Below are 126408 nucleotides of genomic sequence, written 5' to 3'. Positions count from 1 at the left end.
ACGTAAAAGCCTCTCCCTCGACTGTTCGTAAAAAAAAATCCACTAGAATGAATAGTTGCAGTACATGGATGACTATAAACCCTCTAAGCCTATATCTCCCTGTGTACTTGAGCCCTCCAAGCTCCAGCTAGCAACTAACTCTACAAATCTTTTCTTCACCTATCTTCCCAGAGTCACCACAGTTGAGTTGCTAATGAAAAGCCACCAAAGGATTTGGATTTGGATATGACTTCTCATGTTTCCAATGCCATTCTCTCACTCACAAGGTCTGTGTTTGTGGATGAGGAAGGTGTTTATAGAATCTATATCAATATAGTGAAAGAGATGGAAAAGAAAGATGGGAACTTGGTTTTTCTCAAGGTAAAGCTCTCTTTTCATACAAAGGCTTGACTTCAATAAAGTTCACACTTCTTGCATTTCTAGGGATATTTTCAACCCTTATCCGAAGCCCCTTGCCACGCCTTACAACTGTGTGTGTGTGTGTGTGCTGGCGTATGTGCAATGGACAGGTCCATAGTGGAGTACATAGATCGTGTAGCTCGCGACCTAGTCACCCCCTGAGGTTGCGAGGTGCACGTCTGCACTCTCATCCAAAATACATACCACGTGGATCTCGAGAGCAAGCTAGGTCGCGAGATCATTGCTGACTAATGCTGCTTCAAATCTTCAAGGAGAGGCTCAAGTACTTTACCCAAAAATACATGAAAACCTAGGAAACAATTCATCACCAATAAAGTGCATTACAAACAAACTTTTGTCATTGAATTAAGCCAACACTAAAACAAGACTTCTCAAAATAGTATGTTAAACATGAAGTCTTATCTTATCTTTCACTATGCCAATCACAATGCAATTTCCTTTTCTATTGGTAACGCTTACTCAGGTTCTAATACTTGCAATTAAGTCTCATTACAACACGTGCAGTCCAAAGAAAACTGTAAAATTAAGCAATTCATTAAGCTACCCCCCTTTCTTCTTCTTCTTCTTCTTTTTTGTTTCCCCTTTTCCTATCAAACCCAAATATTTGTATTTATCTCATAACTAGGGTTGTTCAGTGACCCGGATCAACCAACCCGCCCACTCGAACCGAAGGTCCACGGGCGGCTCTAAATTCAATCTGCGGTCGGTCACAGGTTGGCAAGTGAAATAACCGGATAATTCGGTTCAGATTCAAGTTTAAAAAATTTTCACCCGAACAACCCGAACCGACCAAATTATTTATACAAAAAAATATATGATTTGACAATTGACATGCTAGCAGGAGTAGCCCAACAATGCCAGCCCGAGACTAAAAGACTAAAGTTAACTTTTTCTCACACAAATTCCCAATATGCATATCAACTATTTAACTCAAATTAAAATTTAAAATCAACGGTCTTAATGAGAATAGAAGCTAAGCACTCAGTGATGATAAGACTGATTTCAGTGGCACGATAACCCATTTCTAAATCAACGGTTATAATCCAAAATCAAGATCCAATCTAACAGTGAGAATTAAATATCAAAGATCTGATATCTCTCACTCTCTCTAATGAGTCTCTTCAGTTTTCACTTCAAACTCTCCTTCATGGCTTCCCCTTCACGCTTCCTCCCCTTTTCACTCTTCTTCACCTCTTCACTTCTTCAGTTTTAGTTCTCTACTTGGCTCTCTCGAATTCTCTCAAACTCTCATAGTCTCACTTCTCTATTTGGTATTTTGGTTTGCTCTTCAACACTTTCTAAACCGTTTCTCCAAATCCAAACCCTAGCCACCTCTAATGCCGTAGCCCACTCCCCTCTCCGCCTCCAATGCCTAGCCACCGACGTTGTCCACTCCCCTCTCCGTAGCTACTGCCGATGTTTAGTCCTCACCCCGCCGCTGTGTACTCTTCACTGAGTCAGTTCTTACTCCAAACACGTAATTGTTCTCTGTTTCTCATCTTTCTTTTTTGTAAGTCTCATTGGTTTCATTTGTTATGGAAATCAAATGTTAAAATCAAATAAACCCAAAGATTTATAACTTGAAACCCTAACTAAAAAAAAAACCCAGAAACCCTAACTATTTTACCTTTTTTTTAATCAATTTTGATCTTGTTTTAAATTTATACAGGATTGAAAACTGACTCCAAGTAGCATTTTCTGCCTTCAAGTTTGAAACCCATACACCCACGGTTTTCTTTAAGGTAAGGTTTTTGCTTTCCTTTGTGTTTAGTAAAAAAATAAAAATAAAATAATAATAATAATAATAATAATAATAATAATAATAATAATAATAATAATAATAATATGTAGTGATTGTGGTGATTGTTTCTTTTTACTAATTGTTTTGGATTGACTTGAATGACGTTCATCCTGCAATTGATTTAGCTATTGTGATTAAATTTTTTTTATATTCATATTTTTATGTTCTTGGTGAAATAACATGATTAACCTGAACAAGTTTTGGGTATTTTAATTTAGTATTACAATTCATTCTTATTTGCTTTTGGATTTACACATTTTTTTCTTTGTTAATTTGAATTGGGTATTGCTTTATTTATTTATTGGTAAGGTACGCACACATTGTCATGTTCTCGAGTCCGTAACCTGGCCCTCCATCCCATTATTATGGTAGGAGGATGTGCATTTTGTGTTAAGAGTTTAGTGGCAAGATGGTCTTTGAATTAAGTGTGTTGTGTGCGCTATAAAGTATGAAATTTGAGCAATTTTTCTCCATGAGTTTCACTAGATATGCATGTGCATTTTTGTTTTTTTAATATAGCATTTCTTATTTTCAAGCACATTTTCTAAGAATGATTTTGCTCTCTTAAAATTATTTGGACATAACCCACTGTATTTTTGAAGGAAAAATTCTGGTTTTGTATCTCATACAAAACACATAGCGGAAGCAATAAACAATGATCTATTTCATTCATGATTGATAACGTGCATTATGTAGATTTCAGAAATTAAGAACAAGATGGCGTACCTTGATGTAGGGAAATTCAAAACAAAGATTAGAAGCAATTGGGAACACTTTTAATCTTCACTCCAATTCCACTTTACGCCCAAGATGTGTGGTCTCTCAATCAGTTTTCAAAGGGAGAATGAAAGTGTGTCTCACACTCTTCCACACACCGTTTTTTTTATTTTCACTTATAAAAATTATGTATGTTTCTTCCTTTATAACTAACTGATTATCTAATTGGGCTGGCCTATTGGGCCTTTCCAATTGGGCTTTAGTGTGTGGCTTGGAGTGTGACCAAAAGGGACCAATAAGACACTAGCTCTAATGGGCCTTGGGTTTTTCCGTCAACTCTTAACAAGTCCAAAGTTGCCATTAATTATATTTAATACAACTATATAAATATAATTGCACTCTAGGCCTTATTAATAAATTATATCCCAAGACTTTATTATACATGCAACCCCTTCATAAAATATTCGTAGTAACACAAAATCATAAATGTAGACTGCCACTTTGTAAATTACTACATCTTATCCTTGAGTACCCGGTTTAATTCTTTAAAGTTATTCATTATATATTTATGACATCCAATTTCATAAATATATACTTTAGTAATTTCTTACTAAAGTGGTTAGGCCTAACTCTCTGAATAACTGAACCCATTAAACTTATCTCAAGGGAATATTTTATATCTCCATCAAGAGACTATGAATTCCATCTTGAGAATATATGTTTCATCAACACTAAATGTGGCTGCCCAATATACTGAGGTTTTAACCGTCACTTTAGATCTCACTCTTGATATATCAAAGCAACTCACACCTCATGATCAGGTTCATTATTCTCTCAGGATTAAGAGTTCATGCAAATTGAAGTCGTGAGATTTATTATTCATTTGACAGTCGTTAGGAGAATAATAAATCTCACAACGGTCTTGTTCAATATGTCTTAACTCTTAAAACATATCAACATATCAACTAGAAGTCTCTACTTCCATGATCAAGACAAATTATCTTAGTTGATACGTTATAGTCTTCGCAGATGAAATGCCCAATTTCATCACCGACTACTAACTATAAATTATGAGTTTACAAAGAACTTGTGATTTACATCTTCTGTGACTTTTCACATAAATCACATATAATGCATCTCATGGACTATATGATAATGTCTCATATTCATGTTACCATTATTTTAGATAAAAATAAAATAACTTTATCAATCACAATATTAAATCATACATCATGTCATACATAATGTCATACATAATATCATACATAACATCATACAATAGGATTTAAAGGCACTAATCCTAACAATTTTCCACTTGCCCTAAAGACTATTGTGCACTAATCTAACTCCCATTGCTTCCAAATGTGACTCAAAAGTCCTTTGAGGCAAGGCTTTGGTAGAGGGATCTGCTAGATTATTTGCACTTTCAATCTTTGCTACCACAACATCTCCACGAGTAACAATGTCTCGAATGATGTGGTACTTCCTCTCAATGTGCTTTCCTTTCTTGTGATTCATTGGATCTTTGGATTGTGCAACCGCTCCACTATTATCGCAAAACAATGTGATGGGAACTTGCTCCATTCTCATAACACCAAGATCAGAAAGGAATTTCTTGAGCCAAATAGCCTCCTTTGCTGCTTCACAAGCAGCAACGTACTCGGCTTCCATGGTGGAGTCCGCAATACAAGATTGCTTAACACTCCTCCAACTTATAGTTCCACCTCCTAAGGTGAAAACACATCCTGAAGTGGATTTTATGAAATCTAGATCCGATTGAAAATCTGAATCTGTATAGCCAATGGGAATTAAATTCTCACATCGTTAAACAAGCATATAATCTCTCGTTCTCCTAAGATACTTGAGAATATGCTTTACAGCTTGCCAATATTTTGGTCCTGGATTTGAATGATATCGGCTGACCATGCCAACTGAATAACAAATATCTGGTCTAGTACAAAGCATGGCATACATGAGACTTCCCACTGCAGAAGCATAAGGAACTTGTCTCATCATATTTTCTTCCTCTTGAGTCTTAGGCCTTTGGTCATCAAAGAGAGGAACTCCATGTCTAAAAGGAAGCAATCATTTCTTGGAGTTTTGCATGCTAAACCGTTCTAGGACCTTATCTATATATCTAGCTTGTGATAAGCCTAACATCTTATTCTTGCGATCTCGCCAAAGCTTGATCCCTAGAATAAAGTTAGCCTCACCCAAGTCCTTCATATCAAATTGGCTTGATAACCAAACCTTAACCGATGACATTACCCCTACATCATTCCCAATGAGTAGAATATCATTAACATAAAGCACTAGGAACATTACTACTTTGTCTCAATGTCTTTTGTACACACATGGTTCATCAAGATTTTGTTCAAAACCAAATGACTTGATTGCTTGATCAAATCTGATGTTCCATGACCTAAATGCTTGTTTAAGTCCATAAATGGACCTATTCAACTTACATACCATATGCTCTTGGTTCTTTGCTATGAAACCTTTTGGTTGCAACATATATATTTCTTCTTCAAGATTGCCATTAAGAAATGCAGTCTTGACATTCATTTACCAAATCTCATAATCATAATAAGCAGCAATGGATAAGAGAATTCTGATAAATTTAAGCATGGCTACTGGCGAAAAAGTTTCATCATAATCAATACCTTCTTTTTGTGTATACCCTTTCGCCACTAGTCTTACTTTAAAGGTTTCAACATTTCCATCTATCACTCTCTTCCTCTTGTAAACCCATTTACAACCAACAGGTTTAATGCCGTTAGGCGCCTTTACAAGATCCCATACATGATTGGAATCCATAGAATCCAATTCAGATTTCATAGCTTGGACTCAATGATGTGCATCTATATCATTCATTGCTTCATCATAAGTGTAAGGATCCGATTCAGCCTCTTCTCAGATAGCTTCATAAGTTTCTCCCAAACCTATGAATCTTATAGGAGGCCGAATAATTCTCCCACTACGACGAGACACCTATGTACTAGACATCTCATGAGTAGTATCTTGTGGTGTATCTAATACAGTCACATCATCCCTAGTTTCATCCATTGGTTGTTCAACTACAGGTTCATTCATTTCAGCCAAGACAACTCTACTTCTCGGAGTAAAATTATTCATATAGTCATTTTTCAAGAATTTGACATTTATGCTAACAAACACTTTATTATCCTTATGATCACATAATAAACCTCCAACTGTTCCTTTTGGATACCCTACAAAAAATACCATTTTTGTTTTAGACTGTAACTTGTCAGACTTTCCTTTCAACACATGTGCTGGACAACCCCAAATGTGGAGATGTCTCATACTAGGCTTATGCACATTCCACAACTCTACAGGTGTTTTAGGAATAGACTTCGAAGGTACTAAATTTAGAAGATACATTGCAATATTTAAGGCATATCCTCAAAAAGAAATTGGTAGAGTCGAATAACTCAACATGGACCTAACCATATCTAAAAGAGTCCTATTCCTTCTTTCTGCTACACCATTTTGTTGTAGAGTTCTAGGTGCAGTCAATTGGGATATAATCCCATTTTCAATCAAGTAATCTTTAACATCACCAAGAATGTATTCGCCACCTCGATCAGATCGAATGACCTTTATGTGTTTACCCAATTGATTCTCAACTTCAGCCCTAAACTCTTTGAACTTTTCAAAGGCTTCAGACTTCCGTTTCATTAGGTACACATAACAAAATCTAGAGTAATAATCAGTGAAAGTAATGAAATACTCATAGCCACATCTTGCTTGGATTGACATAGGACCATATACATCTGAATGTACTAGTTCTAGCAAATCTTGGGCTCTTCTACCCTTTGCATTAAAAGGCCGTTTGGTCATTTTACCTTCCAAACAAGATTTGCAAACTGGAAAACCATCAAAGTCCATGGGCTGTAAAAGTCCATCTTTGATTAGTCTTTGAATCCTACTTAAATTAATATGACCTAAACGCAAGTGCCATAGATATGCATCACTAGTAGAAGGAAACTTTGTCTTTAATGATTTCACATGAGAGCTACTATCTAATTTAGAATTGTATAATTTATGCTTATCAGGAGTTAAAATATAAAGACCATGCACAATATTGCCAGAACAGATAAACACTTTATCCTTCTTTATTACAACATTGTCTTTCAAGATAACACAATATCCATGTTTACCTAAGTAAGTAGCAGAAATTAAATTCCTACGAACATTAGGTACATACAAACAGTCTTCCAATATTAAAACTCTAGACTTAAAACACAAATTAAACACTTCAATTGCTTCAACCGGAATCTTGCTCCCATCAGCCAAAGTAAGAAATAGTTCTCCCTTATTCAACTTTCTGGTCTCCTGAAACTTCTGCAAAGAATTGCAGATATGATTAGTACAACCTGAATCCACACACCAGCAATTTATTGGATTCTGTACCAAACATATTTCAAGAAAAAATGAACTTTTCATACCCTTATTCTTGGCAGCCTTGAATGTTGGACAATTCCTCTTCCAATGTCCTTTCTCATCACAATGGAAACACTTTCCTTTGGTTTTCTTTCATTTTTTGGCAACCCCTAAGGTAATTTGTTTACCATCTTTCTTAGTGAAGTCCTTCTTCTTCTTCTTCTTCTTCTTCTTACCCTTGTCTTTCGACTTAGGTTGAGAAGTAGAAGCTTCACCAACATTGGCTTCAACACTAGAAGTACCAAGGATGCCTTCCGCCGCCACTAACTCATTCATTAATTCAAACAAAGAATAAATCTTTTTGTTCATATTATAATTAAGTCTGAATTCCTTGAATGATTCTGATAGTGACTGGAGTATCATATCCACTTGGGATTCTCCATCAATGTCGGCACCTAAAACTTCTAATGTGTTCAGATTAGCAATTATCCTAAGCCAATTCTCCCTCACTGAACTTCCTGCAGCCATTTTGGTATTATAAATTTGCCTTATGGTTTCTTGCCTTACAGAACGACATTGCTCACCAAACATCTCCTTCAGACTATGCATTATGTCTGAAGCAAGTTCTACATCTTGCATTTGATGCTGTAGAACATTTGAGATAGATGCTAGGATATAGCACTTAGCCATCTCATTAGATTTCTGCCAACGATCATATCGCTGTTTTTCCTCAAGAGGAGCATCTAATGAAGGAAAGGTAGGACATGATTGAGTAAGCACATACTTGTGCTCTTCAGCAGTAAAAACAATGTCTAAATTTCTTTTCTAGTCAACATAGTTGGATTCAGTCAGTTTGTTTTGGTTAAGAATAGAAACAAGTGGGCTAAATGATGCCATGATAAAATCTGAAAATAATAAACATGAATATAATAAGTAAACTGGACATTATCAATTTAGCATATAAGTATATAATATGAAACCTTAATAAAACCATAAAATAATATATGTAACGACAACCCAATCTCATATTCAATATCCCTCAGCAAAGAGTGAACATAAAATACTATGATTGATTGAGAACTATTCTCATTATTAGTGCTATCATGATAACTCTTATCAAACACTAATAATATGCCGTTTTACATTTAGCCTCTAAGTAATAATAGTAAGAACTCAGCATAGAGGATACTATAATACTTAGTCTAGTGTATACCATTGTCTAGAATCATGTGTAACCACATTTCATCCCTTTAACAGACTTATTTTGTAGTACCATGATAAAACACCCTCCGCATGGAATGCAAAACTCGAAGTTAAGACAAGGTGTTTATCAAACCACTATAAACCAGGAAATTCAATCTTGTAGGACCATGAAATAAATACTCTCTGCATGGAATGCTAAGCTTGAGGCAAAGACAAAGTATCTATTTCACACTACTATGAACCAATAATGAAAGCCGTGAGATCCAACCCTTGTATCTCTCTCCCACTAGATATTTTAAATTAAAGGTTTTTAAGGTCAAGAATCATAATAATGCTAGGCACGTTGAAAATATAATCCTAATCTAATTAGGAATAAATTTCATAATCCTAACATTAATATATAAATATATATATATAACGTAATATAAACTCATATATTATAAAACTATATTATATTATAATATATATAATACAATATATATAATATATGATTATTATATTATATTATATATATATATATATATATATATATATATATATATATATATATATATATAATTGTCAGAATGTTAGAATCCTTACGGATTCACTTTTTCAAGGCAAATAAAATGGCCAAGCCATGCAAATAATCCAAGAACCCATCCGTATAACACATGCAAGATGACTAACACATGCAATCCTTTATTCCATGCAAGCCACGCATCAATTCCATGAAACTACGTCCAAGCCATGCAAACAATGCATGAAGTCCAAGCCATGCATTGATGATTCACAAATATGGTAGTTACAAAACAGTTATTTGAACCATCAATAACCACCATAAAACAATGCAATCCGTATAGAATTATGGCAATCTATCAATGGCCATCACGAAGACACAGTAATCTCACTTGCAATATATATTACAAACTAAGTTTTCCATTAATGGTTATTGAATCAATGACCAATCCGTGCACATGTAGAACAATATATCACATATATTTATCAATGCACATAAGATTTATGGAACAATATCTTTATGCAGAAATTTGAAAACACAAAGATAACGGTTTCTTAAATTCTAAATTTCAATCACACGCTATACAATCATGATATGAAAACCTGGCTCTGATACCAATTGAAGGAAAAATTCTGGTTTTGTATCTCATACAAAACACATAGCGGAAGCAACAAACAAAGATGTATTTCATTCATGATTGATAACGTGCACTATGTAAATTTCAGAAATTAAGAACAAGATGGCGTACCTTGATGTGGGGAAATTCAAAACAAAGATTAGAAGCACTTGGGAACACTTTTAATCTTCATTCCAATTCCACTTTACGCCCAAGATGTGTGGTCTCTCAATCAGTTTTCAAAGGGAGAATGAAAGTGTCTCACACTCTCTCACACACCGTTTTTTTTATTTTCACTTATAAAAATTCTGTATGTTTCTCCCTTTATAACTAACTGATTATCTAATTGGGCTGGCCTATTGGGCCTTTCCAATTGGGCTTTAGTGTGTGGTTTGGAGTGTGACCAAAAGGGACCAATAAGACACTAGCTCCAATGGACCTTGGGCTTTTCCGTCAACTCTTGACAAGTCCAAAGTTATCATTAATTATATTTAATACCACTATATAAATATAATTGCACTCTAGGCCTTATTAATAAATTATATCCCAAGACTTTATTATACATGCAACATCTTCATAAAATATTCGTAGTAACACAAAGTCATAAATGTAGACTGCCACTTTGTAAATTACTATATCTTATCCTTGAGTACCCGGTTTAATTCTTTAAAGTTATTCATTATATATTTATGAAATCCAATTTCATAAATATATATTTTAGTAATTTCTTACTAAAGTGGTTAGGCCTAACTCTCTGAATAACTGAACCCATTAAACTTATCTCAAGGGAATATTTTATATCTCCATCAAGAGACTATGAATTCCATCTTGAGAATATATGTTCCATCAACACTAAATGTGGCTGCCCAACATACTGAGGTTTTGACCGTCACTTTAGATCTCACTCCTGATATATCAAAGCAACCCACACCTCATGACCAAGTTCATTATTCTCTCAGGATTAAGAGTTCATGCAAATTGAAGTCGTGAGATTTATTATTCATTTGACAGTCGTTAGGAGAATAATAAATCTCACAACGGTCCTGTTCAATATGTCTTAACTCTTAAAACATATCAACATATCAACTAGAAGTCTCCACTTCCATGATTAAAACAAATCATCTTAGTTGATACGTTATAGTCTTCGCAGATAAAATGCCCAATTTCATCACCGATTATGAACTATAAATTCTGAATTTACAAAGAACTTGTGATTTACATTTTCTGTGACTTTTCACATAAATTACATACAATACATCTCATGGACTATATGATAATGTCTCATATGCATGTTACCATTATTTTAGATAATAATAAAATAACTTTATCAATCACAATATTAAGTCATACATCATGTCATACATAATGTCATACATAATATCATACATAACATCATACAATAGGATTTAAGGGCACTAATCCTAACAATTTTTGTCTTAGATCAGTGTCATTGATTACTGTCATTAGGAGATAAGTCATTAATGCGAGTATTAGAGATTGAACACCATTTTCTTATGCATTAATTGTATTAATTATGCAGGTGATATCACTGCAAACGCACTGCGATAGAGGCTTATTTCTTGTAAGTTACCACTTATCCTAATCGGTATTCTATTATTCTACAGAAAAGCATTGCTCCTCTAACTTTTTCATACTTTCTTAATTTTACAAAGCTTGTTGCTTGATGGTTTTGTATTTTGTTAGATTAATTTCACAAAAACTAGTTTGGTAAGTTAATAAAATTCTATAAGAATTATATCTAAACTAGTTTAGGACACATCTTTACCTATAGTTGGTGCCTAGATTGCCTATTGTTGCTAATAGGCAAATTTTTACTCATTCAAAGAATGAGGTTCAACCTAACTCAATTGGCATCTCCTCCCTTTATACATTCTAGGTGGAGGGTGAGGTGGGCTCAAGATTCATCGGGTGTGTGTGTAACTTGCCAATAATTAAAAAAAAAGCATATTTGAATAAGTGTTTCTATCTATAAGATAATAAAATACATATCAACATCAAAGGGGTTTGAGGGATAACCCTGTGGTTCCATCCTTTCTTGTGGTGCTTGGGCGATATGGTTCAAACTCCATTAGCCCTCTCCCCCTCTTTACCTATCCAAAAAAAAAAAAAAAAAGTACACATCAACATGAAGGTGTTCCTATCTATAAGATAATAATACACATCAAGTTCCTTTCATAAGCATCTTATTAGTGGTTTCATTTGATTTTTGAATTGAATCACTGCTTGATACTTTGTTTTTACAGAGCATTGCAGTTCAGGAAGATGATGTTTATTGGTAAATGTGATTCATTGAGAGTAAAATTTTGTTGTTATCAATTCTAATATGATGGAATTCATTTAGCCAACCCAATTTAGTTGGGGTTGTGTTCGAGTCGTTTTTATGAGTTGTAACATAGTTCTTAATTAATTACAGAAAATAAAAATACTTAGACAAAATAAAACAGGTTGTAATTAGGTGGATGAAGAAAATTGGAGTTAAGGACTTAGGAGGGATAAGAAGAGAGGGTTTTGTGCTTCATTGGTCTTGGTTGAAATTTAGAATTCCTAATCAAATAATATTTTGCTTGGTTGAACTTTGAAGATGAATAGAACCAAGAAATGTTCACACAAGTTGTCATTCTTTAAAAAACACAATACGTATTTCTACAATACTTTATTTTTTGCATAAGTAGGATACTGTTTTTCCTTTTTGGTTTGTGTGGTTATTATTATTAATATTATTATTATTATTATTATTATTAAAGCTATGAATTATACTTGTTACTCTAGTTTGTTAATACGCATCTTTGATTTTTTTAGGTCATGGAAACCTACACTAATGAACCCTTTGTCCAAACACTAGTTGCTACACAAGATGATGGTGCTATTCCCACCCAAGTTGAAGCTTCTACTGCTACCCAAGCTGAAGCAGCTACTGCTGCTACAAAGTTGCCCCCAGTTCCACCATGCCAAGTGAGTATGACAGTTCCTGTTAGTGGAGAAATTATAAGGTCCACATGGTGGACAAATGACGTGGTTCACCATTCCACTAAAAGACTCACACTTGTTTAAATTGCTGAGTTACAATTTTTTTTTTAAACAGAAACTAATTATTGACTCAAGAATTTTAAACAAGTAGAAGTTTTTTAGTGGAATGGTGGACAAGTGACGTGGTCCACCAGAGGACTATATAATTTCTCCTGTTAGTGGTACTTGTAGTGGTAGGAAAAATTTAGTTGTTTGGGGCCATTTTGAAAAAAATAAAGATAGGTGAGGGTGATACTAGTAAAACTAAGGCTATTTGTAATTATTGCCAAAAATCGTATAATGTTGATAGTAAGAGTTGTGATACTAGTAATTTGTTAGCTCATGTGCCAATATGTCTCAAGAAATCTAATAGAGAAGATCTAGTTAAAGGGTAGAAAACATTAGCTTTTGAACCCAAAAAGGATGGAGAAGATGGGTTCCACCTTGTGTCAATGACCTTTTTTGTTAAGGCTTCTAGAAAGGCATTGACCGAAATTATTATAATTGATGAGTTGCTTTTTAGGTATGTCGAGGGGTATGGGTTTAAGAAATATGTAACTACCTTACAACTTAAACTTCGATTAAAGGATATCCCATCTCTTCAAACTATGGCTAGAGATGTGATTGGCATTTATAATAGTGAGAGAGAGAAGCTAAGGAAATCCTTGAAGGGTTGTAGGGTGTGTCTCAGTACGGACGTATGGACTTCTATTAAAAATTTAAATTATACGTGTCTGCCATGTCACTTTATTGATGATGCTTGGAAATTGCATAAGAGAATTTTAAATTTTTGTTAAGCTGAAGACCACAAGGGGGAGACTATAGGTAGAAAGATTGAGATGTCTTTGCATGAGTGGGGTATTGATGGGATATTCACTTTGACAGTGGATAATGCTAGCTCAAATTTAACAACAATTAAATTTTTGCAAAGGGTGACTAAAGATTGGAATGAGATAGTTTTAGAAAATGAGTTTCATGCACATGAGGTGTTGTGCCCATATCCTAAATCTCATTGTGGGGTGGGGGGGGGGGGAGGGGGTTTGAAAGAGATTGATGCATTTGTTGCTAAGGTGTGTGAAGCTGTGAGGTATGTGAAGTCCTCACCTAATAGAAATCAATCTTTTAGGAGTTTTATGGAGAGGTTAGGTATGGAGTCCAAGAGTTTTCTTAGTCTAGATGTACCTACTAGGTGGAACTCGACCTATCTCATGTTAGAAATTGCTGAAAAATTTGAGAAAGTGTTACTTCGAATGGATTTTGAAGATGATGGTTATTCGTTGTACTTTAGGACCAAGGAAAATAGTGGTGGTTGGGATCTCCTTGTATGATTAATTTCCAAAATTGTAAGGCATTTGTGACTTTCTTAAGGCTTTTTTATAATGCAACGAAGAAATTCTTCGGTTCTTTGTACGTTACTTCAAATGCCTTCTATGTTGAGATCTTTGTTATTTAGGAGAGTATTTCTAATTTAGTTAAATCCCTAAATACTCTTTTGAAAAATACAGCCACAAATATGCAAACTAAATTTGAGAAGTATTGGGGGGAAGGGGAGAGAATTAATCCTCTTTTGTATGTGGCTGTGGTTCTTGATCCACGAAAAAAAAATTGAGGTTATTGAAGTTTTCTTTTTTTGAAATTTATGGGAATGCAGTGGTAGAAGTGATGGTTGATAAGGTGAAAGATCTTTTGTATAAGTTGTATAGTTTTTACTCTTCTATTCATTCACCAAATATGCAAGAACAAAGTGGGAGTGAGAGGATAGAATTGGAAAGTGATGCTAGTGATCCATATGTGATGGTTCACTCGCGATATGAACGTTTCTTGCAAGTTGAGAAATTTGTAGGTTGTAGTAATGAGCTTGAAAAGTATTTGGCTGAAAACTGTGATGGTAGAAAGGATGTGAATTTTGAGATATTGGAATGGTGGAGGGACAATTGTAGTAGGTACCAAGTGTTGTCTAAAGTTGCTAAGGATGTGCTGGCTGTATCAGTTTCCACTGTTGCATTTGAGTCAGCATTTAGCATTGGAGGCTGCATTGTTGATCCATTTCGAAGTTAACTATCTCCTCTCATGGTTCAAACCTTGTATGTTCACAAAATTGGCTTCAAGCCACAATTCCAATTTCTCATTGCTAGTCAAGGGATGATATAGAGGCATTGGAGGAGGAGTCACTTGACTTAGGTAATATGTTTAATTTCTGAAACTTATTGTCTATTAATTTTATTGAATGTCTCGTGTATTCAAGCAAAATTTAATCTATTGTATTTATTTCCTATTCTTTTCTAGTTTTAAATCAACAACCAACAATAAGTGCAATAGCAAATACCAGCTTAAGCAAGGGTTCCACTTCAGGCAAATGACCATTAATTAGCATTGATGATTAATCACTAACTTGGTATGATTTTGCCTTTAGCCCCTTACTATTATAAACTTGGTTTCCTTACTAGTTGGTCTTGTATTTGGTACTAATATAATGTTTGTTGAATATCTTTTTATCTATTGTAGGAGGATGGTCATTTATTTTGTAAAGAAGACAGCTTTTTGGGAATATTTTGGAAGCTTTTTTGGATATATCACTTTTCTAACTTCTAACAGTACTCAACTGTCAATGCTTATAGAAAAGAAATCTTAGTTCATAGGTTTTCTTTTCTATTAGTTATAGATTTATAAACTTTAGAGTAGTCATTCAATGTTTTGGAAAAGCTATTGTTTGGAAATACCTATGGTATTTGATTATTGTAACTAATTATATTGCTTGGAACATTGTATAACTAGCAAGCTTTCTGTCTTATGGTTTACTGCTTAAAAAACTTGCAGTAACTGCCTTTATGGTACTAAGTATATATAGGGTCTTTGTAGGTTGGGTTGTGCTATCTTTAGTCTATTTTGTTGTGTTTATTTTTTGTGGTTGATGTGTGAAAGATTATTTGCCCGTTTGGATACAGCTTTTATGGCTGCGTTTGCGTTTTGCTTCCTTCTTCTTCTTTTTTTTTTTTTTTCTTTTTTTAAACCCAGCCGCAAGGTTTGACTATTCAGCCATGAACAGTGCACAAATGCACTGTTCATGGGTCCCACAAATTTCACTTTTTAACAACTTTTTCATTAAAAATGGGTCCCACGGTACTATTCGCACATTTAAAAATTATTTTGCTACAGTGTTTTCAGTTTTCAGTTTCAGCAAAATAAGTTCTATCCAAACGGACTCTATGTATTTGGATTGATATGTACTGCTTAGGTGCTTCTATTGTTTCAGAGATCATAAGTGATAAAAAAAAAAAAGGCTTTTTGGTGTGTTGTGTTGTGTTATTTTGTCGAGGTTTAAATTTGTGAGGAACTGCAAGATTATATTAGGTTTGATATGTCTTGAAGGCCCAATAGGTCTAGTGTGTTCATAATATAAGCTAAGCTTGAAGCCATATTTTAAAATAAATTAAGTAAAAAGAGGCCCAATTTGAAATATATAGGGAATTCAAAAAATCTGAAATCAATAAGGTTTATTAAACTACTAAACCGAGTAATTGGGCTAAAAAGGCCTAAAAAATGAAATTACGATAATTTTAACTATTTCAAAAGTTCTGGCCCAATCTGAGGCCTAGACCCGACAAACCGACAACTCCAACCTGGTCAACCGATTACTCGAAACGTCATATCCGACCCAAATATTCTGTCGAATATGGGGTTCGATATTCAGCAACTCGATCCAACTGGACCGAGTTCGGTTTGGACCCTAAACTGACCTGGCCCGACCCGTGGACAGGCCTACTCATAACCTAGGATTAATAAGCAGGAAAAAAAATATTAAAAATATTAAAAATATTAAAAAGATTAATATAAGTTATATATTGTTTCATGCAAAAAAATTATTATATATTGTGGTCTATAATCTATAATTAAAACTGAATATGTTTGACTTTTAGTTTACTTCATAATAATTTGTTACTTAAAATTTTGAGGTCCCACAATTTTATGACAAGTGCGATATCCATAATATTTTCACAACAAATCATAGGTTGTTGGTTATTATAGGTTCTAATTTAAATCTACCACTGAAATTACTTTTTTTTCTCGCTAATAATAACTTGCCACTTATGATTCGTTGTAAAAATATTGTGGATATAGTATTTCTCCAATTTTATACTTCAATATTCTCTAATATATTTTTAATTGAGTTTAAATTCTATTCTTTATTTAAAGCATCAATTATAATTTTTCTCAAAAAACAAAAATCATCCATTAGAAATTTAGAATCTTTAGACGTCATATGTATATATATATATATATATATATATATAGAGTAAACAGTAATACGTCATATATTCTTTAATTAATAGCATTGGTAGTTTTCATATATTAATAATAGATATCTATTAATACACAATCATACAAAATATCTATAAATAATTATCTTAATTATATATTACTAAATATCAATTAATTATTATGATAAATATCTATTAATAATAATTATCGTAAATTCATAATAATTATCTATAAAAACTAATCCTAATACATACCTATTAATAATTACCATAATTATGAAAGTTCATTTTTTTAATTCAAAAAAGAGAGAAAATATTTTTTTGGGAGGGGGTGTAAAATCACACTTGAAAATGTTGTGCATTGCACAGCTTGTTAACCCCTTTTTTTTTTTTTTTTTTTAAATGAGAAAAAGGTTGATTACTAGTATGATTATATATCACTTAATTACTTGATATTTTCAGTTTTACCTATTAAGGTAAAAACACTGGTCCCTATATTTAATTTGGTCACATTTTCAATTTGGTCCTTAAGTTTGCATAACTATCATTTTGTTCCTCATATTTTTAAACTTCTTGTCATTTTAATCTCTACCACCGTCTCACTCACAAAAATGCTATTACTAGCAGTGCTGTCACTTAGGCACGTAGTTGTTTCATAAGTAAAATGACAGAAAATTTTTCAAAAAATGCTGTATCAAAATGTAAATTTGTAAAATGACAACGGTAAAGAGGAATTTTTACATCACCGCCATACACAAGCTGAGCCTCTAGTACAATCAAGCACCATTCCAGGTAGTAAAACAATTTGTCTTGCGCGGGAAAATGAGATATCTTCTATTTCTAATAAAGTTTCGAATTTTGGGAGGGAAAAGGTCCTAATAAACTCTGTTTTTGTCTCTAATTCAAAATCTGATGATTTTATTTTGGATAAAAACCGTGTGATGGTTCCTTCCAATCTGGTAGGCAGTTTCCTTTTCCCCATCTGATTTGAAAATTAGAGATAAGGATGAGCTTCCAAGTGAATTGAAAAATAGAAATAAGGCCAAGCTTCCTAATGAGGTTCTGATAGACTTGACAACCATTGATGATGCCTCCAAAGACAACACAGCTTCAACTTCTAATCCAACTGAATTATGTACACACATGCTTTGAGAATGTTCCTTTGCACAAGTCGTTTGGCTTCATGCTCCTTATTGGAACTCATTTAGGCTGGCCATGCATGTTTAGTTTATAGAAGTTAAATGAATAGATCTTTGAAGTCTATGGTCTCGTACTGCTACTTACACTATAGAGTTCATGGAGGTCAATACAATCAAGATTAGGTTGATTTCTTTGGAAGGGGCTGGCTAGATCTTGAAGGATATTAAGTTGATTTGTGAACAATTTGTTAGTATACCTCTTTTTTTTTTTCTTTTTTTGGTTTCTTTTAAGATATAATTGTGTTGCTCTAGCTCTTGCTAGTGTTACAACTTGCAAAAGAGAATGAGGAGGTCATTGTTTGATCCTTTTTTCTCTTTTCAATCATATAGCATGATATTAAATGAATAAAGTCTACTATCGTTTCTTCTAAAAAAAAAATCGTATAAAAAAAACTAGAATCTTGAATAATTTATGAATAGAGAAAGAAATCCAATTAATTCGCAAAGAAAAATTCTAAAGCCACAAAATTTTTTACAAATTGCTAATGTGATCAGTGGCGGCTTTAGGAATTTTTTTAGAGTGGTCACTAAAAAATTTAAATTACCACAATATTTTTTTTGGGACCATTTTTTAACGAAAAATGAAATTAGAAATTATTTTTATTGAATAGGTTGGATGAACTACAAATTTTATCTTTTTGTATTATAATAGGTTTTTTGTTGAATAATTTTTTCACTTGTTGTTGTTTGATCTTGTCTTGTTTTTGTTTGGTTTTATATTTGTTGTTATTTGAGCTAATATTTATTGTCCTTATTTAATCTTTAAAAAAAAAAAAACAAGGATTAAGAATTATGTTTGGAAGCAAAATTAATTTTGGAGTAATGCTACGTTCACAATATTTTTACAATAAATCTTATGGAAAAAGCTAATTAGAATCAGTAATAGCTTACTACATTAGATTTGTTGTAAAATTATTGTGAAAATGTTGTGAACGTAGTAGTACTATTCTTACTTTTTTTGAACCCAAATTCTTGTAATTCTCAACTTAGGGTGTTCAAAACTTTTATTAGGGTGGTCAAAATAGGTTATTTTAGTATATAATAATATTTTTAGCAAGTGTATATCTACATTTTTTTGCAAGTCAGGTGGTCCTGTGACCACCTTGGTTTGCATGTATAGCCGTCACTAAATGTGATGAGTGGTTACTGGTAAGTAAAAAATGATATTAATGATGTTTTCATAGGAGAACAAATAAAAAATTTTGAGATCAATAATTTGTAAAAATATTATAAAATAATTCGTGACTGTAACGTTATTTGGTTGGTTGGCAAATGAGCAGGTCATCAAGTATTCCTACAAATTTGGAGATACCAAATACCACCAATATTCTTCGGACGTAAATAAGTACGGCCATCCAAACTATGGAAATACTAAAACATGAGGCTATGAGATACGGATACCATCACCATGCTATGGTGAATTGGACACATTCTAGTAATTTTAGCACCCACACAGCTCTGCATGTATATTATTGATTGGACAGTCTTCCTAGATTCTAAAATCGGTTATGTATATTAGGGATTGTACATTCTTAGCAAATCAAAAAAAATTCTTTCTAATTATAACTTATGAGATTCCCATAATTCTATATGTATTTATATGTGGTTGCTTAGGTACCTGAATGAATCGCTCTGTGGCTTGGATTGGATATTGGAAGGCCTAGATTGTTGGGTCTTCCAGACATTGCCTAAGAGTTGAACCTTTTGGCTGGTAGAGATAACAAGAAGCAAAACATGGCTCCGAATATGAAAGAGGAAGAGGCAGCAAGGCAGAAGGAAATCGATGATTGGCTTCCGATCACTGCCAATAGGAATGCCAAATGGTGGTACTCGGCTTTCCACAATGTCACCGCCATGGTTGGCGCCGGTGTTCTCAGTCTGCCTTCTGCCATGGCACATCTTGGATGGTAAATATGTCTTTTTCTTCTTCTTTTTTCATCTCTAATCAGTATTTGGTAATCATTGTTTTTCTAATAATAAACACGGTGAATGTGGATACGAAAAGCTTGTTTCATGTCTAATTAGTAATTTTGATAGTATTTGGTTTCTAGATTCTGTGCAAAAATCATGTTTGTCTAATAATAAACATCGTAAATATGGGCCTAGCTAGAAAGTTTTTTTCGTCTCTAATTAGTATTTTTATAGCATTTGGTTTTTGGCTTATGTGCAAAAATCATGTTTGTTTAATCATAAACATGGTGGACATGGATATAAATATGAAAAGTTTGTTTCCTGTCTAATATAATTAGTATTTTGATAGTATTTAGTTTTTGGATCCTGTGCAAAAATCATGTTTGTCTGATAATAAACATGATAAATGTGGACATGGAAAGTTTGTTTCTTGTCTAATTATTATTTTTATAATTTTTGGTTTTTGGCTTATGTGCAAAAATCTTGTTTTTTTAATCATAAGCATGGTGGATACGGATATGGAAACTTGTTTGGTGTCCATGGATGGAGTTATATATGGAGCCCAATTTTTTTTTTTAAATATTAGTATATTAATAGGTACTAATTTTAGCAATTTTGTTCAATAAAATTACACTTTGCCCTCTTTAACAAGGCCATCAATTTTTTTAAGAGTAATGTTATAACCACAAACTTTTTCACAATATTTTAACAAATTATTGAAGTAGCAAATTCTTATTGGTTCGCACTTTTGCATCACTTTTTATATATCGATAACCACTCATTATATTAGCAATTTATAAAAATTTTGTAGTTTTAGCATTTTCCACTTTTTAAAGGCCATAAAAAATTAATAGATTAAATCTAAAACAAAATATACAAGCTAAAAAAAATTAAACCCAAATAGCCTATTTTTATTCCAAAACAAACAACCTGACCTTTTAAAAAGTTTTAAACAAAAATCCTTCTTGGTTAAGCAGTTAATTCAAAGGTTGAAACCGCCGTACACAATCTCCCCTAACTCTAAGTCTTGACTCCGTCCTTGTTTGTGTCTAGTTTAATTAGTATTTTGATAGTATTTGGTTTTTGGGGTTTGCGCTAATTTGATGTTTGTCTGGTAAACAGGGTAGATGGTACCTTTCTTTCATATTTAATTAGTGTCTGTTTGGTTTGCGTTTTGGACAAATGCGTTAGCATCTGGTTTTTTTTTTACCGGCACCTGGTGCACTGGTCATAGGACCTGAACAATGCATCAAGGCAAATAAATAGTGCACTGTTCATGTGAAAAGTAATTGGAATTTATTTTTTTCATCGTTTTCAGTTTTCAGTAAAATAAGCGGTATCCTAACACACACTTAGTATATTTTGATAGTATTTCATTTTTAGCGAAAAAGAATACATATAGTCTATCTTGATTAATTTGTTGAGAATTCATAATAAACCTTAGAGTTTTGAGAGTCAAACTTTGGTTGTTATAATTGTTATAGTATTTCATTCCTGGGCTTTGCACAAATTGTCTCAAAAACAAAAACGTGATTATTATGACTTTACTGGTAGAATAATTATGAAGTGTGCTTTTTTTTTTTTTTAAATAAAAAAAGAACAATTATTTTAAAAGATGTCCATAAAAATTTTAGTTTTTGCTTGGATGAATATCTAGTCAATGTCTTAGAAACAAAATACTTGTAACTTCTTGTACCTTCAAAAAAAATTTTCCTGTCCTTTCGTTTTTCCCAATGTTTGAAGGGTTAAAACTTTGCAAGGGATTGTTCAAAAGAATATTTGAATAGGTATAGGTTTTCTTTTCCTCTATTCTGATAATCATAATGTTAGATAGGTGTCTCAACCTATGATTTTGTTCCTGATCATTTCTGGGTATATAAACGCTAGAAATTAATTAAATTTTTGCTACTGTTTTCAACAGAACAGATCGGTAGTTTGCTAATACATCATTCCAACCAAATGATTTTTTTTTTTTGGAATAATAGGGGACCTGGTGTCACTGTCCTTTTTTTGTCATGGGTGATCACCTTCTACACTCTATGGCAAATGGTTGAGATGCACGAAATGGTTCCAGGTAAGCGGTTTGATAGGTACCATGAGCTTGGTCAGTATGCCTTTGGTGAAAAGCTTGGACTTTGGATTGTGGTGCCTCAACAGCTAGTTGTTGAAATTAGTACAGACATTGTGTACATGGTCACTGGAGGGAAATCATTGAAGAAGTTCCATGACATAGTTTGTCCCAATTGCAAATCTATCAAGACCACTTACTTCATCATGATTTTCGCTTCTGTGCACTTTGTTCTGTCTCATCTCCCCAACTTCAACTCTATTTCCGGTGTCTCACTGGCTGCAGCAGTCATGTCCTTAACGTAATATACAAACTATCCACGTTAACATTACCTGAAAAGTCTATGTACATCATTGAAACTTATAGATTAAAGTATTTTTTTTCAACCCCTTTTGGGGGGATGTTGTTGTTTTGCAGTTACTCAACTATTGCTTGGACAGCTTCTGCTGCAAAGGGTGTTCAACCAGATGTGGACTATGGTTACTCGGCCAAAAGCGCATCTGGAGTCACTTTTAACATCTTCACCGCCTTGGGTGATGTAGCATTTGCCTATGCTGGTCACAATGTGGTTTTGGAAATCCAAGCAACAATCCCTTCTACTCCAGAGAAACCTTCGAAGGGCCCCATGTGGAAGGGAGCGGTAGTTGCATATATCGTTGTGGCCCTTTGCTACTTCCCTGTTGGTCTGATCGGGTACCGGATGTTTGGAAATTCTGTTGAGGACAATATCCTCTTGTCACTACAGAAACCTAATTGGCTTATTGCAGCAGCTAACATGTTTGTTGTTATCCATGTCATTGGAAGCTACCAGGTGCGTTTCAACATTTCATGTTTGAATATTGCCAATTTTCTGTCAAAACTGAGTATTAAGATCCTCTCCATTTGAAATTAATCTATTTCATGGTTCAGATTAAATATTACTAGTCTAAAGTTGTCTCCAATACCAAGTCATTTATAAATTTAAAATAACATGACAGTCTACACATTATTAGATCCTGAAAATATAGTCTTAACCATGAAATGGAGAAGATCATGTTCTCAAAAGTAATTGATAATATAACAGAGTTTGTTTTGTCAGTCATTATTATTAACCAGACCGTTGAAAACCACAGATATTTGCTATGCCAGTATTTGACATGATGGAAACTTTTCTGGTGAAGAAATTGAAGTTCAGACCATCTTATTTACTCCGATTTATCATTCGCAATTTATATGTTGGTAAGTGTGCACTCCTCTGTCTCTCTCTCAAATGAATTCCGATTGCATGTTTCAGTTGGTAGTATTACTAATTGTTTAACTCTACCTTTTTTGCATGATAATTCATCTCTCTTTTTTTCTTTCACTCTGTTTTTGACTGCAGCGTTTACAATGATGGTCGGGATAATATTCCCTTTCTTCGGTGGCCTCCTTGGTTTCTTTGGAGGACTTGTTATGGCCCCAACAACATACTACGTAAGCAAAGGATTCTTCTTTCCTTCCTAAACCATTTCAAAATACTACAACCTTAATAAAATGGACTGCTTATTATTCTTAGTTCATAGAAAATAATCCAATAGAATGCTAAAGTTGTTTATGTTCTTAAATTTTTGCAGCTCCCCTGCATCATGTGGCTCATCATCTATAAACCCAAGCGTTTCAGCTTTACTTGGATAGCCAATTGGGTATGTTAAAAATTGCTTTATATATCACACACCAAAACGAATTTTGTGTTATTCCTTTTTGCTACTTTTTCTTATTTCTTAACATGATTTTGTTTTAACTTGCATTTCAGATCTGCATTGTGCTTGGGGTGGCATTGATGGTTGTAGCACCTATTGGTGGACTAAGGACTATCATCCTTCAAGCCAAGGATTACGAGTTCTTCTCATGAACTAAAATTGGCATTAGTCCAATTTTCACCAAATTTGCCTGAACCCATTTGTCATTAATCAAATATTGATTACCAAAAACCAATGCTTCCAAAGCGACTACTGTGGACGCCCCAAAAGAGAAAAATCTGGGCCAGGAAGAAGAAAATGCTTGTTTAGGGCTTTTTCCCCTTCTTTTTGGTTTATCACACATTGAGTTCTTAGCGACATAACTCTTTGTGTGCATGTTTTTCTAGGGTAAGGTGTGTGAGTCTCTTTTTCTTATTTTTATTTTAGGAGTCGCCACCAACAATTGGATTTGTATTAGGTGTGATTGGTTAGCTATTTGTCTAATTCTTTTTTAAGTTACCTAATTAACTAAACCAATTTTAAGGGATTCGAACCAAAGATCTTACACTGTTTATCCAAAGGATAGTACCTCATTTTAATTTAATTCTAGCGTTATATTTTTAGTGAAGAAATAAAATAATTGGCATTTCATTTTGGAAAATGGTTTTGTATGAGTATTTATTTATTTATAAAGTAGCATGTAAATATTTATTTCAATGATTTATTTAAAAAGAAATCATATGATATATATATATATATATATATATATATATATATATATATATAGCATGTGAGAAACATTTTACCATGTCGCAAGAAATAATATATACAATAGCATGTGAATATTTATATACTATATATTTTACATGATTATTACAACGTAAAAATAAAAGAGAGGGAGTAGGAAGAATATTACCTTGTTGTCATCCACCATATTTTTCTTATTTTATCATGCATAAAACACAATATAAAGAAACATTAGTGCCAAGAAGGGAGGGAATCATGTAAGCTTGATTAGTGCCTGTTGGTTCAATAAAATTGAACTATAGGCACAAATCTCTAAAAGATGCAATTCTAAGAAGAAATTTTTAAACAATGCTAGAAGAATTTAAAACTTACCAAAATGGAGATGTACAAATTATTTTGAAAAGATTGTTTTAAAAAAATGTTTGTTTGAAGAGAAACAAGGTTGCACTTTTTTGTGAAAGACTTAAAAGATTTTTTTTTGTTCTAATAAAAAGGATTTTTTTTTTTTTTTTTTACTTCAAACCCCAAAAAAGAAATAAGTAAAGTTCCATTGTTGAGTGAGAAATGGAAAATTCACAGAAAGTTACAATCCCCACCATGTAATAGTGCACCTACATGTCTTCATCGACATTGTTTTCCAATCGGAAGACCAAGAGCTAACTATCGAGACTTTGGGTTATCCGGACACATACTTCGTGAAATGGTTCAAGCGTGTTAGTTGCCTGAAGCAACAAGGTCAAGTTAGTAAGCATTAAAACGAGTTTAGAGAAAAGAAGTTGAAAGAAACACTTTTTTTGGTGATTTTTTTTAATAAAAGAGAAAATTAAAAAAATAAAATAGAAACCATGGCTTTTATTATAATTAAAAAACAAAAGGAAGTTTCAACTTTATATTTTTGTAAAAAAGGATAAAAGTTTTCTTTTGAATAGGCAAAGCTTGAAATTGAGAATTTCCTTGTAAAACAATATATTTGTTTTTTGAAAAGGGTTTTGGAGAAAAAGAGTGCCCATTTTTTATTTTTATATAAAGGAGGGGGATCCGAAAATTCCATAGTTTTTGTTAAAAAAAGGTTTGTTTTGAAAATCGTTTTGCAAGGATACCAATTTTGAGAAAAAAGAAAAGAAAAGAGAATCATGGGAAAAATTGATTTAAAAGTTTCTTGGGATTTTCTTTTAAAGAAGAAAGGCTTGGAATAAAAAATCTCATGGTTTTTATTTTGATGATAAAGTTTTGAGAAAAAGGGGGTTTTGTTTGAAATATTTTTTTTTTGTAAAAATAAAATTAATTCTGAAAAATAGTTGGGGAAAAGGTAAAGAAAAGTTTCATGGGTTTTTTTTTTTTAAGAAAAAAAGATTAAAAATCCCATGATTTTTATAGAAAAAGGAAGCTTGTTTTGAAAGCGTGTTTTTGTAAAGAAAAAAATTTTGGTGCAAAAAGAAATTAAGGAGAGAAATGTTTCAAAAAAATTTCATGGGTTTTATTTTTAGAGAAAGAAAGAAGTAAGGATCACAAAAATCCCATGATTTTTTTTTTTGAAGAAAAAAACAATGTGTCAAAAAATCATTTCCTCTTAAAAACTTTGCTTATTCAAAAGTTTTTTTTTTTTTTAAGGCCTCTTAACGTAGTAAAAGAAAATCATTTTTGGAAAGAATGAAATGGTTTTTATTTTATTTTATTTATTTTATTTAAGAAAAGCTTTGCCTTTAAGATAAAGAAGACTTTTGTTTTTAAAATCATTTTTTTTAAAGGAAGTAGTTTTGAAACCATTTTCTTTTAGAAAAACACACTTTAGAGATTTGTTTACTCAAGCTATTATTTTATGGCAACAATGTATATGAGAAAGAACATAGAGCAACAATGTAAAGTGCATTAAAAGTAAAGGAATTTAAATACAAGACGTAAAAATAAATTGCTTGGAAATGTGAAGACAATAAAAGTAAAGTGCTAGCTAGGAATTTAAAGGCACGGAAAGTACATGCTTCTCGGAATTTTTTTTTTTTAGGGATTTCTCCTAAATAAGCTTTAATCTTGCGAAAGCCTTATGGATTCCTTATCAATAGAATAAATGAGAGTAAAAGCTATCACCATTCTCTAGGCATCATACCCATATTGTGCTTAAAAGGTTTAGAACTCATTTAGGAAAAATGAGTAGAAAATATTTTTGGGTGATGAGAGAGAGAGGAACATAATAATATAGCACGATATGTGTGTGTGTGTGTGTGTGTGTCTCTCTCTCTCTCTCTCTCTCTCTCTCTCTCTCTCTCTCTATATATATATATATATATATATATATATATATATATATTGTTAAGATTCCTAGAAAAGATGAGTTCTTCCCCCTAGGAGTATTCTCATATAGTGTCTAGGAAGAGGTTTATAACCCATCTAGGAAACCCACCAGCATTCAACAATACAACAATATATACACATAGATATGAACATCAAGATAAACAAAGGAACAAATAAACAACAAATATATATACAACTTAGGGCAATAAATATAAGGCAAGCAACATAAAGATAGAGCAAGGAATTTAAAAAAAGAATGTAAAGAGACAATGAATAAAAAGAACACACACACACACATACACACACAATGTTATGATGTTAAGGAAAAGAGAAAAGGAGAATGCGTATAGCTATATGGAAGGTAACCCATTCCCTTACAACTTACCCACTTACTAAAAAAAGGTTTTTTCTTATGAAGGAAAAGAGGGGCTAGAAATTTTGAGAGTGGTTTCCTAGGGAAAAATGAGAGAAAGAGAGAGAAATTTCTATCCTAAAGAATTTTTGAGTATTTTTTTTTTTTTGTAGTGTATCTAGTGTATTGTTCTATATTTTTTTTCCAAAAGAGAGGGGATTATATGTAGTGGAACGAGGGAATAAGTGAAGGTGTTGCCAAAACACCTTCACATATCTGCCTGGTAGTAAGCGGTCATTTGATGGTGTTCTGGCAACACCATTATATGGTTCCCTACTTTTCCCTCAAATTTTCTTATTTCGTCTTTTTCTCAGTTTCTAGTCTGATTTTTGTGCTACTATTTGGAGCCCTTTCTGAACTCCGAGTTCTTCAAACTTAATATCCTTAGAAAGCTCTGGATGTCTAGTTTTAATAGGCTCTAGCCTTGTTTGATTTGGAGTTACGGTTGTTAAGATAGTGTCTGGAAGAGGGGTGACGCAGTGTAGGAAATTTTGCGACACTTTTCTTGAAAATTTTTTTTCTTTTAATTTGATAGATATCATCGAGCCCTTTTTGTGAGGGGTAGTTGAGACATCATACTTCAATTTGGTCCAATCGGATTGGTGCAATTGTTGCTCAATTGGTACATGTTAAGTTACAGTTTTTCACATAACATTTATGTTGGCTTTATTCTATGACAAAAAAGTGTTGTAATTGCATTAATTTATTTTCTTATATTTTGTGGAATTTTAATGTATTGGGTTTAGTATTAAATTAGTGAAGATTGCTCAAGACAATGAAGTTCGTGACTTGCTCGCAACTGACTCGTGAGTGGAAAACTTGCGAAAGGTCACATGAGGAGCACATATTAGGAGCTTAAGAGTCAAGTGCTCGACTATATTTCATGAGTCACTTTGTGACTCAGGCTAAGTCGTGAGTGATCCGTGAAACTCTTTGCCTGGAGGATTTTAAATGTGACTTTCCTACTCTTTACCCATATTATACATACCCTCATTACCCAAAAAAGGAATCTATTTAGAAGAAAACTCTAGAGAGGTTTTTACAACACACCTACCTTATTAGAGAGAGCTGCTCATCCTTAAGTAAGAAATCCTTGTAGTCTCTTTTCTTTCTCTTTCCCATTGTTATACCTTAAGAGGAGATTTGTACCCAAATACAACACACACCTATTCAGAGTGTAGAGAGTGTTTTGGAGTTTGAGAAGCATTTGGAATTTGCCAAAAAAAGCTAGTGAGGCTTGACGGATGTAATCAGGAGGTATTGCAGGATTTGGATAACTAGTGAAGATAAGACTCAAGAAGTCTGCTAGTACTTGGAGCTTGGAGGGCTCAAGTACATTGGATAGATTAGACTTAGAGGGTCTTTTTAATATCCTTGCACTCCAACTTATTCACTAGTGGATCAATTTTGTTAGGGACATATTCAATGTAATTGGCTAATCCTTTGACAAAATGCACTTTACTTGTAATTGGGTAGATCTAGGATGGTTTAAGACTTTAAGAAATATGTTCAAGTCAAGTGTTAAAGCCATGTAAATCTGTCCAAGAAACAAGTGAAGAAGTGTTGTTCATTAAAATTTGACAGATGTCTCGACAGAAGCATATCTATCAAGGATTAATGTTGAAGCGCGACAAAAGCTCGACATAACCTGTATCTATCGAGAATTATGAAATCAGATTTTCCAGATCTGATTACACGCATATCCTTGAGTATTTGTGTAGTGTTTCTTTTCTCACAATCCTAGATATATATATATATATATATATGGATTATTTTAAGAGCCGTCTCAAGGTCTTTGAGTATCCTTACATGCATATTGTAACCGGAGACAGAAATTGCTCTAGTTCATCTTTCTCTCTGTAGAAGTTACTACGTCTTTGCGCCAAGAGTTTTGTGACCAAAGAGCTTCTTGATCTTCATATTGATGAACTGAAAAAATTTACAGCCAACATCTTCCTCAAGTTAGTGTGTTAGTCACGTACTAGGATCCATGCATCATTGGTTAGTCATGTACTGGGATTCGTGCATTAAAAGGAGATTGTCTCTACTATACAAATCCAATTCGGTATTGGGTAAGGGTTCAACTGTAGGTTGGTATTAGGTATTGGGATTCCTTTTCTTGTAATCGCTTGTTTTGATAATAGTGGATTCTCAGATTTTGATTTAGAGGGTCGTGGAGAGGTTTTTTGCCGAGTTCTTTGGTTTTCTCTTTGATAATATGTCTCGGTGTTATCTTATGTTTGCATCTCTCTTCCCTTACTCTTTAAGATTTATATTTGTTGTTGCTTTCTTGTGGTTATAGCTTAAAAAGTAGTTTCGGTTTTATTGCGACTCATTTACTCTTGTTCCGCACTTAATTAAGTTAGAGTAAAAGCATCTAAGCCGTTGTTTAAAATTAAGAGTCTAAATTGGCTATAGTGCTTCACACTATTTGAGCTTCCAATTGGTATTAGAGCGGGTACCCTTGTGTTGGTTTAATTACCTAAGTGTGATCCTTGACCCTTTGTTTTATTTGCCACGGATAGTGCTTTGTATGCTTCTTTGCAAGTTTTGCATGATGTTGATTGTAACATGCCATGTGTTTGAGAAAATGCTTCTATGAGTGATTATCCTCATGCTTGTGATGACATGTTACATGACTCTTTGGGTGTTGTTAAAATCCCAAACTTCAAGCTCTTGAAGTTTTGGAAATATGTGAATCATGTTAAGAACATATGTCATTTAGAATTGGTTAATCCTATGACAAAACACACTTTTCTTGTAATTGGGTAAATCTAGGATGTGTTTAATACTTCAAGGAACAAGAGTTCAAGTCCAAGTATTGAAACCATGCAAATCTGTCCAAGAAACAAGTGAAGAAATGCCGGATTTTAAAGCTCGACAGATAGCATCTATCGAGGTTTAAAAGGGATCTTTAACCCGATGCTCAACAGCTTCTCGATAGATAACCTATTTATCGAGATTTACAAAAATTAGTTTTTCAGATCTGATTTCACACATATCCGTGTATACTTGTTTGGGCTTTCTTTTTTTACAACGTTAAACATATATAAGGATTATTTTAAGGGCCGTCAAAGGTTGCGCAAGTGTGAGACAAAGTTTTGTTCATGCAAATTGTGACTGGAAATATAATTTTTCCTAGTTTATCTTTCTCTTGAAGAAGCTACTGTGTTTATACACCGTAGGGTTTTGTAACCAAGGAATTTCGTGATCTTCATTGTGTTGATGAACTGAAGAACTTTGTAGCCAACATCCTTCTCAAGTTGGTGAGTAAGCCGCATACTAGGATCCACGCATCAATTGGTTAGTCACGTACTAGGAGCCGTGCATTGAAAATGAGAGATTGTCACTATAGAACAAGTTCAATTGTGTATTGGGGTAAGGGTTCAACTGTAGGTTGGTATAAGGTACTGAGATTCCTTTACTTGTAACCGCTTCTTGTGATAATAGTGGATTCTCGGAAGTGGTGGCCTTAAAATTACCTGGTGGGGTTTTTGTCTTGGAGATTTTTCCCATTCGTAAACAAGTTACCGTGTCAACTTTATTTTCCGTTGCATTTAACTTAGTTGGTGATTTGTTTGTGCTACCACGTATTTTGCATGTAAATAAAATTAATTAATTAACTTATCTAAATTAATTGGTTAATTTATCACAAGGGGTCAATACATTCTTGGCCTATCATGAAGAAAAAAGCTAAAAAGTTTCATGAGAATTTGAGCAAGTTCATTTGTGAAAGAGATGATTTAATTGCTAAGCTTAATGAATCCAAAAAATTGGTTGAAAAGTTATAAGAAACTTGCTAAACATTCTCTTGAAAAACTAAAGGAGTTTGAATGTGGACTTAGATGCTAAACTTGTTTTGTCTAACAAACTTTTTGATGATCTTAAATGTGAAATGAATCTCTTAAGATGCATGCTAAGCGTTTGATTATTGAACCTATTGCTAAAAGGCAAGAAAAGTTTTGTTACAATCATGTTATGAAGCCCAATTTTGTGTCTATTATAAGTTCTACCTCTAAAGACAAATCGGTGTATATTCCTCCACACAAAAGAAATCATAAAGTGGATAGAAAGATGCTTAAGCCAAAACCTTTGTTTGGGTCTCAACCTAAGGATTTCAATGAATTTAAGTTTGTTCTTACCTGCCACCATTGCGGCGTGATTTGTCATATTAAACCTCAATGTTTTATGTTGAAAAGAGAACAAAACCATGTTGCTAGATCCCTCCCTAAAAATCCTAGTGGACCTAAACATTTAGTTTGTCACCATTGTGGTTTTTTTGGTCATCTAAGATCTCATTGTTCTAAGTTTCAAGCTCTCAAAAGAATCAAAAGAAAAGAGAAACTTGAGCTTCTTGGAAATTGTGCTAAGAAAACTATAATCGATTAGATTGAAAATGGCAAATTGTTGAAACATGTGGTTAATGCTCTTACCTCCTTGCCTATGTGCATTTCCGGTTCTCATTCTTCTATCCCTCGTCTCACTCCTCATGAGATACTCACTCCAAAAACTTGTTCCATTTGAGTGAGGAAGGGTTCCTATGATTGAGCTTATGCTATTTTGGTCATTGATCAAATTTTTCCGATCTTTGTAGAACTCTTCATGCATTAAATGCTATATCCTCATGCGTTTGTGCATCATGCATCTATTTATATGCATTTGTTTTTGTTCTTAATCTTAATTTCATGTTTTTTTTTTATGTGCGTGAAAAAATCCAAACCACATAAAAAGTGAAAAGTCAAAAAGTTTAATCATAGATGTTTGAGCACATATCACATGTACAGTTTGGCTTAGTACCTTCGTACTAATGGCGTAGTGTATTTATGAGCTTAGCTTGTTATGTATGCACATATTGAATGTGAGTGAATTCTAGAAATCTATGTTTGATTGTTGTAAATATATCTTCAACCTTGTCATGAATGTCTAGCCAATAGTCTTGATTGATCTTGATACATGCGTAGACTTGATCCTATATATCTCCTCACATTTATTTTTATGTCAAAAAGCTCTTCAAATGTCAATCTCTAAATGGAGAAAAAGCTAAAAGAGTCTTGCTTCGAAAACTAGTTAGACTAGGAAAGGTGGAGCAAAAATATATTCAAAATGTATGATGCCAAAGCCAAAGGCTTATTCTTTAAAGAAATATAAATTTTTTTTGGTATTGTTGCTCAAAAATTGAGTTGTTTTGATAAAAAAAAAAGTATGAAAAATGGAAGCCAAATGAAAAGCTTTTAATCATTGTAAACACTTTGGTGATGAGTCATATACGTTCATTTCTACTAGTGAGATAGGTCACTTGACTTCGTGTTATTTGTGTATGACTTGCTTGAATTGATCACTGAAGTTTCATGCTAGACTATGGACTAATTCATACTTGATACTCACACACAACGCACAAGTCTAGTGTTCAATAAATATCTATTTCATTTGTGTGATTGTACATGTTTGAATGTGATGTGTGTGTTCTCAACCATATCTGGATCAAACCAAAAAGATTTTTGATCATTTTATTTGTATTTGGAAGTGTTTTTCATCACTCTTTGTTTTTAAGTTTTGTATTTACTTTGTTTTTCAATGTTTCGAGCTTGTTTTTGTGTTGAAAAACAAGGATCAGGGTCTTTTGCGAGTCGTTTCACTACTTGGCTGCTAGTCGCAAAGCTGAAAAATGCATTTTTGATCATCAGGTAGTAGCTTTCGTGAGTCACTCGTGAGTTGGATACTCAAGAAATGCTTAGATCAGCTATTTCATGGGCATTTCATGAGCTTTTGGTCCAAAACTTCTCATATGACTTTATTATGACTCCATCTTCTCCAACCCCTCTTTTTCAAAACTTCTACATCAAAACCCAACTAATTTCAATTGTTTAACATTCCACAAACATCTTTAAGGTAATCTTTAACACTTTTAATTGATTTTAATTCTTAGATTATGTTTTTGGGGGTTTTATATTTATAGTTGAGATTTTCTCAAATGGGGGTTGGAAAGTTTAATTTATTTTCAATCTTTTTTATTGAGTTTTGCTCTAAATGTCTATTTGCTTTGGATGTTGGCTCCTTGTGGCATTCTAATCATGTATTAAGGGTAGATTTCACAATGTTCATGCATTTCTATACTTAGTTGTTTATAGTGTGCACACTAGGTGTTTGATGAAGACCAAACTTTGGGGTTTTTCATGTACCTTTTTTCATATCTTCATTGCTTTCCCTCATTCTTCTTTGCTCCTTTGTCTATTCGTGTCAAAAAGTAGGAGAGTACATTAAAGAGTATACTAGAGAGTCTATTGGACTTGTGCACATTCTTAGGAGGAGAAATTCCATAAGGGAGATGCATATACCAAAGGGGAGAAAACATCTTTTATAAGAAAACCTTGTTTTGTTTTTTTTTACATTATGCTTGTTTTCTTGTTTTTCTTTTTGGTGCTTTGAGTTACTTTTAGTATCCATGCTTTGTTATTCTCATCACATTGTGTTTATGTGTTGGACATGCATACATCCTTATGCTTTTTCTTTATTGGTTGCATGTTCAGATAATCATTTGCTTTGCTATGTATCATTATAGTCATTTCCATATAATTGTCTTGTGTTTGATTAAGTTGTTCATATGTTTCACATCTTATTTACTTGATCACATTTTACTTGTTACATTATACTTGTCCCTTTATTACTTGCTTTACCTTGAGGGTCTAATGTGTTTTGTGCAAGTGCTTCAAGATACAGGTATTTTGTTCCAAGTTCATCACAAGTTTTAGATTTAGGTGTAAATGAGTTTTGTCATTGTTCACAAACTCACGTTTAAGTCTAGAGTTTGTTATATGGTGTTTTTGTCACAAAATAGCCAAAGGGGGAGATTGTTAAGTTATGGTTTTTCGCATAACATTTATGTTGGCTTTATTCCATGACAAAAAGTGTAATTGCATTAATTTATTTCCTTATATTTTGTGGGATTTTATTGTATTGGGTTTAATATTAAGTTGGTGAAAATTACTCAAGATAGTGAAGTTCACACTGACCCTCGAGTGGATGACCCGCGAAAGTTCACATGAGAAGTATATGCTGGAAGTTGAAGAGCCAAGTGCCAAGCTATATTTCTCGAGTCACTTTGTGACTCAGGCCAAGTTGTGAGTGACCCGAGAAACTCTTTGCCTAGAGGATTTTAAATGTGACTTTCCTATCATTCACCCATACTATATACACCCCCATTATCCACAAAATTGAAAAGGAAGCTATTTAAAAGGAAACCCTAGAAAGGTTTCTACAACACACTCACCTTATTAGAGAGAGAGCTACTCATCCCTAAGTGAGAAATCTTTGTAGTCTATTCTCCTTTCCTCTCCCATTGTTATACCTTGAGAGGAGATTCGTACCCAAACACAACCCACACTTATTTAGAGTGTAGAATGTGTTTTGGAACTTGGGAAGCATTTGAGATTTGCCAAAAGAAGTCAGTGAGGCCTGGCGGATACAATTGGGCGGTATTGTGGGATCCAGGTTACTAGTGAAGACAAGACTCCAAGAAGTCCGTTGGTAGCTAGAGCTTAGAGGGCTCAAGTACATTGGGTAGATTAGGCTTAGAGGGTTTTTTTTTTATATCCTTGTACTCCAACTTATTCACTAGTGGATCGATTTCGACTTGAAGGGCCACATAGAGGTTTTTCGCCGAGTTCTTTGATTTCCTCTTCAATAACACGTCTCAATGTTATCTTGTATTTACATCTGTCTTCCCTTACTCTTTAAGCTTTATATTTGTTGTTGCTTGCTTTTAGTTATAGCTTTGAGAGTAGTTTTGGTTTTATTGCGACTCATTTACTTTTGTTACTTAATTAAGTTAGAGTAAAAGCATCCAAGCCTTTATTAAAAATTAGGGGTCTAAATTGGCTATAATGTTTCACACTATTTGAGCTTTCAGTACATTTAATAAGGGTTTCGGTGTATTATTGATATTTGATCCGTTTTAGATTCAATTTTGGCTTGTGAATTGTCATGTATGCCCTGCCCAAGGTGGCTTCACTATCGCAGTACACCAAAATGGCTAATATTGGTTATGACCACAACTCTATGTCTAACAACATATTTCTTAGCCATTCCGCTTCCTTGTCTGCTACGGCCAAGGCTATAAATTCTGATTCCATGGTGGAGTGAGAAATACACGTTTGTTTCTTTGATGCCGAAGAGATGGCACCCCTACCAAGAGTGCATATCCAACTAGGCGTGAATTTGTTATAACTCACACTAGTAATCCAACTAGCATTTGAATAACCTTCCAACACAGTTGGAAATTCAAAATAAGAGTCCCAAACTTGGTTTTCTTTAAACAACCAGGAACTCTACCAATTGTTTTCTAGTGATCCACACTTGGATTACTTGTAAATCTAGAAAGTTTGCCTACTGAAAATTATATGTCTGGTCTTGTACAATGCATAGCATACATCATGCTATCAATAACACTAGCATACTCGAGCTGTGCTATTGCTCTTCTAGTGTTTTCACCCAACTTTATGCTCTGATCGAAAAGTGTATTTGCCTCCTTTATATTAAGATGTTCAAATTTTTAAAGCACTTTCTCAACATAATGAGATTGACATAGTCCAAATCCCTTACCATGTCTTTTAATTTTGATTCCCAAAATAGTATCTACTTCATTTAAATCTTTCATTTGAAACATAGAAGAAAGATACTTTTTGGTTTCACATACACCTTTCATATTCATACCAAATATGAGCATGTCATTCACATAAAGGCATACAATGATTCCATATTCCTTTGTGAATTTGGAATACATACAGTTGTCAGAACTATTATGCATAAAGCCATTCGACAAAATTGCTGAGTCAAACTTCTCATGCCATTGTTTTGGAGCTTGTTTCAAACCATACAAAGATTTGACTAACTTGCAAACCCTTTTCATTTCTAGGAAGTACAAATCCCTCAGGTTGTTTTATGTAAACTTCCTCATCAAGATCACCATTTAGGAAAGCTATCTTAACATCCATTTGATGTACAATCAACTTATATATGGATGCAAGTGTTAACAACACACGAATAGACGTGATCCTAACTACCGGTGCATAGGTATCAAAATAATCTACTCATTCCCTTTGTTTAAAGCCTTTTGCCACTAACCTTGCTTTAAAGGTTTGTACTGATCCATTAGTATTATATTTTCTTCTAAATACCCTTTTATAACCAATTGGTTTAGAACCAGTAGGTAGATCCACTAGGACCCAAGTATTATTGGATAATATTGAGTCCATTTCAACATTTACAGCTTCTTTCCAGAAAGTTGAATCTCTAGAAGTCATAGCTTCCTCAAATATTTTAGGATCATTCTCTGTGTAAAAAACTATAGGTATTTTATTTAGGACCACTTGTCTATTGCCTTCAACAAGGTACAATTGAGCTTGATAAGAAATGAGATTTGAACCAAAGTCCTTTACTTTTCTTATCATTTGACTCTTTCTTCGATCACTAGGTGAACCACTTTCAATGCTTTTAGTACCACCCAAAGTAGTATTAGGATTAGAGTCACCTTGTTGTGTTTAAGTAGGTATCAAAACATCCATGGAATCTTTGCTGAATTTATCCTCAATAAGCTCAACATCTCTTGATTCCACCACCATATTAGAGCTTAAGTCTAATAACCTATATGCCTTTGAATTTTCAGCATAACCTACGAACACACGTTTCACAGCTCTTGGTCCTAACTTTGTTCTTTTTGGATCAACCACTCTATAAAAGGCTAAACACCCTTACACTTTGATATAATCAAGGTTTGGTTTCCTTCCATTCCATACCTCATATGGAGATACTTTAATATTCTTGGAAGGTACTCTATTATGCATATGACATGTTGTAAGCAATGCCTCTCCCCATAAATTGAAAGGAAGCTCTGCACTTAAGATTATTGCATTTGTCATGTCTACAAGAGTCCTATTTTTCCTTTCAGCAACCATTTTGTTGGGGTGTATAAGGGGCTGAGCTTTGCTGTATTACCATATTCCTCACAATATGTAGAAAAATCATTAGAAAAATATTCACCACCTCTATCACTTAGTAGGATCTTTATTTTCCTATCCTTCTGATTTTCTACTTCAATTTTATAATGTTTGAACATGTCAAATGATTCATCTTTATTTCTCATTAAATACACATATGTAAATCTAGAGTGATCATCAATGAATGTAATGAAGTATCTTTTACCTTCTCTAGTTAATACACCATTCAATTCACATACATCAGAATGAACAAGTTCAAGCATAATAGAATTTCTATCTGACTTAGAAAAAGGTTTCTTTTTCATCTTTGCTTGAATACAAATCTCACATTTCTTTTCATCATCATGCTTATATGAAATCATACCATGCTTTGACATAAACTTCAAGCATTTGAAATTTAAATGTCCTAATCTAATATGCCACAAATATGAAGAATCAACAATATAAGCACAACCAAAAACTTTTTTATTAATAATACTTAGTTTGTACATTTCATTAGTAGCATATCACCTTCCTACAAATATCCCATTCTTGGACAAGATTCTTGTCCGATTCAAGTACAACTTTTACACCACTCTTACATAACAAATTGGTAGACACAAGATTCTTCTTGATATTAGGTACATGAAAAACATTGGTCAAGATCATCATCTCGTTGGAACTCATCTTCACTTCAACAATGCCCTTTCCAAGAACCTTTGCTTTATTGTGATTTCCCATCAACACTTGTTGTTCTATGAAAAACTCATCATAAGCCCTGAATTGCTCTTTGTTGTTGCACACATGCACCATTGCACCCGAATCAAACCACCAATCAAAAGGATTTGCAATCACAGCCATATGAACTTCAATGATCATATCAATATGTATGTCATTTACCATAGCAACAATGTCCTCAATGACATTTGTTTCAATGACATTGCCTTCTTCGTCCTTTTTCTTGTTCTTTAAGAGTTTACATTCGCGAATGTAATGGCCTTTTTTTCCACAATGGAAACAAGCCCAGTTCTTCTTGTTCTTGTTGGGATTTTTAGAGTTGACCCAGGAAAACCAATGAAACCAACTAGTTTCATAGTAAAAAACTTGGGGGGAAACCTTCCCGAAAAGCAATTCATTGTAGTAAAGAGAAGTTTCAGATCTAGTACAAAACCTTTGTCCTTAGACTCTACAATCCCCGTATATGCACTCACAGCAGAAACCTTCTACCGCTTCAGAACCTCTGAACTCTTCAATATATGAACGCTACCTTTTGATTCACGAATCCTAGTACGTGACTAACCAATTGCGCAGATCCCAGTACGCGACTTCAATCACCAACTTAAGAAAGAAGAATGTTGGCTGCAAAGCTCTTCACTTCATTAACAATAAAGATCAATAAGCACTTGGTTACAAAACCCTAAAGCACAAAGACGCAATAGCTTCTTTCAGAGAGAATAAAGCTTCGGTCACCTTTTGCATATGTTCTCCTTGTATTCTCTTATATGACGGCCCCTAAAATATGTCTTATAAATGTATAGGGTTGTGAGAAAAGAAACCCTACACAAATACAGAAGCCTGGCCCAAAAATCAAATCTGAAAATTCTAATTTCCGTAACCTCGATAGATAGCCTCGATAGATAGCATCTGTCAAGCCTCATTAAACCTCGATAGATAGCTATCTGTCGAGTAGCTGTCAAGTAGCTGTCCAACAGGTGTCTAGCAGCTATCCGCAGGTGTCCAGCTTTAGTAAACACCTTTTCTTCACTTGTTTCTTGGTCCAATCTTCATGACTTTAATACTAGACTTGAATAACATGTTTTTTGAAGTATTAAACACATCCTAGATCAATCCAAATACAAGTAAAGTGTGTTTTGTCAAAGGATTAGCCAACTACATAAAATATGTCCTTAACAATCTCCCCCTTTGGCAATCCGTGACAAAACCACAACAAAAAAATGAACATATAAGAGAAGTTATAAATTACTCAACTCATACTTACTTGTTGAATACAATAAAATCCACCCTAACACAAACTCTTGAAAAACTTTGTAAGAAGAGAATTTATGGCATGGAAGACTTTGACAACTTGTATTTCTGAAACACTTTAAACAAAACTCATCAAGGCATCTTAGTGTGAGACAGAAATAATAGATTGCATACAAATAAAGAAACATATGTATAAAGAGAGAAAAGAAACACCACATGTAGAGGTAGGTGAAAAAAACATACATCATCACATATATATCAAAGATAAGCACAATGTATGTAAACATGGTCACAAGACCTAAGGTACAAGAACAAGAAGCTAAAAGTAGCTCCTATAACAACAAGGAGGTAAACACTCTCCCTAACAAGATGAAACACATCTCCCCCTTACAAGGTCATGTATTTCTCCCCCTAACTTGTAGAATCTTAAAAAGAAACCACAAATTCTCCAATTTCTCTCCCTTTTTGTTATGATTGACAAAGGGTACAAGAAGCTAGAAAGCTTCACCCGAGAAACATAAAGATGATCAAGGATGATCAAGGGGACACAAAGAATCCATAAAAATGCATGAATGTAATGAAACAAAATGCTATGGATGACAAGATAAAAGAAACATGCAAAACATGTGAAAAACAATGCATGCAAGAGAATCTCGATGGATCGAGAGGTGTCGAGAAGCTATCGAGCATACCTCGATGGATCAAACAGCTATCGAGGAGACAGAAACTTTCTCGATCGATCCACCTAGCTATCGAGAGGTGTTGAGATTGCGATAAGATGCAACAGAAGAACTCGATAGATAAGCCAGGTATCGAAAGGTGTCGAGATGGCTTAAAACCAATTTTTTAAGAAGAGAAAACATAGATATGAATGCAATCAAACATGTAACTCAGCCAATGACCCAACCAACATTTTAACCTCTCAAAACATCTCTCAACCAACAAAGAGTTAAGCATATGAGATCCCAAAAACACACACACACACTAAACAAGTCTAACCAATATTATATTTCAAAAAAACAAGTTAAGACAGTTTAGTGAACATACATCAACGCATGTAAACCTTGTGATGGTCAAATCACATTGTACCTACACATGTATCAAGAGTAGCAAAGAATATTACATGTTGTGTGTGAAAACATCGCAAGATTGCATATGTGTCTCAAAGTTATGACGATTTGAGATATGAGAAAATCACTTTAACTCACATACAATCATAACTGTTTGATGGGGACTATCACCTTCGAGGTACATCCTATAACTCGCACATCTCCTAGACTACATGCTTGCAATCATATTCAAAGTATTTTTGATCTTTTTGCTTTTATTTTCTTTTTATTAAGCAAACCATGCATGGGTATATAAAAGAGAGAAAAGAAATACCCAATTATGTTAAGCTTTTGACATTGCAATTTTGTTATGCCGAAGCATACTGATGTCATTGACATTGCACTTTTGCTATGCCGAAGTATACAGATGTCATTTCATTATTGGCGGGTAACAGTGGTGAGATGGTTATTTATGCATTTCTCTTAGGATTTTCTAGTCCTACCCGTCAAAAAAAGTGATACGAGTGTTAAGTTCAAAAGTTCACTTAACCTTACTCATCACAAACAAAGGGCCACAAAGCTCACTTGCTTAGTTGTACATAGTGATGCTCATCTAAGCTACAAGAGATACAAAGTTTAGAAAACTCTGTTTCAATGGCCATTTTAAGGTTCACAAGAACCGATGTACACAAAACACACTGCTTTTGTATTTTTCTAATTTTCCAATTTTTTATTTTGAAAATAAAACAAAATAAAAACTAAACAACCAGGCAAAAACAGAAAAACAACATGAAAGCATGAAGAAAGATGCATATGCATGAAAGCATGATAGAAAGATGCAGATGCATGAAAGCATGATTCCAAAAGCAGATAAGAAATCAAGTAAAGAGAGTCCTACTTTATATAGAAAGAATTAAAGCAGAGGACAAACAGAAAAGACAATTAAGTCTTAGGCTCCTTTCTCACCCACACAGCACGAGTCTTTGGCCGTGAAGATGAAAAGACACGTGTCCTAGTATGATTACTAAAGGATATAGAAGAATTAAGATTCTCCTGAAATTGAGTTAAAAAGCTCAAGACTTTTAATAACTCTCCAAACAAAGGTGTAGGTCCTTGAGAAGAAACCTGTGACCGTTTGGACACTTGCTTTTGAGGATACAACTTAAAACAATTTGAACGAGTGTGTCCATAAACACCACAATGGTGACAAACATGAGGTCTAACAAATGATTTAGAATTAGCCAAAACAGTTTTGGATTTCATACATTTATTACCTTTCTCGGATTGAGGCATAATGACAGTCATTGATCCAGAAGCAGTGGAAGAGGAGGGGCCGGAAGAGACATCATATCCTAAGCCAGTCTTATCAGAACTAGGCTTTTGAGTACTCAAGACCTCTTCAAGCTTGGCACTAGACATCCTCTCTATTTGAGTTCTAGCTTGACTAAGCTCAACCTCAAGATTCTTGACCTTCTCTTCTAATGAGGTGTTCTCTACAATGAGAGTCTCAACTAACCTTGTAGTCTCATCCAGTTTGACTAACATATCAGTCTTTTCAGTTTTTACCTTATTAAGCTTATTTCTACACAAATAAGAAGTCTTTTCAGATTTTATGAATTCAATGCATAGCTTATCATAAGCTTCTTGAAAAGTCAACTTCTTGGGTACTTCTTCATTAGAAGAATCGTCACTGTCACTAGCACTCTCCACAATCACCTTATCGGTTGAGGCAGCAAAGGCCATAATGTGACTACATTCATCTACATACTCATCAGAAGAGTCATTCTCGGTGTCACTCCAAGTAACAACTAACCCTTTATCTTCTAACTTCTTGGAATTTTCCCTCATAAGGTAGTTTGGGCATTCTATCCTCATATGACCAAAACCCTTGCACTCATGGCATTGGATGGGGGGCTTCTCATTCTTACCCTTCCTAGAGGATTCAGATTTCCTAGGAGGTTTGCCCTTATCCTTTTTCCTAAACTGAAGAAGCTTGATTATCTCATCAGTTATGAAGGTTAGATCCTCATCCTCATCCTCATCTTCATCTTCATCTTCGTCTTCAGAGTCTTCGATATATTTCTCTATACCCTTAAGAGCCAAGTTTTTACTCTTTCCACCTTTTCCTATTGAGCCTAATCCCATCTCATAGGTTTGAAGGTTCCCTACAAGCTTATACAAAGGAATTTGATCAATGTCCTTTGCTTCTTCAATGGTAGTGATCTTGGCATGGAATCTTTCAGGTAAGGACCTAAGGATTTTCCTAACAATTTTGGATTCTACTATAGACTCTCCAAGATTGAAGGCAGAATTCACAATATCCTTGAGTTTAGCATAGAACTCAATAGAGGTCTCATCCTCCTCCATCCTTAGTTCTTCAAAGCTACTAGTGAGTCTTTGGAGCTTCACAGTCTTTACAACCATGGTACCTTCATAGGTGGTCTCAAGAATGGTCCATGCTTCCTTGGCAACTTCTGTGGATGATATTTTCTTGAATTCCTCATTGGTCACCCCATAAAACAAAACATTCAAGGCTCTACTATTGAAACTTGCCGCTGTGATGGTTGCATCATCCCAATCCACTGGCGCTTTCTTTGGCTTAATCCAGCCAACTTCAACAGCTTGCCATACCTTTTCACCTAGAGCCTGCAAAAACACTTTCATATGAACTTTCTAGTACGCATTATTAGTACCATAAAATAAAAGAGGAATCAAAAGAGATTGTCCACGATCCATGACAACGAGGGTCAAGGATCACACTCAGGAAATTAATCCAATCAGTGTGTACCCGCTCTGATACCACTTGCTGGGAAATTTAGACCCCGATTGATAGAATTAACAAGTTTTAAACTCAAGTTGTTAATTAGGTTTATTATGAATAAAACTTGTTAAAACAAACAAACATCAATATCATGTCAAAATATAAGTGCAGCGGAAAAATAAATAAGACAAGATATGATGACTTAGGAAAACCAATGAAACCAACCAGTTTCACAATAAAACACCTGGGGGGAAACCTTCCCGAAAAGCAATTCACTATAGTAAAGAGAAGTTTCGGATCTAGTACAAAACCTTTGTCCCTAGACTCTACAATCCCCGTAGATGAACTCACAGCGGAAACCTTCTACACTTCAGAACCTCTGAACTCTTCAATATATGAACGCCACCCTTTGATGCACGAATCTCAGTATGTGACTAACCAATTGCGCAGATCCCAGTACGCGACTTCAATCACCAACTTGAAAAAGAAGAATGTTGGCTACAAAGTTCTTCACTTCATTAACAATGAAGATCAAGAAGCACTTGGTTACAAAACCCTAAAGCGCAAAGACGCAATAGCTTCTTTCAGAGAGAATAAGGTTTCGGTCACCTTTTGCATATGTTCTCATTGTATTCTCTTATGTGACGGCCTCTAAAATATGTCTTATATATGTCTAGGGTTATGAGAAAAGAAACCCTACACAAATACAAAAGCTTGGCCCAAAAATCAGATCTGAAAATTCTGATTTTCGTAACCTCGATAGATAGCATCTGTCGAGCCTTATTAAACCTCGATAGATAGCTATCTGTAGAGTAGCTGTCCACCAGGTGTCCAGCTTTAGTAAACACATTTTCTTCACTTGTTTCTTGGTCCAATCTTCATGGCTTTAATACTAGACTTGAACAACATGTTCTTTGAAGTATTAAACACATCCTAGATCAATCCAAATACAAGTAAAGTGTGTTTTCTCAAAGGATTAACCAACTACATAAAATATGTCATTAACAAACTTGGTGGGAGTTTCACAATGATTGCACCCACTTGGAATGATTTAGAAATATTGATTGACAAATCACGGAGTTTATTGACCAATATTTGTAACTCATGCACTTGATCTAAAACTAAGATATTATCAAGCATTTTATAATCAAAATACTTTTGAATAATAAACTTATTCATACCTACTTTCTCAGTTTTGTACTTTGCCTCCAAAGCATTTCAAATCTCCTTCGGTGATTTCATCGATGTGTAGAGATCATTGAGATGATCCGAAAGAGTATTGAGAATGTGCCCTCGGCATATTAATATATCTTCCTCCTGTTTCTTTCTTTGTGCCTTAATCTCATCAGTATCTTCATCACTCGCAGTAGGTAAAGGCATCAAATTTAGTTCCAAGATAGAAAAGTTTCAGTGTAGTAAGTAGGAATTTCATCTTGTCCTTCCATTGAGAGAAATTGGTTCCATCAAAGCGATCCAATTTCACCAACTCATGATTCAACATCTTTAATGCTGAAACATCACTTGTTCCTTCCATCGCAGGAAATATTGTCTAAGATTGTTGGGGATATTGCACAAAGTAATAATGAAAGAACAAGATTAACACAAAAGACAAACAAAATATAGATAACTTAGAGGCACTATATCATTTTCCTTAGACAATATTTTCCCCCCACACTATTGTTGTTAAAGGGTTATTGCAAATTCGTCCCTAGGATACAACCAAAATATTGGGTTCTATAGATAGCAATTCTAAAGAATGACCACAGGATTTTTTGTGTTTCTCTCTAACTTACTAACAAGTTAATGACTTATAAGGTTATTTTTCATCAAAAGACATGTATAGAGAGTTAAAATGTTTTGTAAAACCGTTCACAAGACTTGAAACCTATTCAACCTTTCTGAAAAGTCACTAGAAAATTCTGCAGAAAATCCTGTTACACGATTTTCGATCGGTCAAACAAGAATCGAACAGCGATCGAGACATCCAGAAACTCCAGGATTATTTTCTTACCATTTTCGATTGATTGAGCCAAAGATTCGACCAATCAAAAATGTTGAATTTTGAATTTTCACTTAGAAAATTTCAGAACTTGAATTTTCACTTTATGAAACCATATTTTCTAAACTCAAATATCATTATTACAACCTATCCATGTATATATCTATATATACAACAATAATCTTACTTAGAAAAAGTAAGACTTTAAAATGCCGTATATAAACAAATAAAGGGAAAAAAAATTAAATGCAAAGGCAATGACAGAAAGACAAATCAAAATTGTTTGGTAAACATCCGCATACTGGCTGTTGAGAATGATGGAGTAGATACAATGGATAATCCTACATCAAGAAATAAAACTTTGGCAACCACAGACAAGTATCATTTATGCCCAAATTATTGAAGAGGTGGGTTTTTGGATAATAGGCGATGAATAACCAACCTTTTAGGTTGATCACATTCTTTTCTCAATGAATAATCAACCATCTCTAATTACATTTTTCTTTGTATGCATATTCCTATTTTCTTACAGACTCACATATATGTGAATTTCAGGTATGAAATTTAAAGTCTATGGGTGAAGTCTATCTTTTTTTTTTCTCATTTTTGGTAACTTAAAAGTGGGGGTCAGAAAGGTTTTAAAAATATACCAAATTGGAATGAACAAATTGAGCACAAACTTCATCTAAAATGGTATGTTAAACGTGAAATCTTATCTTATCTTATCTTTAATTACGCCAATCACAATGCAATTTCCTTTTCTGTTGGTAACGCTAACTCAGGTTCTGATCCATGCAATTGATTAAGATTTAAGAGTGCTCCTAAGTCCCAAGTCCTAAGTCCTAGTACTCCACCATGTAATGGAGCATTCAAAGCACTTGACTTTGGCATGACCCAAATGGTTGATAGTTCATCAAAAACAAGTATGAAAAGTCGATCTGATCGGATCTTTCTTTATGAAAAATTGTTAGGTACTCTTGGATTATGGTGACAGCGTGATGACCTTTCATTTGTTTTTTTTTTTCAAATAAATGGTTTTCTTTCTTACATCTAGTTCTAGCTGTGTGACACACTGATAACTGATAAGACCTTCTAATTAGGTTATTTTTTCCTGTTTTTGGATAAATTTTAGGCTAATTATTTTGAGCACTAAAAAGGTTAGGGGTTAGTATGTAGAAAACCATCAACTTAACATTAAAATATCTCCAAAAAAATTTTGAAAATAAAATATATCAAAATTTGACTACTAACAAGTAAAGTCTTTTTCATTTTTAACTCAAAAATTAAATTTGTAACCCTTGAACTGACTCGTCTTTTTTTTAATTTTCCTAAAAAATATTTAGACTACATGCCAAGGTGTGCATAGACATAAAGGCATAAAGTACTACACTAACACTGTTTAGCCATTTTTAGGAGCCACCAGTAGCAATGGTCATGCCTCCATTTATTAAAAAAAAAAGTTAATTAAAAAGAAAAAAAATACAAAAATGGCTATTTTTTAACCTGTCCAATTTAACCTGCAACCCGATTGACTCGACCTGAACCCAACCCAACTCACATGTTTGTCACGTTGTTTCATAAGTAAAATGACAGCAATAACCAAAATGAAAGCAAAATTTTAAAAAATGACACCAATATGGTTCTCATGTCTTTACAGTTGCTATTTTTTAACCTGTCCCATTTAACCTGCAACCCGATTGACTCGACCTGAACCCAACCCAACTCACATGTTTGTCACGTTGTTTCATAAGTAAAATGACAGCAATAACCAAAATGAAAGCAAAATTTTAAAAAATGACACCAATATGGTTCTCATGTCTTTACAGTTGCCATTTTAGAAATTTTACATTTAGGTTCTCAACATTTAATAAATTTAAAATTAAAAAAAAAAAAGAATCTTGAATAATTTATAAATATAAATTAAAAAATTCAATTAATTTGTAAACTGTTGATTTGATGAGTGATTATTGATAAATAAATAAATAAAATATTAATAATGTTCTCATATGAGAACAAATAAGAATTTGCAATATCAATGATTTATAAAAATATTGTAAAATAATTTGTAGCTGTAACATTATTCACATGGCAAATATGCAAGCCAGCCAGCAAGTATTCCCTACAAATTCTGGAGATACCAAATACCACCAATATTCAGTGGATGTAGATAAGTGCTAATATCCAAACTATGAAATTACTAAAAACACGACGCTATGAGATATGGATACCATCACCATGGTCCATGCTATGGGGATCGGAATTGGACTTTCTAGTAATTTTTGACACCCACACAGCTCTGCATGCATACTATAAATTGGATAGCCTTCCTAGATTCTAAAATCGGTTATGAATAGAAAGAATACTGTTGCAACCAACTGTCACATTGTACAGTCTTTCAAATCCAAAAAAAAAAACTTTTCTAATTATGGCTTCTGAGATTCCAATAATTCTTATATATGTAGTTGTTTAGGTACCTGTATGGAACGCTCAGTGTCTTGGATTAGAAATTGGAAGGCAGAGATTGTTGGGTGTTTCAGACTTTGAGAGTTGAACCTTCTGGCCAGTGGAAATAACAAGAAGCAAAACATGGCTCCAAATATGACAGAGGAAGAGGCAGCAAGGCAGAAGGCAATCGATGACTGGCTTCCGATCACTGCCTCTAGGAATGCCAAATGGTGGTACTCGGCTTTCCACAATGTCACTGCCATGGTCGGCGCCGGTGTTCTCAGCCTGCCTTATGCCATGTCACATCTAGGATGGTAAAATATGTCTTCTTCTTTTTTCTTTTTTTCTTTTTTTCATCTTTAATCAGTATTTGGTTTCTGGGAAAAAATCATGATTGTTTGATAATAAAATGGTGAATATGGATGTGGAAAGCTTGTTTCATGTCTAAGTAGTAATTTTGATAGTATTTGGTTTCTGATTTCAGTGCAAAAATCATGTTTTTCTGATAATAAATGTGGTAAATATGAACATGGAAAGTTTGTTTCATCTCTAATTAGCATTTTTATAGTATTTGGTTTAAGCAAAACTTAGATATAGTACTTAGGGACAAAGTATTTAATATAAATGAAAGGCAAAGATTCTGCAAAGACAATGAATAATGGATTGAAGTTCAACGCTAGATTAATTGATTTTTCTAAGGGAAAGAAGTTTTAACACCCATTTATTGATATCGTGAAATTAGGGAGTGTACCTAATGCACAATACATAAGGTACTAGATCTAAGTTTTGCCCATTTGGTTTCTGGTTTCTGTGCAAAAATCATGTTTGTTTAATCATAAACATGGTGGATATGGATATGGAAAGTTTGTTTCGTGTCTAATATTATTAGTATTTTGATAGTATTTGGTTTTAGGATTCTATGCAAAAATCATGTTTGTTTGATAATAAACATGGTGAATATGCACATGGAAAGTTTGTTTCTTGTCTAATTAGTATTTTTATAGTATTTGGTTTCTAGATTATGTGCAAAAAATTATGTTTTTTAATCATGAATACAGTGGATATGGATATGGAAAGTTTGTTTCGTGTCTAATATAATTATTATTTTGATAGTATTTGGTTTCTGAGGTCTGTACTAATTTGATGTTTGTCTCATAAAAAAGTTGGATGGTACGTTTCTTTCATATTTTATTAGTATATTTTGATGGTATTTCATTTTTAGCGAAAAAGAATACATATGATCTACTTTGATTAATTTATTGAGAATTCATAATAAACTTCTTGTAATTGTTGTAGTATTTCATTCTTGGGTTATGCACAAATTTTCTCAAAAACTTAATTATTATGACCTTACAGGTAGAATAATTATGAATTGTGTTTTTTTATTTTTTTAAAAAAACAATTATTATAAAAGATGTTCATAAAAAAATTTTAGTTTTTGTTTGGATGAAAATCTATACAAAGTTTTAGAAACAAAATACTCGTAACTTCTTGTACCTTCAATATTTTTTTACTATCCTTTCGTTTTTCCTAATGTTTGAGGGTTAAAACTGTGCAAGGGATTGTTCAATAGAATATTTGAATCGGCATAGGTTTTCTTTTCCTCTGTTCTGTTAATCATAATGTTAGATAGGTGTTTATTTTAACCTATGATTTTTTTCCTGATTATTTCTGGGTATATAAACCCCTTGAAATTAATTAAAGTTTTGCTTCTGTTTTCAACATAATAGATTGGTAGGTTGCTAATACATCATTCTAACCAAATGATTTTTTTTATTTTTTTATTATTGGAATAATAGGGGTCCTGGTGTCACTGTCCTTGTTTTGTCATGGGTGATCACCTTCTACACTCTATGGCAAATGGTTGAGATGCACGAAATGGTTCCAGGTAAGCGGTTTGATAGGTACCATGAGCTTGGTCAGTATGCCTTTGGTGAAAAGCTTGGACTTTGGATTGTGGTGCCTCAACAGCTAGTTGTTGAAATTAGTACAGACATTGTGTACATGGTCACAGGAGGGAGATCATTGAAGAAGTTCCATGACGTAGTTTGCCCCAATTGCAAATCTATCAGGACCACTTACTTCATCATGATTTTCGCTTCTGTGCACTTTGTTCTGTCTCATCTCCCCAACTTCAACTCTATTTCCGGTATCTCACTGGCTGCGGCAGTCATGTCCTTAACGTAATACACAAACCATCCATGTTAGCATTACCTAAAAAATCTATGTACACCACTGAAACTTCTAGATTAATGTATTTTTCTTCAAAACCCCTTTTGTGGGGTTGTTTTTGCAGTTACTCTACTATTGCTTGGACAGCTTCTGCTGCAAAGGGTGTTCAACCAGATGTGGACTACAGTTACTCAGCCAAAAGCGCAGCTGGAATTACTTTTAACGTCTTTACCGCCTTGGGTGATGTAGCATTTGCCTATGCTGGTCACAATGTGGTTTTGGAAATCCAAGCAACCATCCCTTCTACTCCAGAGAAACCTTCAAAGGGCCCCATGTGGAAAGGAGTGATTATTGCATATATCATTGTGGCCATTTGCTACTTCCCCGTTGGTCTGGTCGGGTACTGGATGTTTGGAAATTCTGTTGCGGACAACATCCTCCTGTCACTAGAGAAACCTGCTTGGCTTATTGCAGCAGCTAACATGTTTGTTGTTATCCATGTCATTGGAAGCTACCAGGTGCGTTTCAACTTTTCATGTTCGAATATATTGCCAATTTTCTGTCAAAACTGAGTATTAACATCCATTCCACTTGAAATTAAGCTACTTCATGGTTCAGATTAAGTATTACAAGTCTAAATGTGTCTCCAATACCACACTCTACACACTATTAGATTCCAAAAATAAAATCTTAACCATGAAATGGAGAAGATCATGTTCTCAAAAGTTATTGATATAACAGAGTTTGTTTTGTCAGTCATTATTATTAACCAAATCCTTGAAAACCACAGATATATGCTATACCAGTGTTTGACATGATGGAAACTTTTCTGGTGAAAAAATTGAAGTTCAAACCATCTTTCACACTCCGATTTATCACTCGCAATATATATGTTGGTAAGTGTACACTCCTCTCTCTCACATGAATTCTAATTGCATTTTTCAATTGGTAGTATTACTAATTATGTAACTCTACCTTGTTGCATGATAATACATCTTTCTTTCATTCTTGTTTTTTGACTGCAGCGTTGACAATGATGGTCGGGATATCAATCCCTTTCTTCGGTGGTCTCCTTGGTTTCTTTGGAGGACTTGTTTTGGCCCCAACAACATACTATGTAAGCAAATGATTCTTCTTTCCTTCCTCAACCATTTCAAAATACTACAACCCTAAATGGACTGATTATTCTTCAAAGTTCATAGAATGCTAAAGTTTTATGTTTTTTTTTTTTTTTTTTTTTGTTATATCTTTGCAGCTCCCCTGCATCATGTGGCTCATCATCTATAAACCCAAACCTTTCAGCATAACTTGGATAGCCAATTGGGTATGTTAAAAATTGCTTTATATATCATACCAAAAAGAATTATGTGTAATCTTTTGCCTACGTTTTCTTATTTCTTAACATAATTTTGTTTTAACTTGCATTTCAGATCTGCATTGTGCTTGGCGTGGCATTGATGATTGTAGGACCTATTGGGGGACTAAGGACTATCATCCTTTCAGCCAAGGACTACGAGTTCTTCTCATGAACTAAAATTGGCATTAGTTCAGAATCAGATGATTGCGATGAAAATTATATGGATATCTACCTGTCTAGATTTTATTTGCTTTTTCCGTACAGGGAATAATATTATGACTGTTGAATGATTGAATCCATTAGATAAAAGGAATTTCTAGATGTCTTTATTTCATGTTTTCATTTGTTTGATGTATATGTGTCTCGGGTTAAAATAACAAAAAAAAAAAAAAAAAAACAAACAAACAAACAAAAATGTATTTGTCTTTATATTACTTTTATATATGGCTCTCTCTTTTTTTTGACAATACTCTATTTATTTTTATTATTATTATTACAATTTATGCTCTTTCAGAAAATTTGGATTAATTAGGCTCGTTCAACTTATATCATAATGATGCTATTGATCCATGTTTGGCATAATGATGCTATCTGTAATTTCCATGTGATTACGATGAAAGTGTGATAGTCATTAAAGAAAAGAATGCAACTCGAAAAAATTGCCCAATTGAAAATCATTATGGCTATCAAACCAAATTATGGCACTAAAGATCCACCACAAATTAGGGATGGCAAAACTTGCTCACCCAGTATGTCTTTGTCTGTCCTGTTTTGCCTCATATAGCTATCTCTTTCCCGCTCTACGCAAGTTCTCTCAACCTTGAAGAGGAGACGGAGCGGGAATGGGGCACCCTTGATTTGACCCATCCCACCCAAGTGTGATCCCTATCACTAACTCACTCTACTAACAATTTCTAAGCACTGGCATATTCAAACTATCCAAAAAATTGTTAGGCCATAAAACCCATGTTTGCGACATGTGGATGGATACCTTATTCTTCCACCACACATATAATTCTACTATTAAAATTTTGATCACTTTTTAAAGAAATTATTATTGTTATTTATTTAAAGTTATTTTATTCGCCTTAATTTTTAATTTGAATAAAAAAAAAATCTACTCAACATTACATGATTTGTTTATATAAAGACAAAATTACGTACCCTATGCATTAAGGTGCTTACTAGAACAAATACTTTACCAGATCAGTCATTGGTTAGCTTACTTATTGACTCGGATTTTGGTGGGTGGATTGATCAGTTAGTGAGACAAGTATTCATCCTGACCGATGTTCAATCCATCCTGAGCATCCCTTTGAGTGTTCGCATGCCGCAAGACAGGTTAGTCTGGGCCTTCACTCCAAAGGGAAACTTCACTATTCGTAGTGCGTACAAGATTGCTGTGGCTGAATCTATAGAGACACACATGGAATGAACTTTGAATGGTGAGAATCACAAATCGTTTTGGAGGAGGCTCTAGGGTTAAATTTACCAAATAAAACAAAATCTTTTGCATGGCGAGTATGCCAAAATATCATTCCCATAAAAGTGAACTTGTGTCATTGGCAGGTTGTTGATGATGGTATATGTGAAGCATGTGGGTCGGGTAAAGAAACCAGTTTGCATCTTTTTTGGGAGTGTGAGGCTGCCCGTGAAGTTTGGGTCTAGTCTGGCATTAGTTTAGAAGCTCATGGAGTCAAGTATAATGAATTTGTGGATCTGGTGTGGTATCTTATATTTTTCCAGCATGTGGGGAATGATGTTTTGGAGATGCTCTTCTTGATTGCAAGGAGTATGTGTTATAATAGAAATGCAGTTAGACATGGGAGCCCAAGGCAATCGGCAACTCTGGTAGTGCAGAAAGCCAGAGTGTTGCTAGATGAATTTCAAACTGCGAATCACTCTATCTCCCAGCCGAAGGACGACATGCAAGAATCCTAGGTAGTTCTGATTGCTCCTAGCTAGAAGGTGAATGTGGATGGGGGAGCGGTTTTCAGTCAATCTGGCCAGGCTAGAGTGGGTGTGGTAATTCGAGACCATGAAGGTAGGACGATAGCAGCTTTAAGCAAACAAGTCCAACAGCCACTAGGACCTTTGGAAATTAAGGCCAAAGCTATGGAGGTTGCGGTTTCATTTGCTTGGGATATTGGTATAAGGGAAGTGATCCTTGAATGTGACTCCAAGATCGTGTTTGATGCTCTCTTGGGTTTATGTACAGCACCTATGATTATCTCAAATATCTTAGCTAGGGTATATAATCAACTCCAGGATTTTAGAGTAGCTCAAGTATCCCATGTGAGGCATCAAGGTAATAAACCAACACATATTTTGGCTAAACATGACAAAAATATAGTAAATAGTGATAATTTTGTAACCTGGATACATGAAAACCCATTGTTGATTGAGTTAGCTATTACTTATGATGTACTGAATTTATCTTCGTCGTAATAAAGTTACAAGTTTCCTATAATAATAAAAAAAAAAAGGTTTCCAATCAATTCAATACTCTTATTAGGCCATTAGAGATAGGCATTTAAAATTTGCTATCTCTAGCTAGTGCGGTAAATAAACCAAACCGTTTATAAATAGCTTGGCTTGATTCGATAAAAAACTTGTTCATGTTTGTTTGTTTATAAACAAGTCAAGTTGAGCCTCAACTTTAGATTTATTTAATGAATGAATAAAATCTAAGGAAAAAAATTTGTTCATGAACAAGTTGGAGCAGCACTATGTATTGGTTAGTGTGCTGAATTAGTGAAAAAATGTCCCTAAAAAATTAATTTTTAATTAACATGGGTGGCTGACAACCCTAAAATATAAAAATATATATATATATATATATATATATATATATATATAATTAAAGGACAAAGTTTAGTTAGAAAATTGATTATAGTCTAAGCCTACAAAATTAGTCAATATCTTTTTATTGAAAATGAATTTTGACAATTTATATGCTCCATGCTTGTAAAATTTCTAGAAAATTTAAGATCAATAGTTATGTCATCAATAAATTGTTTAAATTGTAAGTTTTTGTAATTTAAAATTATGCATAAAATATAATCTTATAGATTATATAGTAAATAATATTTGATTAAAACAAAATTTGACATGTGTATTAAGAGCGTAAAAAACATGCAATCTAACAGTTAAATTTCGAAATAAGTAGTAAAGCTATAACTAATTTTGTAACTAAATTTTGTCTTCAAAATCTAGTCTCAGTGAAGGTCAAGCAAATAAATTGTCCTAACAAACACAAATCAGCGCAAGGGCCCAAATATCACTTCTCGGTGCAAGCCGCAGCAAATGGTAGGCGGCTTTTGAGCCCAATATTCCCAAAACACATTACGAAAAATCATCTCTAAGAAATGAAGAGGCCAGACGCACCTCTCATGAACAAATGCTCACATCTCACTCGCCATATGCTTCTCCTTCTCTTTATTTGTTGTGTAAGATTGTGGGGCTCACAAAACACAAATGATTTGTGGTTTAGAGAAGGGGCATTTCGGTAGGAATCATTAAAAAAAAAAATCGAAAAGTCAATAGTTGAGCCATGAAGTGCATATATCAATATTATTATATACCATTTGAATCTTTTTTTGCACTTAAAAAAGATGACAAGATTCTGATAAAAAATTACAAGATAATCTTTCATAGCAAGTTAAGTCCCTTTTAGTAATTTTGCATTTGAAATAGCAATTTTAGATTTTTTTTTTTTTTTTGAGAAACAAACACACACACACATAAGAGAAAGAGAAATGGGTTCTTATATAAAAACACACTACAACTCTACTCAAAAGCCATGATAACTTTTAAAGGAGGGTGGGGCAAATTATACTAGACACAACACACTCTTTTAAGCTATGTGAGACAATTACTCATTCTATTTTTATTTTTTTTTAGAAACAAACACACACACACATAAGGGAGAGGGAAAGGGGAATAGCGATTTTAGATTAATAGCTAATTTGTCAAACTGCAGTCTTACCAAAACTTTATTGTAATTTTTAGAAGAACAAAATTTAGTTACAAAATTGGTTGTAACCTTACTCAATATCTTCTTATTAGACATGAATTTTTACAAATTCACATTTAAATTATATCTTCTTATTATATTCTCTATACTTGCAAACTTTCTAGAAAATTAAAGATTAATAGTTATGTCATCAATAAATTGTTTAAATTGAAAGTTTTTTTAGTTTAAAATTATACATAAAATATGAGTTTGTAGATCATATAGTAAATAATATTCAATTCACACAAATTTTGACATGTGTATTAACAACGTAAACAAATTTTTAAAATGTTTATTTTAAAGAACATGCAATGTTTATTTCAAAGAATATCCAATTTTATTGCTAAAGTTTATCCTTTTTTATAATTGCGTTCTCATAAGGCATATTTTAAAATCATTTCTTAAAACACAATTTCTCAAACAACTAGTATGTTAGTGCTTAGAATATTTGTATCAGCTCATGCAAAAATTCCTATATGTTTTTGTGAGGACCCGAGGACCTGAGAACCCGAAGACCCGAAGAAAGGAAGGCCAACATTTAGAATGAAAGATGAGGTCTCTCCAGGTGTGCCCGAAGATGAGGTGGCGTGGACGATAACTAAATAAGGGGCATGTTACAAATATCTGGTTGTAATAGGCTGATTTGGAAGGTTGCAAAGTTGCATTAAATGCTGGGCAACAACCATTCTGGCCGCATTAATTAGCAAGCATCTCCTCTATCCGTCGCATTAATGTGGACATGACCTGAACAGTACAGGGATGCAAAATGGAATCTTGTTCCATTGCCGACGGACAAGTGTCACGGGAAAAGGACCGCAGATTGCAAGGTGTAAGGCTATGATGAAAGCAAAGAATAGTATAAGTAGGAATCAAGAGATTACGAGGAGGGGGCTTTTTGTTGTTGAACCCTCTCTACCAAATGTATTGTATGAGGACTCTTAAGTGAATAGAGCAATAATAACGTTTCGAAGATTGATTTTATGAGCTTTTGGTCCTTACAGTTTTAGTATAAGAATTTACTTTTTCAATTTTACACAACTATTTTCAAAAACACCTACGTCATGTTATCTACTCTACATTATATTTTATTTAAATAATCATTTTTCATTCTTTTTTATTACTATTTTCATATATATATATATATATATAGAGAGAGAGAGAGAGAGAGAGAGAGAGAGAGATAAATTGATGATACATGAGAGCAAGAGAAGAGAGGAAATAAAACAAAATATTGAAAAACAACGTGAACAATGCTCATACATATATCCATGGTATTGTAGCAACCATGTATTTGTACCTAACTTTATATGGTTTACTGTGGGTGAATTTTGAGTTTGGTAATTTGGTTGGCTAAAATATGATTCTTAGGGTCCGTTTGGATACAGCTGAAAACTGAAAATTAAAAACACTGTAGCAAAATAATTTTTAAATATGTGAATAGTGCTGCAGGTCCCATTTTTAATTTTAATTTTTTAAAAAAGCTGAAAAGTACATAAACAGTGCACCACTGTGCGGTTACTGTTCACGTACAGTGGTGAACAGTGCATCATGTCTCCTGTTGAAATCTGTGCGCAGGGGAAAAAAAAAAAAGGGTCAGAAACGTGAAACTTAGACGCCAACCTCCCTATCCAAACCCACCCTTATTCTATTATACAAGCACTAATGCAAGTGCTCTTATTTAGTAGATGAATAATTGTGTGGTTATGTATATTGAAATAGATGTAATTAATATCATAGGTACTAAAGCTATTATGCAACAATTTCAAAATATGAAATCTCGTAGAAGGAATTTGTAAAACTTCATATATATACTGTGATGTTAATATATTCAAGTTTTCTTTTTATTAAATTGTGTTTAATTTGTGTTTTTATAATGATTGCTTTGGAATAAATTCTTGGAGCCATCATTGTGAACAATCTTGCGAACAATAGGAATAAATCAAAAACAAGTTGAGCTTAGGCTAGTTTATGGGCTTGATAATAAACTTAATATGAACTTGAAAATAAATTCATATCTTACGAAGTCTTTAATTAATTGGGAGTCAAAATCACTAGTCAAAACCAAATGGGCTTTGATAATATACTTATCTTAACTTAAGCTCGATTTGACTAATGAATCAAGCCAAATAAAGCTAAAACTTGTGGACTTTCTGACGAGCTTAAACTCAAACATTGTTTGTAGGCTTAGTTTAAACTCAAGCTGAGGTTAAACATTTTGCACTTGTTAACGAGTCAAGCTATAACATTCAATAATCAACAATACTTGGCTAATTTACAGCACTCTAACCAAGGTTTTAAACCCTGTTCCGTTGTGGTGCTTAATCCAGTGCACTTGCCCCCCTTGTTTTGATTTGGTCTAAATTCTGGTATGTTCTAGTGTTTCAAACGAATTCCAACTATTCCAGTGTCTCAATTGTGGACTATTCCAGGTTGTTCTAGACTATATTAATTTTAAAAAAAACGATAAAGCCCAAATTATATCACATATAAAATTTTGAGTTACTTAAATAGAAATAATTAAACATTAAGTTATACTAGTCACATACCCACGCGTTGCGCGTGATAATTTTTTTTAGCATGGTCTCATTAAATATTTTATTAATACTATAATTTTAGTTATTAATTATTGATTTTTCATTAGTTTTTAAGTTAATAAAAACCTTAAATATACCTTTTTTTACCTTTATACACACACACACACACACACATATATAGTGAATCTTTACACATACCTTTAAGAAAACTCTATATATTCCACTTTTTTGGATGCGTAAAATTATAGACTACTACTCCATAATGATAATGGCTAATTAATTTTATATATATTTTTTAGTGATCTCATTTGTAACGCTTCTTACCATTATCATATATTTACTAACTAATGATTTGCATAACAAAGACAATAAATGAGAGGTAGCATTATTCATTAGATTTTCGAAAGCAATAGTGTATGAAAATTTTATATATATATATATATATATATTTTTTTTTTTTAAATAAGGTTAAATGAAATGTCAAAAAATGGATTTTTAAATTTTCTAACTTTATTTCTTACGTAATTTCTACTACTATCAGAGAACATCTCTTTTTTAGTTATGATTAATATAGTTTCCATAGTTAGATTTTGATTAGTTTTAAATTTAAATTTAGTACTATGATTGTATTTAATTGTTGATTTTATTTTTTAAGTAAATTTAACGGTTTATGTCACTACACTAAAAAGTTTTTAATGTTCTCTACACGGTAATCTCTATTTTATTTTTTACTTCTTCTTACAACCTCTTTGTTTTCTAATCAATGATTACTAATTGACGTTTGGTTTTTTTTTCTTTATCTACTCTTTATTACTTTGTATTGGTTTTTTTCTATACCATCTCTCTCTCTCTCTCTCTCCACTGGCAACCTATTGTTTTCCAAAGTTTGATGATGATTCTATGACATTAAATATGCATTTTTTAGTTTATTTATTTATTTTTAATTTAGTGTTTCTAACTTAATTTGTTTTGTATTTCATTCTTCATTTGATGCATTGGGTGTGAGAATGAGTGTTTCCCTAGCATTACTCCACTTAAAGTGGACAATTTAATTTATTTAATTTAGGAAAAATATTATATTTAAAAAATTTTAAAATAAAAAAGGAGTGGAAATATAAATAATTTAATGATATATATGGGGGATGTGGCTGAATTTAAATGTTAAATAAAATGATATGAGAAAAAAAATAAAAATAAAATACATAACAATAAACACTAACTTATCCAAATAATTCTATGTAATATAATAATAGTACATTCTTATATACTATTTTTAATTATTTATAATGTAATATGATAATATTTAACAATCAAAGTTATAAAAAAAAACTTAAAACACAAAACTAAATCCCATCAACCAAAATAAAGTTCTAAAGAATACAAAACTTTTATCAAGCTAAAATAGAGATGCAAGAAAAATAAAAATAAAAATCCACCGAAAAATTGAGGGAGAAAGAGTGGGAAATAACCACTTTTTTGTGAGAGAAAATTATGTAAAGAATTGAGGAGTGAAAATATTACATTTTTATTTTTTAAAACAAAAAGAGAGAAAAAAAATATATATTGATAAGGAGGACGTGGTTGAATTTCAATATTGAGTAAAATAGAAGAGAAGAAAAAAAATAAGAAATATTAAAAGATATAACAATAAACACTAAATTATCCAAATTATGCTATGTAATGGAATATTATTTTATTTTTATCTACTATCTTTAATTTTTTATAATGTAATCGGATAAAATTTAACAATCAAAGAGCACAATAATAATAATAATAATACTAACTTAAAATACAAAACTAAATCGTATCAATCTAAATTAGAGTTCTTAAAAACACAAAAATTTATCAACCTAAAAGGGAGATGCAATAAAAAATAAAAATCCACAAAAACATTGAGAGAGAGAGAGAGAGAGCGAGAGAGAGAGAGAGAGAGAACCTTTTGTGAGAGAAACCTATACAAAGAATGGAAAAGAGAGACAAATTTATAGTAAGAATGAAGAGATAAGAAGAAATAGATAAAAGAAGAAGAAGGGAAAGATGAATAGCAATATTAAAGTAGAGGGTAGTGGGGAAATGAAAAGGTAAAGGAAGAAGAAATGTTCAAAAAAGTGCAAATATTTAAAAAATAAGTGAATGTAAAAAAAATTATAGGAAAATTGGAAATAAAAAGAAATATATATAGATGTTAAAACTGACAAATATGAATATGTAAAGTCAATAATATATATATATATATGTAAAAAAATAGGAATAAATAATAAATAATAATTATGTGGTGAATGATGTGGCGATGAGGTGGCGCAACTGGAGCTCAGCAACAATAAATACCACGCTTCAGCTTTTAGTAATATATATAGATATAGAATGTGTTTGGATTCGACGTCTACGTTTTGCGTTTGCCATTTCGCGTTTTCAGCCTTTTTTTTTTTTTTTTCTTCCCAGCCGCAGTTTTTGACCAAGTCTTCCATGAACAGTGCATTTGTGCACTGTTCATGGACCCACAAATTTCACTTTTCAGCCATTTTTTCATTAAAAATGGGTCCCGCGGTACTATTCACACATTTTAAAATTATTTTGCTACAGTGTTTTCAGTTTTCAGTTTTTAATTTTTAGCAATAAGTTCTATCCAAACAGACTCATAGATGTATTCAATGTGTAATTTTGAAATGATGCACCAGCATACACTAATATCGGAATATTCGGTTCCAATATTCAATCTAAAACTACCTCCTAGAATGTAAACACTTTCATTTGAGCTAAACTACTTGTGTAGTATACAATTTTCGCTGAACGACACAACCAGATTGGCAATGAAGTCGTCCTGTATTGTAGCAAGCCCTTTTTTTTTTTTTTTTTTTTCATTTTTTCACCAAAAAAAATAAATAAAAGGGGAATGTATATAGTGTAGTATTATTAGCATATACTATCTGTTAATAAGAGTAAACAGTAGGGGTATAATAGGAATATAGGGAGAAAAATCACCAGCCCTATTTAATATTCACCCAAACCCACAATTTTCCCGCCATTTTCCGCTACTCTCTCTCACAAAAGTGGCTGAGAGCAGAGCTTGAGATTTGAGAAACCCTAGCGAGAGAGAGAGAGAGAGAGCGAGCCATGGAAGAAGAAATCATAGCGGTATTCAAGAAGAACGGGTTCTCTCTCGACGAAGAGGAAGAGATAGCCAAGAAATGTAAGTTCCCATTTACCCCCTAAAATTCTTCTCAGATAATTTGTATGATAAATATTTAATGCCATAGCTCTGAATGTTGAATCTTCTCAATTAGGCCTTACTTTCTGCATAAATTACAATCTCAAGCCCTCAGACATCGTTTCCAGCTGGGAGGTTTACTATCTCAACAGGTCCATCGCTCACCTCTTATGTATTTATTTTGTAGAAATTGCTTATTAGATTTTTCTGTCCCTTTTAGTATACCCAGTTGTTTGTTTCCTGGGAAAATTGTAGAAATCATATGAATTGAGAGAAACCCATTTTAATATATCCAATTGTTTGTTTACTGGGGAAATTGTAGAAATTATATGAAGTGAGAGAAACCCATTTTAATATACCCAATTGTTTGTTTACTGGGAAGATTGTAGAAATTAGATGAATTGAGAGAAACCCATTTCAATTGTGCCAAATAATTGTGATTTGCACTGATTAGCGGTGGGTTTTCTTCTTTGGATAGTGTGAATTTTTAAAAAATAAATAAATAAATTTTTTGACTTTACTCTCTTATCCAAAATTTCTAAGCAAAAGATACAGAGTTTTAATTTTTTAACTTATTATAGAAATTTCTAGGTGGTCTATGTTATAATTGGGACATGAATATTTGACAGGCAATTGGATGAGTCAACTGTACAAATTGCTCAGATGGATGGTTTTTTACAGTATTTGCAAGATGTGCAGAAGGAAGCAGCTATTGTGGAGGAATCTGATTTGCATTTCTACTCAAGTAAAGATGTTGATATGTATGAATTCTAACAATTGTTTGTTCTCTTCTTTGCTTCATCCTCATCCATGCTTTGTAAATTTCTTACCTGTTTGACAGCATATATGGATGCGCACATGAGGCTGCAAAAGGTCGACTTTATGTGTCTGTGTCTGTGTGTGATGCATTATGCTGGGATGTAGTAATAGTTTCGTTTTAAAGCTCCAAGTCATAAACTAGTAATACAATCACTTGACGTACTTTGATGGTACCAAGAGTAGAAGATTCTCTCTCATTCCCACCTCCCCCTCCCCCCCTCTTTTTATGCAAGTTTTTTTTTTTTTTTTTTTTTTTTTTTTTTTTTTTTTGTATTTCCTTACCATGGCTACCAATATTTGGATTTGTAACAGAGCATTTTGTCAATTTCTCCTTGTTCTTGCATCCCCCCAACCCTAAAAAGGAATACGAAAAGAAAAAAAAAAAGCACTCCCTCTCATGTCATGTCTCTGTGTCTGTGTGTGTGTTTATTATTGTCACTGCTACTTGAGAACTAGCAGGTTTCACATAGTACATGTTTGATCCACTGCAGTCAGTTCTTTGATTGATATATACCATAATTAGTCTATTACAAGGGTGATTTGTAACGGATGAAGTTAAGGACATGTAATTAATTCTAGCCCTGTGGTTCTGGTGGTATGACCAGTTCCAATGTTTTATTGGCAAATAGCATACAAATTTGCAGATATGAGCATTTATTTTATTTTTTATTTTTTTAAATGCAGAAATGAGTAACAATTCCGTTTTAATTCTTACAATGATAATAATTGATGAGAAGTCTCTTATGTAGGATTTTGAATGATGAAGATGGAGATACAAAAGAAGGTATTCTTGGCTCTCCAACAGACAAATCTCAAAGACTTTATTCAGAGCCATTCGATTCAACGCCTCAAACAAATGGGGGCATTTTTTCTTCTGGGAAACCATTTAAACATGTGACACCATTTGGGCAACGAACAGATAAATTTGTGGTGAAATTCAGCACTAATAATATGCCCGATGCAGAGAACAGAGAAAACAAACTTGCTCATGAAAATAATGATGATGATATCATAAGAAAGGTTCAACCACGAGAGAGGTGTTCTCTGATAGTTCATGGATCAGGACCTGAACCTGGTTGTAGGTTCATGTATGATCGAATTGAAGATAGGGTATGTACCAGCAACAATAGCATGGGATTGTTCTTATTCTTCTCCCCCGTCTATTTATTACCTTCTTTTTTTTAGAATCTTATATGTATTACATAAGAGAACTTTTTTCTGGTGTAGTTTAATGCACTTGAAAATCGAATCAAGAGACATACAACTGCACTTGTTGCATCTGGGGTCTATGAGGAACCAGTGGACCCTACAGTTGCTTGCCAGGTAATTTAACCACTCCATTACTCTCTCACTCTCTCTCTCTCTCCCCCCCCCCCCCCCACCCCTAATTCTGAAGAGTAATGAAACAATGTTTTTGTGTTGCTGATTTCTTACAGCCACTGTGAGGCTTCTTCTTAGCCTAAATACAGTCTCCACGTCTTTCATGTTTTGTTCATCTTTACTTAAAAGAGTTTGTGCGTTAAATAGCTACAAATCTGAGTATCTAAACTCTAAAAAAATCTAATGTTTCAGAAAAGCATATTTGCTGTTGGCATGATCTGTTGTGATGGAGAAGGCCATTTAAATGAGAAGTCCATCTTATTGCAAAGCAGGTAAATGATCATGGTTTTTTCTATGTAAGATCCATGTGTATCATCTACTCGTAGGCTGACAGAAAAAAGTCTTCTTGCTGCAGTATTTACACTAGAGAATATTCATTATCTGGTAGTTAGTCTTTGTGATTAAAGATCAATCTATGAATACCTAGAATTAGAAATAATGGATTCTCCTATGAAGCTTAATGCTATATAATTTTTCTGAAGCAAAAGTCTTCTTGCTGCAGTATTTACACTAGAGAATATTCATTATCTGGTAGTTAGTCTTTGTGATTAAAGATCAATCTATGAATACCTAGAATTAGAAATAATGGATTCTCCTATGAAGCTTAATGCTATATAATTTTTCTGAAGCATTGTCTAGGCAATGCCAAGACTACCTAAATCAAGCTAGGTTTACTGTGCTTAAGCCTGGGCCAAGGCAGGACTTAGATACATTGATGAATGATCAGGATCATATTTTTGGATCCACTATAAGAAAACCTCTGGTAGAGGACTAGTTAGATGCAATGTTTAATTACCTATATTTGTGATCTCTGTAAATCAGTCAGAGCGTAATCTCTTCAACTTTTCTCACATGTGGGTTTGGCTTTTATTTTGTTAACAGTGTTGAGCATTCTGGAGGGCAACGTGTTCGTCTAGAACTACAAAAACTTAGCCAGTTTTCAGTTTTTCCAGGCCAGGTGTGAAAATAGATACAGCTTTTAGCTCTCAGTCCAATTTTGAAATTCCATCAGTATTGAAAATTGAGCCAAAGGCACTCTCTCAGGTAGTAGGTATTGAAGGACACAATCCTAGTGGGCACTGCTTGATTGCATCAAAACTTGTAGATTCAATTCCTTTGTCCACTGCTGCTGATGTGAATTTGCATCCTGCAAAGAAGCAAGCTTTGGACCAGGAGATTCAGTCAATTGATCTGTCTCATAAACGGGAAGAGCTATCAGTGGTAAGTAAGCTTGTGTTTTACGTCACTGAATGAGCTGCAATGGAAATATTGTTTCTTATGCTAACGCATCTATTTTACTGTAATCACAATTTATGTGTATTCATATTATATTCTGTATATCATATACTTCATTTTCTATCAATATGTTGACATGATTCTGAGATAATGTTAAGAATGTAAACACTTGAAGATTGGATAGTAGGGCCGCCTAACTTATAAAATAAGGGATTTGGATTATTCTAATGGAAGAGGAAGGTTCAAAAGAAATATAAAAACTGGAGAACAACTTTAACTAAATATAAAAACTGGAGAACAACTTTCACTATCTGGTTTGGGTTGCCAACCCAAATGGTTGGAACAAGGCACCATCATTTTCTAGTTTGACAGACACAAAAATAATAGCATTCACTACTTATAAGAGGAAAGCTTGTACTCTTAGGTCATTTTTGATAGATATGGAATGAGCACCTCTTTGGAATTCCATTAAATAAATTATTCCCTGTTGGTAATTTACACTTCTCTTTTTTAATTGATCCTGCTGATGATTGATGCATAATTTTGGTATTTATATAGATCATAGCATCGGGCCCTTTTACCACTACAGACAACTTATCGTTTGAGCCTCTGACAGAACTGCTAGCATATGCAACCAGAAAGTTACCTCAGGTGCTTATATTGGTAAGTATCTGCTGCTCTTCATATAAGAAATGGTTTGAAGAATTTTTTTTTGTATTTACTTAGGAAGTTTCATGTCAAAATTTTTGAAAATTTCCTCAGCTTGGACCATTTGTTGATTCCGAACATCCAGAGATTAAGAAAGGAACTACTGACAGAAGCTTTGATGAAATATTCCATATGGAGATTCTCAGAAGGGTACCTCCTCCCCGTCTTCTCTCTTCTCACAGTTTTCCTAGGTCTCAGAATGATATCTACTTAAGAATGATTTGATTGTAGCAGGGGAAAAAAACTCATTAATCTTTATTCTTATTTCTGTACTTTTTTTCAGTTACAAGATCATGTGGAATACATGGGTTCCAATGCACGTGTAATTCTTGTTCCGTCTATACGTGATGCTAACCATGACTTTGTTTTCCCCCAGGTAATGTCATTGTTGAATTAAACAAGTACAAATTCAGTACCTTTTCAAAGTAATGACATTCTTTTTATTTTACCACATTGTATTTCACTTATTGGTTTTGGTTCTTGCTAGCATGGTTACATTTCATTGAGATAGTATATAACTACTAAGATATAAAATACTGATTTGGTTTTGTGCAGCCTGCTTTTGAAATTCATTCACCTAATCTCAAACATCAGGTACATGATCTTCAGGAGTTCATCTTTCAACTTGTGGTCATGAATATTTTCCCATTTTAGTCTGAATGATATTGCTTTGTTTATCAGATAACCAGCCTCACAAATCCAGGGACTTTTGAGGCAAATCAGGTAAAATTCTGGTGATATTGGTCTCAAAATTATGATTGTCTTATTTCTCAAACAGTATTCATTTAAAATCTTGATGTTGCAATACTAAACTTTCATTATATATTAAGAGATTGAAATTGTAACTTCAAAGTACCGAAGTTGTCCAATATCTGATAAGTTTGTACAAAAGGGCCAAGGACCTTTTAATATAAGTTAGATTAAGGCTGTCCTGCAATTATATTGTATTGTTATAGTTGTTGTAGACTTTGAGCTTCTGTTGATGCTATTTTGTTGATTATGATAGTTTACTTCATAGGCCTTTATAGGGGAGAGTCTTCAACCATTAACAAAGCACATGTATCAAAATTATATATGGTGTTTTGAGAGTACTCGGAAGTGTATTTGCATCACAAGTTTGCATTTCAGGTCAAGATAGGTTGCTGCACTGTAGATATTCTCAAACACCTTAGCGGAGAGGAGATGTCACGAAATCCAGCAGATGGAACACCTATTGATCGAATGAGTAGACTTGCAAACCATATACTTAGCCAGCAGAGGTATGTTATATTGCTTTGTCTTTTTAGAAATTTCTCTTGATATATAGGTCTAAATGAGCTATTTTACCTATAATTAATGTGACTTTTGAAATTTGAAACAGATTCTATCCGCTATATCCACCAGCAGAAGGCATTCCATTGGACTTCTCACTTGCTCCTGAATCTCTTCATATCTCTTCAATTCCTGATATTCTCATCCTACCTTCAGACATGAAGTATTTTGTAAAGGTAAGGAACATGCTAAGTGCTTGTCTTTTCAAAGCTAGTCTAAAGACTGAAGTGGCTGCAACTGCATATATGGCTAAAGACTCAAAATTCATATATTACACTTATGAATTGTGCGTTTTAATTACTCACAACAACTCATTACTGAATCCAAAGGAAGGATATGCTGATGCAACCAAAGAGTGTTTGATTAAATATTCACTTCTGGGTTTTGGTACAGTTGCTGTCCCTTGGGGAAGGAGGTGAAGGAGGAGAGCAAGCGAAGTGCATTTGTGTGAATCCAGGAAGATTGGCAAAGGGAGAAGGAGGGGGCACATTTGCAGAGCTTAACTACTATGGAGGTCCTGACACAAGCAACGCATCTATTATTGGCATATAAATCCAGGAGTGATACTCAGGGCCTCATTCTGAGTTGCTTGGTGTAAATTGAAGATGTAGATCCAAGCTGTGGCCAACAAAATGAGAGTTTTGGATCTTAGAGGTACTAAGTGATAATTATTGGATTAATTATTTGGTTCAAAAAGCTCAATGGCCTGCAGAAGATCAAATTAGCAGATGTAAGTTTACTGAAGTTTAGACAATTAGATTAACAAAGTTGGAGCGAAATTAGGAAGATTGGTAAGGAGTTTTGTAGTTCAGATGATTGTCCTTTTGTTTAGATTTCTTCTATCTTTTACAAATGTAAAAACCACTATTATATATCTAATAATTCAGCTTGCTTAAAACATAAAACAAACAAACAAACAAATAGATCAGCAATTCTGCATCATAGTATTAGTCACACAAGTATATGGAAAACTCGTTCCTGATCAGGTACACAAGTTAAATACTGAGGACACAGGATTATATACAGAATATATGTACCTTCCCTTGTAGCAAAAAATAATAATAATAAATAAGAATTGTTCCTTCCCACCACTACAATAAAAATCAATATGACCGCAAACCCCCTAATTCCAGACTATCATCTGAGAAATTTCTTTAAATTCCATAATCCCAATGCACATTTCTCAAGAACTGTTGAATAGCGCAACTAAAACCCACAGATTTTACTTGACTTTCTTCTGTGCTCTGTGACTGCGTTGTCTAAACCAGAATATCCATAGATTCGAAACCCACAAAATGCTAATCATGACAGCAACAACGATTACAACCATCCAAGAAATCCATGCCCATCTTTGAATCAAATTATTAGCTCCTCCACTCATATAAAACACCCCCATCTTGTACACAACGAGTGTTCCCAAAACCCCTCTTGCAACGGAATAAAAGACATAGAAAGGAGGAGACAAGAATTCATACACTTTGGCAGCCATAGGAACATCGGCTCTCCGCAAATTCGCAAGGCTCCGAACGTTCTGGCAAGCACTTGTAACCTCAGCAAGAAAAAGAAGAACAAGAATTGCGACCGCCCCGTGATGAACCACATACCTACAAGTCACAAACACATATAGTGTGGCTAAATGGTGCCCAATGAAGAGGAGATCATTGGGGACAAACACCATGTAGTGAAGGAGGTCCATTAGGAAGTAAGCTATACTGAACTCTAGTACAAAGTTCTGAAAACTAGCGTTTGGAGAAGCAAAACTAGGTGGGGTTGGGGAGTTAATCAATGCACGAGTAGCCATGATAACAGCAGGAGTGCCATGAGTTAAAGACATAAGGCAGCTTGAAGCTTCTGGTTTAAGCTTTGGATCCCAGTTGCGAAAGACTACAAGAAAAGCAAAGAGATATACCAAGAGAAACATCAAAAAGAATGTTGGGAAGGCTGGAGTGAAATTAAGTAGGGTCTCCATGAAAAAAAAAACCCAGATGAAGAAACACCAAGATTATAGAAATCAAGCAGCTTCAAATTCTCCAAATTTTAACACTATGGAAACCCAATAAAGAGAAAAAGAGAGAAAGATTGAAGGAAAAGGTTCACCGGTTTCTTCAAGCTAGAGTCATAGACAGAGTTGAAGAAAGGGAAAAGAAGAATTAAAGTTTGCTTAGAGTCCTGTATAAAGGGAATCTTTCAAAGACGTATAGTATTATTAATATTAAATGGACTAGAAACCAAATTGGTATCAATAACGTACTCAATAATAATCAGGAGACAGCATGATTTAGACTGTGATTAGTGCTTGAGAGTTAATAATCTTTGGGAGAAAAGATTGGCGGATTAAGGCTTTGGCAACCAAAATAAATAAATAAATAGATAAATTTGAAGATTATTTCACCTTACATGTGAGGTAACAACGAGTCTTATGGTGACACGTTATCTTGATACTTTGAGTATTGAGAGGGATATTCGAACATTTTGCTTTCGTTTTGTAAACTGCAACTTAGCCTCAATAAAACTTTGAGAGAGTTTGCGTATAGGAATCAGCCGTACAAGTTCTATCTATCTACAACTCAGCACACACACAAAAAAAATTAAATAAATTTTTTTTTTCAGATTCCTTACCTATTATCTATCATGTGATGAATGATGATTATGATGAAGATGATTATAGCTTTTTATCAACTGTGTGGTTCTATATATCTATTCTATACAAATTTATGCTTTTTAAGAAGTCGGCAAGTGGGTTGGCTTTTAAATCCACCCAACCTTCCAAAGAAAATAATTAAAAATTGAAAAAATTAAAAATAAAATAAATAAAAGTCAAAGTTATCATGAAATGATGATCCTAATTCCTACCAATCACTTCATGAGTGGGTGACGAGAATGACGAAGACACCCAAAGTTAATTATTGAGAGTTTCCTTTTGTTATGGGGTCAGTTTTTTGGCCCCATGAATTTCTCCTTTTCTATCTACTAGCATGCATGTAAAATACTTGAATTGATTAAAAAATATATTGGTCAATTAAAGAAAATATATTTCTTAGACTTTTGTGTAAAGTTTTAGATTTCTTAAAACTGAGGTAATAGAGTTTTATTTAGAATAAACTATTTTAAAAATTGATATGCTGCTTGATAATTGATAAGAGAATTTTCAGAGGACTTCTTGTACTTAATCATTAAGCTAGTCTACTTAATTTCATCACTACATTTTTTTTATTTTGTTTCTTATGACTACCAGAAATTTAGTGAATTCATCTAGATTTTTTGCCTCTTATCAACTTGTAAACCATTATATTTAGCATCTTCCCTTTCTACTTGAAAATTACTTGAATTTAAAACTTAAAAAAATGTAAAAATAAAATAAAATCACATGTTAAAGAATACAACAAATTATAAAGGACCATAATTATTTCACACATTACAAATTTCAACACTTCGTACACACTACATGTAAAATATAGATAATTTTGTGTTTGTTTAGCTAACTTATTTTTTGTCAACTTATTTTACTATTCAGCTTATTTTTGTTACTCTTTATGGGTCACACTGCACTTTTTGGTATTATTCATAGGTCTTACTGTACTATTTCAACTAACATTTACCTTTATGTACATTACTTTCAGCAAAAAAAAATTTAGTTTTGCAAAATAAGCAAATATCAAATAAACTCTGTGTCCACATTTTACACCTCGTGTATAAAAAGTATAGAGTATATATACACTATTAGTGTGAAGTGATACTTTTCCAATTATAAAAACTGTTTGAGATTTATCTAAACTTGTAATTTAGTTATTTGTCCTTAAAAAAAAAAAAAAAAGACATTTAACTTTTATAAGGATTCTTTATAAAAGCAGTCGTTTATATCTTCTAATAAAATATCATATCAAACCTTTTCAAATAAAAAAATATTAATGATACCACATACTCCATAATTGTGTATCACGCCTCTTTGTTTCCTATCTTAAAATAACTTTATATCACATAGCAATCAACTTTTGGCCTATCCTGTATATGGACTATGGAGTGTGCACAAAAGAAATAATTTTTACAAATTTTCCTTCAAAGTTTCCGGATATTTTCCTCAAATCATATCATATCTCATATATATATATATATATATATATATATATATATATATATATATATATATATATATAAAAGAAATAATTTTTACAAATTTTCCTTCAAAGTTTCCGGATATTTTCCTCAAATCATATCATATCTCATATATATATAATAATTTTTACAAATTTTCCTTCAAAGTTTCTGGATATTTTCCTCAAATCATATCATATCTCATATATATATATATATATATATATATATATATATATATATATATATATATATATAAAATAAAAGTTGGGCCGTGATTACATCAAGTGACTACACCAAATTAAAGCAAATTTTAGATAATTACTTTACAACTTTGTGCTTATCACTTCCACTTTTGTATTTATCAACAAGATAAAATATTCAATTAGGTGTTTTTTTTTATTCCAAAAAAAAAAATTGATATTTTTGATGTTCATTACTTTATCTCATTTTTAAAAACAAGATAAAATATTCAAGGGAAAAAAAACTTGGTGACAATGGAAACCTGAGAAAGAACTTGAGGTTTCCTTTTTTTCTTTTTTTCTTTTTTATACAAGATGAAATAGAGCTATGTAGGTAATCTTGGAAGAAGTATATTGCCAAAGGTATGTATTGTCTCCATCTTTCCATCTATCTATGTTGTGGGAGTCTAGGACTGTTCCATTAACTTAAAATAAAACAGTTTTATCCTCTATTATCATGCTTAATGTATATATCATGATTTTGTTTTTTAGGGTAATAGATTTGATTTAAATATCTTGGAATTTATTCAAGAAAAAAAAAAGGGGGGGGGGGGGGGGGGGTAGGGGGGGAACCCATCTTCCAGAATTGGAGGCAAAAGCCAAAAGATGGTATATATTTCTATTGGCATGGAAGCAATAAGGCCTCCTCGTATATGGAACATGTGCTAGAGGTATTTTATTTGTTTAACTAATAAGAATATTTATTTCCCTAAAGTTAATTTCAGCTAGAGATTTTGTCAAAGGTTGCAACCATGACATTCCAATAATGTAAAGCTTGCTCCTCTTTCATTTCCAATAATATAAAACTTTGATCTGGATAAGTGCATCAATTCCGTGTAAACTTGGCCTAGATACTGCTAATCGTTTTAAGCTTGTCACAGCATTCTTTTATTTATTTATTTTTTTTTTTATTTATTTTTTTTTTTTTGACAATGGAACATTTCATTAACTTTCAAACAGATACATTGTTCAAATAGATTACATCATTGAGCACTTGCTCTGCGATAATTGGGGGGTATCCTCCACCCAAATAACAATGCCTAGGACAGACGTAGCACTTTCAGCTAGCATGTGAGCTGCTCTATTGCCATTTCTGTTAACATGGGCAACACTCCAATTGTTGAACCAACTTAGGCTTTGACGAGTTCCTTCCAGCACCTTATGAATAGACCACGGTGGAGGGGTAGCCTTTGACAAAGCCGAGGCCACCACCATTGAATCACTCTCTATAACAATATCTTTCAATCCCAAATCCCAAGCAAGAAGGATTCCTTCTTCCACAGCCACAGCCTCAGTCTCCAATGCCTTCAAAGGGAGCTCAATCTTCTTACACATTTCCCCCATTAATTGACCCCGATCATTTCTGATTACAACCCCTATCCCACAGCAGCCAAACTCCTTAAATGTTGCTCCGTCCACATTTAACTTGTAAAAGCCCTGCCTCGGTGGGGACCAGGTAGCAAGGGTGGTGCGTGGGGGGTTTTCCTTAGGAATTTCATCTTGTCTAACCTCCTTGATGTACTCAATGACTTCCTTGGCAATCCTGTTCGACTCTTTACGTTGCCCTCCATGCTTGACGAGGTTTCTGTGGTTCCATAAGTTCCAGGCTATTATTGCAAAGAGCTCCCAATCCATCTCAGATTTAACTTCCCTCATCATCCAAACAATATCAATAAACTCCTTCAATGTGTTCTGAATAAATGGCAACTTAAGTCTTGTCGCACCCCATACTTCAACAGCAAACTTGCACCCCCACAGTGTGTGGCTTGAGGTTTCACTCAAGCCACAGAAATCACAATCATCTTTCATAATAATTCCTTTTGACTTCAAACGATGCTTGGTTGGAAGGATGTTTTTGCACGACCTCCACATGAATTGCTTTATTTTGTTCGGGTAATTAAGTTTCCATATCTCTTTCCACATTGTTCTCAATCTTGTATTATCAGAACTACCACCACTTTCAGTGCTAGCCTTGCCTTCCTTCAACCACTTTTGAGCTACTTTATACTCGCTTTTTATAGAGAAGTGACCCATAGGAGTCCATGCCCAGATTAGAGAATCGAGTGAGAGGCGAGGGCTAATGGGGATGCCAAGGATTACCTCAGCCTCATGGGGAAGGAAGTAGCTTTTAACCCATTTTGGGTCCCATCTTTTCAACTCCTCATCGATGAGGCAAGACACCTTTTATGAGTCAAGTACTGAGGTTCTCGGGTTGACAACCTTGAAGGACTTCGGGGTAGGAATCCATCTATCCTTCCATATGTTCACACTCTCCCCATTGCCTATAATCCATCTAGAGCCTCTTATAACGACTTCCTTTGCTGCCATGATACTTCTCCATGCGTAGAATGGTTTCCTCCCCACTTGGGCTTCCCTAAATGAGCACCCTGCAAAGTATTTCGCTTTGAACACCCTATGGACCAAGGATTGTGGGTTTTGTTGAATTCTCCAACCTTGTTTTGCGAGGAGAGCAAGTTTGAAAGCCCTAAGGTCTCTAAAGCCCATACCCTCTTCATCCTTCGAATAACAAAGCTTTTTCCAAGCGACCCATGCCATTTTCCTCTCCTTTTCTTTTTGCCCCCACCAGAAATTGCTCATCATGGCATTCAAATCCTTGCACAGCCCTTCCGGAAGTTTAAAGCAGCCTATTGTATATGTGGGGGTGGCTTGAGCAACTGCTTTAATGAGAATTTCTCTACCCGCACTAGACAACATGTTAACTTTCCACCCCGCAATTTTCCTACCCACCTGATTTTTGATGCGATTGAAAGCTTTCTTTTGCATCTTCCTACTAACGGGGGCAGCCTAAGGTACTTTTCATGATGCTAAATGATTTGGGCTCCAAACATTCGTTTAACAAGGTCCTGGACTTCCTTGCTAGTGTTCTTACTGAAAAATAAGGAGGTCTTATCCTTATTTAGTTTCTGCCCCGACTCCCTCTAATAATCTTCAAGGATCTTCAGAACCCTTTGCCCTTCATCAACTGTAGCTCGGCTAAAGATTATACTATCATCGGCGAAGAACAGGTGGGAAATCTTTGGAGCACCCCTGCTGACCACAACCCCCCTAATGCTACCTTCCATCTCTTCCTTCCGTATCATCGCGGATAGCCCCTCCGCACACAGTAGGAACAGGTACGGGGATATTGGATCTCCTTGTCTAAGATCCCTAGACGGGGTTATTTTGCCTTTTGCCTCCCCTTTAATCAACACCGAATAAGATACAGTGCTAATACACATCCTTATCAACTCAATCCATCTCTCATGGAATCCCATCTTACCCATAACCACCTCCAACTATCCCCATTCCACTCTGTCGTAAGCTTTACTCATATCGAGTTTTATGGCCATTAGGGCATCTTTCCCCTTCCTTCTCTTGTCAATGCAGTGCATTGTTTCGAACGCTACGAGTACGTTGTCCGTTATGAGTCTCCCTAGAACAAAGGCACTCTGAGATTCATTTTTCACTTTTGCAAGGATTCTTTTCAGCCGATTAGCAAGTACTTTGGAGATAATCTTATAGATGATGTTGCACAAGCTAAACGGTCTAAAATCAGTGATTTTTTTAAGAGAATTGACTTTTGGGATGAGGCATATGTAAGTGTCATTTATGCCACTCGGCATTACACCCGACTTAAGAGTATTCAACACAAAATCTATAACAGAATTACAAACTATATCCTAGTATTTTTGATAAAAACAAATAAGGGACATACCATCTGGGCCCGAAGCTTTAGTGGTGTGCATTTGGTTGAGCGCTCTCTAAACCTCCTCTGCCTTGAATTCTGCTGTCAACATGTCATTCATCTCTTGGGATGCTGTGGTACGGATGGCATCGAGGCTTGCAGCATAACTTGTAGGTTGGCCTGTCTTGAACATGGTAGAAAAATACTCTAACATATTTCTCTCAATTCCCTCCTGCTCTTCTTGCCACCTCCCCTCCAAATCCATTAATCCCATGATGTTGTTCTTCCTCCGCCTTTGGTTAGCCGTGGCATGAAAGAATTTAGCGTTCTGATCACCCCATTTCATCCATAAGGCCCTCGATCTTTGGCTCCACATGATTTCCTCCCTAGTTAAAACCTCATTGGTTAAAACCTAATTTATTTCCTTTTTTAAACTTTGTATCTCCTCAGCATGTTCATGAAGGCTATTGAGCGATTCCAGTTGTTGTAGTCGATCCCTCTTCTATTTTAGCATGTGATTCATATTTCCAAACTCTTCACAGTTCCACCTTTGAAGCCGCATCTGGCATCTCTTCACTCTATCCATAATCTAATTACTCGAGTCTCCTCCAACTGGACACCACGCCAAATCCACCACCTCTTTGCACCTCTCATCCCTTGTCCACATTGCCTCAAATAAAAATCTCCTCTTGCCTCATTTTCGGGCTGGTTTATTTCTAAGCTTCAAGATCATCAGACAGTGATCTAAAATTGACATGAAAGAGTGTAAGATCCTTGCCTCGGCAAACTTCTCTGTCCATCCTTCATTAGCTACCATACGGTCCAATCTAAGTCATGTTCGTTGAGCTCCAAAGCAACCATTGCACCATGTGAACTTTTTCCCAACAAAACCAAGGTCACACAGTCCACATCTATTGAGGCAATCCCTGAAGGCCTCCATTTGTCCTACATCTCTATCCGCACCTCCAAGCTTTTCGTCGGGGTGCACTATTTCGTTGAAGTCTCTGAAGACAACCAACAGCATGTCACATTGATTTCAAAGGGCATCTAATAACTTCCATGATATATCTCTTTTACTCGAATCCGGTTGAGCATAGAATCCTATGGCACGCCATGGGTCCGGGGAGAGCACGCCGTGAACCACCACATCAACATGTGAGTTTGAGCAGCTCTTGAATCTAATGTCAATGCCCTCTTTCCATATAAGTGCAATGCCCCCACTCCTACCGTCACTGGGGATGATAATCCCCTGCATATACTTTAGCTTCCGTTGAATTCCCTTCATCCGACTAACTCCAGCCTTCGTTTTCGCCAAGATGACCAAGGTGGGGTCTTTCGCTTTCACCTTGTCGGTGAGAATACGAACCGCCAGGGACGACCCCAGTCCCCGGCAATTCCATGCGAGTAAACTCATCGGGCTCGGCCGTGCTGCCCAGCAGCTACCGCCTCACCGCCATCCCTATTGTTTTCATTCTCTAGGTTTACATTAGCTTTCCCTTTTCCCTTACTTCGTTTCTGACTTGGGAGATTCGGGTCAAGCTCTTCTAGTGGTGTAGGACCTTCACGTTTCAAAGTTTTTGGGTTTTCTTCATTTTGGGCTGGCTTGGATTTTACTTCCCGTGCTAGCCTCTTCCAATGCCCACTTTTTGGGCCCAATTGCTCCGCAACCCGCCCCTGCCCTGAGTCGTAAGTCATAGCCATTAGGCTTTGATTGCTAATTGGGCCACTGCTAGCCTTTGCCTGTTTATTGGTTCGCTAGTTTGGCGCGAGACCAAATTCAAAAACAGGGTCCCTCTCATGGCTAGTTGACTCATCCCATTGCGTAGCCACCTTTTTGTTTGTTTGTACTGTAACTAGCCTTTCTAGTGTTTCCTCCAAAGAGGTACTTACCTCAACCATCTTTCTCGCCCCTCCCTTCCTACATCCATTTTCGTGTAAGGCCTCAAGTAAGCCTTTGGCTTCTGACACTGATATCTCCATTGGAAGATTTCCATCCCAAGATGGGGGTTTAATCACGTGACCACCGTCTGAGCCTTTGTCGCCTTGTGCTACATGAGTCAACTCATCATGGATTGTCATGCCATCTCCGTTTGCTCGTTGACTGAAATCAGCGTTCACCCCGGCCTTGGTCTGAGAAGTTCCCTACCCATACCTTATGATCGGGTCACCCCTCAACCAAGGTCCATACTGGAGACACTCTTCTGCTGCCTGATTATTGGCTCCTGTCTTATCGGGGCACTCCTTTAAGGCATGGTTGAGCATTCCGCACCAATAACAGAAGTTCGGTAATCGCTTATATTTGAAATTTATCCACCGACTCTCTCCTCCTTCAATGGTGAGTTTCTTTCCTCATACTAACCTCTTAGTGACATCTATTCGCACACAAAAGCGCAAACACCTTCCCCATTGTACCCCGGATTCTGGCACGTCCACCTCCAGAACCTCACCTAATTTCAACCCTATCGCCCAACCCGTTTCTTTCGTTTTGCTCTTTAATGGGAGATTGAATATTTGGACCCAGAAAGGAGCCCACTTCAGAGTTATCTCCTTTGGCGTTAATTCCCCTTCGAAATCTTGGAGAAGGACCAGTTGTTTGTCGTAGCTCCACGGGCATAAGTCTAACACCTTTTTCTTGTCCCTGCCGTCGCTGAACTCAACTAGATAGAGGTCCTCCTCTATTTCAGAGATTTAGACACCCTTATTTGGTTTCCACATCATTCTCAAATTTTTCCTCAGAGCATCCAAGTTGATACTTTTGTGCGATAGAATCTTCATCACAACATAGTTTTTCCCTATTTCTCTGGCAGCTCTCGTACAACTACTCCCAAGCACAATATCTTCATCCTCCTCCTCAGTGAAGGAGAGCTTATTCCATTGTTTCTCAAGTTCTTCGGCCATTATCCTTCTCTACCCTGTTTTCCTTTCGTATGGAACCTAAACAGCTAGCGTATTACCTACCAGGATAAGACAACTGATTCAGACAGGAGAACAAACAAAGACCTCACTTAATGGAGGTCACTACACTTCTTGCAAGTGAAAATTGCAAGACACCCATTGCTTCCACATGCTCTAGAGCATGAGAGCACATAATTAAAAAAATTTTAACCCTTGAAAGTATTTTATGCACACCACAGGGGTAATGAGAGTTTATACTTTATATATATGGGTTGGATTAAAGTTACACCCGGTGTAATGCACCACCCAATATATATATATATATATATAGAACATGTAATTCAACGATTAGCATGAAAATTGGCGGGCATGTTAAGAACATATAGAACATGTAATTCAACAATTGAATTTTCAAAATAAGAATTGAATAACAAGTTATAAGGTAATGTAACATAGCTTAAATTTACACTAGGTGTAACTTAAACCCAACCCATATATATATATTACAAATGGTGCCTGCCCATGTTGTGTGTAGGACTGCACAAATTTTTATTTTTTTTTTGTTTTTTTATCAGATTTAAACAAATTGTTTCTCTTACAATTCCAATGTAAACACTTTGTTACAAATAATTACAAATGTCATTATAAGATCGTCTATATGTTAGATGAGAATTTTAAAATTATGTATAATTAATATTCATTTACTTAATGCTTCTCAAATCAAATTGAGAAATGATATGTCCACAACATTTTCACAATATTTTTACAACAAATCCTAAGTGGCAGGATGTTACTGGTTGTTATTGTTGGGGCAAAAAAGTAATCTTAGTGTTAGGTTCAAATTTGAACCAATAACAACTAACCACCTATGATTTGTTGTAAAAATGTTGTGGACGTAGCACCTCTCAATCAAATTATATAATATATACTCCCCCCATCCCCATTTGTTTGTCCTGTTTGAAAAGTTAAATTTTTTAAGAAAATATCACTTATTGTTTTGTCTGCCTTATAAAAATATATAAATTTACAAAATTACCCTTAAATAAATTTATCATTTTTTTTAAAGAGTTATTCTTAATGAGGCAACTAAAAAAGTGCCTCAATTAGATTGAGTTTTTAAATATTTGTTAGTTTTCTTTTCAAATAGTTTTAAATTGAAAGTAGGGGTATAATAGGAACACTAGTAAATTAATAACTTTTATTTTTAGAAATATGACAATATTTTGGGACATCTCAAAATGGAATAGAAGATAAATAAACTGAGACGAAGAGAGTATTATACAAGTTTATGAATAGAACCGTGCAACACACGGGACTACAACTAGTATATTATTGTATGAAATAATACTCTCCTATAGGATCTGCCCCTTGCTTGCTCCAACCATATCTATTTATGATATAATTGGGTTGATTGATCCTCTACTCTAACCCTTGCCATAAAAGGTTTATATAATTGCAACAAATTAATTCATATCCTCTCTAACAGACTCACACTACGATTTCCTTTACAAAATATTACATTTAAAAAAAAATTATTCCTAACCATAATTATAGACAAAAATGACTCTTCACCTTAAGGTTTGTACCAATGACACTCTCCATTTGGGTTTGTATAAATAAGTATGAAAATTTTTCTAAAATAAAATATTCCATCAAGAAAGTCATGGCGTGAGAAAGCCTGAACTCGTCCTCCGTTTATGTTTGATAATCCTTCACCAAATGTTAACTCTTTTGTAAACTCGGAAATGTATGGTTTGTATTATGGCAGACTCACAACTGCCACTACTGCTACATTGGCCATTCTGGCTAGCTAATCTTTACTGAAATTTCCTTTTAACCAAAAAAAAAAAAAAAAAAGCCTGAACTAATCTATTACATTTATGCAAACATAAAGGAAAGTATTATTTCACCTATAGCTGCAGGGGAACATCACTTTGTAAAATCTCAAAACAGGTTGATGTAATAATAATAATAATAATAATAATAAAACTCTTTGCGCTCTTTTAAATTTGCTTTAACAGACCTAACCTAATTTCAAAAGCCTAAAATATTTTCTCTTTTTTCAGATTTTTTTTTAAAATTTACTTAAAAAGACCTACCTTAATTTGATTTAGATTTTTTGAATTTTTTTTCTAATTGAACTATTAGCGTACTTACTTTTGACTTCATTGATGAGATATCATCTCTACCAAATTCAATTCAACTATTTTACTTGACTAATTGATGCTCCATACCATTAGATTCATCCGTCAAAGAGCAATGTTACATACACAACACTTTTCACAATGTTGACAGGTTTATTAGTTTTCATCTAAACCCATGACTTTATCATCTACCATTTATAGTTTGCCAACTCGATTATGAAATATTTTCTGATTGTGACTCTACTCTCTAGACTTATTGCTCCACCAAAACCAGCTCTTTTAGTTTGACACACTACACCCCAGCATTGGACTCCTATTTAGTAGGATATACATCCATGTCGTCTTTCTTAACAACTACAATCGGTACAGAGATATGTCAAAAGCAAAAAAAAGAAAACAAACAAACAAAACCAAAACAAAACAAAACAATCAGTACAGAGGGACTAATGGGACCACAAATGCAAATTGTTATCATTCCTCACAACACACTATCAACAACCCATTAAAAAGATATCAACAACTAATAATGCAGCTTTTTTTTATGTTAAAATGCAGCTTTGATTAGCCGCAACTTACTCTCTTCTTCTTTTTTATATTTGTTTGGTAGGATGTCATCTACTTTCCTTTTTATTATTATGGTCAATTATACTTTTAGTCCTAGAAATATGGGATAAATTCAATTTTGGTTCCTCAAATTTAAAAAGTTCACATCTTAAATTACTCAAATTTTCAAAAGGTAAACTATTTAATTCCCCATTAATTTTTTGCCAATTTTATGCTATCCAATAGTTACATAAATGGACACAGATGGAATGACTCAAATCAAAGCAATATATAACATTAGGGACAAAAATTCCTAAACTTAGTAATTTAACCCAACTTCTTAGTATAAGCCTATTTTTGCACACATAATAACCCTGTTCCAGATAATGCACACTGAATTACTGTTACCCCATCAATTTTTTGCCAATTTTATGCTATCCAATAGTTACATAAACGGGCACAGATGGAATGACTTAAATCAAAGCAATATATAACATTAGGGACAAAAATTCATAAACTTATGGTCCGTTTGAATTAAGGGAGAGGGAGAGGGGAGTAGAGTAGAGTAAATTTAGCACAAAATTAGCTTATTTTTAGCCAACTCTGCTCTACTCCCCTCCTTTTCCCCTCCATCCAAACAGGTCATTAGTAATTTAACCCAACTTCTTAGTATAGGCCTATTTTTGCACACATAATAACCCTGATCCAGATAATGCACACTGAATTACTGTTACCCCAAAAAGAAAGAAAAGGGGTGGAGAGAGAGAGAGAGAGTTGGAAACAACAGCAGTGTGAGTTTTTAAAAAACTGCATTTCCACAATGAAAAACACAGCCGAAAAAGTAGTGTTACACACAACTTATCTGGTTTTGATTACATGCTTAATTAAAATTCTATCAAAACTTGCTAGAGTATTCTTGTTAAAACACAACTATAGCATGAGCTCTCACAAAAACTGGCATATGCAATTGAATTTTGTGATTCCATTGCCACTGGTCTGAAATGTGGAGCTCAAAAGCTCTGCTTGGAGCTTAATCAGACAGAGTGGTTAGCTGACCTACATCACCATCCCTCCATCAATGGTGAATACCTGCAAGGCAGCAATAATGGTCTAAGCACCAAACTGGTGAAAAATAGGGAAATATGGGAGGAGTGATAACTGCAAAAGAAACAAGAGACAGAAACAAAGACTCGACTCATCATACTGAGCCTTTAAGTCCCATAAGTTGGGACAAGAAATTGGTCAAGACAACAGTATCAGGTTCTCTGTGATCCATGCCTTTAACCAATAAATTGCAGCCACTGGTTGGGCTAACAACTCCTTTTAAGAATGAGTCAAGTATGTGAAACAATATTAAAATAAACTATAGCTCTGAACCTGTCCAGTAATATAACTGGCGGCAGGATTAATGGCCAAGAACTCCACCAGTCCAGCAACTTCTTCTGGTTGGCCATACCTTCCTGAATCCACACAGTAGAATAACAACAATGCTTAGAATCTTAACAAGACAAGTTCTATTATCATACTTGACAATCTCCTCTAATGTAGCACTTTCTAGCACTCTTAGGTATCATTAAATAAAGTTTTTCTTACAGTCTCACCTAATGGGATGGTCTCCAAAATTTTCTTCTCAATGTCTTCGCCTAGCTTGGATGTCATGTCAGATGCAATGAACCCTGGGGCAACAGCATTAACCTGAAAGGAAATTCTTTAATCATTACTGTTTTCCATCAACTCGTCCTAGCTACATCTTAGGATGTCTGACAACTAAAATAAAAGGACACAAATTTCTAAGAACTCACGTTGATGTTTCTGCTTGAATATTCCTTTGCAACAGACTTTGTCAAGCCGATTACCCCTGCTTTTGCAGCACTGTAGTTGGCTTGGCCTACGTTGCCAACCAGACCAACAACTGATGCTATATTGACTATCCTTCCCTGCAACCAAAAAAAAAAAAAAAAATTGATGTCACAAGTACAGCAGAAGTTAATGTCCATACCATGTATAATCTGGTGTTTATATTTTATTTTATTTATCCTTTTATAGGCACAGTCAGCTCTCAGAGAGTTGAGAGCATCTGGAGCCTAAGCAAATGAAATTTGCTTTTTCTTGTGACATCAGGAAATAGGGCAACAAAGCACAATTTTCCTTTGGGGGTGGGGGAAGAGACCTCTTGCAGTTTTTTTAGCTTTATTGGAGATATACTCCACATTTCAAGGATAGAGATTATATAGTAACCATGCCGTGTTTATGATAAATTACTGTATGTCAATATACCACACTCCATCTCCATTATAACCCAAGAAAGGGGTTCCAAATACTAAGAGAGAAGTAAACTTTGTGGCAACTCTGATTCACCCGAGCAGAAATGACACCGAACCAAAAGAATAAGAATTTTGAGATGGCAATGCCATGTTACCTTTTTCTTCTTCATCATAATTTTTGCTGCCGCCTACAAAGAGTAAATTGAATCAGTTTCATATAGGATAGATCAGACAATGGACTTCTGTAGAAAACAACACATCTGACATACATACCTGTGTACAGAGAAATACACCTGTGAGATTCAGATCAATAACCTCCTGCCACTGAGATTTCTTCATTCTCATCAATAAAGTATCCCGAGTAATTCCTGCAAGTGGAGTCGATAAGTTTGCGAGAGCAAAAAAATTGATATTATGATAGGCAGGTCACATTTACTCACCTGCATTGTTTATCAAAACATCAACAGTTCCCCATGCATCAACTGCCTGCAGATGTGAAAATTCATTAAGCTTACCACAAGAAGCATCAAGCTAACTCATCACTTAGCAGAGATTACATTTGCTTACAGTTTTAATCATTGCTTCAACATCTTCTTCTTTCGAAACATCCCCTCCAAAAGTCAAGGCTTGTCCACCATTTGCCTCAATCTGCGAACAGCCAAATAATCTATCACCAGTGAAATATATAGTACAGTATAAACTACCAATTAGACAAGACAATAGTGTATTGAATAGATGCAACCATCCACCTCTTTGGAGACTTCCTCAGCTTCCTTTGATGACCTTGCATAATTAACAAGGACCTGTGTAGCACAACAAAAACCGCAATCATCACTGGTGAGATCAAAAGATGAATCGGAAAACATATCCCACCTCAAGAAGACATCTTGTATCGCAAATACGCAATCATGAATGGGAAATATTAATTGGGGTTCATCCCATTATACAGAACATAAACATGACATGGTACATGAATCAAATTAATAAGAGAAGCACAGAGCTTAAGTTCAGTAATCCCATTAACCAAAGCAATTTCTAGCAGAATAATCAGATCAACCACTCAGATTCAGACTGCATTGCTTAGTAAAAAAAAAAATTGTACATTTCTATTCATAAGCAAACACGTATTATCATCCAACCACTAACCTTACAACCAGCTTTTCCCAATGACAATGCAATTGCTCTACCAATGCCTCTAGAAGCACCAGTCACAATAACCACAGGAGATTCCACATTTTGGGCTACTCCAGTGCTTGCTTGTTCAAGTGTGGCAACCTGAGCCCTTACTCCTGTATTTATCATTATAATTCTTGAAAATCTCACTCATTGCTACCATACATGGTAAATTCCTCACTATGGTAAAGCTCCAATAACAATAATGATAACATAAATGAGTTTGGTTCAAGTTACTCTGGTCTTTATCAAAGTTACATGAGTCAATAACTTCCAATTGGATTTTGATTTTTTTTTAATTATACTGTTGGATTCCATTTTCTCCGTATACCCTACTGATCAAAGGTTTATAACTATCTCATCTATTAAATGTCTAAATTTTTAAGTACTTATAAAATATGGGTTTACTGATCAAATAGTAAATAACATCAAATCAACATGAAATTTGAAATACCTATTAAAATCATAGAGAATATATATATATAATCTAATGGTCAAAATACATGTTATAGTATTTAAACGGTTAAACGGGGCCTTAATATAAGCTGTAACATTAAGCCAGAGTGACACCATGTGTAACTTGATTTCTGACACACTCACGTGTAACTTGAAATTCAATTTTCTTCCCCTCAAATTTCAAATTTTATAATTTCGTCCTTGAAAGTTTTAAAACATATCAATTTCGTCCTTATGTTGAGGACAAATTTGATAACTTACGAATTTGTAATGTGAAAAAAAAAAATCATATATTTTTGAATTCGGTGGACCTTAGAACTACAAGCACGAAAAAGTGTATCTTAGCATAAAAGAAGAAAGCAACGTAAAAGAGAGTTCACTTTCAATTAATCAATGCGAAAACAAAACCCCTAATCACTCATTTATGAATACAAATAATACGATGCACACAGTAAGAGAAAAAAAAAAAAAATTAAAAATCAGCTTTTTACCAGACGAAGAAAATGAGCTATTCGATGTGCAGTGGAGGCCGACGCGAATCCGGGCCTGACCCGATCCGACTCCGCCGCAAACCGGAGACCATTGGCGAAACTGATGAGCTAATTTATTACAATCAACGGAACCACCGAATTTGGCGGCGGATTTGAAGGCAACGACATTGGATCCGGCGATAGTAGCCATGGCAGCTCCGAAGAAGAATGAGAAGCGAAGAAGAGTGTAGCCAGAAATGAAACTCAAAGCAAAAAAAAGCTTTTGTGTTTTTTTGGTTTTATAAGGCAAAAACACAAAGCAGAGAAGAAAATGTTGGTTTTTGCTTTGGAAGCTCCGGAGTGGGCGATGGAAACGAAGTCGTGCGGGGGACTCTTTGATTGGAGCTGACAGATCAGATTTGTGGGGCTAATTTTTTTGGTTAATTACCATGCACCCCAGTTTGAGTTTTATTGTTTATGAGACACCTGTGGTTTCGGTGTAGGGTTAAAATGGTCATATTCTGTGGGTTTTTGTTGGAGGTTTTGGACTTTTTCGGGTGGAAAAATTAGTTGATCCACTTTACCAAAGTAGGACATAATTAGAGAAACGTCACCGTTTTGTTTGACACAAAACGTCTCGTTTCATTGCAAAGCAAAGCAAGGGGAGCGGAACCAATTTAATTTCATGAAACAAGCATGTCGGTTTTGTGTACGGAAAAGTAGGGATTATAAACAATGCAGCGGAGCAAGCTGAATCATAAGTGCTTTGTCCTTTGCTCTAGCTTGACTTGTCCTACACTCCTACCCTATATGTCGATGCAAGCTGTCTAACCTCTTACCTACTCTGTCTCACTTCGATTCGTAGGCTTTACCCGTGTTAATCCACTTTGCCTCACATTTATTTCATTTATATAAAATTATACTTAAAATTACAATTAAATTGATCATACAAAATCAAATTTATTTTTTGTAAGAAACTTAACCATATAAACCAAAGTATTTAACAAGATAATTAAAAAAAAAACTCTTATTACTTAAGTAATTTAATAATTGCGCTCCACGTAAAATATTTTCAAGTGTTTAATATGATATGTAAAAAATTTCAAGCAAACCTCCAAAACTAGGGGCTCAACCACCAAAGTCGCTAATGCTAGAGATTCGGCAACCAAATTGCCAAAGTCGGAAGCCAAATAGTGGCTTCAGCGACCACACTACCACCAAAACATCATTTTTGATGACTGGACTGCTGACAACCACCTCTAAAAAGGTGGCACTAGCACCAAACCGCCAACGACTAGTACCAAAAAATTCCTAATTAAATTAGATTAGATCTTCTTTAAACAAACTCTAATTAAATTAGGGATGCTCTTTTCTATAAATTCTCTAATTTGAATTTTTTTAGCACTTATTAATTAAATATATGTGATATATATATATATATATATATATATATATATATATATATATATATTGTTGAACTTTTCTATGTATTACATAGATTAATGACTAGTATAATATGTAATAAAATTTGAGCCTTAGAAGGTGCGGCTGTGCACAAGTGGTTGTACCTTTTCATGTCAAGTGACTACTCTTTATTATTAAGGACTTAAGTTACAACATAATGCTAATAAAATTTGAGATGATTTCAAAATTATACTTTAAATTTTAAGAAGTTTCAATTAAAACTGTGAACTTTTTAAATCGCTTTTAATTTGCACCCTCAATGAGTCATCATTTGTTGGATATATTTTAACAATTTATTTTTGTGATAAAGCAAAAGGAAAATACAGAGATCCAAAAATAAACAACAACACAAATAGATGTGATAGGTAACAGCAATATATAAACACTGAATATATATAAGAAGAAATCTGCAAATAATTAAACTCACAGACCAAATGTGGGATGAATGATTCAGATCAAGTCTTGTGTTTGACATAATGTCCTTAAAGCAGATTTCGCCCCTCACACAATCTGTGGTGCTTTGAGACTCACGGACGTCTGCCTCCCAGCATAAAATGATCTACAGCACGGATAAGAAGCACACAAGATCCGTATTATTCGAACTACACTATGAGAGGGTTTGGATAGCACTTATTTTTTCTGCGTTTACTTTTTTTGCGTTTTGCTTTTTTTTTTTTCTTCGTTTGCTGCTGCAGGGGGACAAATGCACTGTGCGCGCACTGTTCATGTACTTTTTTAGCAATTTTTTATTAAAAATGAGTCCTGCAACACTATTCACACATTTAAAAATTATTTTGCTACAGTATTTTCAGTTTTCAGTTTTCAGTTTTCAGCAATAAGTTCTATCTAAACGGACCCTATGTCTCTTTCTCTCTCTTTGACTCAAATGAATGCACAAAAATATTCTCTCTGGGAGAGTTTCTCTAAAAGTTATTTTTCATGAATGAGAGACTATGAAATTATACGTAACTTAAAACAGAAACACTGTTTCCGAGATAATAGCTGTATACAGTCTTTTTGACTCAAAAAATAAAATAATAAAATATTATTATTAATTAGATAGATGGGCTTAGTCCACACATGCCTAAAACCCAACCCAAAACTTATCTTCTCTATCATTTCCAACATGGGACTCAAGAATTTTTACCACTTTAATATCATGTTCAAGTGGTCACATTAGGAGTCGATTTCTTATTCACTCTATACTAACACCATTAACTAAAACTAATAAAAATTATAAATAAGTTGTGGTCAAACCTATACTTCTAGGTTTAAAATCTTATTATCAAGAGTTTCTAGAAATTTAAAATAAATTCCATTATTTATTTTATATTAAGTAATAGTTTAGCATAAATTTTAATTTTAATAAGAAAAGTTAGATCTTAAATGTTGTGCTTAAACTAAATTTAAGTATTGCAAGTTGTATGACATGATTTTGCCATGTTGATATGCGTTCATCATGTAATTTTTGTTCTTTATTTTTACTCGCCATTTTCTTATTCAACTTTAAATATATTATTGAATTTTTTTAATTTACATATGGTTATGGTTCTTAATTAAGACGTGCATCACAAGAATGAAATTCTTTTAAAAAATAACACTAATAATATTATAGGTTTGAAACAACATCTTATTCCCAATCATTTTTAATCCATGTATTAATGAAGCTCAAATTCATTCATAAATTCTGTCAATAGAAAAAAAAAAAAATTCTTTCTTTTTATATTATATTTAAGTAATTTAAACTAAAAATTAAAATCAGAATAATTTTCCTTAAATTCATTTATGCATACAAACAAAGTATTAAGAAAGTTGTGCATGTGCAAGCACTGAATTTAACAATTTTCATGGGGCAAAATGTATCAATAGGTTTTACAATACTTCACTTATTGGGTTAAGCTAAAAACTCGGTAGTCTTAGCATTAGGAATCACTACAGAGTAAAATGACACTATCTGACATCCTTTGACCCCTGAAATCGCATTGATTAATGCAGAACTAATTTAACCATAGCTACAAATTAAAATCAACTGGCAGAGGAGAAGCCAGGGGCATTTGCTGATTTGTGTGGTTCATATCTGCTAATTAATCTCTCCTTTCTTGCAAGTACCAAAAAATTCTTACTTTTTGATGAGCTTTTGATGAGCTTCAGCAATAGGTAGAGAAAGCCACCTCCACAAGCTCAGAAGAAGCACAGGTGGAGATTTAACAGTTTCAAACCAAATAATAGCCAGAGGTCCATCAAAGTCAGAGAGTGTGTATGTACATGGAAAACTCTAATAAATAAACCTTAATTATATAACAATATATCTACCATTTACATTTAGAGCATGCATAAAAGCCTTATGATGTAGAAACTAAGATGTGGACTATAAACTGTCTCAAATGGACAAAAATAATCATGCAACTTTTGGTGGTTCTTTGGAGTTGTTCTTGTGACAAATCTTCACAATAAGCTTTTTTCAACTGCTAAAAAATTTAAAAAGATAATGACATATAGGGAAGCATACAAATAAGTATTTTTCACATAAAAGAAAAAGAGGGAAAATGAGTGAAAAAAACGCCAATTACCACTTCAAAAAAACTAAACAAAAATAAATAAATAAAGGTTCTGTCATAAAATAAAAGAGAAGTAATAGTAGCAAGAAATATAGCTAAAGGAGAACATGGCTTTTTCTATGAAGTGGTCATCCACTTTTCTTTTTATATTGCAGGAATTACAAAGAGTAACTTTTATACTCTCTATCAAAAGTACTCCTTACAGCCTTTCCAACAACACATATATATAGCGCCTTCAAAGTCTCTAGAATTCCAAAGAAGAAATGAATATCAATATTTAATTGGCTATTGATTCGGTGCGGTGATGAGATGACCCTCAAGACAAAAGCTGAATTTTGATAGTATAGAGTTATACGTAAATTTCAATTCCAGGATACTTGGCTACAGAAACCAATAGTATAAGGTGACCCTACATGTTAGGAGATATTTCACAACACTCTCATTACATTATAGAAGTGACAGAATACTTAAATATCTCGTAAATAATAATTATAAAAGAAAAAGATGATAAAGTTAACTACAAACTTCATGAAGAACATGGTAATCTGCATCTAATTCAGCCAATTGATTCTCATCCTCTTTCTTTTTCCAGGTAAAATGTTAGAAAACCATTTAACTTCACAATTGCAGCTACAAGCGTCGCAAAGTGCATCATCGTCTGCATCTAACTCAATGTCATTTGATTCCCATCCACTATTCCTTATTAGAACTTGGCATGGTTCTTCACGGCAACACATTACTAGTTGTCTAACAATAAAATTTCTAACCCAAAACCCACTTTGCATCAGAGTCTTCGTTCTCTTTCGGCATTCCTTCATGCCACCTGAGTTAGACCTTTTCAAAGAAGATAGAATCCTTAAACCCTCTTGCTTCAATTCACCTTCAGAACATAGTAGAATTATCCCATACACGTATGTCGCTTCTAGATGGCCTTTATCAGCCGCTCTTTTCAAGTATTCAAGCCCTGATTTTATCCTCCCCAAACTAAAATAATCAATCACTCCTTGCCTGAATAAGGACTCGGGGTTTCCAAACTTCAAACAGAGTTCTAAAAACGACGATGCTTTCTTACTCAAATTACTCAAACAAAAAGGATTTGTTGGAACTTTCTTGAGTGATGCCTGTTGAAAGATATAAAAATCCTCTGCCAACTCCGAAAAATCTTTGCAGCTCAATTTGACATTGAATAGGTCAGCCAACGATGTTGAGGCAACATAACCAAGAACTTCTGTCCACAACTCCTTTGGAAGAGAAGATTTAATGGACGAAGAATAAGACTTTCTCTTGTAACTTGTTGTTCTCTTGTATTCAATTTTCCTCGTTGCCTCTATTTTAGCCATTGATGCAAGCGTGACAAAACTAGAGAAAACTTAAAACGTGCAGAAAACTTTCAAGGAAGCAATATACAGAGATATTTTAGGGTTGCGTCTAGTATTTAAGAATCCAAATTGGTTTTTAATCCTAAAAAGTAACAAAGACCAAAACCTACACGGATTAGAAAAAACTTGGAGAAGAAGGGCGGTAACCCCACCAATACTACTACCTGTCAACCTGTACGAGAACCCCACCGCCTTAACCGAACAAGTTCATCATTATTATAACTCGACAATTCTAAAATTGAACGAAACCCAATTTGCCAAAAGAAGAAAGCTTTCATATATTTTAACTGATATTTTGGTAGTAGAAAATTAAAGGCCCACATTCCATGACAAAGTACTCATACAAGCCTCGTGGCTAACTTTGATTCATATATCTAAATTAAATACCATAAAATTTTTGTATAACATTTTTCGCGGAAATTGAATTATCTATATTTCTAATTTATAATCTATTTATCTATAAATACTATATAACTGCCCCCAATCAGCCCAGCCTAACTAACAATTACTCCACCCAAAATCTTAATAAAAACAAAACTTAAAAAGTAAATTAATAAAATTCCTAGTTAGCCCAATATTAAGAAACAATACTATTTTGTGTGTGTGTGTTTTTTCTTTATTGACAGATGATTGCACCTTAATGTATTAATAAACAATCATTTTTGTGTTTCTTTTGTCTATATTGATAGATAATTGTATCTTAATGTATTATGAAACAATAATTTTGCGTATATGTCTTGATTAATAGTTTATTAATACTATATAGACACCTATTTGAAGTTTTTTTTTTAACTTTTTTTGCTTATACTCCGACCATCTAACTTTTATATATATATATATATATATATATATATATATATATATATATATATATTAAAAGCATATTAAAAGTCAAAGCATAGAGCAAATAGATTTCAATTGGATTCTTAATTTTGTATCACATGTCCCATCTAATTTTTAATATTTGTACCAAGTGAATTATTAAGTGCAAAAATCGGAGAATCCAAAATCTAATTATTTAGTGTCTATCTAATTTTTTTAATTTTTGTAGCAAGCGAATTATTGGATGTAAAAATCGAAGAGTATAAATCCAATTAAATTTTAATCATGTGTGTGTGTGTGTGTGTGTGTATCCCAAGCTTAGAGAAAATTTAATTAAATTTCAATTGGATTATCAATTTTGCGCCACATGTTCCATTTAATTTTTAATTTTTGTGCCAAATGAATTATCTATCTATATATATAAAAAGCCAAAACTCAGAGAAAATCCAATTAAATTTCTATTAGATTCTCAATTTTGCGCCAGGTGTCTAATCTAATTTTAAATTTTTGTGCCAAATGAACTATATATCTATATATATAATAATAGGTCAAGCTGAGAGAAACTCAAATTAGAATTCTAAATTAGAATTTCAATTTTATACCATGTGTCCTAAATTATTTATCTTTAAAGAGTTTTATTTCTTAATTTTAAAATCAAATGTGGGACCACATCATAAATATTCGATCAAGTGAGTTATTAAGTACAAAAATCAAAGAGTCTAGAATAAATAAACTATAAAAAAAAAAGTGTTTCACAATAATTAAAAAAAAATGGACAATTTACATTTCATACCTAATAATATCCTTAAAAAAAATTTAAAAAAGTTAACAAAATATAAAAATGAATATCAATAGTATTTAAATTTTATATATAGAAATTGTATTATGCATCTTATTGTATATTTTTAAATGTATCTATGCATATGCATGGAGTTATAAGCTACTATATATATAAGCAAAGCTGAGAGAAAATCCAATTAAATTCTAAATTGGAGTCTAATTTTGGGCCACGTCAAATTTATAAATTTGTGTGTCAAGTGAATTATTAGGTGCAAAAATCAAAGAATTTAAATTCACGTACAATTTTGTGCCATGTGTCCTATCTAATTTTTTAATTTTTGTGGCAAATGAATTATTGGGTGCAAAAACCGAAAAGTCTAGATCCAATTAGGTTCTAAATCATGTCTAATTTTGCGAAATGTGTCTCATCTAATTTTTAAATTTCTGTGTCAAGTGAATTATTAGGTGCAAAAATCAAAAATTCTAAATTGAAATTCAATTTTGTGCCATGTGTCCAATCTAATTTTTTAATTTTTGTGATAAGTGAATTATTAGGTGCAAAAACCGAATAGTTTAGATCCAATTAAATTCTAAATCATGTCTAACTTTGCACCATTTGTCTTATCTAATTTTTAAATTTGTGTGTTAAGTGAATTTCTTAGGCACAAAAATCAAAGATTCTAAATTGAATTTTAATTTCAATTTAATTGTGTACCATGTATCTCATCTAATTTTTTAATTTTTGTGGCAAATGAATTATTAGGTGTAAAAATTGAAGAGCCTAGATCCAATTAGATTTTAAATCATATATATATATATATAGGCAAAACTGAGAAAAAATCTAATTAAATTCTAAATTGGAGTCTAATTTTGAGCCACCTGTCTCATTTAATTTTTAAATTTGTGTGTCAAGTGAATTATTAGGTGCAAAATCAAAGATTCTAAATTGAAATTCAATTTTGTGCCATGTGTCCAATCTAATTTTTTAATTTTTGTGATCAATAAATTATTAGGTGCAAAAACCGAAGAGTCTAGATCCAATTAAATTATAAATCATATTTAATTTTGCACAATGTGTCTCATCTAATTTTTAAATTTGCGTGTCAAGTGAATTATTAGGCGCAAAAATCAGTTGGTTCCAGTTAGTTCAACTGGTAAAGTCTCTGATGGTTGTATAATAAATCTGAAGTTCAATCCCCGTTTACACCAAAATCTGATGGGTGTTTTGCTCTGATGATAAAGAGCTATCATCAAAAGTGGACGCCATAGGTTGAAACTCTCTATAAAAAAAAAAGGCGCAAAAATCAAAGATTCTAAATTGAATTTTAATTGAAATTCAATTTTGTGCCACGTGTCTCATCTAATTTTTTAATTTTTGTGGCAAGTGAATTATTAAGTGTAAAAATCGAAGAGTCTAAATTCAATTAGATTTTAAATTATATATATATATATATATAGGCAAAACTGAGAAAAAATCCAATTAAATTTAATGGGTGTTTTGCTCTGATGATAAAGAGCTATCATCAAAAGTGGACGCCATAGGTTGAAATTCTCTATAAAAAAAAAAGGCGCAAAAATCAAAGATTCTAAATTGAATTTTAATTGAAATTCAATTTTGTGCCATGTGTCTCATCTAATTTTTTAATTTTTGTGGCAAGTGAATTATTAAATGTAAAAATCGAAGAGTCTAAATCCAATTAGATTTTAAATTATATATATATATATATAGGCAAAGCTGAAAAAAAATCCAATTAAATTTTAAATTGGAGTCTAATTTTGAGTCACATGTCTCATTTAATTTTTAAATTTGAGTGTCAAGTGAATTATTAGGGATACAAATCAAAAAGTCTAAATTCCATTAGATTCTAAATTGAATTTCAATTTTGTGTCATGTGTCCCATCTAATTTTTTAATTTTTGTGACAAGTAAATTATTAGGTACAAAAATCAAAAAGTCTAAATTCAATTAGATTTTAAATCATATATGTGATTTAGAATAAGAGGAGCCTAATTTTAGGCAGCCACAACACAGTTGGGTTCAAAGATGCTCAACTTAATGCCCCAATTTTTTTTTTTTTTTTTTCTTTATGGGAAAGAGAGGATGACTAGAGGTGGCTTTTCCTATTTAGGTGTGACTATAATAATATCCCACCCAATGGGTTCACAAAACCATCGCTGTCCAGTTCCACCAATGCATAAGTGAACATTAAAGTCGATGTTTCACCAAAACACTTAAAGAGGGCATAGTGACCGTTGAACCACACCCTTGGTGGTATTTGAAATGACATCTATACACATCATTTTTAATCCACTTATTAATAAAGCTCAAATTCCTTCATAAAATTATTCAGCAAAAAAAAAAAAAAATCCTTCATAAAGTTTCATCAATAAAAATCATTTCATATTCTGTTCAAGTCGTCAAAACTAAAGATTGAAATCCAAATCATTTTCCTTAAATTCTTTTATCCAAATATACCAACTACTACCAAAATTGTACATATGAAGCACTGAATTCAACATTTTTCATGGGGAGTAGATCAAACCATCGCAGCTACAATGTATTGCTAGGGTTTACAATGCTTCAATCATCGAGTTGAGCTGAAACTTGGTAATATTAGCATTAGGTATCACTACAGAGAAAAATGGCATCCTTTGTCCCTTGGGATGGCGTAGACAAATGCAAAACTAATTTAACCATAGCTACAAAATCAAGTGACAGAGGAGAAGCCAGGGGAATTTGCTGTTATATTCCAACCAAATATAACAGATAAAGGAAAATCAAATTCAAAATGCGTGCATGCACATGACAAACTACAGAAAATACCTTAATTTGATAACAATCTACAGTTTGCATTTAGAACAGACATATAAGCCTTACAATGTGGAGTCCGACCGACTTCAGCATATGGGCAAAAATGATCATGCAACTTTTCGCACTGGTTTTTTGGAGTTGTTCTTGGGACGAATCTTCACAAAAGCTTTTTCCAACTCCTGAACAAATTTATTAAAATTAAAAAAAAAATAAGAGGTCATATGAGGAACCACATAGATAAGTATTTTCCATCTGCGAGATAGAGAAGGCCAAAGAAATAAAAAAATAATTAAAAAAAAAAGTCTCATTCTCAGTTTTGTAGACCAATCACTCATGTTGAACTAGAACAATTTCGAATTCTATTAAGTAATCAACTGAATAACAAGAGTTCCACATGACCACAGCCATCCTAGCTTTTCTAATGAAGAGGCCATTTGAATGCATTATAATTTTGCACCCACTTGAATGCATTCTAATTTCTCAATTTTTAAGGCCAGAACACAAGTTGACCTGGAAGCAATTAGATTTGCCTCCATAAGAACTGGCCATGACAATGCTAATGAGCTCCGGCTCAATGGCCCCTTCCTCTTTCCTGAATAATGTGACGGAGGATAATGTCCTGGGTTCACTACCCACAAGCACGTGTAACTTACCTCTCAATAAAATCAAATAAAAAGACATGATGATCAAAATATGCAAAGCATAGATTTCCACCAAAAAAATAATTAGAACAAGGATTTCCATCTACATTAATATTTTAATACTTAAATTGCAAACTAGTCACATACTGATAAAAGTTTTTTAATTCTAGGCTTCTAAAAGAGGACAAAGAACGCTCATAGGGACCAGCAGATGCAGAACTCCAGCAGGGTGGGTTTGCAAGAAGAAAAGTTTAACCATTCAACAAGAAGTTTAACCATTCTTACTGAGAAATTGGATTAAAAAACAATCTTACTTGTGCAAGTAAGAAATCAAGGTAATTAAATTGTGTATGTTCTTTTTCTAAGGTGTCCGATTTGTGTGTCCAAAATAAATGCCCAGATCAGCTAGTTAGTGACAAAGACGTCTGTGTCTGTTTGGGAAGAATGCATATAAAATTCAACCAAAAAAAAAAAAATTGGTAAGAGAATGTGGAACGAGGAAACTGTCTTATAAAATTCTCCAAGCAACATCATCAAAATTACTACTACTGGTGAATGTAAGCAGTTGGGATGGTTATGCATCCCCTCCAAAGAGATGATTGCACATCCATGCCCTCCATGCAACATTGATGCAGCCAGTGCCACCTAAAGATTCGTCTGGAGAATTGTGGCTGCAACTATGCCAGAGAAATCTTTTTCCATGTAGACAGTATATTCTTTCTTCTTTTTCTTTTTTTTCTTTTTTTTTTTTAATTCCTTTCACAAGACACTGGATTGAAGAGAGCAGACCACTAGTGTAAGAAGATTGGGCAGAACTACTACGATGGATTCTAATCAGTAGGTATTTAGAGGTCAAATTAGGCCATCAAATTCGGGTGATGTCGAATAACTTGGGATTGTACCTTCAGTATTTACCCTTCAAAATTTTTATTAGAACTTATTTAAGCCGGAGGCAGATGATGTCTACCATTTGATACACTCTGAAAATCCCTCACTAGATTCTCAAAAATAAGAAGAAAAAAAGAAAATCCCTAACTTGACAGTCTTACCTAGTATTCCTCAAAAATTTTACTAATTCTTTTATGTTTCTGCCAGCCAATAATCTTCTTGTCAAAAAGGTGAAGCATTCCCAATTTTGTATGTGCATGCAGGAACAGTTCAACATAAGCTAATGACATCTTAGAAAGTTATAAAGAAACTCAAATTACCGGGTTTGGTTCCTTTTGAGATGTCTCCGTGGTCCAAAGGCCCTCCAAATTGTAGTACTCTCTAGCCTTCTCATCAAGAGCATGAACAATAATTTTTCCTGAAGAAAAACAAATCGACATTAAAAATAAGATAAAAGGATGACACATTTTACCAGAATACAAGTTTACCTATCAAAAAAAGGATGGCACATTCAGCATTTTATAAAGCATGTTGTTAGAAACACCTTTTCTTTTTCTTTTTCTGATAACTAGAAACACATACTGGATGTATCATAATTGAAGATAATAAACTGAGATTAAAAAATAAATAAATAAATAAAAGATTCAACTAGATATTTGGATAATGTACTTTGAATTTTTTTTTTTTTGATAAGTTGGATAATGTACTTTGAATTTAGAAGTACAAAAATATTACCGGGCAATACACAAATATGATAAGAACATTAGACTAAGTAACTCCTATCAAGCACCACCCACTGCCATCTAATATTTACCATAACAAGGAAAAGAATTCTCAAACCCATCTGATTTATTTTCTAGATATTTTTTTCTTTACTTTTATGAGTATTAGTAAGAAATTTTGAACCCAAGACCTCACAGTTTTCACTCATCCATCCTATTTAGCAGCAGATTTATGGGATCCCATTGATTATACCAAACAAGTCCAAAACACTTTGAAACCAACTAACATTTGTAAAATGTAATACAAGAAAGAGCAGCACAGACCAGAGTCAATGACAATCCACTTTCCTTCCTCTTGGCCTTCAACACTCGGCAGAACCTTCCGATCCACTCCTTTCTGCTTCTGCTTAGCCTGCTCATACAGATTAATTCAATCACCAAATAATAATAATAAACTTATAGATAACTGAACAATAACTTATCACCAAAAATTAGCATAACTTTTGCACCAACCTATTGGCCATTGAGAAAAGGTCCCCAACTTTTTTGTTGTTGAAAACTTTGCATCTTAACACTGATCATTATCTGCCTTATTTTTCATTCCATTTTTCCATTACTAAAACATCATAAATATATAAGCTTTTATACATACATCAGAATACCATTTTTTTCGATTATTTATCAAAAAGAAAACCATTTCCTAAAGATTCTCAGCAACCAAACGGAGGATTAGGAATTCAATCTTTACTTAATCAAACACAAAAGAAATTCAACGTATAATAGAAATGAAGTATTTTCCTTTTCGGCTACAGAGAGAAAACCTAACCAAAAATTAAAAATCATATTTTATTTTTTTAGCAACCAAACAGAAAATTAGAGTTTGAAAAAAATTGAGGCTTTTATACACATACATCAGAATTCCATCTCCTAAAGATTCTCAGCAACCAAACAGAGGATTAGGAATTCGATCTTTACCTTTTTTTTTTTTTTGATAAGTAATGTAAAAATATTATTAATAATAGAAAAAGTGCCTAGCGAAGTACATTAGGATGTACTATGGGGGCACAAATCAGGAACAAAAAGTACAACAATCAAGAAAAATAGGAAAAGAAGAACAAGAAAAATGAGAAAAGATCACACTCCATTCAAAGAGTCCATTTAAAGAGTGTGCAAGAAAAAAGACTTAATCTCTAGCAAAAAACGTTCACTCCCCTCAAAACTTCTAGCATTCCTTTCACGCCAAATGCACCGGATCAAGCAATGAGGCACTAATCTCCAAACATCTATGTTACGATGTCGCGCAAACTTTCCTTGCCAAACCTCAAACAACTCAAGAACAGTATAAGGCATAACCCAGTGAATACCAGACAAGCAGACAACCAAAGACCACAACTCCCAAGAATCTTTACTTAATCTAACACAAAAGAAATTCAAAGTATTAACCAAAATTTTGAAACTCATATTTTGTTTTCTCGGCAACCAAACGGATAATTATGTTTTTAAAAAAAATTAAGTTTTTATACATACATAAGAACACCAATTTTTTCAATTATTTATCAAAAAGAATACCATTTCCTAAAGATTCTCAGCAACCAAACAGAGGATAAGGAATTCAATCTTTACTTAATCAAACACAAAATAAATTCAACTAACCGATATTTAAAACTCGTGTCTTGTTTTCTCGGCAACCAAACAGAAAATTAGGGTTTTAACAAAAAAAGAAGAAGCGAGAAGAGAGGACGAACCTGCCTTGTGGATAAGGGCTTGAGCGATGTTCTTGACGTGCCAGGTGGACCTACCGGTGGCGAGGACCATGCAATCGGCCCAATCGGCGTGCATATTGGGGACCGATAAGACCTTGACGTCGTCCGCCCTAACGTCGTTGAGAACCTTCTGGATTTCTTGGAGGCTGAGGAAGGCTTTGTTGGTGGTGGCGGTTGTGAAAGACGAAGAAGAGAAGGCGGTGGGGGTAAGCCCTGGTGGAGCTGTGATCCCTTGCTTCCATGGATGGAGCGATGAGGAACGAGATCGTAGTGCCGCCCACATGAGTTTCCAACTTTTGTCACTTCTCTGCCTCGGAGATGCTATTCACAGTGTAACTCTAGTTTGGTGTGTACTTATTTTTACTGCTTTGTGCTCTGTTTGAGATTAAATTTTTTGATTGGAACTGAGATTTTTTGCTAAAATTATTGTGAATAAAAGAAAAAATTAGTTAAAATAGTACCGTTGTACTTATAAATAGTACTAAAAAGTATAATGAGGCCGATAAATAGTAGTAAAACTAAACTAAATAATAAAATAAACTCATTAGTACAGTTATACTCACAAATAGTACTAAAAAATATAATGAAGCCGATGAATAGTAGTAAAAATAAACTAAATAATAAAATAAACTGACTTTTTAATTTAGAACTAGTCACATACATAGTTCATAGTTAAAGGGTTATGAATCTTGCCCTAAATTTTAAAATTTTGTATGGAGACTCTAAAGTTAGGGTTTTGTTTTTGTTTTTTGTTTTTTTTTTTGTCACGTAATTCTATCTCAAAATGACATAGTTTTAATGCCCTAAAATTAAGGAGGTGTTTGGTAGATGAGTTTGAGTAATGTTGTTTGGGTGTTTTTGATATACGTATAGGTGAAAAAGTGTGTAAAAATATGTGTAAGTGTGTTTAAAATGCTTAAAAGTGTGTTTAAAATGGCCTACCAAACAGACCCTAAGTCATTTTATCCGCACAAAAAAAAAAAAAATCTACATTTGAATTTTTTTTTTTTTAGTTCACTATTTCCTTTCTAAACACCCACGACCAATTGACTTATCATGAAATCCTATATTAGTGGTAATGTTATTTGCGGTCTTATGTCTATGATTCAAACTCCACCTCTCCCATCTCCCTGCTATCTATCTCTAAAAAAAATACTATAACTAGACCCCAAACAACAATACACTACGGCACACGCGACAACCCAACCCTCTAAGTTCATTGCTTGAAAGCCCAAAAACCCCAAGTCCCACAGTCACTCACAATGGCCTAAAAGCATAAACAAAATTCTAACCCAAACCTTGACCACCCAAACTTCACCCCTTTCATTGATCCATGGTGAAAGTAATGAGATGAGAAATGGTTGTATAATAGGGTTAATCTTAAGTAGGAAAAATAATGGGTTCTCCCAAACCACTTGTGGATAAATTGAAATTAGCCCTAGAATATATTTGTATTTTAAAAAATAACTAAAAATTAAAAAGAAAAAATTTATTATGGAACAAACATGTAACAATCACCCATAGATGAGATGCTTAATGTACGTTAATTTATCAACAACTATACGAACACATCTAATTTCACACTTTGTTGAGTTGTCAACTTATGGTGGGAGCATATTACTTTTTCATGAATCCACCACTACCATGATTTTCATTATACATCTAGAACGGCATTCACAGCCGAGTTTGTAAAAAATATAAACCTATTTTACCAACCCAAAAATTAAATTATCTTCTTTAAAATATCATTTTACTATTCACCCAATATCTCATTTCTTATTTTTCTCATCATACCCAACACAATTCAAAATTTTTATTCATTTAACTATCCCTTTGTCTCTCTTCCTCACCATCTCTCCCTTCTGTCTCTTCACCTATAGTAGTTTTTTTTTCTCTCTCTCTCTCTCTCTCTCTCTCAAAACTAGCCACTACCTCTATCAAAACCTGCTACCATAGCAACCACGTCCATCAAAACTCATTTTGAAATAAACCCCACAGCGAAAAGAAAAAAGAAACTCATCCATAACAAACCATCGAAAACCCAAAAACGTCACCACCACAACCCAACTGTCACTAGCCCAATTTCAACCACCTAGCCCACATCTTAATTTGACCCACAACTGATTTGATGGTGGTAGAAAGAAAGGCGAGAGAGGAGAGAGAAGTGAGAGTGACAAGTGATATGAGAAAGAGAGGAGAGGCAAAAGAGAAGAAAAAAGAATATGTAACCAAAAAAAAAAAAAAATAAGAAGTTGTTACGCTAAGTCACTAATGGTTTACTTATACAACTTTAATGTAGCTAGTGTCTATATTTTTTTAGCTATAGACAATGAAATGTTGAGGATTTTTTGGTGTTTAGGGGTTCTAAAATAGCCATTTAGGAGTTTTACACCCCCAGCTACTAATGCACTAATAACTTAACATATTTGTTGAAAGTGTTTGTGTTTAAGATTAGATTATGTGTTAACTTATCGCTAATTTTTTATTTTTACTATTTGCAAGTCCCACGTGGGCCCACAATAAAGTAGTTTGTTTTTGTGAGACTCATTATTATGTTTTTGGTCAAAAAGTAAATACAAATAACTGAATGTGACTCTCGCGTTATGGTTTTTCTCAAGATGTTACGTACTTTTTTATTATTATTACGGGTCTCTCTCTACCTCTTTTTTTGCTAGAGTACTTTCAGCTTAAAAGTAAATCAACTTATATTATTTTACACAATCACTTCTCAATAGCACTCACATAAGATTATCTATGTAAGGCCACAATTTTTGTACCTAAGCCCGAAGTAAGAAAGGGAGTAGGCCCAAAGAGCCCAATACAATGAATTTGTAGAGAGTGGATTAGAAACTAGGTTCTAATGAGCTTAGACAATGATCATAGTGAGTAAAAAATGACAATATAATAAAGATGAACTGATTTTATCTAAAGAAAATTGTCCTTGGACACAATCCGAGGAGGTTGATTCTTATATCTAATTCTCTTAGGACTGATTACAAGTATTGTTCTTGACTCTACAGTGTTTTTCTCTTTCTTTTTCTCCAATCCCCACCCCTCAGAGTCCTTTCCCTACTTTATACTACATTCTCCCTTTTATCTCTACCCTCCACATGTAGATCAGATTGCTGGTGTTGATCCTTATCCCATCAGCACCTTCCTAAAGTCTTTGGAAGTAGTTGTAAGGCTGAAAATCATTGTTCAGGTATCACTTCCTCATTAATGCGGCCAGAAAGTTAGCTACATAGCATTCAATGCGGTGGTAGCAGCTTTCTCCAAGATATTTCATAGCTTTCTTTTGTCAAGTGTTCTCACGATGTATATTCTTATCAACAGAATTTCCTAAAACGTTACTTTTGGATGGCAGACCATACCTTTTAAACTCTACTTCGCTCAGTCGAGGAGGCATCTATCCTCAGACCCTCTTCTCGAATCATCATAACTAGACCCCTTTCTTTATTCATCAATGTCGACCTCCAGGACAATGTTTACCCGTCCTCGGACCAGGCCCCCGGCCCAATATATACTAATGGGCCAATCCTCCCTACAATAGCTTCTCGAAATCCTCTTCTTTAGCTCTTTGTGAAGAAAAAAGGGGATTTCGATATTACCTTAAGTACCTCACTTTTACCATGCATCACTCTTGTCTGCGTAAGTACCCTTTTTAACTGCCCAACGCACGTTCCTAACACTTCGACACCCGAGACTCACCTTCATTAAATTTATGCAGCTTCATGGTGCGATGCAAATCCAACAGTCAAGGATTTTCTTGGAACTCAGGTGGGAATTTTCCTGCTTATCTCTCTCCCTGATATATATATATCGCTTAAACCCTTCATTTCCTTCATTTTTGCATTCATAAATATCAAGAGCTAGTCCAAGGAGAGTTTCTTTCTACGCGTAAGTCTTTTCATCCCTTTCTACTTACTTTTCTTTCTACGTTTCTTTATACAGTACCCTTTTCTCCTTGGCACCCTTAATTCCCCTTCACCATCCTAGTACCTTCAACCTTTTTCACACATGGGTAGATTCGCATACTTGGTAGACTCCACGGAGAGTATAGAAAGCTTTAAAGCTCAATATAGAATCCCGCTAGGAGTCTCCATTAGGTATTGTAAGTAAGGGTATTGACACACTCAAAGGCAGGAGGGAGAAGTGGTAATCCCGATGATTTCCTTTATAGGAGGGATAAGAATCCCTATGGGCATGGTCACTAGGGATTACCTTAAGGCTCATAGATTAGCTCCCATCCAATGTGCCCCAAACATGTTTAGAATTTTAGGTAGCGTAGATGCCCTTAATAAGAAAATGAGCTTAGGTCTTACCCATCACGATGTCAATTGGGTCTATAACCTCCACCACTTAAAAAGGTAGGAATACTACCTAAAAACTAGGTACCTCGAGTTTAGACTCATCTCTTGCCTCCCTAAATCCAACAAAGGCATGAATAAAGATTTTCTGATCGTCTCTGGGGAGTGGCACGATGGCCTCCCCTGTCCTACGAGAGAGGGGAAACCAGGTGGGGTTGTAGGTCTAAGTTTATTGCTTCTAAATCATCCTTTATTTTTCTTTGCCATACTCTGTACTAATCTTTTCTAGTCTGTGCTTGTAAACGTATTCTCTCTTTGATTTGTGTTATTCTATTACATATGATTTTTTGTTTTCTTAATGGTTTCGCAGATAAGCACGCCGCCGAACTGAACTTAAGCCTTGTCAACAAGCAAAGTCTAGACAAAATATTCCAAGCCGAGGTGTTTGTCCACACAGATGGTCAACTACAAGCGGTGCACTTGATCCTCAACTACACTCCACTCTCCTTCAGCTTTCAAGCACTGAAGAACGTGATAAAGGCGAAGGATCCGCGCCTACCCCTAATCAATGTCACCGTGCTTGGTTTTCTCAACCCAGGTCCGAGACCACAAGGTGTACTACAGGTAGAACCACTCCTTCAATACAAGGCTGAGGACGAAGCGACCCCTTCACAGTCAGCCACTTCAAAGGAAGAAGAAGAAGAAGAAGAAGAAGAAGAAGAAAAAGAAACAGAAGTAGTTGAAGTGACTGACTCCAAGGATGAGTTTGCCATCTTCGACTAGCCCTAATCTCTTGAGCCTCAAATCAGTAACCCTTGCCACCTTCCCTTGGCCCAAGTAAGCAGCATTCAAGAAGACACAACCGTTCTTGAGGCAATGGGAATACAGTGCAAACCCAGGGGCAGCCTTATGGAGATGATGGAGTCCCAAGTTAGGGGCAAGGTGCTCGAGGCAGTCGGGCAAGCTAAGCACCTTCCTCTCCTCACTTCTCATGATCCTCAACAGGAACCTGCTGATAAAAAGAGGCAAAGGGAGCAGAATGGGGAAGGAGACGGTAGAAGAAAGTCGGGCTGTTCCTTCCAAGGAGGATGAGCCCCAAAGAAGGGCCAAGGTAGCCAAGACTACCCAGACAAGGTCCCTAAATGATGGGGCACCTGGTGATAGAGGATGCGATCTCCGTACTAGGGTTCCAAACTAGAATCCTCCCCTGGTGCTAGACCGGTCTTCTCTCCCTGCGAGCTCCTCAATTAGGGACCGTCAACATGAAAAGGCCGGGTAGGTGGCAGACGCTGTAGAGCAAGCTCTGCTTCTACCCAACGATATAGCCGATCTACGGAACCTCAAGAAACATAAGGTGTTTCTAAGTCTAAAGAGAGACCTGGCTCTGGTAAGTCATTTAAGGTCAACCTTTTTATTCATTTGCTCACTTTTGCTCATTTTTGTCATTATTACTTATATTTTTTTTTACTTTTGCCTTTACTTACTTGCTAAGTTTCCTTTGTAGGCTGTCCAAGCCACTCGCTGACAAATGAAGGATAAGGAGGGCAGGCGAGTTACTGATGTTGAGGCTTTCAACGTGGCCGAGAAAAAGGTGAAAAAGCTAAACACCCAACTCACCAAGGCTGAGAGGGAGAAGAAAAGCACTGAGGCAGCACTAGAAGGGGCAGAGAGACAAGCCGAGACTCAGCTCAAGCAACTTCTCCAAACTGAGGGTGATCTTGTTGTTGCAAGGGAGCAAATCAAGCTACTAAAGAAAAAGCTGGAGGAAGCTGAGAAAGCCAAGGATCAGGCCGAACAAGACGGCTACAATGTGGGGGTAGCTAAGACCGAGGAGGCCTTCAGGTCCGAGGCTACGGGGGTATGTAGAGAATACTGTCTCCAGGTGTGGAATGAGGCCCTCAACCAGGTAGGGGTTGAGGCCTCCTCGGCACTTAGAAGGGCAGAAAATGTATACTACCCCCTACAATCCAGGCATCAAGCTCCTCAGCCTCTCAGGATGATACAACCCCCAACATTGCAAGCCCTATTGAAGAGGTTCTAAACAAGGACCCTCCTCCTCCCAGCAATCCTCAAAAATGTGCAAAGCAAACCAGCACACTTGCCAAGGAGAAAAAAACCCCTAAGGAAGCCTCATTCGAGATGATAAAGCCCTTGGATGCACCCAAGAATTCTTCCAAGGGAGGGGTGGTTTCTCAAAGCCATGAATTGACTCTGGAAACCCTTTCTTGACAACGAAGATTCGAAGAGCAAGGGTTTGGCATCCTCAGCAGCAGCAACCACCCAACCTGCCAAGACTCCTAAGGACAAGCTTGTAATATAGATGAAACCATGAGTTGTCTTTGTCCTCCTTTTGTTTTTAAACTGTTTGTGTTTTGTTTCTTGAATTTGTAATGCAGTTTGATCTTTTTTAAGCAAATTTTCTTTTTCTAAGGCACAGATCAATGAAAATTATAAGTTTTTCTTTCATAATTGTGATACTTGGGTTTATCCTAGCATAGTTTCTATTTTATTTAACACTTAACTAACATGACAATAAGATATAACTCTATTTGGTTATCTGCATAAGTGGTAGCATAGTTATCAAACCATCCTAATTAGAAACAGAACAAGTTAAACCTACTAAGTCCACAACCTCATCAAAGCATACCCTTAACTTCAGAAACTATACACAATAACAGAGCATTCATCCACGTCAAACCCCATTTAACCCTTCACTTGTCAATAGGCTTAAAGGACTTGGGGGGGGGGGGGGACAACCAAATTTCAAACTGACAACAGACAGATTTGATATACTTACAAATGCTTTAAGTGATGCTCACGAATGCCCCTTTGTTTAAGTCACCAGAGTAAAGGTCCTTGCTATTCAGCATGGATGGTTCCATTTGGGACTTAAATAAATAATAAAAAGTATTAATTTACCTAAAGCATGTGGTCCGAGGAGCCATGCATAACTAAAATTATGTTTAACAATGATAAAAAAATATCAATTTACCCAAGACATGTGGTCTAAGGAGCCAGACATAACCATAGTTCTGTTTGATACTTAAGTAAAATGACATGAAGTATTAATTTACCCAAAGTAGGTGGTCCGAGGAGCCAAACCTAATCAAGGTTTTGTTTAACACTTAGAAAAATAATAGAAAATATCAATTTATCCAAGACATATGGTTCGAGGAGCCAGACATAACCAAGGTTTTGTTTGATACTTAAGTAAAATGACATGAAGTATTAATTTACCCAAATTAGGTGGTCCGAGGAGCCAGGCATAACTAAGAATATGTTTAACACTTCGACAAATGATAGAAAATATCAATTTACCCAAGGCATGTGGTCCGAGGAGTCAGGCATAACCAAGATTCTATTTGATACTTAAGTAAAATGACATGAAGTATTAATTTATCCAAAGTAGGTGGTCCGAGGAGCCAGGCCCGACTAAGATTCTGTTTAATACTTAGAAAAATGATAGAAAATATCAATTTACCCAAGGCATGTGGTCCGAGGAGTCAAGCATAACCAAGGTTTTGTTTATACTTAAGTAAATAAGGAATGTAACGCATAATGTAATAGATGATAAATGACAGAAAACACTTTCATTAATAATAATACATTCGTAGATTATTTACATTCCAGGGGCGTGGTACAACATTTTCATCTAGATCTTCAAGATAATATGCCCATATTCCAGCTACCGAGGTAATACGATATGACCCCTCCTAGTTCGGCCCTAACCTTTCCCATGTTGAGTTTTTTGCAGTACCAAAAACCTTTCTTAATACTAAATCCCTAGGCACTAATGGCCTTATCCTCACATTTGAGTTGTACCCTTGTTTGAGCTTGTGTTGATAATAGGCCAATTGAACCATGGCAATTTCCCTTCGTTCTTCAATCAAATCTTAAGCTCTTCTCTAACAGCCCATCATTGTTGCTTTGAGTAAAAGAACCCGTCCTCAGTGTTGAAAATTTGGTCTCAAGAGGAATTACAACCTCAGCCCTGTAAGTCATTGAAAAGGGTGTCTCTCTTGTGGATCGACGAGGTGTAGTCCGATATGTCCAAAGGATAGGTGGCAGCTCTTCCACTCATTTTCCCTTTGCACTATTCAACCTCTTCTTGAGTTCATTCACAATGACCTTATTGACAGCCTCGGCCTGTCTATTCCTTTATGGATAAGCCGGGGTGGAATACCTATTTGTAATGTCCAGGTCGCAGCAATACCTCTTGAAGGCTTTGCTATCAAATTGAATGTCGTTATCTAAGATGATGGTATGAGGAATCCCAAACCGGGTGACAATGTTTTTCCACATAAACCTCTTGGTATCCATGTCCTTGATATTTGCCAATGGTTCAGCTTCAACCCACTTGGTGAAGTAATTTGTGCCGACCAGCAGCCATCTCTTATTCCCTACTGCTTTGGGGAAATGCCCTACAATATCCAAGCCCTATTAAGCAAAAGGCCAAGAGCTAGACAGTGGATTGAGGACGCCCCCTGGCTGATGAATGTTTGGAGAAAACTACTAACATTGGTCACACTTCTTCACATACTCTTGCGCATCCCTCTGTATGTTCGGCCACTAGTATCCTTAGGTGAGGGCCCTGTGAGATAAGAATCTGCCTCCCGCGTGGCTTATACAAATCCCTTCATGTAACTCTTCTAGGAGTAATTCTGTTGCCTCAAGGTGTATACATAACAAATACGGTCTAGAAAAAGAGCGCTTGTACAGCTTTTGGTCCTTGAACAGCCAAAACCAAAGGGCCTTTTTGCATACTTTGTCAACCTCAGACTTCCCTTTAGGTAAGATATTTTCTTTAAGGAATAGCACAATGGAATTCATCCAACTAGGTCTTACTTTGATTTGATGAATACAGACCATTTTTCTCTTCATCTCAGTAGACTTACACAAGTCTTCAACAAGGATAACTCGAGGTAAACTCTGTGTCGAGAATGTTGCGAAAGTGGCCAGAGAGTTAGCATGGGTATTTCTACTTTTGGGAATTTGCAATAATGTGAAAGACTCAAACCCTGACTGCAAGTGTCTAACCTGACCCAAATACTCTTGCATCCTTGGATTCTTGGCTTCCAATTCTCCCTCTACTTGGCCTACAACCAATCTCAAATCTGAAAACATCTCCACTATTTTTCCTCCTATTTTTGGAATCATAGCCATCCCTACCAATAGAGCCTCATACTCAGTTTCATTATTTGTGGTCGAGAAACCCAACCTTAAGGATTTTTCAATAATGATCATTTCAGGAGAAATTATGACTAGCCCCACTTCAAATCCTCTTTGATTTACTGCACCATCAACGTATACCCTCCAGGATAAAGGCTCTTGCGAGAAGACCATGCCAACTGATTTTCCATCCATGTTCTGCTTCTTAGCTTTCTCTTCTAATGGGGATTCATCAAACTCGGCCACCAAATCTGTGAGGACCTAACCCTTAACAGAAGTGTGGGGCATGTACCTAATATCAAAATCCCCTAGGATCATACCCCATTTGGTAATCTTTCCTGTGTAATCAGCGCTTCGAAGTAATGATTTGAATGGAAGTTGGGTTAATACAACAACTATGTGGGATGGGAAGTAGTAGGAGAACTTACGCGTAACATGCACCACTGCTAAAATAGCCTTCTCCAGTGGTAGGTAATGAACCTCTGCCTCATGCAACAACTTGCTCACGTAGTAAATTGGCCTCTACATACCACTGTCAACCAAATTCACGGTATGGGAAGCCACAACAATGTAAGCAAAGAAAACCTCATCCTCTTCGGGCATGGACATAACAAGTGGCCGAGAAAGGTACTCCTTAAGTTGCTGAAAGGCCAAAACACACTCTTCAGTCCATTCAAATTTCTTCTACATATTCAACAACTAGAAGGCAAGTCTGCACCTGTTCATGAATCGAGAAATAAATCAGTTCAAGGGGCAGTCATTCCTGTTAATTTCTGAACTTCTTTAGGATTCCGAGGTGGCTGTAAACAGCTAATTACCTTAACTTGATCAGGGTTGACCTCAATTCCACGATAAGTGACCATATATCTAGAAAATTTACCTGATCCCATGCCAAAGGAGCATTTGGAAGCATTGAGGGGTAGCTTGCGTTTCCTTAGTATCTCAAAAATATTCCCGAGGTCTTCCACGTGCTCGAACACCACCTTACTCTTTACTATTATATCATCAATATAAATCTCAATATTTCTACCTAGTTGTGGCTCGAACATCCTGGTCATCATCCTCTAATAGGTAGACCTTGCATTCTTTAAACCAAAGGGCATCACCTTGTAGTGGTAATTTCCAGTAGGAGCGACAAAAGCTGACTTCTTTTGATCACCCAGAGCCAATGGTATCTGGTGGTATCCCTAGAAGGCATCTAAAAAGCTCATCCGAGGATGGCCCATAGTCGCATCCACCAGCTGGTCTATCCGAGGCATGGGGAAAGGATCTTTTGGACAGATCTTATTTAAATCTGTGAAGTCCACACATACTCACCATTTTCAATTCTTCTTTTTCACTACTACAGTATTAGCAAGCCACTAAGGGTAAAACACCTTTTTAATAGCCTCGGCCTACTTAAGTTTGTTTACCTCCTCCGTGACAGCCTCAGAATGCTCTTTAGATGAGCGTCGAGGTGGTTGCTTTCTAGAGATTACAACTGGGATTACATTTAGATGATGGAAAATGAAGCTTGGATCCACCCCAAGAGCCTCATAAGCACTCCATGCAAACACATCAATATTCTTCCTAAGGAATATTATCAGCTCTTCCTTCCCTTGAGGAGGTAGTTGAGCTCCAACCTAAAAGAATTTTTTCGAATCATCATCAATAACAATTTTCTCTAACTTCTCACACTTTGGCCCTTCTGAAACAGCATCAGTAGATAACACTAGAGTCCTTGACTGCTATAAGCCCTTCTCAGTGAAGGTCGAGGACTCAACTCTTGGCTAATGCATTATTGCAGCCACTAAGCACTGCCTAGCCACAGACTGGCTCTCAATCAGCTCCTCAATCTGGTCCCCAAACGGATATTTCACCTTCAAATGTAGAGTTGAAGAAACGGCTCCCAGTGCATGAAGCCAGGGTCTTGCTACAATGGCCATGTAGGGAGAATAAGCGTCCACCATGATGAAATCCACCTCTACCACCTCTAAACCAGCTTGTACGGGTGGTCTAATCTAGCCCATTGGCATAACAACTTTCCCGTCAAAGCCTAACAAAGATGAATCATAAGCTGTCAAATCTTCACGTTTCAAGTTTAGCCCCTTGTACAAATCAGGATACATAATTTCTGCCCCGCTGCCCTAATCCATTGACACCCTCTTCACATCATACCCCCCCTAATCCTGAGTGTGACCACCAGGGTAATGTCATGTAGTTGTATGGTTCCAGCTTTGTCCTCATTTGGAAAGTTCACCACCAATCGGATCTTCGTCCTAGCCTTCTTGGCTCAGGGTTAGAGTCCTCGGTGGGTGGTCGGGCTACAGACATCACTCTGGAGGGGTGAGAACCAGTTCTCCCTAAAGTAGCGAAGATGACATTAATAGTGCCCAAATTAGGCCTTGAAGAAGTGTCTCTTTAGGTTTTGGCCCAGCCTGATTGCCTTGCCTACTAGATTGATGTAGAAAATGCTTTAACTTACCATCTTTGACCAACTGTTCCAAGTGATTCCATAAAGTTTTGCAATCTTCTGTGGCGTGCCCTCGCTCTTGGTGGTATTGACAATGAAGGTTTTGATTGCGCTTCATGGGGTCTCCCCCATCTTATTTAACCATCTAAAGTATGGCTCATTCTTAATCTTTTCCAAGACTTGATGCACTGGTTCCCTAAACATTGTGCTGACCACTTGATTAGAAGTAGAACCGGATTGCCCCGTAAAATCCCTTCGAGGCCGATTATTATTGTATCTGTTCGACATGAAATCCCTCCTATCCTGAGGGATAACCTTTGCCTTTCCTTTCCCCTGCTGCTGGTCCTCCTCAACCCGCTTATACTCGTTAATACAGTCCATGAGTCGACGCACACTCCTTATAGGCTTCTTGGTTAGCAACTTTCTCAAGTCATGCTCGGCGGGTAGGTTGGCCTTGAAAGTCCTTATGGCCACATCGTCAAATTCCTCATCGATCTCATTGAACATCTCCTAGTACCTATCTGAGTACGTTTTCAAGGTTTCCCCCTCTCGCATGGTTATAATCAACGGGGAATCTAAAGGCCAAGGAACCCTACTGCATGTAATAAAGCGAGATCCAAAAGCTCGAATGAGTTCCTTAAAGCAATCAATAAAACCTGCTCCCAGGCCATTAAACCACCTCATTGCCACAAGTCCTAAACTGCATGGGAATACCTTGCACATCAAGGCCTCATTCTTGGAGTGCACAGCCATCTGTTAGGATTAGTGCCCTTAAATCCTATTGTATGATGTTATGTATGTTATTATGTATGACTTAATATTGTTTTTAATAAAGTTATTTTATTATTATCTAAAACTAATGGTAACATGAATATTGGGACATTATCATATAATCCATGAGATGCATAATATGTATTTATGTGATTTAGTCACAGAAGATATAAATCACAAGTTCTTTGTAAACTCAAAATTTTAGTTTGTAGTCGGTGATGAAATTGGGCATTTCATCTGCGAAGACTGTAACATATCAACTAAGATGATTTGTCTTGATCATGGAAATGGAGATTTCTAGTTGATATGTTGATATGTTTTAAGAGTTAGGACATATTGAACTGGATTGCTGTGAGATTTATTATTCACCGAACGACTGTCAAATGAATAATAAACTCACAACTTCTATTTACATGACCTCTTAATCTTGAGAGAATAATGGACCTGATCATGAAATATAGGTTGCTTTGATATATCAGGAGTGAGATCTAAAGTTATGGTCAAAACCTCAGTATGTTTGGGCAGCCGCATTTAGTGTTGATAGAACATATATTCTTAAGATGGAATTCATAGTCTCTTAACGGAGATATAAAATATTCCCTTGAGATAAGTTTAATGAGTTCAGTTATTTAAAGAGTTAGGCCTAACTACTTTGGTAAGATGTTACTAAAGTATATATTTATGAAATTGAATTTCATAAATATATAATGAATAACTTTAAATGAAATTGGATTTCATAAATATATAATGAATAACTTTAAAGGATTAAACTGGGTACTCAAGGAATTAAGATGTAGTAATTTACAAAGTGGCAGTCTTTTTTCATGACTTTGTATTACTACGAATATTTTATGAAGGGGTTACATGTATAATAAAGTCTTGGGATATAATTTATAAGTAAGGCTTATAGTGCAATTATATTTATATAGTAGTATTAAATATAATTAATGATAACTTTGGACTTGTCAAGAGTTGACAAAAAAACCCAAGGCCCATTAGAGCTAGTATCTTATTGGTCACTTTTGGTCCCACTCCAAGCCACACACTAAAGCCCAATTAGAAAGGCCCAAAAGGCCAGCCCAGTTAGATAATCAGTTGGATACAAAAGGAGAAACATATAGAATTTTCTGTATATAAACATATAGAACACTATTGTGAAAATGTGTGTAAGAAGTGTTAGACACTTTGATATTCTCCTTTTGGAACTGATTGAGAGACCACACATCTTGGGTGTAAATTGGAATTGGAGTGAAGATTAAAAGTGTTCCTGAGTACTTCAATCTTTGGTTTTGAATTTCACTGCACCAAGGTACACTCTCTTGTTCTATAATTCTGAAATTTACATAGTACATGTTATCAATTGTGATTGAAGTAGATCCGTTATTTTTGCACTGCGTTCATGCATATTTCTATCACCATCCTCTAGTTAAAGTGGCTTACATGTTTTACCGGATCTGTTCGGCCATTTTACATGGTGAATGATGGCTGAGTGAACTGATGAGGAAGTTTTTCTCCTTTAATTCTGCGCATGAAAGGTGACTTGGAAATCTAGTTTGACACTCTGCTCATAGCGTCATTTCCCAGGCCATTGGAAGATGAACTCCAATTTTTACGATCATGAGGGCTATCCTTATCATACGAGAAAGATTCACTAGGGGAGTCCTTGACCTGGGCTTGTAATTGCCATCCTCATTATCACCAAAAGAAGAGTCAGAATTGGAAGGAGTCTGCCTCCGCTGTTCGCGGCATAACTTCTTTTTCAAATGATCTATCTCCAATTGTATGGCTCTGGCATTCTCCTCATGTGAAACATGGCTCCCAACCCGAGACTAGCTCCTACCAGTATGGGTGGTGTGCACACTTCTTTCCGGGTCCCTTCCTTGTTCAAAATTGAGAAAATGATCTTGACATTGGGAACCCATAGACTTCGCTTGGCTCGGACCTGAACCTACCATAATCAAACGTTAAACTCACTAGAACACAAGGCCTCCCACAGACGATGCCAATTGTAAGGCCACAATTTTTGTACCTAAGCCTAAAGTAAGAAAGGGAGTAGGCCTAAAGAGCCCAATATAATGAATTTGTAGAGAGTGGATTAGAAAACTAGGTTCTAATGAGCTTAGAAAATGATCATAGTGAGTAAAAAATGAGCTTAGACAATGATCATAATGAGCTTAGAGATGCTCGATTAATCGAGCTTCGCGAATTTTGAATTTTCCATAATTTTTCTAAGACAATTTTTTAACTTTTTTTTATGAACAAACAACCATCATATGAACATAATGGTCAGAGATTGATATCAAAACTGAATTTCATTGATGCTATAGCCTTAAAGTTCAATTTAACATACTTAAACTCAAATTTAAACAACATCATAACATCAATATTAGTTTTCATCAAACAATAATTTCAACAACCATGCAAAAAACTAATTTCTAACAACATGAAACCATTGTCACTAATTCCAAAACTTACAAAACATGTTATACATATTCAAAATTGAAAACCGCTCTGATACCAATAGTTGGATAAGAACATGTTTAAATCGCGGGGATTCTAGCCTTTTACCCCTATTTTCTAAAATATTTGGCAATATGCCTCTGTTTCCAAACTATTTAGGTCCATGCCCCTGTTTTGAAACTCGATTTCCACAAAATTGAGTTTCAATGAAGAACTCGATTGGTTTAAAATTGAGTTATGCCCGATCAAACTTAAAAAAAAAAAAACAAATGCATGGAACTCGAGTTCCATTGAAAACACCATTATAGGTGTTACTGAATGCTGCTATAGGTTTTGGGCTGATTAAACCCAAAAAAAAAATGCATGAAAACACCGTTATAGGTGTTACCGAACACCGCTATAGGTTTTGGTCTGATCAAACTTAAAAAAAAATTGCATGGAACTCAAGTTCCATTGCAAACGCCGCTATAGGTATTACTGAACGCCACTATAAGTTTTGGGCTAATCAAACTTAAAAAAAATTGCATGGAAATGCCGCTATAGGTGTTATTGGATGCCGCTATAGGTATGGAACTCAAGCTCCATAAACTCGCGTTCCATGCAAAATTTTTTTTTTTAAAGTTTGATCGGACATAACTCGATTCTAAATCAATCGAGTTTTTCATTGAAACTCGATTTTGAGGAAATCGAGTTTCAAAACAGGGGCATGGACCTAAATAGTTTGGAAACAGGGGCATATTGCCAAATATTTTGAAAAATAAGGATAAAAGGCCAAAATCCCCTTATATCGCATACAAAACATACGCAGTAGAAAAATAACGGATCTATTTCATTCACAATTGATAACATATACTATGTAAGTTTCAAAATTTAAGAACAAGAGAGTGTACCTTGGTGTGGTGAATTTTAAAAACAAAGATCAGAAGCACTTGGGAATTCTTTTAATCTTCACTCCAATTCCATTAACACCCAAGAAGTGTGGTCTCTCAATCAGTTTTCCAAGGGAGAATTAGAGAGAGTGGCTTACATTCACACATACACCATTTCACAAGAGTGTTGTTCCTTTCTAAAAATTATGTATATTTCTCCCTTTGTATCTAACTGATTATCTAATTGGGCTAGCCAATTGGACTTTTCCAATTGGGCTTAAGTGTGTAGCTTGGAGTGGGACAAAAAAGGACCAATAAGACACTAGCTCCAATAAGTCTTGGGCTTTTCTGTCAACTCTTGACAAGTCCAAAGTTACCATTAATTATATTTAATATCACTATATAAACATAGTTGCATTCTAGGTCTTATTTATAAATTAAATCCCAAGATTTTATTGTACATGCAACCCCTTCATAAAATATTCGTAATAATACAAAGTCATGAATATAGATTGCCACTTTGTAGATTACTACATCTTAATTCCTTGAGTACCTGTTTTAATCTTTTAAGTTATTCATCATATATTTATGAAATCCAATTCCATAAATATATACTTTAGTAACTTCTTACTAAGTTGGTTAGGCCTAACACTCTGAATAACCAAACCCATTAAACTTATCTCAAGGGAATATTTTGTATCTTCGTTAAGAGATTATGAATTCCATCTTGAGAATATATGTTCCATCAACACTAAATGTGGTTGCCCAATATACTGAGGTTTTGATCGTATCTTTAGACCTTATTCTTGATATATCAAAGCAACTTACACTTCATGATCAAGTCTATTATTCTCTTAGGATTAAGAGTTCATGTTAATAGAAGTCGTGAGTTTATTATTCATTTGAAATTCGTTAAGAGAATAATAAATCTCACAGCGGTCCAATTCAATATGTTTTAACTCTTAAAACATATCAACATACCAACTAGAAATCTCCATTTCCATGATCAAGACAAATCATCTTAATTGATATGTTATAGTCTTTGCAGATGAAATGCCCAATTTCTTCACCAACTACGAACTAAAATTCTAAGTTTACAAAGAACTTATGATTTATATCTTCTGTGACTAAATCATATAAATCACATATTGTACATCTCATGGACTATATGATAATGTCCCAATATTCATGTTACCATTATTTTTAGATAATAATAAAACAACTTTATTAATCACAACATTAAGTCATACATAATGTCATACATAGCATCATACAATAGGATTTAAGGGCACAAATCCTAACATACCCGTCCTCAGACAATTAAGCATCCTCGGACTGGGCCCCCGGCCCAATATATACTAATGAGCCAATCCTCACTACAATCTACTATAAAATATCTTTTAGTTAAATAACCATTTTTATTTTTTTTTCTTATTATTTTCATTTAATCTCTTTCTTTCTCTCTCACCGCTCTCTCAGTCGCCACTGTTATTTTCATTTAATCTCTCTCTTTCTCTCTCTCTCTCTCGTTTCAAATCTAAAAAATCCCACATATCCTCTCAGATTAAAATCTCTTACTTATCAACCCTCTTTCATCCCAAACCCACAACCTCTCACCGCTCTCTCAGTCGCCACTGTTGCCATGGTTCTTCTTCATCACTACTATGGTTCTTCTTCTTCTTCACAATTTGGGTTTGATAATTCATATAGATTTGATGTTTCATATGGATTTTGTATATGGATTTTGTATATGGATTTGGTGAGTTTTGGATCTAAATTTAGGATAAGTTTGATACTTTGATGAATTTGTAGAGGTTGCTAGAATTCAAAGTTAGGACGGGTTGCTAGAATTTGCAAAGGTTGATGAATTTGCATATTTAGGATAAGTTTGAGATCTCAATTTTGTGTTTGGATTATCAACTATTGAAATGTATTGTGGTGGTGGTTAGGTGGTGCAAGGTTGCGGTGGTGGTGGTGGGTAGGTAGAGAGAGTCTAGAAGCGCAGTGGTGAAAGAGAGAAAAAAAAAAGAATAAATTGATAATATACACAACTACAATAATTGTGTATATTTACACGATTATTGTAGCACATTTCTATATTACACAACTATACAAAGTCTAGTGCAAAGCAATTTTAAGTCATATTGTGTAAATTTGACGACTTTATGTATTATAGCGTGATTAATAAGATTGCTATGTAGTTTGTAATTGGTGTGAGCTCCCTCATCAACTCAGTCTGTGGTGATTGGAATATACCCCTAATCAATCAGATTTTCCTAACGGGAATTTCCCCATCGATCTCATTGACCATCTCCTAGTACCTATCCGAGTACGTTTTCAGGGTTTCCCCCTCTCGCATGGTCATAATTAACAGGGAATCTAAAGGCCGAGGAACCTCACTGCATGTAATAAAGCGAGATCCAAAAACTCGAATAAGTTCCTTAAAGGAATCAATAGAACCTGCTCCTAGGCCATCAAACCACCTCATTGCCACAGGTCTCAAACTGGATGGGAATACCTTGCACATCAAGGCCTCATTCTTGGAGTGCACAACCATCTGTTAGGATTAGTGTCCTTAAATCCTATTGTATGATGCTATGTATGACATTATGTATGACTTAATATTGTTTTTAATAAAGTTATTTTATTATTATCTAAAAATAATGGTAACATGAATATTGGAACATTATCATATAATCCATGAGATGCATAGTATGTGATTTATGTGATTTAGTCACAGAAGATATAAATCACAAGTTCTTTGTAAACTCAGAATTTTAGTTTGTAGTCGGTGATGAAATTGGGCATTTCATCTACGAAGACTATAACATATCAACTAAGATGATTTGTCTTGATCATGGAAATAGAGATTTCTAGTTGGTATATTGATATGTTTTAAGAGTTAAGACTTATTGAACTGGACTGCTGTGAGATTTATTATTCACCGAACAACTGTCAAATGAATAATAAACTCACAACTTCTATTTACATGAACTCTTAATCCTAAGAGAATAATAGACATGATCATGAAATATAAGTTGTTTTGATATATTAGGGGTGAGATCTAAATTAACGGTCAAAACCTCAGTATGTTGGGCAGCCACATTTAGTGTTGATGGAACATATATTCTCAAGATGGAATTCATAGTCTCTTAACGGAGATACACAATATTCCTTTGAGATAAGTTTAATGGGTTTGGTTATTCAGAAAGTAAGGCCTAACCACTTTAGTAAAGAGTTACTAAATTATATATTTATGGAATTGGATTTCATAAATATATGATAAATAACTTTAAAGGATTAAACCGGGTACTCAAGAAATTAAGATGTAATAATCTACAAAGTGGCAGTCTACATTCATGACTTTGTATTATTACGAATATTTTATGATGGGGTTGCATGTACAATAAAGTCTTGAGATATAATTTATAAATAAAGCCTAGAGTGTAATTATATTTATATAGTGATATTAAATATAATTAATAGTAACTTTGGACTTGTCAAGAGTTGACAGAAAAGCTCAAGGCTCATTAGAGCTAGTGTCTTATTGGTCCCTTCTGATCCTACTCCAAGCCACACACTTAAGCCCAATTGGAAAGGCCTAAAAGGCCAACCCAGTTAGATAATCAATTAGATACAAAGGGAGAAACATACATAATTTTTTGAGTGAACAAACAAGAACACTATTGTGAAATGGTGTGTAAGAAGTGTTAGATACTTTGACATTCTCCTTTTGAAAACTGATTGAGAGACCACACATCTTAGGTGTTAGTGGAATTAGAGTGAAGATTGAAAGTGTTCTCAAGTGCTTCTGATCTTCGGTTTTGAAATTCACCGCTCCAAGGTACACTCTCTTGTTTTCAAATTCTGAAACTTACATAGTACATGTTAACTTTTATGAATGAAGTAGATCTATTATTTTTTCACTGCGTAAGTTTTGTATGCAATACAAACATGTATTTATCCATCACTAGAAGTCCAGTCTTACAGCCCACTCTTTACAAATTCATGGTGTGGGGCTATTTGGGCCTGGGTCCTTTAATCATTTGGGCCACGGAGCCAAATTCAGTCCTTACATATATGTGTGTGTGTGTGTGGTTTGATAATGACCACATTCATATTTATAATTTATAAATTCTTTATTTGATTTTAAAAGAAAAAAACATGTTAAGTTAATAACAAAGTAGTATCTATCATACCTTGCATTTTAGCTTAGTGACACTTTCTAATCCCCGTGTGAAGCACTAGATTCAAATTCTACCCCACATATTATCTACATTTGTGTTTGATCAAGTATAAAATAAAAAATAAATAGACTACCTAACATGATATTTGCGTATAAAACTTTAACTACAATTTCTCAAACCTATTGCAATCATCTTTTTGCATCTTCACTTATGTGCTCAAAGACATTGCATACGACAAAACATAATTAATGAACTACAATCTATCAAGCCTGTTGCAACCATCTTTGCATCTTCACTACTATGCCCCAAAGATATCATACAAAGCAATGAATGAACTACTATTTTTCTTTTTTTATTCCTCATCCAACTTTGTTAAAGGTGAATTAATATTGTTGGTGGTGCATGAACTCATCCTCGCACTACTTGCGTAGTTATTTAGCCAAATGTAAGTGCTTGCACTCCAAAGGAAACTAATTAAAAGACATATTAAGGGAGCAGTATAAGAGGAACAGATTAGAGGTTTAACTATCCTGTATTTACTGGAAAGGAAGTAGAGCTAGATCCAAAAATTTCCTTACCATTTTCTCAAAAAAGATAAAACTTAAAATACTAATTTTAATACCCATAATGAGATGAATACAATTCATAAAATGATTTTTTGTGTAATTAATATATATTAATGATGGGGTTGGCTTCAAAAAAATTCAACTAAAAAAAATGATGACGCTACAATCTATTTATCTTGGAGATAAGATTTTATTTACTCTTAATAATAAAAACTTAGAAAATAGGAGAAGTTGATAAGAATAAAAAAAAAATTATATCTATTTTTTTAATAAAAAAAGTATTTGGTCATTAATTTTTTCTATATATTTTTTTGAAAAAAAATAACTTTTTTTGTCAATTAACAATAAATATTGTTGTCATTTTTTATACCTAATTAATAATATATTTTTTTGGAACTTTTTCAAATATTCTAAATTGTTAGCATTGAAATTTGTTGGGGGAAAAAACCTACGAACCACTCATTAATTAGGGCACCCAAACCCATGAGAAATTCAAATTCATGTGAGTTTTAATACCTTTTAAAAAAAAAAATTGTTGCAATCTTAATAAACTATACATACATACACACACATATATATGTATATAGTAGAACATATAATTTTTTAATCAAACATGAATCATTCAAGATATTTGTTGTTAGAAGCGCTCAAATAAATTGATCTATTTCTATTGAAGATAATTGTACTGTGGATTTCACATACATTAAATTTATTTTCTGGCCAATAAGTAAATTAAAGAAAAAACAAAATAAAATAAAATAAAATGAAGAAGAAGAAGAGGAAGAGGAGGAGAAATACGTACCTTGCTTTGCAGATTAAGGGAGCAACAATATTAATGAGAAGTATTTTGACTGCCTAACCGAGAGTATATAATTTTATTTATATATGAATTACTATTATACAAAATTGTTTCAAACACAAATTGCCATTGTTACACGGTGTTTATCTAAAAACTTATCAATATAAGATTTTAGATAAACACAGCTCAAGGGGCTTATCATTATCCATTGAATTGCTAGGCTTTATCATTATCTTGTAGCATGTTTGGTGATGAAGCTTTCTTGCTCTCTCAAAAGAAAATAAGAAAAGTTGAAACTTGAAAGATCTCACGTTTTCATTGGAATTCAAAGAAGAGTAAGTTTTTTATTCCTGACTGCCTCTCCAATCAGCCTAGTGAGTCCTTCTGCATACATGAGAAATAGGTAAGGAGATAAAGGGTCTCCTTGGCGAAGTCCCCTTGAAGGGAATATGCAGCCTTCGGAGACCCCATTTATGAGGATTGAGCAAGAAACAGTGGAAATACAATTCATCATTAGACTAATCCATTTATCATTAAAACCCATCATAGTCATAATATTACAAAGGAAACCCCATTCCACTCTATCATACGCCTTACTCATATCCAATTTTACTGCCATGTATTTGTCTTTCCCCTCTCTTTTATTCTTCAGATAGTGCATAATTTCGAAAGCAATAAGGACATTATCAGTTATAAGCCGACCTAGGACAAAAGCACTTTGATTTTCTGAGATGATAGCATTAAGAATAGGGTTAAGCCTATTTGCTAGGACTTTAGAGATGATTTTGTATGACACATTACAAAGGCTTATAGGCTGAAACTCACACATTTTGGTTGGGTTATTTGTTTTGGGGATGAGGACAATGTTTGTTAGATTTAGTTCTGCCAGGGATGAATTTGAGTTAAGAATACTTAACATTGTGTTGGTAACATCTTCCCCAATTATATCCCAATATTTTTGATAAAAAAATAGCGGACATACCGTTTGGGCCAGGAGCTTTTGTCGGGTGCATTTGGCGGATGGCTTGAAAGACTTCTTCCTTTTGGAATTCTTTTGTTAGCTACTCATTCATATCCTCAGAGACCATTCTTGGTATTGTCCGAGCTACCTCCATTACTCTAGTTGGGTGGGATGTTTGAAACAATTCAGTGAAGTAGTCTATTGCTATCTCTGTGATGTCTCCAAAGTCTTCGCACCATCTTCCGTTTCTATCCAAGATGCACTTGATTTCATTCTTTTTCCGCCGCTGTGATGCTTTATGGTGAAAGTATTGGATATTCCTATCTCCTAATTTCAACCATTGAACCCTTGACCTTGGGTCCCATCTCATCTCCTCATCATCCAACAACTCATTTATTTCTTTACATATCATGTCTAACTCATCTCCCCTACTACCATCCTTGTCATCTTGGACCACCTCTTGTAGTATCTTCCTTTTTTCTTGGATCTTCTTTGTGACGTGGCCTAATTCATGCTGACTCCATCTTTTTAAACATTCTGCGCAAATCTTTAATCCTTTAACCAACCCACCTGGTGATTTCAAACCTGCATGATCCTTCCAAGAATCCTGGACGATTTCTCTGCATTTCTCATGCCTACGCCAAGTTGCTTCAAAATGGAATCATTTTGTTTTGCGTTTCTGGCTTACCTACTGGTTTGTTAAGATAATAGCATAGTGATCGGATGTAGATTCCACCACATGGAGGACTTTAGCATCTCGGTATTTCTCTTTCCATTTAGTTGTAGCCAACACCCTATCCAATCTTAATCTTATCATTTCTTCCTCCGACCTCCGATTGCTCCAAGTGAATTCTGGCCCTTTAACCCCAAATCTTGAAAGCCACAAGTGTGCACTACTTGTCTAAATCCCTCCATTTATTGTTGGGGTCGCACAAGACCACCCCATTTTTCTGATGCCTTCAAAATTTTGTTGAAATCCCCCAAGCAGACCCATGGGAGTTGGTATTGAGCATTGAGGAAATAGAGTAGGTTCCAAGATTCTCTCCTTTGGTTAGTATCTGGGTTCCCATAAAACCTAGTGATTCTCCATTTGAACCTTGACACCGGATCAGTCACTATAGCATCAATATGACTTTGAGTGTAGCTTTTAATCTCTACATCTAAGCCTCTAACCCACAAAAGAGCTATTCCTCCACTTTTGCCTTCACTGGGAACAATTAGGCCATTTGCAAGACCTATTCTTTCTTTGACTCTCTCCATTATCTTAACTCTAGTCTTAGTCTCCATTAAGAAGACTATATTGGGATTCCATTGTTGTGCAAGGTTGCGCAACGCTCGAACTGTCTGAGGATTCCCAATTCCCCGGCAGTCCCAGCTTATGGCATTCATGGCTCTCAGCAGGGCTGCCTAGCAACCTCCGTCGTTGTAAAGGGGAACGTAGTTTCATCTCCACACCATCTTTTCAGACTTCTTTCATTTAGGGTCTCCTCTTCTACCCTAAGTCTACGTTTTGATCCTACGGAATTGGCTATTATTTCCATCTCAGACTCACCTTCTTTGGGCTGGCCTCTAGCTAATTTTTTCCAATTTCCTTTCTTGTGTTGGTCTTGTCCTTTGTTTGCACTAATGGTCGGCTTACCTATAGGCCCAATTTGGTTTTTAATTGGGCTAGTAACTTCTTGGTCTTCTTTAGCTTGTTTATTCCCTTGGCCCATTTGTTTTATTGAGCTGTCACTATAACTGAATGATCATAAAAGTGGACTAGTCTCATTTCCCTATTTTCTACCCCTTGTTTAGTTCCTTGGGCTCCCCCACCCCCCTCACTATTGATTGTTACTACATTAGTATTTTGAATTTGAATGTAATTTGAACTTTGCGTACTTGCTACTCCATCATCTGACAGCCCGAGCAACTTTCCATCAGCTTTTTTATGTGGAAGTCTGCCAACTACCCTATCCATCTTGTCAGCGCCTTGACTGATCATTTCAGCTACCTCTGATACTGTGCCTTGCCCCGTTATTGCTAATGTCTGGTAGCCAAACAATGTCGCTAGTGGTTGTCCCTGCTTTACTCCGCTTCCCTTAACTCCACTCTGGGCTCGTAGCCACTCTCCATACTGCATTTGTTCATTCGATTGGATTGCCTGTGATTGGCAATGGCATTCATTATGCCCCATTATACCACATTTGAAACAAAAAACCGGAAGCCTTTCATAGCGGAAGAAAATTCGATAAGCATCCCCTTCTGGATTGGTAATTATTCCGAATCTTCTTAGTGGTTTATTTAAAGGAATGTTCACCTTAATCCTTATGAACTTTGCCTGGTCTGATGACCATGATCTAGGATCAGCTGCCAAGTAAATCCCCAAGTTGTTTCCAATATCTTTCCCTATTTTCTCAGTTAACATATCAAAAGGCAACCCCCACACTTGAAGCCAAAAGGGAGAGTGGGTGAACTTGATGTTGTTTGCTGTCATGCCCCTTTCCTATCTCTTGAGAAGGAGAAGATTGTTATCAAAATTCCAGGGACCGTTTGTTTCCACCCATTGTAACTGATACTCACTTGCAAACTTCAACTGTGGAATATCGTTTCCCACCTCAACTATTCTTAGATCTGGGCCTACTTTCCATGCTTGACGAAGTGTGTTCTTTAGAGCTCGAATGTTTTGTTTCCTATCAGATAACAGCTTTCCCATTAAGCTCAACGAGCATTCCTCCATTAATTTTTCTCTTCCTTCCTCCGAGATCGATATTTGTTCCTCTTCATCCCTTGATAGCCGCATATGCTTTAACCCATCTATCAGATCTTGTTCCATACCTGTAAGCTTATATCTATTCTAAAAGGCCACCAGAAAAGCCCCCCTAAAGAGACTTAGTTGATGCCTAAGTAAAGACTCTAGAAGATTAGAGAGGGAGAAGTCGAGAGACACGCTCCTACACGGGAGAGAAAAAAGAAAAAAAATATATCTATTAGCAGGGGCTACCTAACAATTACCCACCTCCTCTTTGCTGACGATAGTGTCATATATTGCAAAGCAAATGGCCAGGAGAGCAGGGAACTCCAAAATATCCTTAAAAAATATGAGGAAGAAGCGGGCCAGAAAATAAATACAGACAAGTCCTCCGTGTACTTTAGCCAGAACACAGATGAAAAAACAAAAGCTGAAGTCCTGGTTTCTCTTGGCTCTATGCAAGATACCCAACCAATGAAATATTTGGGCCTTCCATCATTAATTGGAAGGCCAAAGAAGCAAGTTTTCAATGAAATGAAGGAAAGGGTTGGAAAGAAGTTATCTGGGTGGAAGGAGAAACTCTTGTCGATAGGAGGTAGGGAAATCCTGATTAAGGCCATTGCCCAAGCTGTGCCTACTTATACAATGGGGTGTTTCTTACTCCCAAAAGGCCCGTGTGAGGATCTTGAAGGAATGATGAGGAATTTTTGGTGGGGGCAAAGGCATCACGAATCAAAGATTGCTTGAGTGAGTTGGTCAAAAATGTGCAAATCAAAACTTGAAGGAGGGATGGGCTTCCGAGACCTTCAAGCTTTTAATTTAGCCATGCTAGCAAAGCAGGGAGGGCAGATGATGTCTCACCCTTCATCACTGATGGCTGGACTATACAAGGCAAGATACTTCCCAAACAATGATGTTTTAAGTGCTAATCTGGGAAGCAACCCTTCATTTGCTTGGAGACGCATTCACCAAAGTCTAGAAGTTCCGAAACAAGGCACAAGATGGAGGGTAGGTAATGGAAAAACTATTCACATCTGGGATGACAAATGGCTACCAACCCCCTTAACCTACAAGGTAATTTCCCCTCAGATAGATTTTGGAGATTTCCCCATTGTCCCAGCCTTCATTGACCAAGACATAAGAAGATAGAGGAGAGATAGACTGGAAAGGATTTGCCTTGCATTTGAGGTTGAAACAGTCCTTAGCATCCCAATCAGCTACCATCTGCCCGATGACCAACTAATAAGGGTGGGCAACAAAAAAGGAATATTTTCAATGAAAAGTGCTTACTATGTGGCTAGGAAAGTGCTAGAAGCAAGTGAACAAGGGGAATCCTCATCAAGTGACGCACGAGCTCCCTTGTGGAAGAAAATGTGGCACTTGAACATCCCAGAAAAGGTAAGAATTTTTGCCTGGAGACTTTGTATGAATGCAATCCCCACTATGCTCAACTTGAGCAAAAAAGGAGTCCCAGTTAATCCTCTCTGTCCACTGTGCAGAAAGGAGGCAAAATTTGTGGTGCATGCAATTCTAAAATGCGAAATTGCCAAAAATGTTTGGGAAAATTGGATTGACTACCCCATCAGTATCTTGGAAGGTAGGCGTGACTTCTCGGATATTGCCTTAGACATTTTGAGACAAGGGACCCAAAGGGACTTAGAAAATTTTTTTTGGAGTGGCTTGGATAATCTGGTATAACAGAAACCAGACGGTGTATGATACAAACAGTTCATCAGGAAATATTATCTAGGGGAATGCTATGCGAATGGTGAAAGACTATAGGGAGGCAAATGGTTCTCAAGTAAGGTCCCTGGAGCCAAAAGGAAATAGTCTTGAACCACTCCATGATGACTACTTTCTCATCAATGTGGATGGAGCTATTCCCACTGATTATGGTCTCTCAAGTATAGGCATCCTTATTCGGGATAAGGACTTGAAGTTCATTACTGCAATGTGCAAGCCCCTCTCAGGAAGGTTTGGAGTTGCAGAAACTGAAGCTATTGCAATGGAACAAGGATTAGTGCTGGCAAAAGAGCTTGGGCTGGAGTGAGTTCTTTTAGTTGGGGACTCTCTTTTAAACAATCCAAGCAATAGAGAAAGAAGAGGTAAGAGGTGCAGTTGGTCATATTGTAGCTGGAATTGTGCAGGAAATGAGAAGTTTTGCTGATGTGAAAGTCAAGCACATTGGAAGGACGGGTAACAAAATAGCCCATGAATTAGCCCAACAAGCAAAAAAAGCGAATGATGCCATGTGCTAGTTAGGAAGAGAGCCAAACATACTTGCAAATTTGCTTAGAAGTGAGGGAGTGCTGCTATAGGGTCTTGTTTGTGGTCTATGTTGTTGCTGGTTTTTTTTTTTTTTCCTTTGTGTCCTGCTTCTATTTGCTGCTTTGGCTGACTGTACTGTTTCCTTCAGTTTAATGAAATTTTAGTCATTTTCAAAACAAAAAAAAAAAGTAAGTTTTTTTTAAGAGAAAAGCAGTTGATATGAATAAAAAATAAATGGCACATTTTGTTAAAACACTTGCTCTTACTTTATTTTAAGTGATTGATAAGATTAAAAAAAAAAAATTTGTTGTTTTTATCTAAAATTTTTTTGTCAAGCCACTTGGCAAAGCTTCTAAGTTTTTATTGCAATTTAGTGAAGCCACTTGACGCAACCACGGTGTCTAAGCTCAACTTTTATTATATAGTATATGATATATATATATATATATATATAATTTAAAATTCCACGCCTCTTTGAATTCTAATCATAGCTCCAGAAACAAAGAAACCCCATTTGTGTTTCAAAGTGGAAAAATGTCTCAAGAAGCAGCGGGGAGGTCAAGAGAGGATGATAAGGAACTGCAGTGCAGCACCAAGAAAGTCAAGGAAAACCATTGGGTGAGGACCCACTGTTCTGACTCTTCACCCCGATCAGATAGTGGAAAGGGTTTTTACAAAGAAAAGCTCGTTGGAGAGATCCCAGGAGCCTATGAGAAAGCTTTTGTCTTCAACAGCGAGATGGATGCAGTGGTGGAGTCTGATAATGAAACATCAGATATTGAAGTAGGCATAGCTGTGGTGAATCTGCTAGGTGAACGGAAGTCCCATATTCGGGCCCCATGGTCATATAGACCGA

The 126408-nt window shown here is 34.7% G+C and overlaps 11 protein-coding genes across 12 annotated transcripts; 3 read left to right on the top strand and 8 right to left on the bottom strand.

Annotated features, from left to right (window-relative positions):
• The first annotated feature begins 19879 nt into the window (after positions 1–19879).
• On the top strand, positions 19880–24220 carry LOC142629607 (lysine histidine transporter 1-like). Its single transcript, XM_075803619.1, has 7 exons — positions 19880–20052; positions 22042–22425; positions 22542–22935; positions 23237–23342; positions 23485–23576; positions 23717–23785; positions 23896–24220. The coding sequence occupies exons 1-7, from the start codon at positions 19880–19882 to the stop codon at positions 23992–23994; spliced, it is 1317 nt and encodes a 438-aa protein (XP_075659734.1). The 3' UTR covers positions 23995–24220.
• A 13389-nt stretch (positions 24221–37609) lies between these two features.
• LOC142628975 (uncharacterized) lies at positions 37610–38143 on the bottom strand. Its single transcript, XM_075802994.1, has 2 exons — positions 37772–38143; positions 37610–37672 (listed from the first exon to the last, which is right to left on the bottom strand). Exons 1-2 carry the CDS (start codon positions 38141–38143, stop codon positions 37610–37612), a joined length of 435 nt encoding a protein of 144 aa, XP_075659109.1.
• Positions 38144–47436: 9293 nt separating this feature from the next.
• Positions 47437–51349, top strand: LOC142629495 (lysine histidine transporter 1-like). 2 transcript variants are annotated; one of them, XM_075803494.1, is made up of 8 exons: positions 47437–47794; positions 49280–49368; positions 49495–49663; positions 49777–50170; positions 50443–50548; positions 50678–50769; positions 50908–50976; positions 51083–51349. In XM_075803494.1, exons 1-8 carry the CDS (start codon positions 47622–47624, stop codon positions 51179–51181), a joined length of 1191 nt encoding a protein of 396 aa, XP_075659609.1. In that variant the 5' UTR covers positions 47437–47621; the 3' UTR covers positions 51182–51349. The 2 variants fall into 2 exon arrangements, with proteins under 2 accessions (XP_075659609.1, XP_075659608.1); XM_075803493.1 differs by having other exon boundaries at positions 49280–49663.
• A 9235-nt stretch (positions 51350–60584) lies between these two features.
• On the top strand, positions 60585–67141 carry LOC142629429 (uncharacterized). Its single transcript, XM_075803419.1, has 16 exons — positions 60585–60748; positions 60843–60918; positions 61396–61527; positions 62335–62695; positions 62813–62908; positions 63158–63237; positions 63848–63923; positions 64010–64186; positions 64760–64864; positions 64964–65059; positions 65193–65285; positions 65465–65503; positions 65591–65632; positions 66038–66168; positions 66270–66396; positions 66614–67141. Exons 1-16 carry the CDS (start codon positions 60673–60675, stop codon positions 66770–66772), a joined length of 1866 nt encoding a protein of 621 aa, XP_075659534.1. The 5' UTR covers positions 60585–60672; the 3' UTR covers positions 66773–67141.
• Positions 67142–68324, bottom strand: LOC142629430 (TLC domain-containing protein At5g14285-like). The gene has a single exon (XM_075803420.1). It carries the CDS (start codon positions 68187–68189, stop codon positions 67443–67445), a length of 747 nt encoding a protein of 248 aa, XP_075659535.1. The 5' UTR covers positions 68190–68324; the 3' UTR covers positions 67142–67442.
• Positions 68325–72738: 4414 nt separating this feature from the next.
• Positions 72739–73338, bottom strand: LOC142628974 (putative mitochondrial protein AtMg00310). The gene has a single exon (XM_075802993.1). The coding sequence runs from the start codon at positions 73336–73338 to the stop codon at positions 72739–72741; it is 600 nt and encodes a 199-aa protein (XP_075659108.1).
• A 1733-nt stretch (positions 73339–75071) lies between these two features.
• LOC142628973 (uncharacterized) lies at positions 75072–75653 on the bottom strand. Its single transcript, XM_075802992.1, has 2 exons — positions 75295–75653; positions 75072–75243 (listed from the first exon to the last, which is right to left on the bottom strand). Exons 1-2 carry the CDS (start codon positions 75651–75653, stop codon positions 75072–75074), a joined length of 531 nt encoding a protein of 176 aa, XP_075659107.1.
• A 4945-nt stretch (positions 75654–80598) lies between these two features.
• Positions 80599–84626, bottom strand: LOC142628061 (3-oxoacyl-[acyl-carrier-protein] reductase 4-like). Its single transcript, XM_075802014.1, has 11 exons — positions 84206–84626; positions 83232–83374; positions 82835–82888; positions 82653–82733; positions 82526–82571; positions 82359–82453; positions 82241–82273; positions 81624–81758; positions 81423–81516; positions 81199–81281; positions 80599–80910 (listed from the first exon to the last, which is right to left on the bottom strand). The coding sequence occupies exons 1-11, from the start codon at positions 84393–84395 to the stop codon at positions 80878–80880; spliced, it is 987 nt and encodes a 328-aa protein (XP_075658129.1). The 5' UTR covers positions 84396–84626; the 3' UTR covers positions 80599–80877.
• A 3241-nt stretch (positions 84627–87867) lies between these two features.
• Positions 87868–89646, bottom strand: LOC142629559 (putative F-box protein At1g67623). The gene has a single exon (XM_075803565.1). The coding sequence runs from the start codon at positions 89544–89546 to the stop codon at positions 88758–88760; it is 789 nt and encodes a 262-aa protein (XP_075659680.1). The 5' UTR covers positions 89547–89646; the 3' UTR covers positions 87868–88757.
• A 4133-nt stretch (positions 89647–93779) lies between these two features.
• LOC142629836 (protein Iojap-related, mitochondrial) lies at positions 93780–98389 on the bottom strand. The gene is made up of 4 exons (XM_075803875.1): positions 97999–98389; positions 96574–96661; positions 95848–95945; positions 93780–94177 (listed from the first exon to the last, which is right to left on the bottom strand). Exons 1-4 carry the CDS (start codon positions 98293–98295, stop codon positions 94106–94108), a joined length of 555 nt encoding a protein of 184 aa, XP_075659990.1. The 5' UTR covers positions 98296–98389; the 3' UTR covers positions 93780–94105.
• An 8088-nt stretch (positions 98390–106477) lies between these two features.
• On the bottom strand, positions 106478–110447 carry LOC142628972 (uncharacterized). Its single transcript, XM_075802991.1, has 6 exons — positions 110154–110447; positions 108901–109110; positions 108307–108477; positions 108019–108130; positions 107186–107739; positions 106478–106756 (listed from the first exon to the last, which is right to left on the bottom strand). Exons 1-6 carry the CDS (start codon positions 110445–110447, stop codon positions 106478–106480), a joined length of 1620 nt encoding a protein of 539 aa, XP_075659106.1.
• Positions 110448–126408: the final 15961 nt, after the last annotated feature.

This window comes from Castanea sativa, chromosome 3, assembly GCF_040712315.1.
Source record: "Castanea sativa cultivar Marrone di Chiusa Pesio chromosome 3, ASM4071231v1".
Classification (NCBI taxonomy): Eukaryota; Viridiplantae; Streptophyta; class Magnoliopsida; order Fagales; family Fagaceae; genus Castanea; species Castanea sativa.
This window is presented reverse-complemented; position numbering and strand designations above follow the sequence as displayed.

Excerpts from the sequence above, each read along its gene's own strand:
- LOC142629607 (XM_075803619.1), top strand. The coding sequence starts at position 19,880 with ATGGCTCCGAATATGAAAGAGGAAGAGGCAGCAAGGCAGAAGGAAATC. Across the intron at positions 22,426-22,541 it reads GCAGCAGTCATGTCCTTAAC|TTACTCAACTATTGCTTGGA; the intron begins GTAATATACAAA and ends GTTGTTTTGCAG. Across the intron at positions 23,786-23,895 it reads TTACTTGGATAGCCAATTGG|ATCTGCATTGTGCTTGGGGT; the intron begins GTATGTTAAAAA and ends CTTGCATTTCAG.
- LOC142628975 (XM_075802994.1), bottom strand. The coding sequence starts at position 38,143 with ATGGTAAATGACATACATATTGATATGATCATTGAAGTTCATATGGCT. Across the intron at positions 37,673-37,771 it reads AATGGGATATTTGTAGGAAG|ATTAGGACATTTAAATTTCA; the intron begins GTGATATGCTAC and ends GTGGCATATTAG.
- LOC142629495 (XM_075803493.1), top strand. The coding sequence starts at position 47,622 with ATGGCTCCAAATATGACAGAGGAAGAGGCAGCAAGGCAGAAGGCAATC. Across the intron at positions 50,171-50,442 it reads ATGTCATTGGAAGCTACCAG|ATATATGCTATACCAGTGTT; the intron begins GTGCGTTTCAAC and ends TGAAAACCACAG. Across the intron at positions 50,770-50,907 it reads TGGCCCCAACAACATACTAT|CTCCCCTGCATCATGTGGCT; the intron begins GTAAGCAAATGA and ends ATATCTTTGCAG.
- LOC142629429 (XM_075803419.1), top strand. The coding sequence starts at position 60,673 with ATGGAAGAAGAAATCATAGCGGTATTCAAGAAGAACGGGTTCTCTCTC. Across the intron at positions 65,060-65,192 it reads ATATGGAGATTCTCAGAAGG|TTACAAGATCATGTGGAATA; the intron begins GTACCTCCTCCC and ends ACTTTTTTTCAG. Across the intron at positions 65,286-65,464 it reads ATGACTTTGTTTTCCCCCAG|CCTGCTTTTGAAATTCATTC; the intron begins GTAATGTCATTG and ends GGTTTTGTGCAG.
- LOC142629430 (XM_075803420.1), bottom strand. The coding sequence starts at position 68,189 with ATGGAGACCCTACTTAATTTCACTCCAGCCTTCCCAACATTCTTTTTG.
- LOC142628974 (XM_075802993.1), bottom strand. The coding sequence starts at position 73,338 with ATGCAAAAGAAAGCTTTCAATCGCATCAAAAATCAGGTGGGTAGGAAA.
- LOC142628973 (XM_075802992.1), bottom strand. The coding sequence starts at position 75,653 with ATGAGTTTACTCGCATGGAATTGCCGGGGACTGGGGTCGTCCCTGGCG. Across the intron at positions 75,244-75,294 it reads AAAAGAGATATATCATGGAA|AGACTTCAACGAAATAGTGC; the intron begins GTTATTAGATGC and ends GGTTGTCTTCAG.
- LOC142628061 (XM_075802014.1), bottom strand. The coding sequence starts at position 84,395 with ATGGCTACTATCGCCGGATCCAATGTCGTTGCCTTCAAATCCGCCGCC. Across the intron at positions 82,889-83,231 it reads TGGGAAAAGCTGGTTGTAAG|GTCCTTGTTAATTATGCAAG; the intron begins GTTAGTGGTTGG and ends TGTGCTACACAG. Across the intron at positions 82,734-82,834 it reads CTGAGGAAGTCTCCAAAGAG|ATTGAGGCAAATGGTGGACA; the intron begins GTGGATGGTTGC and ends GGCTGTTCGCAG.
- LOC142629559 (XM_075803565.1), bottom strand. The coding sequence starts at position 89,546 with ATGGCTAAAATAGAGGCAACGAGGAAAATTGAATACAAGAGAACAACA.
- LOC142629836 (XM_075803875.1), bottom strand. The coding sequence starts at position 98,295 with ATGTGGGCGGCACTACGATCTCGTTCCTCATCGCTCCATCCATGGAAG. Across the intron at positions 95,946-96,573 it reads GTGGATTGTCATTGACTCTG|GAAAAATTATTGTTCATGCT; the intron begins GTCTGTGCTGCT and ends GTTTTTCTTCAG. Across the intron at positions 94,178-95,847 it reads CTCAAAAGGAACCAAACCCG|GAGTTGGAAAAAGCTTTTGT; the intron begins GTAATTTGAGTT and ends AAATTTGTTCAG.
- LOC142628972 (XM_075802991.1), bottom strand. The coding sequence starts at position 110,447 with ATGTTCAATGAGATCGATGAGGAATTTGACGATGTGGCCATAAGGACT. Across the intron at positions 108,131-108,306 it reads TCAACCCTGATCAAGTTAAG|CAACTTAAGGAGTACCTTTC; the intron begins GTAATTAGCTGT and ends TTGGCCTTTCAG. Across the intron at positions 106,757-107,185 it reads CTGAGATGAAGAGAAAAATG|GGCTTGGATATTGTAGGGCA; the intron begins GTCTGTATTCAT and ends TTTGCTTAATAG.